The following is a 144,179-nucleotide window of genomic DNA, read 5'->3' as shown; positions in this document are numbered from 1 at the left end:
TCCAAAACAAAATGAGGTATGGCTCCACAGCCATAACGATCAATGTGACATTACTTTAAACATTACATTGTTAAATCCGCTGCTATTTATAATTTTTTAAAAACCATAATGTCGTCCTTGTTCATCGGTGCTCTGCAGCAGACATATGGTAAGCAATATGTTTGGAAGATTGAATTGCAAAGACATACTGATTGCCCTCACACATCATGTTCCATCATAGCTCTGATTAAAGTAACTTGCCAATACCACCTACAAATGCCTACAATATTCCAGAAATTGTTTCCCAAGATAAAATGTATATGCATTAACTCATATTCTATGATTTTTTAAACAGTCGATTTGAGATGCATGTTGGGTTTTCAAAGTGTATTTCTCCAATCATGGTTTGGATAAAAAATACAGTAAAAATCAGGTAAACTCAATGATTGTGGTTATATTTACATTACAGTCATTTACTCAAATGATGCTGTTATCATTTAGGATCTCCAGTACTTTACAAATACCTGAAGTTACATAGAGAGAAGGGGTGAATGTGCCAGCTGGAAATATGATAAGGTGACCATGATGAGGGCCAGAGTGGATGTTTTTCCACATCAGGGTTGTGCCTCACCTACTTTGAGAAGTGTCAAAAAGAGTCTTCAGAGACCAAAGAGTCAGGACACTCATTTAACATCCTATCCGAAAGTCAACAAACACTACGCAGTGCAATAACAATCCTAGTCCCCTTTAAGTAAATGTACACATAATAATGTTAGTTTGGTCTGTAACACTTTATTTGAAGGGGTGTGCATAAGAATGACATGACATTGTCATGATACTGTCATAGCCATGACATGACACATGTAAGAATCATTATGAACGTTTATGAGTGTTGTCATTAGGTGTTATTCGGTTGATTATGTCATTTGTTATGCAAAGTTGACATTGTTTGGGACGTCTTTGTTATGACAACTTGACATTAACTGAGTCAACACAACCTGTTAATGTCTTTGTTATGGAAATTTGACATTAACCATGACAACATTAGATTAGATTCAACTTTATTGTAATTGAACAAGTACAGTACAATGAAATTGAAAGAGTAGGGTAACTGAAATGCGCAACTGAAATGCAGGGATAGCAGCAATGAGGTTCCAGATGTAGACATGTACCTGTAACAACTGAAAACTTCTGACTTTGCAAGGCAGTATCAGAGTCCAGTAGTACAAAGGGTGGATATGGCTATTGATGGGTCACAGAGTTCAGCAGGGTTACAGCGGATGGAAAGAAAGTGTTCCTGAGTCTTCACATCTTGCTTCCTTTCGGTCAGTGAGTTAGTGACCCTCTGTAAGGCTTCTGGTTATCAAGTTAGCGTTGATAGTGTTGAATGCACAGCTGATGTCTAGCACAGTATCATTGCATACCGTTATCAAGGTGTTGGAGGATGTAGAGAAGCCCCATGTTCATAGTGTTATCTACAGACCCGTTGGCTCTTTAGGAGAACTGCATTGAGCGTTTTCTTGGCTTCCCTATATAAACATGTATATACCTACTCTTGGGTTCCTCTTTGGCAGGGCAGAGAAGCGGGCAGGCTTCCTCAGTGTCGCAGCGGACGCCCCTAATCTCACCAGTCACCCATGGTTTATCATTGCTCTTTGATACAAACGTTTTTGATGGTAAGCTGTTCCAGTTGTCCTACGTGTTTGCATTGCTGTCTTTGAATTTGTCAAATTCTGTGGTGTCAAGGGAGTCCATTTCCACCCCATATGTTTGACAGGCTTTGCAGATTTGAAAAATGCGTGGGATCACTTCCAAGTAAAGGGTAAAATGTACTTTACCGTAAGCAGAGTGACTTACTGTACAGTAGTGAATGAATACATTTTCATACTGGCACCTTGTGGGAATTGTATCACAACTCTTATGTTAGAAGTGCCATGCTGCACCAACTGAGCTACATGAGCTAAATAGGGTTTTAGCAATGTACACATTAGTTTGAGAATGATAGTGAATGTACGTGCAACTGTAAACATGGGTATATACAGTGCCAAGTGGTGGACTAAGTGTTCAACAGTAGGTTGAACAAAATGTTTTGATTTCTTTGTTTCCATGTATTAAATAGACTGAATAAATGCAACATTCCTAAAATAGTTCAGTGTTTTATGTCTATTCACCATGTCAGGGCATTTATTATTATAATAACATGAATTTGTTAAATTGTTTGTCACATTTAAAATTAATTAAAATTGTTGAAACAGACTGAGGTGAGGGGAAATCGAATGGGATACAGACCTTGCGTAGCTTCAGAGACAAGCAAGCCGTCTCAGTTCCAAGGTGTCACGCTGCTATACTATTGTGCTGGGGGATATGAAGAATGCACTTTCTAACTTTTCTCAGTCTCCTCCAGTTTTAACCTTTAGGAGGACACAAGGTCCTGGTCCACACCTGCGGATTACCTGGTTTGGGGGGCCCATTGCGGTCCCTGTCCTTGTCCACCTGGTCATACTTTTGACTAAAATCAAATATACTCTGGATTTAGCCCAGAGAAAGGTATTAATTATTCTAATTGGACTCTTAATATCTCACCCGGCACAGCCAGAAGAGGACTGGTCACCCCTCTGAGCCTGGGTCCTCTCTAGGTTTCGGCCTTCGGCCTTCTTAGGGAGTTTTTCCTAGCCACTCAAATTCAACACTACTGTTGTTTGCTCCTTGGGGTTTAAGGCGTCTCTGTAAAGCACTTTGTGACAACTGCTGTTGTAAAAAGGGCTTTATAAATACATTTGATTGATTGATAGATAGATTGATTGATTGATTGAGTTTGATGCAAGGTGCTATGCAACTGCAACAAACTTTAAGATAATATTAACTTTAAAAGTGAAATGTTCACTAAGCAATTACTTTAATAAATCATTTGAAACAAGTTAAATCGATCTTAAATGTCAAACATTAAAGGCTCCTCTACCTGGCCACTCTGAGATACTAATAATATAAAAACATGTTTTTTCTGACCCAAAACTGCCACTGGATTACGCAAAACAGTCATTAAATCCCCTATTAGAGTTTTGTGGAAAATTGTTGGTTTCTTTGCATTCATCTCCAAGAAGCTATACTATTGAATTATTTGTTGTTTTTAATTGCAAGGGCAGTGTTATTGTTTCATGATTAACTTCCTAATTTTATCTACTGGGGTTTGTGCAATGTTGAAATTTTTAGAATTTGGCGAGACACTGAGGTTTTGTTAATTTTTTTTATGTGCCTCTATTTATTTTTGTATAGTATCTAGTTTGAGATAAAATATGGTGGGGTGGGTGGGTGGTGACTTACCTAGTGGAGGGGTGGTTGTTTGGCACTCTTCCTGTACGGGGAGCTTTCTTTCCCTTTCATGTTCTCATTTGTTTGTTCATCCTGTGTTTGTTTTCATATTTGTAAACAAGAGGTCTATTTAATCTTTGCATATCTGTATACCTGCAAGCTTTATAAAACATCTGAAACAAGCTAAATCCAATCGCAATACAATTCCATTATCAAAATGCAATACACATACAGTAGAATTATAATGAATTGTGGTTTACATTGGCAACACAGTAAATATTAACATCTCCTAATATTATCCTAATATTTTTTCTATAATAAGGTCCTGGGCAATTCCTGGCCCACAAGGGACCCTAGCTGCACTATGACTTTGCCACCAGGAAATAACCCTGATGTGAAACTTTCTTCATTCATCCTTTAGGGGTAGTGGGAGCCCCATAATAAGCAATTAGCATTGAGACAGATAGCTGAGTGGGATGATAGTCTCATTTCCCAATCACAGAATCTGCCATGGAATTTAATTATCAGGCCTAATGGAGCTTCTGTCTGAGCACATGCTGAAAGTAATTAAAATGTAACTGAGACATGCTTAAAAGTTAATCACAGAAATCAGGACTTCATCCTAAATGTTTCATGGGTAATAAAGAAAGTCATGTAAGGTGGGATGTGGTGTGGGGTGTCAGAAAGAGAAGATTACATTTAAGGACGAAATGGAGCAGTCAACAGTGAACTTAAGCTATCGAATATCTGCACCACAACCATCCATCAACTCCCAAGGCCACATTCTCCCTACAGCCGTGTTGTGGATTTATTTAAATGTGAACGTGTGAACGTTACTTACATTGAAAGTCTAGGACCACAACTGCAAAATTATGTTTAAAAATGAACATTTCCTCATACCTAAATCTTAATGAATAAAATCTGAATTATTACCTGCCACTGCCACTACACAGTCAATGCAGATGCCAGTGGGGACAGCATTTGTATGCAAAGCAATGGACCCGGGTAGTCCCCTGTGGAGGCTACATGCTCATCTCATCTGTGAAAGTGTAAGTATTTCTATTGATCAGTGAGAGGAATTATAATTCACCACCTTGCAGTCTGCTACCGCACAGCAGCATGCGTGGCCCAGTGCAATACAGACACCTCCTGTTCTGCTTAGCACTATGAAGCTGCACACTCCGCAGTAGTAATGCATTCTTAACTGCGCCGTATCAAACAGTGCCCTGCAGTATTTGGCCTCACCTTATGTATGTATATGTAGGTTGTGGTAAGTATCATAGCCTTAAATGTATGTGCATAATACTATAAATAACAAACATGTCCCGATGGGCGTAATGTCAGAATTCTGTGGCCAAGGAAGACACATGCTAGCCCCCCCAAAGCTATTACCTCTAGTGCAACACATGCTAGCCCCCACAAAGCTATTACCTCTAGTGCAACACATGCTAGCCCCCCCAAAGCTATTACCTCTAGTGCAACACATGCTAGCCCCCCCAAAGCTATTACCTCAAATGCAACACATGCTAGCCCCCCCAAAGCTATTACCTCTAGTGCAACACATGCTAGCCCCCACAAAGCTAGTACCTCTAGTGCAACACATGCTAGCCCCCACAAAGCTAGTACCTATAGTGCAACACGTGCTAGCCCCCACAAAGCTAGTACCTCTAGTGCAACACGTGCTAGCCCCCACAAAGCTAGTACCTCTAGTGCAACACTTGCTAGCCCCCACAAAGCTAGTACCTCTGGTGCAACACATGTTAGCCCCCGCAAAGCTAGTACCTCTAGTGCAACACGTGCTAGCCCCCACAAAGCTAGTACCTCTAGTGCAACACTTGCTAGCCCCCACAAAGCTAGTACCTCGATCTAGTGCAACACATGTTAGCCCCGACAAAGCTAGTACCTCGAGTGCAACACATGCAAGCCCCCACAAATATAATACCTGCAGTGTAACACAGGCTAGACAACACCATCCTAAAATAGGTTAGCCCACATAACCCCCAACAAAGGCTAGCCCACACCAGCTCAAAACTGTTTATTTAAAGGTACTTGGCAATTTTGTAAATTACTTCAAGTACTTCTGGCCAGACCTCTCTGTCTCTGTCTGTCTCTGTCTGTCTCTCTCTCTCTCTCTCTCTCTCTCTCACTCTCTCTCTCATGCATGCACATATATATACAGTGGGGAGAACAATTATTTGATACACTGACGATTTTGCAGGTTTTCCTTCTTACAAATCATATAGAGGTCTGTAATTTTTATCATAGGTACATTTCAACTGTGAGAGACGGAATCTAAAACAAAAATCCAGAAAATCACATTGTATGATTTTTTAGCCTAAACTTTTTAGTCTAAACTCCATTCGCCTTGTTTGGAGGAAGAAAACCCCAAGAACACCATCCCAACCGTGAAGCATGGAAGTGGAAACATCATTCTTTGGGGATGCTTTTCTGCAAAGGGGACAGGACAACTGCACCGTATTGAGGGGAGGATGGATGGGGCCATGTACCTCGAGATCTTGGCCAACAACCTCCTTCCCTCAGTAAGAGCATTGAAGTCGTGGCTGGGTCTTTCAGCACGACAACAACTCATACAAGAACATACATCCATGGCAACTAAGGAGTGGCTCTGTAAGAAGCGTCTCAAGGAGGAGTGGCCTAGCCAGTCTCCAGACCTGAACCCAATAGTAAATCTTTGGAGGGAACTGAAAGACTGTATTGCCCAGCGACAGCCCCGGAACCTGAAGGATCTGGAGAAGGTCTGTATGGAAGAGTGGGCCAAAATCCCTGCTGCAATGTGTGCAAACCTGGTCAAGAACTACAGGAAACGTATGATCTCTGTAATTGCAAACAAAGGTTTCTGTACCAAATATCAAATACTTATGTCATGCAATGAAATGCAAATTCATTACTTAAAAATTATACAATGTGATTTTCTGGATTTTTTTGTTTTAGATTCCGTCACTCACAGTTAAAGAGTACCTATGATAAAAATTATAGAGTTCTACATGCTTTGTAAGTGGGAAAACCTGCAAAATCAGCAGTGTATCAAATACTTGTTCTCCACACTGTATATAATATATAATTTTTTCCAGAGCTGTATGTATATACACATATACACTGATGAGCCAAAACATTTTGACCACCTGCCTAGTATGCTGTAGGTCCTCCGTGTGCCTTCAAAACTGCGGCAATCTGCCAAGGCATGGACTCTACAAGACCCCTGTAGGTGTCCAGTGGCACATTAGCAGCAGATCCTTCAAGACCTTAAAGTTACAGGGTGGAGCCGCCGTGGATCATACTTGTTGTTCCAGCCCATCCCACAGATGCTCCGTCGGATGGGGAGTCCAGGGCAACACCTTGAACAATTCATCATGTTCCTCAAATCATTCCTAATCAAATGTGCGCAGTGTGGCAGGGTACATTATCCTACTGAAAGAGGCCACTGCCATCAGAGAATACCATTGCCATGAAGGGGTGTAACTGGTCTGCAACAACGTTTAGGTAAGTGGCACATGTCAAATTGACATTTACAAGCATGCCCAGGGTTTTCCAGCAGAACGTTGCCCAGCAGAACACTCCATCCACCGACTCGTTGTCTTCCCACAGTGCATCCTGGTGCCATCATTTCCCCAGGTAAACTGCGCACACGTACACGGTCGTTCACAAGAAAATGGGACTAATTGGACCAGGTGGCATTCTTCCATCGACGCATGTGCCCATTGTAGGTGTTTTCGATACAGGGGTCATCATGGGCATTCTGACCGGTCTGCTGCTACACAGCCCCACACGCAGCATTCAATGCACTGTGTGTTGTGACACATTCCTCCCATAACCATCATTAACATTTTCTGTGACTTGTGCCACCAGATGGGATAGCCTCCGTTGCCCTTGCACATCGATGACCTTGGGTGTCCAAAACCCTGTCACCGGTTTGTGGTTTGTCCTTCCTCGGACCACTGTTGTTAGGTATTCACTGCTGCTGTCCGGGAGCACCTCAAGACTTACCCAGTTGTTTTGACTGAATTGATTGTTCACTTACCATCTTACCATCTACCCAGACCTTGACATGTGCCCTTGTTAGGAGATTATCAACTTTATTTGCTTCACCTGTATATATACAGCCCCGGAAGAAAATTATAGACCACTGCACCTTTTTCTTTCCTTTCCAAAAAAGTTGAAGTTTTGAGTGAGGAACGGAAGCGTTCAATTTGCAGTGGTCTCTTAATTTTTACCCTTCTGTTGCTCACTTAAAACCTTCCTTTTTGACTTTTTTGCAAAGGAAAGAAAAAGGTGCAGTGGTCTCTAAATTCTTTCCATAGCTGTATATTTGTATATATATCTGTATATGGGTAAATCAGCTGGCCAGAAGTACCTGAAGTATATACAGGATCCAGTGTTTGTTTTGATTGTAGTGTGCGTCTTGGACTATACATATAAAAAAGTGATCCACACTTTCAGGTTATGTTAACATTCACTTATGTTAGAATGCCTCGTGAACTATGTGGCTAGAGAAGCTTAAGATTAACTAGCATGTTTACGTAGCCTGTGGTTACGTATAATAAAACTTGTAATGCTTGCTATTGTTCAATGTTTATAACATATGATATACATTTCATATTTACATCAAAAATACCAAAATGATATCTAAAAACTTTGCCAATGGCAGTCTGATGAGCACCCAGACAAGGTTGACCAGTTAATTGGAATGGAAATGGAATGTTCATTGGCCTAGTTTTTGTTGAGTAACCAACATCATTCCAGGAGTCCCATTTGACCCATAGAGCTGCTAATTTAAAATGTGTCATTACTATTTCAAATCCACATTGAAAACCACAACATTTGTGTCTAATGGCCATAACTAAATTGTATTTCTCTTTTCAGTGGCTCTGACCGTGCCTAAACATTTTAGACAGAGAAAGACCCAACCACACAGCTAGACAGTGATCCGTTGGGAGTACCTTTAGTCCCCTCACCAGCATGGATGATGAACTGACTTTGAGTGGTTCACTATAAGCTTTTATAAAATGCTGTAATCCTCTATTTTCTGTTTTTTTCATCTTGTTCTCATTTATCTAATCCTCTATATAACCTTTTACATTCAAAGACCATTTTATGAAAGTGTCTCGCAGTACATTCATAAAAAGAGAAGCCTGTTTTCTGTTATGTAGTTTATTAATCATCTGTTGTATTTTTACCCTCAAAAATGCAATTATACATATTTTCAAATAATGATCATTAAATGATCAAATTCATATTTCCAGTGGGAATCATTAAAAAGCAATACTTTTTTCAAAAAAAAAATACAACCACATCTAAACTATTAGATCAATCTTCACTCGTGTAGCTGGAAATATAAACACATCAAATTCAAATCAGGTAGTAAATCACTGAAGTATACACAATTATTTATTTAGGGTTGTGCTTCTCCTCCATGAACCAGTTTAACTTTGCTTTCTCTTTACCTGCACTGGGGGAATGTGTCATGTTGGAGGCAAGGATGTTTTTCTCTCTGATGGTGGGACAGACGTGTAGCCCATTTTAATATGATGAGCTATGGTGTACAGGAAACTGATGAAATGGTTGAACTGTCCTTGTGCATTGTTGCAGTTGCATGTATTCTCCATGATAAATGAACTTTGAGTGAAGAACTCCACTGGGAATCAAAAAGAATCAGCAAGACAAGTAGAGCTAATATGCTTTTTTGCACCATGAGAGAATAACTGATGTTATGGACTGAATCCCTCGTCCTGACTTTAACCATTGTGTTAGATGAGCCAAGATCATTGGGGATGGATTTGTTTGGTCGACAGTGTAAACGTGAGCACAGAAAAACAAATAATGAATAAAAAAGTCATTGTTTAAAAAAAGTCAGCCTTTAGCTGAAATAATGGTGTGAGGTTCTTAAAGTGGCTTGAGCATACACGGCTATAAACTTACCAAACACTCCTGCAAAGTTTTTATTTCTAATTGCTTATATTTAAATGTAGTCAGGTTCACTGTGCAGTCTATGCAGTGCTTTCCTGTCATAACAAATATGTAAATGCACAGGCTTACCACAGCTGTAGCCCAGGAGCCCCAGCTGCTGGGGGGCCCCAGGCCATTGGAAAAAATATACATATAGTATCTCACAAAAGTGAGTACACCCCTCACATTTCTGTAAATATTTGATTATACCTTTCATGTGACAACACTGAAGAAATTATACTTTGCTACAATGTAAAATAGTGAGTGTACAGCTTGTATAACAGTGTACATTTACTGTCCCCTCAAAGTAACACAACACACAGTCATTAATGTCTAAACCGATGGCAACACCCCTATGTGAAAATGTCCAAATTGGGCCCAATTAGCCATTTTCCCTCCCCGGTGTCATGTGACTCATTAGTGTTACAAGGTCTCAGGTATGAATGGGGAGCAGGTGTGTTACATTTGATGTTATTGCTCTCACACTCCCTCATACTGCTCACTGGAAGTTCAACATGGCACCTCATGGCAAAGAACTCTCTGAATATCTGAAAAAAAGAATTGTTGCTCTACATTAAGATGGCCTAGGCTATAAGAAGATTGTTAAGACCATACAGCGGTTTAACAGGACAGGTTCCACTCAGAACAGGCCTCGCCATGGTCGACCAAAGAAGTTGAGTGCCCGTGCTCAGCAGTCATATCCAGAGGTTCTCTTTGGGAAATAGACGAATGAGTGCAACCTGCATTGCTGCAGAGGTTGAAGGGGTGAGGGTTCAGCCTGTCAGTGCTCAGACCATTCGCTGCACACTGCATCAAATTGGTCTGCATGGCTGTCGTCCCAGAAGGAAGCCCCTTCTAAAGAAAGCCTGCAAACAGTTTGCTGAAGACAAGCAGACTAAGGACATAGATTACTAGAACCATGTCCTGAGGTCTGATGAGACCAAGATAAACGTATTTGGTTCAGTTGGTGTCAAGCATGTGTGGCATCAACCAGGTGAGGAGTACAAGACAAGTGTGTCTTGCCTAAAGTAAAGCATGGTGGTGGGAGTGTCATGGTCTGGGGCTGCATGAGTACTGCCAGCACTGGGGAGCTACAGATCATTGAGGGAAGCATGAATGCCAACATGTACTGTGACATACTGAACCAGAGCATGATCCCCTCCCTTCGGAGACTGGGCCGCAGGGCAGTATTCCAACATGATAACGACCCCAAACACACCTCCAAGATGACCACTGCCTTGCTAAAGAAGCTGAGGGTATGGGCTGGCCAAGCATGTCTCCAGACCTAAACCCTATTGAGCATCTGTAGGGTTTAGCTTCAAATGGAAGGTGGAGGAGCGCAAGGTCTCTAGCATCCACCAGCTCCATTATGTCGTCATGGAGGAGTGGAAGATGACTTCAGTGGAAACCTGTGAAGCTCTGGTGAACACCATGCCCAAGAGGGTTAAGGCAGTGCAGGAAAATAATGGTGGCCACACAAAATATTGACACTTTGGGCCTAATTTGGAAATTTTTCACTTAGGGGTGTACTCACACTTGTTGCCATCGGTTTAGACATTAATGGCTGTGTGTTGTGTTATTTTGAGGGGACAGCAAATTTACACTGTTATACAAGCTGTACACTCACTGCTTTACATTGTGGCAAAGTGTCATTTCTGTATAGTTTTTTTATCAAAACACTTACTACCTGAAATAAATGGCCTTAGTTCAACTTTCAGGTGCCTAACACTTTTGCACAGTACTGTATATATACATATATATATATTTTACATAATTACCAAAATTCTGGAGCCCTTGCCCAATAGTGTCCAACTGACCCAATTCCCACAGGCAGCACCGATTTTTATCCCCACTAGTTGTTTTGACCAATCACATATTTTCTTTTCATGTTATATATATCTGTCTCACAGCTGATCCGACTAGTCAATAGACCAATTAGTGAAAGAAGAAATTAAATGGGCTGCCTGTGTAAATGCAGGTGAAATGATTACTGCATTAGAAAACCATTAAGTACTGACCTTAACTTCAGGATAAATTCAAGTACTTCCCAGGCTTGTATGTTGTTGTTATTTTCATAACTCGGTGTTGGATTGTTTTAGGAAAGTACATGAAAAACACTGGCTCTCTGTTGACATGAACGTTTATCTCTGCAACTTCATCATCTCCGGAAATGGAAAACATGAAAACACCTAGTGGTTTCCATAACAACAAATCAACAACACAGACTGCAATCTGGATGCTATAATACATAATTCATGCTGAACACAACCCCCCCCCACACACACACATTAAACTAAGCATGAAAATAGGTAATAAAGTCCTAAAGGTAAGCAGGGCGGGAGTGCCCTGTAACTGGCAGCAGGACATGAGGTGCAGCCACACTTCAGCGCCTGGCCCTTGTACCACAGGGGGAGCAAACGCGTGTGCCGCGTGTACTGAACCACTCAGGGTGGCGTCAATGGCAGGAGGCGGAACCTTCCTAAGTCGCCAGCCATCAGCCAGTTGAAGCGTTTATGCCAGAACCGATGTCAGAACCGAACTTGGAAGGGACCACCTAAGGGCCATTGTCTGTAGTCAGAAGTTCCGGCCGCCCCTGCGAGTAAAGAGTATATCTAGGAAGTTTATGATGTCCCTTATGTGTGACCTCTGGGCATTTTGAATGTATGTCATATGCAACTACCAGGAAGCGTTGGTGATGTGGCACCTTTTGGACAAGACATGGAGCACAGTCACTTATTATCTCTTCAATGTCCTGATTGATGCCAGGCCACCACACCAGTCTAGACAATTCTGCTTAAGCATGACAATGCTGAGGTGACCCTCATGATGCCGGGCCGGACACGTGTCATTCCAGCATGACTACTCAGTTTGAACCTGGCATATGGTTGGAGTTCCTGTGTGAGCTGTGCTGGCCGACCATTGGTTAGATATTCCCGCAAGGTCGTGAAGGTGGGGTCGTCGGCTTATTCTTCCGTCAGCTCCTTGAGCGACACTGTGTCTTGGAAAGGTGACTTCCAACAGACAACAAGTGCTCAGCATATGTGGGAACTCCTTGTAGACAGTTGGAAAAGCATTCCAGGTGACTACTTCCTGAAGCTGGTTGAGAGGGTGGCTACATTGAAAAATCTAAAATACATTTTTGGTTCCTACATGATTCCATTTTTGTTATTTCGTATTATTCTACAATGTGTAAGACTTGTGAGCCAGGCTATGACTGAATCAATTATATAATTGTTCGACACTGCAGAGTGTAAAAATATAACACATTGCTCACTAGCTTCCATCTGCATAAATAAGTTGTTTTTTTCATTTTTCCTTCTGGTTCCAGCTGGTTCATGCTTTCAAATATATATTATCTCTAATTAATTGTGCTATACATTTGTAATTAGCTAGCTATGTACTTTTGCAACAAAAATCATACATTATGTCTCTTTGTCCAGTTCTCAGCACAAATGGCAAAGTAGGGCTCCATTTTGCTAATAGTTTTTATGCAAGACAGAGAAAAGGACTCACCCTTCATATCTTGCAATGGTGTGAACAACATTGATAAAATGTTAATGGCTCTATTGAACACAAGCAACCATATCTACTCATTGCTAAGCTTGATTGTGCTATCGGCAAAACATGTCTAAAACTATTCCTTCAAAAAATTCTTATTCATTTTTATTGTAACAGGGATCCATATCCAAAATGAAGCCTTATCTTAAGCGTAGTGAGTAGTGATGGGCAGTCAGACTCTGAGTATCTTCATCAATCACCAGGTACTGGGCTTCCCACACTGGGCCAATGCCTTGGGAGCTGATGAGCACATCTGCCCAAAGTGGCCAGCGCATTTTGGCCAAATAGTTTTGCCTGCATTGGGACCACATCATGCAAAAGTAGACATCTTTCAGGAGTACATTTTTGCAAATTTACTGTTGGATTTGACCTGTCAATAATGACAAACGTTCAATGAAGCTGCTCACTGCATAACATTCATACACCCCATTTATACCATATTGCCATTATACAATTTGCGCTGCTTTAGAGCCCGTAAGTGCATGTACTTACCTTTTCTTTTAAAGATGTGCAATTACAATCCCATAAATGGAACATTAAACTACATAGGCTACAACAGTTAAGTGTCTGACTGCCCCTCAATATAGAGTTCTTTCAGTGTCTCCATATTTCCAGTGGAGACATTGTAGGTTGTCATGGCAGGCTCAAATGGAACAACTGGCACTTGAAAGCCCCCCTGATGTGCATTTGATACAGTCAAGGATGAAATTGTTAATGGGAATATTTTTGCTCTGGTGGAAATGTTAATCATGTACAAAAGTGGTCCACTCGCTGAAATGTCAATGCAAAACTTTCCAGTGCCATCCATAATTAAGAACTTGTTATGGATTTTCTATTCCCAGCCCTCAAGATATCTCAGCTAAATTCTTCTTAGTGCATAGTGTAGTTCATCATTTGGTTTTCTTTCTGATATTGATTCAGACCACTTTTGTTCCCTCAGGAGACCCATCAGTCATCCCCAGACACAATAGGGGGAAACATATTACATGTTTAAAGATAGCAAAGTTTCTTACATATAGCTTTGGAGAAAATAGAAATGCATATTTCATACACATACTGGCACCACCTGTCAGAAGAAACTGTGTATAGTCTAGGTTGTTTTTATTAACTTTCAGGAAGTTACAGCGATAAGGACATAGAGATTAAAAGTACTGATTTAAAAAAGTGTAAACTACAATGCTTCTATGATAATGAGATCAATTATGTTGCTTCATTGCGTTTCATCCTTTTGATCCGAATCAATTCCTTTGACATTTCTCTTTGAAGTTGCTGCTGCTGTTTCTGTTATTTGTCATTCACTTCACTAAAGTATACATACATTATATTAAGACATTATAGAAACAAAAGAGGATGGAATGAAAACAAAATCCTGAATATCCTTTGAAGGAGGTTTGAATCACTTGTTTTGAAGTTGGAAAAACAAAACTGAAGAAGATTTTTGCCCAAAACATATACATATATACATACATATGTTTGGCCCTGTTACCGACACACAAGGAGACACACACAGGTGAAAATGGCAATTAAAGATTTATTTTCCACATGTGTGGCTTTTTAAATTGCAATTAGTGTCTGTGTATAAATAGTCAACGAGTTTGTTGGCTCTCACATGGATGCACTGAGCAGGCTAGATATTGAGCCATGCGGAGCAGAAAAGAACTGTCAAACGACCTGCATAACAAGGTAATGGAACTTTATAAAGATACACATGGATATAAAAAGATATCAAAAGCCTTGCAAATGCCAGTAAGTACTGTTCACATATTAAGAAGTGGAAAAGTTGGGGATCTCTTGATACTAAGTCAAGGTCAGGAAGACCAAGAAAGATTTCAGACAAAACTGCCAGAAGAATTGTTCGGGATACAAAGAAAAATGCACAGGTAACCTCAGGAGAAATACAGGCTGCTCTGGAAAAAGACGGTGTGGTTGTTTCAAGGAGCACAATACAATGATACTTGAACAAAAGTATGGCTGGGAAGGCAGTCACGGTTTGGCTGGGAAGGCAGGACACAATCACAGAGGTTTTCCTTGGCGTTTAATGAAGTTTAACTGAAGAAAAATAGAAAAGGCACAAACGGCAGCAACAGAACCAACACACTAACGACAAAGACCAACAATAAACAGTGGGGCAGGAGGAACTTAAATAGGAACACAACAAGGTAGCAAACAAGGTACAGGAAGGAAACACTAAGGACAAGGACTGGCTTCGTGTACAAACAAACAAAAACCAAACTTAAATCAACTGACAAAGTTTCAACGAGGCCAAAGAGTCGTTGCCCAAATTGTAGGTGCATTAGTCACAAAAACTGAAAACGTATTCAATGTGTCAAGGGCAACAGCATCAAAAATCATGACAGCAAATGCCAAACATAGACAAACTGTAAAGAAGAACAGTGGTTGCAAGTCGCAGCTGATCGTGAGGAATAGGCAGACACTTAACAAGATATCTGCTCCATGCCCCAAAAACATAGTCTCAAAATTGAATTAGCAACTCTGTGATCTAGTCTCAACAAAAACTGTATGTCTTGAGCTTCATAAAGATGTAATTTATTGCAGGGCTGCTGTACGGAAATCACTTGCATCCAAGGCCAATGCACATAGACCCATAAATTGGTGTCAGGAGCTAAAAACCTAGACCATCGAGCAATGGTAAAAATGAATATGGTCGGATGAGTCATCTTTCACCCTATTTCCAATACAGTATCTGGATGTGTTTACTTTTGGAGAAAGCCAAAGGATGCCTTTGGCCCATAATGTCTACTTCCAACAATTTAACATAGTGATGAATCCTTAATGGTACAGACTGCCATCACATGAGTCATTGGGTCTGGAGATTGCTCGTCGAATAACGGCCAGGTGTACCCTAAGGTTCCCTCATGATGTTCCAGTATTCCAGGATGGTAATGCCCCCATACACACTGCTGAACAATTTCAGAAAGGGTTTTATGAACACCAGGATGAAGTCACAGGCCTTCCATGGCTTCCCAAATCACTCAATCTGAACATCATTGAACCGTTATTGGAAGTTCTGGAATACAGAATGTGAAGTAGATTTCTACTTCCTTCATCTGTCATAGAACTTGAAGGCTTTTCGTCTAGAATGATCTTGCAATATCCCACCACAATGTTCCGGACTTGTATGACAGCATTCCATGACGGATTGGAGCTGTTTTCAAGGGAAAGGGTGGCCTTATTCTTTTTATGTCCTTGATATTAATATTTTGTTAGGGGTTTTACGTTATTTTGTACACCCCTTGTATATTTCTAAGGCCACATTTCAAGAGTTGTTATTTAGCAGATGCTCCTATCCAAAGCAACTGAATGGTATTTTAATACAACAGTTTGGTGTAAATGTTTGCAGGCAGTACCATAATAATGTATTAAGATTTGTGTCACAGGGACAACAGCCCATGACATCCATCTACTCAAATTTAAGCTACCAATATACTAACACACCTAGCACTAACATTGTATGTACTTGGTTAAATGTTTAGTTTAGTACTGGGTTTCTACATGTTGAGAGAAGGGAGAAGTGTGAGCTCCAACCACACTCCCGTCAAATTACTATCAAGCCCATGGGCAAAATGTTCCCTTCAGCCACTGCCTTCTGGAATTCAAAAATGTCAACACTACACCTGAGAAATGCAAAGTCCTGGAATGAATGCTGCTATTTATCTCACGGATACCATTGTATAATAGCAGATCTGTGACAGCATGTCAACATGCTCTGTCAACGAGGACTTAGTGTCCATCAGGGACTCGATACCCATTCTGTCTAAAACACCTGAATTTCTGCTGTGCCTCATCCATCTCCCCCTGCTGAAACAAAAAGCCAGAGAGTTATTTTTCTGATTCCTTCCCTAGACAGTGACAATGCACCTGTGTCTAATCCATATATAGAATCAAACCCCCTCCGAGAAGGCAATTCCTACCAAAACCCTCTGGCTTGAGTTAGCCTCAGAGCCCTATGCACATTTATGGGAACCCCTGTAATCAACGATGTGCAGCCAAATTGAAATATGCCCCTCGCCTAGACCTGATAACTTTATTGGAGAAGTTGAGCATGAGCAATAGCACTAATATGTTGCCTGACTGCACACGAAAATATGGAGATTTAATTACATGAGATAAAACCGTGCACGTGCCGTACGGTATGTCTTGGCTTGTGTCACTTTCCACAGTTTTGTAAACTTTAGTTTGATCATTGAATCAGCAAAAACATACTGCCCACCCAGATGGTGCTTTTGGTATCAATGGATATTTACCATAGCGGTTGTGCCTTAGGGATGTGTGAGAAATTATGCAAAAGGTTTACTGCAGTATCGAACGTGTCAAGAGCATCTGAGGTTCATGTGCTTCAAATAAGCCACCTCTGGGGATTCCATATGATATAGGGAGAGGAAAGTGGGTGTTGATGAATGGAGCCCACAGATTGAAGGTGACTGTTGGAATACAAACAATCCCCAGATTATTTACCACACCGATAGCATGGCAGAGTCAACATGCAACAGCAACATTTTGTTTTCGGCAATGGTGGGCCAGACACAATTGTTTAATTGTTTCATTCTCGAGCCAAGCATTCATTTGGTAAGAAACAAAACCATCCCACCTTAAGATCCTCTTAATCATTAGCAGGAAATTATGTTAGTGTGACATGCTCACTGTCACGAATAATGACACAATATACATGTACTTTATCTTTTTAGTAGGTGGTTATGCTTGTTGTTCAGTTGAAATATGGGATACATCATTCCCCAAGAGAATGGAACCATCCATGTAACAAATATCCCTCCAATCTGCAGTGAGGGATAATGTTTCCCTCTCATCCAAAGGCCAATAAGTATGGCCAATTATGTAGTTCATTATTTCCAATTCCAGGAGTCACGTCCAACGCAGAACATATTTGCTCCTGTCCTTCCAACCCTGTAGCTGTCGAAGCCAGCATGAGGAATGACAGCACCCTGGCCTGTGGGGAAGAACAGCTCATAACTGTTTGATTCCCTCAACTACTTATGCAAAGGGGGATCAGACAACATTTGACATTCCACAAATGGTCCATGGTCTACTTTTGTAGTTAGATGCACGCCCAATCAATTTGCACAATAAGAGGGTTTGTAGCTACACTATACTGCACAGTCTGAAAGAAAAAGGAAAGAAATGATTCATGTTCTTTTTTTTTTAGCCTGACAGGATTCAGGAGCAACAACATCTAGTCTTCTGAGAGAGAGAGGGGGAGGTGAAGTGACAGGGGCTCTAAAACAGTGTACATTTCTAAAAGCCTCCAAGTAAACAAACTCAGAAAATCTGACTATTTTAAGGTTGTGGAAACAATGACCAGGTTTATTGAATATGCACATGTTAATTCATATAGGATTTATAAAACCTTGTCTTTATAAAGCAAAGCAAAGGATGTTGCACTATAATTAATTAGCATCAAAGAATGGCTGTTACTTTTCTGATTGGATCTTATGAAAACCGCTTGTGAAAAACAGCAAAGGCATTCACTTCTTCAGTGTCAGAGTTTTTAATGTCATTTGAGATGGAATAATTTGTTCTGTTTAAATCACACACTGTAAATTCATGCTTTTCAGAGATACAGCATCTGACAGTTATGGGATTTCATCCTACTGTCTTCAGTGGGATGGATGGACATATTAAACAAATGTAGGTATGCAAGTATCAAAGCTATTATATACTGAATGGTAACTTACCAACATATAATCCTTATCTGTTTGTGGCCTATGTACAACCAACTGAAATAGCTCTGTGTATTTTGCCCAATGGAATACGATAGTTTAAATCAAAGGGTGTATATAGTATCAGCTAAAAAAGTATGATAGATAGAATGGAAGCCTTCACTGTATTTAAAATGAACTTACGGAGATTCATCTGGATTTTCTTTTTATCAATATGACAATTTTAAAGCAAAACTGTCACAACAGTTCATCGGGTGGGTTTTCTTTTGCTTTTGTGGATGAAAGGAACTGGACGAGTAACCAAATGTGTGGAGGACGCAGATATGCTTTTTACCCTCCATAGCCTTTAAACATCCTTCTCAGATAGAAAGCAATTACATATGAATGCATTATTCATTATTTCAGCACAATTCTGGCAACACAATGATTATCTTTCAAGGAGTAAGTACATACAAATCTCCCCTAATTAACTTGCTGTGAATAAACAGCCCAAAATAATGGTTGCAATACAGTGTAGTATGTGTATTATGGTAGGTGGGTGTGGAATGGGTTGTTTGACTGTATTATCATATTTAAAGAAATTATATAAGTAATAGTCAGGACTTACATTAAATACTTACTTACATCATTTCAATATGAAATACAAGGGGAAAGTAAACATGAGAAATTAGACAAATCAGAGTAGTTTTGTAAATTCCAGACTATGACAAGATACATTACTTGCTTAAGTTCAGTGAAAGTTTGGCTAGTTGTTAGAGATATCATGTTGGTTGGCGAGACTCATATCCTCCATTAAGTGTGACAATTATCATCACTGATTTAAACAGATCAATATGAATAACAATCCCCAAATAAACTCAGGAAAAGGTACAAACACTGCTCAGTTGAGTTGACCTGTCTGCTGACAAATGTAACATAAGACCAGGCCAGATGACTTGATGCAAGACATGGCTTGCTGACTCCAAGATAACACGTCATACCTCAATATCTTGTTGAACTGAAACAGCTATTTGAAATGCACCACGTCCGGTGTGTGAACAACTTCTAATCATCAGAACCCTATCTTTGTCAAACTCTTCCTCCTGAAATGTCTCACAATTTATTTTCTTACACCCTTTTTTCGCCTTCCTCAATTTTGTCATTCCTGAATCTGTCTCAACACAACTCCCAACTGATTTGAAATAGTTAAGGGCTGAGGTAAGCCGTTCAGCTTTTTCAAACTTTTCGTCAGGAATTTACGTAGATCAACGTGTGCAATGAGACCAGATGATTTTAGAGTGCAATGAGACCAGGTGATTACAATGTCCTCCTCAACACTGAACTCGTTCTATTTTCCCAGGCAGACAAGCCCTTGCACCACCACAGAACCAGAATCCAGATAGAGTTCAAAATTCTAAAGGAATTACCATCTCCATTCTTTAACCTAACACACTGTCATAAGTCGCTGAAGCGTCAGACAAAGGCACAGCACCCTTCAAAATGAAGGACCGGGCTGCCCCAGTGTCTCTTGCCACCCTGCCCCATAGCCCATTTATATGAAGAATACAGGAGATTGTTGTTACATGTAGCACATAGCCAGTACTTGTCAGACATTCCTGCTGTAAGCCTCTTGGAAGCCTCCCAGACCAGGTTTCTTCTCTTCTTTTCATCAATTTTGGAGGGACGTCCAGTTCTTGGTAATGTCTCTGTTGTGTCATATTTTCTCCACTTTGTGATGACTGTCTTCACTGTGTTCCATGGTATATCTAATGCTTTGGAAATTCTTTTGTACCCTTCTCCTGACTGATATCTTTCAACAATGAGATCCCTCTGATGCTTTGGAAGCTCTCTGCGGACCATGGCTTTTGCTCTGAGATGGCTTTTGCAACTAAGAAAATGTCAGGAAAAGAACAGCTGAACTTTATTTGTGATTAATCAGAGTCACTTTAAATGATGGTAGGTGTGTTATGACTTCTATTTAACATGAGTTTGAATGTGATTGGTTAATTCTGAACACAGCCACATCCCCAGTTATAAGAGGGTGTGCACACTTATGCAACCAGGTTATTGTGAGTTATTTATTTATTTATTTTCTCTCGAAGATTTCAGTTTGTTTTTCAACTGAATTGTTCACGTTATAGATCACATTAAAGGTGGAAAATGTTCTGATATGATTTATATTTGTCTCATTCTTTTACATCACAAGAACCTGGCATTTTAACAGGGGTGTGTAGACTTTTTATATCCACTGTACGCGTATACATCTCACAAAATATGCAGCCAGAAGTCTCGCTTACCCTAAGCCTGAAACACACTCACTGCAATGCAAGTTTTATACAGAGCTATGAACATAAGAAACTGTTGCATCAGCAGTTACGCAAACTGCAAAATTGCCCTAATAGAAGGATAAAACAACATCTCTTTATATTATGGCTGTGAATTGACACACACACACAAATAAATATTTTGTGGTATTTAGTTTTTTTGGACTGTTCTCGTCTATGAATATTACTTTTTTGTGGACCACATTAAGAGTAGCTACATTTCTGACAGCAACTAATAGGGATCCAAAAAAATGAATAAAATAAACTTAACGGGTTTGAGTTAAGAACATACTGCTTTTTCTTTCTCTATTTTTTCAGTTTCAGTTTCGGACAGAGTGACCATATTTGGCCTTTCTCACTGCAGTAACAACAAACTGGTGAATACGAGGTACCAGCTATTGTTTATCCTTGTCTCTGTGTACCGGGAACAGAGACTGAAACCTTGTCAGGTTAGATTGCTTTTCAGGGTTGGCGTCTCTGGCAGGGATTTTGTATTTGATCCCCTATTTGTAAAGTTGGTTTTATGTGTCAACACAAACTCATCTGCAAGGATTGCCGCTTTCTCAAAGGTGAGATGATTGTACTCACGATGAAGGCCAGTCTTAAGCTGCTCAAGATGTTGAATTGCTTGAGTAGTGGTCCTGTTTTTTTTACCACAACGGTCCTTCATTCCTTAAGGACCACACCACCGATCAAAAATAAATTTGTGTTCCCTTGGAAATTCTGCATAACTTTGCATCTCCGTCTTCCACAATCTACAGAACTTTAGTCTGTATACCTCTGGGACCCACTTGCAAGCCTGAAGAATAGCAAGTCTAATAGTTCTACAATGCCAACTTTGATGATGGACTAATGTCAAAATTCTTTGCAATGTCGATCAGATTTGCTTGGATACATTGTTCTATTCCCTGAGTGAGTTCTTCCTCTGAAGCTCTCAAAGTGTAAATCTTTGTTTTCAGGCGAAACAAAAAATTTTTTTTAGTTATTTTGAACTACATCAATTCTGGTTTTCTTTTTGACTGTTAATTGTCAATGTGATACGTTTTGGTAATTGCCCTTTGGTATTTGCCCTTCTATCAAAACGTCTGAGGCAAATGCACCTTATAAAGGTGCTGCATTTTTATTGCAAGGCAGGGATCCAGGCAACAGCAATATGCATTTGAATTAATGGGAAAACCCAGCAGAACAAAAAAAAAAACATTTTACCATTCCCAAAATAATTATTTATGAACAATTCTCCTATCCAAAACTATCATCTGAATGGATTTTTTGGAAAAAAATAAATTGGATAGGGTTACCCTTTTGAGTCCATGTTTGTTTTTGCGGTTTGTTTATCTCATTGATACGCCTTTGAGTTCATGGAATTTTTTACATTATTTCACCAGTCATAGAGCCACCTATAACGTGGCTGTCAGCGACAGAAACTCTGAAGTAAAGAATTCCTTTGAACACTGAAATATTTTAGCTCAGTAGAGCTTCAGTGTAGGTGATTACAGTGATTACTACACCCATGGGAAACCAACAAATCCCAGACAAGCTTCACTAACAACCAACTAAAAATATCAACAGGAAGAGAACTAACATAAGAGTCACTTTAATTAACAACTAAAATGAAAACAGGTGGGGTTGTATAATGGGTGCTAAAAGGCATCCACAAGAGAAACCATTGAAAACTAATTTGCAAGAAGTAAAATTCACTTTTAACATGAACATTTTTTGAAAACTTCTAAAACCCCAAATCCAGTCACCCCCCAACTCTCGCCTTCTTTGCCATTTGTGAACTAATGCTTGCATTTGTATTTTATTTTTGTCTTCATTTTAACACTGACATTGAATAAGGTGTTCTTGGTTACTACTGGGTGGTGTGGTTGTCCCAGCTAGACAGCATGAATGTGCTAACTAGAACCGTTAGAACTCCAGCTAACAACGCCAAAAAAAGGATCAAACCAAATTAAATACCCACAACGCTTCAGTAAATATTATATGTTAAGATTGCTAATTGCTGACTTACTTATAGTTCCTAGAACTTCTAAACAAACAGATTGTTTAGAAGCAAGGGACTCTCATGTAGAACTGAATTGAGATCTTTTGTGGATCCTATGACTGAGTCTAAACTGGCCCAGCGGTGTGAAGGTCAACAGCAAGGCACTGGATTGAGGGACCACCTTTGCATTCTTTGCTTAGCAGGCTCCCCTCTCACCACTTGGATCCTCTTTCTAATGCTACTGACTACGAGAGCTGAGTTGCTGCCTTACTCATGTTGCCCCATGCTGTTCCTAGGAAGGTTTATTATGTCACGTCAGGCTTTTCACCTTACACTGAGTCTCTGATTAGATTTTATTGTTTGATTTTGCACCTTCAATGGTTTCAGCGGTGAGAGAGAAGCCTGAGGGCTACACTCGGCATTGTCTCAGGGTAGTTGGTTGTCTATTGATTTCCTTTTAGTGTTCTGGGGCTATGCATGGTAAAGTGGGTTGAGCAATATGCTACTGGATTGGCCCTTTCTTGCGGTATCTTTGGACAGGGTCACACAGTGTCCCACAACACTCTTATCTCACTAGCTGTCCCAGTCCGAAGTTCGTCTGGTCATGTTGCTAAGGTAGACGCTACAAGAAGACTCTGGCTGTTTCTGCCAACAACTCAGCTGTTTCCAACTTTATTTCATGTTCACTGATCATCTGACCATTTGAAAATCTTGGTGAATGATAAGGCCTTAAAAGGCTATGTGATTTTACATCTTCATCCAGCACTTCCAGAAGAGAACTAGATAGTTTCTCTGCTTCAACATCTTATTGCTTTACTTTGATTATTGCATTGTCTTTGGGTTTTTATGTTGGTTATGACTGTTGATGCAAAAATATGTGGGATAGAATATATTTAATTTGATACCAGTACCACCCTGTATTTCACATAAGAGTCCCCTCATCGCCTCTTATTATTAAAGACATTAAAGAAGGAACAGTTTATTGTTCCTTTATTTACGGAGCTGTGCACTTGTGGCAATTGATGAGTGGAGAATGAGAATGATAACTTTTCACATATGATTTATAATCCCAGAGAAGGAATAAAAAGCGGCACATCAAAGCATTCTGATCCAATTATCATTTTTAAAAAATGGTATCGTTTCCCAATTAAAAGTTTCTCTGCTCCTGTGATGTAGTTTCTGTATTTGTGGGGGTCTGTAAACAAATGAAGATGTGTTAACTAAAAGAAAGAGTTAAGAGACCTTAGAAGTTTACTTTTGTACTTCCAGACAGTAGGGTCAGCAAGATAATGAGAAGAACAAGCCCATATTCAGGAAGTCGCTCAGAGTAAGGGTGGTAAACTAGCTTTTACACCATAAAAACTAGGATGTTATGGACAGAGATGACCAGATCCATGATCCTAGAGACAAGATACTTACCACCACAGTAAAAGGAGACACATTATACAACACTTGACTTGTATATAAAAGAACATGTCGGAAATCATTGCACTTTATTTATCAATAAAAATATACACTAGGGAAAATAGTTTCCTTTTTACCATCTTCATGATTGTTTGGGGTTTATTTGTTTGTTTGTTTGTTTTTTATTCCCCGAAATGTTAATACTTTCCTTCAATCCCTTTGTCAGAGCGCAGTGCAAAATGACAGTCAATTCCACAACAAAACGGAACAAGTTGTACAACTCAAACAGCTCTGTATCGTTAGTTAACGGGATAGAAGGGGAGAGATCATACATTAGGGGGTGATGGTCTGTTCTGTCTCAGAAAGTTCTGTGCCGAACAGTCTGGCCAGCGTGTGGCCGGCTGGCTCCCAGTCCTCCAAGTCACTGTAGCTGAGTTCGGGGGGCGGGACCTGAGCCAGCCCCAGAGAGCTGACAGACCCTGCGGGGGAACCGCGGCCCTCGTACGCGTACGTCTGCAGTGAGTCATATGGCGGCCCGCTGGTGTCCCTGTCGGCCTCCACTACTCTCTGCCTAATCACGCTGTGTATGTCCTCCGTGGCCAGCAGCACTAGGGATGGGCTCCGCGGGCCGCACGCCACCAACCAGCCCTCTGTCCCAGGCCGGACCTCCCGTCGCAGCCTCCTCTGCTCTGCCCCGGCGGGATTGCGCAGCGCTGCGATGTCAAATGCTTCCGTGTCCTCCTCTCCCCCGCCCTCGTCGTCGTAGGTGACCACGTTCTCCCGGATGTCCTCTTCAGAGATGATCAACGGCTCCTTTTTGCCCTTCTTGCTCCGCAGGATGACAAATAGCACCACGATGGCTGTGGGACAGGACAGAGGAGAGGGCACAGCTACTTATACTACGTTATTACACCTCACCAGTCTAAAGGCTCAAAACATTACCCTATTCTCAGATGGCAACCACTAAATCACTTAAAAGTATTTGAGAGTGGGGAATGTGGCTTTAGTGACTGGAAACAAATCACCCAGAGTTACCGCTCCAGCTGGTGAGAAGCCTTTTATTATTTCCACCTTAAGGCAAGAAGGAGCCCTCCTCTTGTTTCTTTCTCTCCCTCCCCCCATCAACCTCTCTTATTCTCCCCCCCCCCACCCACTTCCTCCCACTGCCTCCTTTTGTCTCTTACACAGCAGGATGATGATGCAGAGCAGAATGGCGATGAAGGCCCCGGTGCTCAGGCCGGCGGTGGAGAGGAACGCCGGGACTCGGCAGGCCCTGGCCCTGCTGGTGTTGCCGCCTCCCCTCTGACAGACGCACACTCGGAGGGTCAGGGTGGAGGTGCTGCTCAGGACGGGCTCCCCTCCGTCTCTCACCACCACCGGGAGCTGGTAGAGATCCTGCTCCGCCTGGCTGAACTGACGCCTCCGCGCCACCACGCTGGCGGTGTTGTCTGGAGCGGAATGACGTGAGGCACACTGGATGGATTTTACTGACAAAATGCCACCACGTGGCTCGACACAGACATTACTCCAAATACAGTGTGTTTTTCAGTTAAAGACAAAGCACAACTCAATGAAAATGAACGTCTAATTATATTTACTGAAATCTTTTATATTATTAAGGTAATCCTTGTAAACACTTCCCGAAAATATGCTGTGTGAAAGGAACCTTTTGTTTCTCCCTGGAATAACATTGCGAGCCACAGGAGAGTACAGAAAAGCAACAGTTAACGTTCCTCGACGTTACAGTGTTCTTCAACATTGCAGAGGAAGCCCATAGTTTTCCACTCATTCTTGCCGCTATCTCTTCGGAAATACTGGGAACAGATAGTGACTGCCTCTTCAGGCTTTATTAACGCCGGCCAACAGTATTCGATCAAGTCCAGCACGGCTGCTGCCACAACTTTTCTCATTCTGGAGAGGCTCCAGCAGATTTTCATTTTCACGGCCCAGAGCCACACATTTGTATGCACGATCACGGCCCGCATCTTCACAATGCAGATTCATTTTCCGCCAGAACCACCGAGCATGATAAAGCACGTCACTTGGGATGGTAATAGACAGGGGAAAGGGGGGTGGGGGGGGGGGGGTCAACCCTTGCCTCCTTCTGGATTTCAACAAATGTATTCCAATAGAGTTAGCCCATGGGAGGGTGCATAGGAAGACGCGTTCATTTACATAGGATTCCTATTGGCATGCAGGGGCCCAGGCCCACAAGCTTCCAGTCAAAATTCATTACTGTACCTACTCGCCCACCTAGAGGAAACAGGTAAACAAGAAAGAGCCAATATATCTCTCATTCACTCTCCCCTTGAGAGACAATAGAATATAGTACCACCTCAAGCATTTCTCTTCCTCCAAATGATTCTCATTACAGCGAAGGAAATCACAGATTACTATCTATCGCTCTAACAACATTTATTTCACGTCCTCGCTGGAGAGTACACTGCTGTTAGGTTCCTAAAATTCCACTGCATCCACATGTCCTTTCTTGGTAGGTCAATAAATCCAATCAGCTGGAAAATTAAAACAAAACATTACAAAAACATATTATACCACAGTACACTGACTAAATCAAATACTTATTTCATTTTCATAACACTAAATTATTGGATTATTAAGACATTTTCAAGAGCAAACCACATCCACTAGAGTCAACTGCCAAAGGGAGGCTAATGTATCCATTTTCCAGTCAATCTGTGCACTGACGCATTGGTGTTCCTTTACGCAGTATCCAAGGAAAACTACCTGGTCCTCCTGTATGTGTAAACATAGGCATAATGACACCCCAGTGGAAATGTGGTTTCAGTGAACAAGCACCTAAGGGGAAATTGGGTCAGCTGAGGAGGGGAAAGCCAAGTACTAGGCTATACCACCACCGAGTGCACAGAGCACTGATAGAAAACTCAGTGGAAACTCTCTGCCTGTCTGGGATCGTACTGATTGCTGTCATCCGTCTTGAAAGTCTACCTTAATCTAGAGATTTTCCCTGATCTGCCAAAAGGAGCAATTGGGCTTCCAGACAAGGAAAAAAAAGAGTACATAACGGTGTTTTCTCTGCGTTCAGCCAAGGAGCCTTAAGCTAAAATGAGGAAGAGGAAAACACATTGGCTGTTACCAAGGAAACACCCCTGCAGGTCCTTCCGTCTTATATTAAAATGTGTCTGCGGGGAGGTGAAAGTGTAAACGAGGCTAAATGTTTGACAACAAACGTAACAAACCAGATATGTTTGTGTTAATGATGCTCGAGAGTATCTGCCTGGAATATCTGTCTGCACACAGATCTCTCGAGGCGGCCGAAGAAAATGCAGCGTGTGAAGTGTTAAATTGCACCACAGGCACCACAGTAGCCAGCCTACCTTCATTATCCTTCAGGGTGAAGTTGGGATTGACTGGAAGGTCATTCGGCAGGGCAAAGGAGAATCGGCCATTCGCAAAGTTGTCCATGTCGGATGGTCTCACTGTCTGGATCACCTGTCAGAGGAGAGGGAGCAGAAGTGTGAGGGGGACTGGGAGTGGGTATGGTGTTACAGTGCAGGGTATGCTTCATACTATTTCTGTAGAGGCCCTTTGCTTTAATATAACAGAAATATAACAGCAATTGATCAAAGATGTATTCTGTGATTTTTCGCCACTGGTTATAAAAGTGGATCTGTCAAATGGGGAATTTCATGGCGAACTGAGTTATAATAGCGATTCCACTAACAGATTAAGAACATTTAAACAATACCACGCATCCAGCGTGGTATTGCAAAAGCCTCACCAGGCACCTTTAAGTCACTAACAAGTACAGTGTGGTATTATAATAATGACTTGGGCTACATGTGTTCTTCGTCCCTCCCTTTCTGTGGGCCATTCCACAGGGACATGTCAAGTGCCATTGTTTCATATGCATCCCTGTTTCAGGCACAAGGACAGATCTGAGGCGCAGGAGCGCAGATCCTGACATGTTGTCAGCTCAGTGAAGGAAACTGGGCTTCCACCGGCAGTTGACCTGAGACTGATACGGACAACACACCAATTATAATGGATACAGATGACGAGTCTTGGTTTGAGCCGGATCGCTACAGTGGTAAAATAATCCTGCAGGATCCTTTCATAATGAAATGAATTAGAAGGAATTATTGTTTGACAATCATACATAATGAAATACAAATATGGCATACAAAATTGACATTTCAAAGTCAATTCCTTCTTTAACTGGAAAATAGAACTGAGGTAAGGTGATCAAATGAAGACGCTTCCTTAATACTCACCATGGTTACCCAGAACATCTGCTGTGGTATATAACACTGTCATTCCTGAACTTGTGGTGACGTAATAATGCAGCACGGTATGACATATCGACTCACCTGTCAACCAATATGACTCATTATGTTAAAAAAAAAAAAGAATACATCTAATGAGTCCTTAACAAAAGTTCTAATTGATTTTGTGTCAATGAATATAACAGGATTATTCAAACCAAATTCCCTGAAAATGACTAGAAATTATAGTATTTTTTTGCTGTGTTGCACGAAGCGCCCATCTTAGCACAGATCATCTGTCGCCTTTAGCCGGCTAACTGATTATATGCAGCAGCCTGTTTAGTAATTTTCATTCAAGGGGAAAAATATGAAGACAGAAAGCTTTGGCGATGTGAATCTGAGCAGTCGTGCTTTACTGCACATGGGCCAAATTTGAATGAGAGATGATAAACATTTTCTGCAATCCAGCTCTGTTGCGGTTAATGCCGCTCCTATCTGCTTGTGGAGACATTGGTACATGCTGAATAATTTATGGGTTCAAGAGGCTGCAAAAGTCTGCTGCACCACAGATAAATCCACTCCTGATGGTGTCAAACACACAACAAAGGCAGAGAGGATGTGAGTGTGTCTGTGTTGTGTGTCTGTGGTGTGTGTGTGTGTGTGTGTTCACACACACACATCTGTGCATGTGTGCCCGTGGGAGAGAGTGTGTGTGAATATGCATGTGCGTGTGCGTGATAAGAGGTTTTAAAAAGAGACAACATAGTTGAAGAAGGGAATATGAGCTCATGGGGGGAGAGAAGGTGGGAGAGAAATGGAGAGATGTGGAATGAAGAGAGCAGGAAAGAGGAAGGGAGGTCTGTGATATTGGAAGACACTCACCTGTCCTGCCCTGGAGCTTTCACACACAATGATCTCATCACCTCTTGCAATGTAGGGAGCATTGTCATTGACATCCAACACTTGGATGGTGACAGGAACATGGCTGGCGAGGCTGGGGTTGTCTGAAAATTGTTTAGCAAAAACAAATTTACCCATGAAAACATACATACATACACACGTCATGCTGTATTTAGGGGGGGAAAAAAACATGTTTTATAACAACCTACATTATGTCAACATGTTTTCTTTAATGGTTTCGGATCTTACTTTTGGGGATTTTATGAGCAAAAAGTTTTCAGGTTTTCCAAAGCCTTTGCGCATGGTTGAATCACATTCAACGGCACACAACATTAGAAAGAAATCTAGGCTATGTTAATGACCTTGCTAATTTCCAAGGCCGTATTTTGGGGGCATTGTGCAACTGTCCTGTTGAGTGTTCATCTATCCCTGTCGGTCAGATTCGACTTTTCCACTCTGTTGACTCAATTTGTCCACATTCAGCATATGCTGTCATGATTTTTTGAGATTGGAAAATGCTACCGTTTTTGTGGCCGTTGTATCTGAATTCGGTCACTGACTATTTGGCTTCAGTGGAATCTGTTGGTAGCCTCATGTTGCTTTGAAAACAAACAAATATCAAAGTGCTTTTACAGCTGACACATGTTTATCGCTAATTGGCAATCAACCTAATGCAACCTCTGCGGCCGTGTTTGTAAATGTGATTTAGAAACTTCTAAATAACTGCCCTTTTCCATGTGGTGTTTCTATTGTTTTGTCCACTCTCTTTAGATGCAACACCATTTTAACCAACAGGCTTTTGGTGTAACACACAGGAAGTAAGGAAGGCATCAACTTTATGTGCTTCAACATCATTTCAAAAACCTGACATACATCCCTTCCTGGTCCCTTTGCGCACTCTGTCCGTCCAAGGTTTGCCCGGCCTGACAATGTCATTCCATGTTTTATTGAATGTCTGTTGAGCAGTATGGATGCTGAAATTAATTTGGTTCTATATTTTGATAATCAAATTGATTATAATGAATGATTAACATTTTGTGGGTTTGAAAAATATATTTTGCTATATGAATGTCTGTTCCTGAACATGCGATAATATAGACTGAACAAAATTATAAACGCAACGCTTTTGTTTTTGCCCCCATTTATCATGAACTGAACTCGAAGATCTAAGACTTTCTCTATGTACACAAAATATTTCTCTCAAATATTGTTCACAAATCTGTCTAAATCTGTGTTAGTGAGCACTTCAGGAATGTCCACCAGAGCTGTTACCCGTGAATTGAATGTTCATTTCTCTACCATAAGCGTTTCAGAGACATCCAACCCGCCTCACAACCTCAGACCATGTGTAACCACACCAGCCCAGGACCTCCACATCCAGCATCTTCACCTCCAAGACCATCTGAGACCAGCCACCTGGACAGCTGCTGCAACAATCGGTTTGCATAACCAAAGAATTTTTGCACAAACTGTCAGAAACCGTCTCAGGGAAGCTCATCATGCTCGTCATCCTCATCGAGGTCTCGACCTGACTGCAGTTTGTCGTCGTAACCGACTTGAGTGGGCAAATGCTCACATTCGATGGTGTCTGGCACTTTGGAGAGGTGTTCTATTCACAGATGAATCCCAGTTTTCACTGTATAGGGCAGATGGCAGACAGTGTGTATGGCGTCGTGTGGGTGAGCGGTTTGCTGATGTCAACGTTGTGGATCGAGTGGCCCATGGTGGCGGTGGGGTTATGGTATGGGCAGGCGTGTGTTATGGACAACGAACACAGGTGCATTTTATTGATGGAATTTTGAATGCACAGTGATACCGTGACAAGATCCTGAGGCCCATTCTTGTGCCATTCATCCACGACCATCACCTCATGTTGCAGCATGATAATGCATGCCCCATGTTGCAAGGATCTGTACACAATTCCTGGAAGCTGAAAACATCCCAGTTCTTGCATGGCCAGCATACTCACTGGACATGTCACCCATTGAGCATGTTTGGGATGCTCTGGATCGGCATGTACGACAGTGTGTTCCAGGTCCTGCCAATATCCAGCAACTTCGCACAGCCATTGAAGAGGACTGGACCAACATTCCAAAGGCCACAGTCAACAACCTGATCAACTCTATGCGAAGAAAATGTGTTGCAATGCATGAGGCAAATAGTGGTCACACCAGATACTGACTGGTTTTCAGACCCCCTCGGACCCCCCCAATACAGTGAAACTGCACATTTTGAGAGTGGCCTTTTATTGTGGCCAGTATAAGGCACACCTGTGCAATAATCATGCTGTCTAATCAGCATCTTGATATGCCACACCTGTGAGGTGGATGGATTATCTCGGCAAAGGAGAAGTCCTCACTAACACAGATTTAGACAGATTTGTGAACAATATTTGAGAGAAAAAGTCCTTTTGTGTACATAGAGAAAGTCTTAGATCTTTGAGTTCAGCTCATGATAAATGGGGGCAGAAACAAAAGTGTTGCGTTTATAATTGTGTTCAGTGTAGTAATACAGCATGATGTGACATATCGAATCAGCTGCCAGCGAATAGGAATCATTATGTATATAAAAAGAAAACATCTAATGAGTTCTCAGCAAAAGTTCCAATTGATTTCATGTAGATGAATGTATCGACTGTATGTGCTTCAACATCATGGTTTACGTGTTAAACAGCAGAAATGCTTATTCTCCTGCTCCTTTCTTGTTCACCATATCCAAGGCTTGGCTAGACAATCTTAAGATACAATTCAATGATTTTGTGCAGAGGTCTGTTGAGCTGCCTGGATGCTAGAAATATTTTATTTTACTTTTGACCCAGTTTTACTTCCCACTTTGTAATTCAGGCCCTGCTTGATTGAATCAATTCTCAGTATACTCGGGACAGTCAATGTCAAGGTATGCTTCCATAGGGAGGGAATGCATTATCCGGTCACAGCCAATCAAGCAGCCACAAAGGGTCACTATGGCAAAATAAGACAAGCAACCATCCTTGATTACTAATCCCCCAATTAGCAATTGCAACGCCCTCTGAGGGACCCCTGGGGTAACCCGCAAGAAAGATCCAAACCCTGGTCACACAATGATGCAGCAAACTGCAAGGTAGTCACTTTACCACCATGCCAGGCAGGGGCTCAAGGTAGTCACTTTACCACCATGCCAGGCAGGGGCTCAAGGTAGTCACTTTACCACCATGCCAGGCAGGGGCTCAAGGTAGTCACTTTACCACCATGCCAGGCAGGGGCTCAAGGTAGTTACTTTACCACCATGCCAGGCAGGGGCTCAAGGTAGTTACTTTACCACCATGCCAGGCAGGGGCTCAAGGTAGTCACTTTACCACCATGCCAGGCAGGGGCTCAGATGCTTAAATATTTAATGAAGTGCACAATTAGTCTACATAAGCGTTTTGAAGTAGACAAATCTGATTAAAATATTGTGTTTATGCCACATATAAAAGGTAATATATATTAAAAGTGAAATTACATATTTTTATCATACGGCATATAGAAGCTTTAGGTTTCTAGGTCGAGGAATAGCCGCTCAAATCAGAGGCAAAAGGCGTGTTGAGCTTTCCTGGATAATTGGGCCTGCAGGGAGCATGGGCTTATGAGGCCACACATAGAACGACTTTGGAGAATGATAATCCACAACAAATAGCACATCAGTATCAGAAGTTAAAATGCGTTACTGTCCTTTTCTAGACATGATAATCTAACCAGCGTAAACCCAACACTGGTGGAATTAATATAATGAAACATGCAAATAAAGGGGCCATAATTCAAGTGCTAATTTCGCTGCAGTTTACACTTTCTGCCTAGAGTAGAACTGTACTCAATTGCACTCCCTTAAAAAAACGAAAATGCAATTATTCATTGCATTGTGGTGTTGTTGGCTAGAAAACGAGATTAATAGCAGCTTTTTGGGCTGAGTGTCTCATGTCTGTTCTTTCATGAGCAATGACACACCTGCCTCTCAGCTGTCATACAGCTATCCCTCTATATTCTGGTGGATTTAGATAGAATTGGTTGAGATTTGAATTCTTTTATTTAGTCATGATTGCTAGTTGATCTGTTTCAGACCTAACAGACACTTCCACATCCCACTATTACAACCATGCGGATTGAGAGCAGGGCAGACAATCGACTGGTGTACTATTTTGACCTGTGGGGTAGTAAGACGTCAAGACAAACAACTGATTGGTATAACATTCTGACCTGTGTAGGAAGAGGTCAGGATAGACAGTAAAACGTTAGGATATTTTGACCTGTGGTGTAGTAAAGGCGTAGTATCAGGAATTTGGCTATTACCAATAAAAAACACAAGTTTGACCAAAATTATATATATTATTTGATCTAAATGTGTACTGAAGATCTCAAAAAAGGAATCCTTCCTTTTCATTATATTCATCCCTTTTTTCCACGCTCGCAGTAACTCTCCCTCAATTAAGGTCACCTCCCCACTGAGCCTCGATCCATTTGTAAATCTCGTGTTTCTCTCCTGAAGTCGGGCCATGTTCCCAGGCGGTATTCAGGCGAAGTGTAAATTCCCTTTGAAAGGTGACCCGCGAAGCACGGTACACTCCCTCCGTCCTCGCTTCCATCTGCGGATAACAACCGGCGGCGGCCGTCTCACCACCTATCGCATGTGGATTATTTACACATCTGATCCACTACCAAAGGGATTTATGGTTTCACTGTGGACCGGTTTTACCTTTGGCTCGGTTTTGGCTAATACCTCACAGGGAGAGGACGCTGCACCGAGAGTGCACGCATGTTCCTAGTAAACCTGGAGTACACACATCATATGGTCCCATTCCCGAACGAATCAATTCCAGCCGGAATGACCACGAACCAGTGACAGTCACCACGGCGGGAACGGAGACAGTACTAACCCCAAGGTGTAGGAGTGGTAACGGTGGAACCGAGACCTCTGTGTGGGTACACTGTAGTTTGTCTCACTTACAGCTCGCCCATTTCAAGAGCCACTTAGCTAATACACACTATGCACTATACCTATGTATAATGTGTGTGTACGTTGCGAATCCCTTATTAACATGCATTCTCCAGAAAGGTGCAGACGGGTATTCACATTAATTATGTTGACTTTACATCATGAGCGCAGTGTCGGCTGACATTTATTGATGGCTAGTTCAGTCCATTAGCTGAACACTATTGTGCAAGAAAGGGTAAAGGAAAGGGTAATTGCTTAGATAGGCATCAGTGGAAAGAGAGAGGGAGAAGAAGAATTGATTGACCTGGCCACCTTCAGCGTCACACTAGGATGTCCCACATCAATCCCACAAGGCACTGCGCTGCTCGTTCTAGGGAGCCATGTGTTTAATATTGATACATATAATTAAAGTGACATTGTTCATCCATTCATCCGGCGTCACGAGCGTATTTTTGTTCTCCATTTTAAAATCCATAATGAAGCAATGCATATTTAAAAGCAAAAGGATACAAATAGTTCCTAGATAAAGTCAGGACCCTTTCCCATTGGCTACTTACCGACCTCAGAAGCCATCACTGTGATGTTATGCCAGGCCACGTCCTCTCTGTCCAGACTCTGAGTGGTCTTGATCACCCCGCTGTTCACACCAATGGTGAAATACACCTGGTTCGTTTCACTGTGGTCTATAAAATACCTACACGCAGGCCGGGGGGAACAATTGAAATAGGATGAATTAAGTCGTGGCAATGGCGTTTTACCGACAAAATGGCCACATACACCTGTCCTTTACCTCACAGGACTTTTGGTACTGTCAGGGTCCTGAGCCGTCACCGTGCCAACCTCCGTCCCCACGGGGGAGTTCTCGTACACGTCCATGATGTAATAGTCCATGGAGAATACAGGCGGCTCATCCACGTCTCCGACGATGATCCGGAGGGTGGTAGTGTCTTTGAAGGGACCCAGATGGGAGAAGCGCGGGTCCAGTTGTGTGTTAAAACCCTCTATGTGAAGCGTGTGGACTTTCTTCTGTTCATAGTTCAAAGGCTGTGGAGGAAAAAGGCAAGAAATTCTCTTTATATATATTCGTATTTCCGCGGGCATTTGAAGCTCATAATGTTCAACGCTATTGGTTATTATCAAGAAGTGGAGCATGAACCAAAGCTAAACATTACGTACACGTGCGTTTTATGTAGATCAAGAATCCCAACTCCACCTCACCTGTCTTAATGATATGATGCCTTCGTTCTGGTCTGTGTCCGTGGAGATAGAGAACATCTCCATCCCTTCAGCGTTGGTTATGCTGTACCTCACCTCTGCATTAACGCCCACATCCTTATCAATGGCTTTTATTTTACCCACAGCTTTTCCAATCTGAGCAGACTCTGGCACGTACAGCTGATAGTTTTCTTTAATGGGTTGAGCACATCAATAAGCAGTATGTTATTATCTGAGCAGGTATTATGAACAAAAATCAGAATAACATCTTTAAAAAAGGGCTGTCAAAGGAGAAATGTATTAAAGTAAACTGCAAACAACATTACAAGAATATTGATGTCTTGATTTGTAGTAACAGTAACAGTTTGCAAAATTGGGTAAATTGAGATATCACACTTAATGTAATGCATCTTGAATGTTAACTTGTTTTTACATGGGGATTACTTGTCATAGTAATCCCACTTCTGGCTTATCCCCGAAGGTAAACAGGGTCCTTCCTGGTCAATACCTGAACGGGAGACCAGATACTAATGAAAGCAGTCTTGGAGCGCCAGTAGGGGGCAATCTTTCCACTGGTCATAAGATCAAATCCCAATGCCCCAGGTCAGTGAAGAGAACATTGCACTGCCAGGATGCTTTATTTCTAAAGTGTCGTTGAACGGGTTTCCTGACTGTCAGTTGTCACAAAAAAATCCAATTTATTGGAAGACTAGGAGTGTTAACCTTAGTGTCCTGGCTAAATGACATACTGGGGATGCCAAGTCTCTCCGTACGGTATATAGAAGACTGTTTATTGGAACGTGTGTAAGGAAAAATCCGCTAACACACCTATAAGTGACCTCCACTCTGAGTCAAATCTTAGTGCTACTGGCCTACAGTGATAGGTGCAACATATCTTTGTTTCTGCAATGTTTTGTAACAGAAAGAACTGTTTGACTGGATTAATAATGACTTGTTAATGTAAGTACGATCTTTTCATTTATGCGTTATGCCTATAGTGTAATCATCCATTTTACAATTTGAATTAGATGGGCCTTTTCCATTTTATTAATTCTCATTGCTTAGCATCAAGTCATTGGTTCAATAGCTTGGTGTGTCTCTCCTGTCTAACCATTCTCATCATGGAGTCAGATACTTTTAAAAATATTGTTCGTAAATTTGCATAATCTAATCCGGATCAAATAGGAGGTACAGCCGTGTATAGAATATCACTGCACTACAGTACATTTTGTCCCCTTGTGTGATGAGTCGTACAGATTAAACCAGACTCACAGTGGTGACAGCTGTCTGATTCATTTTACAGTTAATCTCTGATTAAAATGAACACATACATGACAGACATGATGTATGCAACCAAACTTAAATTATGGTAATCCAAGCATAGGAATGCTTTTTCTTAAAGGTTGTACATGAAAGGCAAGAAGTGGTTTACTTTCACATTCATAAGAACTGGAAAAATATTGGCATGCATGAACAAAACTGCTAATTCTAGTGCTTGTTGTGTTTGTCCATTTTAAACATGTATTCCGACAAAGCATGGGCTACCAATATATTGTATACTGTTAGGTCTGAGTTGAGCTCAGAGTGCTGCAGGCAAGCAAAAAGGCTGATCTGACCAGATTATGTCTACATGATTCGAAACTTGACGTATTAGAAAAAGAGTAGGAATCCGCTCCAAAATGACATGTCTGATTTGGACACAGGTAGCAGGATGGACACACGTCACTATCTTGCGTGGGAATGGACCAAGACTCCTAAACGGAGCAGCAGTAGAAATAGGAAAGCCAAATCCTGGATAGCCCATAAAGCATTGTTGTGATTCCTGCAAAAGGTGTGGGAATTCGTAAGGCAGCTGGACTTTTGGCTTCGGAGTTGTCCATACTTCTCACATACATCTCTCTTTTCTTTTATAGTGCATGAGCTGATTTCATTTACATGTGATAATGTATGCTCTGTGACTCTTGCTTGTTTGCGGTGAAGGGCCTCCTTCACATTTGTTATGCTAATTGTTGGGTGCTGTAGATAAACATGCTGAACAACTTTCTTTAAAATGTTGCATGTGAAACTAGAGTAACCTCATGTTGATTCATACTCAAACAGGATCATCATAAATGTGAGACATTTAAACAGTTTTCGGAATGTCTCACATTTAATTTAAATTTGCGGTTGACACTTGATAGTTGTTATTTTGCTTATTTTTTTAATTTTTAAGGAAAATGGTGCAGAGTAACATATTATGATGCAGTGATTATTAAGGTCTTTCCTGTTCATCTAACTTCATAATTATACATCTGAAAGGCCTATTTGACCAACCTATTCAGATTAAACGGTTTTATGATTAATACAATGTTAAACCCTGTGATGTTCTGGCTGAACCTCCATTCCTGTAGCACGTTTGCAGACGTGTGTAGTCTAAGACATTTGCATGTGTACAGAAAGACAAGGCTACCCTACATCTCTCTCCAGGAGTTTAAGCACTACGGGCATGGCCTCCCAGCTATGATCTTCCTCTCTTTCTCTCTCTGATCAAGCCCAAAATAATGCTTTCTCAATGTTAGTACTTTCATGTAATTCATAATTTAGTCAGTCATTTTACAATGAGAAGTCATTCTATTTGCCTAAATGATATAACTCTTTTAACCATTCTTGCAATCACATCATTGACTCGAACCTTCTCCTTGCATCTCTCCAGCCTTTAGTAATATCTCCACTGAGTCAGATCACTTTAATAGACATTAATAGACATAAAATTGCATAGGCTTATACGGGTCATATAGGAGGTACAAAATACATATGAAATACTGCTGTTAACCAGGTGGGTTTGTAGTGGATGTGCTGGGTTTTCCCTTTACAGTGCATTACCTTTGTAGACATTAGCTGTAAAGATAATGCACTTTAAATATTTTCAGTATGTTTTGAAAACCTTTGCCAACAACACAATTTTTCGTTTTGGATTATCCAAAAGAAAAAAAAAAACTTTTAGGATTACCTCTGACAGCCCTAATTTAAAATGAACATTTGGCTGTGCATTGCAGACATAGAATCACTGATTTGTTGACTATAAGTCTGTAGCACATTACTTACAGTAAAAGAGTCTTTGGGTTTTAAAACATAGTATACTATAAGGTACAGCACTACATAAATATTACGTTTTATTACAGTATTGAATCAAAATGTAAGGAAAAAACATCTAACAAACAAAACATGCTGTGTACATACTCTGGGGAAATTTGGGAGGATTGTCGTTGACGTCTGTCAATGTGACATTGATGGTAGTGGAGCCTGACAGCCCTCCCACTGAGCCAGCCATGTCTTTGGCCTGGACTACCACAGAATAGCGCTCCCTGGCTTCTCTGTCCATGTTGGACAGGGCTGTCCTGATGACACCTGGGGATGACAATTCAAGCACCCTCATTATATTACACAGAAACACATAAATAAACATTGTCTCCCAGGGTACATACATGGTCGGCTCCAGGCATCTGGCTGATGGGGGCAACCCGACAATGTAGCAATGGTAACTCAGTAAAATAATACAGAGCAACACCCAAAAGCTGCCTGCATATGAAGGCACATTTTTGCCATTATTGAACTAAGTTATTGAACTAAGTGAAGCAACCACACAGCCTAGCAGGGAGTGCATTATAGTCAATGCATTTGTTTGCTGCAAAGGTCTGTGCTGGAAAGAAGACCATACAAGTAATAAAGATAATAAGCAAAGGACACTTTAGGTGGTGGGAGTGGAACTAAGACTGTAAGAAACTAAGAAACCAATTATTTCAGAAAGCAAAATGCAGAAAAGTTTGTGATAAGCAAATGGCCATGCACGGAGCAACAAACCGTGCCAGAAAGTCTTATCTAACGATGAGGCCATAATTTAAATTTTTGGTTCACAGGACCACCACAATGTCAGAAGAAGAGTCATCAAGAAAAGAAATACATTGATGACTGTCTGCGGCCTTCTGTGAAGCATGGTGTCTGCTCTTTTTATAGTCTCGGGTTACATTTTAGGCAATGGCAGAAGGGTTCTTGTCGAAACTGATAAATTTAAGAAGGCTAAGAGATATAAAAAGATTTTGATGCACAATTAAAACATTTGATGTTTTCCTTATCTCATTGCCCTAAAAAGGGAGTACAAATAAGTCATAAGTAAAAACACCGCAGTGTCGGATCACTGAGTAGAATCCGGCTCAGGGCCCCCAAGAGGCGATAGCTGGCCAATAGTTAATAACGCAGGCATTGACAGAATCAAAAACCAGGGAGAACGTTGGATGACTAAGTGACAAGGGTCACTTTTATTTCCAGTCGTGTTGGTGAGAACGGCGATGAGGACGAGGGCAGGATTAGACCATCTGATTTGTTGTACCGGAGGAGGAACATTGATTTATTGGGCATCACTTCACTTTAGGAAATCATTCATAAAGGGTTTATAAATTCAGCTAGAATTACAACCAGCTTTAATACCATGTCAGCCCAAAGCCTCTTCGGCGTTCATCCTCACACTTTCCCCTCCTGTACTGGTTCATTACTCCATTTTATATGCTATCACGTAAGGAAGCTTGGTTGGCCTTGCCTCGCCCCTCTCCAAACGATCAGCACGCCGCCTGCCTCCTCCCTTCTGTCCTATCAGCTAGACCTACACCTAAACACTGTGCTCTGGCCAGAGGCTCTGCTATGCCACATTAGTCGCTTCACAGCATTACAAAGGAGAGTGCCATCTGCCCTAATCTTACCCTGAAGACTGATCAAGGGCTTGCAGGGGAAAAAAAGAACAGATTGACCATACATTGTGGACCTGGACGATAGGGAGGCCAAAGGGAAAAACAGCCAGAGCATTGCTCACTCAGTCCAGTAAGTAGGGTGTCCTCCGCGGCTCGTCGTCTGGAAACAACCGTCGCTAAACGAAGGGACACGGGGTCGGACACGCCACAGTTGACTCTACAGGGTGTCACACCGTGGACGTTCAGAGGTTAACTGGTTGTCTGGAAACACTCAGGCGCTTGTCATTGGGTCTCATGGATTAAAATAAGGTGACTGGTCTCCAAGGAGATACATTTCGGACTTTTGGATATAAGATGAAATCTATTAAAAGTGTATTGGTCGCATACACTGGTTTGAAATGTGTAATAACTTTTGATCTTGTGCAAACATCCCAGGAGAACATTTTCTCGAGGATTTTGATACTCTGCACTTTAGGTATCCTTAAGGTGAGAACTGTAAGAATTGTGTACTCATGTACTTTATGTGCTGAAATCAGCCCAATGTCATCAAAACCACTCACTTTTAGACTTGGATGTTCATAGGTAACTGAGGTATGTTAGCAATTGTGCATAAATTGTGCACATATAAAAACATATTAAAAGTCCATGCCAAAATGGGAGGTTTTAAAGAAGCCTGTTATTCAAAAAAGTCCCAAACTCCATAATAAGCTATGGGTGACTAAACTGATTTTGTTGGTCTCTGACACCCAAAATCAGTAATCTACAGTATTTGAATTTTTCAAAACCTTTATAATGTTTGTGAAATTCCCCTTCCATGGATCATTTTGTAATGTTATAGTGGACATAAAAAGCAATTCATCTTTAATGGGTCACAAACAGGCTCTAATGAGCTGTGTATATTTGGTAAAAGCGTAAGTTACGGATATAAGACAGGAATACTGTATATGACATAAATAATAAAGGACCTGGGACCATAAGGTCCTATCTGCAAAAATCTATAGATTTGAGATCAATAAAATAAGATTTCAGAACTATTCGGTGACGTCTTCCTCCTTCAAGAAAGTACATCAGTTTAAAACGATCATGTTTTATTGACACCACAGCATTTTGTACCGGGATTGGAAATTGAACCGTATAGAACCAGCTTCAAGAAGGTTTCCACGGTAATGATTCAGTGAATGTATGAGTCAGACCAACCTCACAAACTGAATCAATGAGTGTGTGTACTGATCAGTTAGCCCATACTGGTTCTTTCACCTAATGTTTTATTCAAGATAGAACACTATGCATTATCAACTAGTACAATGACAATCACTAAACAGAGATTGCCTATGTTTAACCAAAGAGTGGTGGGTATTTCATCGTGGAACACTTGGTTAAAAATGACAGACAGTTTTAGAGCGTCAGTGTGACATGGTTTGTCTCCAATGGCTGTATGGATGAAGAGTCCTTAGAACTTGTTTTATAGTCGTACACATACTGCAGCGGTATAATCTGTCTGGTTTTACCCTATGCATCCACACTTCAAAAGACCAAGGTTAGCCTCCATATTTCATGATGTTTCAACTGCTTGTACAAACCAAGAATTCTCAGTAAAAAGCTTTCCAAGGCCAGAGTAAAATTACTGTATAATGTAAAATAAATTCCAAATAAATGAGAAAACATTGCCAAAGCTACATATCTTATGGACAACAGTCCACATGGTTACTCTCCTTTCAGAAATGAAAAATACTCTTGCCGCTGAATACACAATAACGGCTTTCCTTTCATTTAATGACTGAATGAATGTGAGAAAATGAGAGAGAAAAAAATGCAAACAGATACCCGTAGCTGCCAGAACAAATTAATACAGATAAGTGTTCAGCCCCAGAGAATGTCATATAGATTGCACCAAACACATTGTGGCCACAAACCACCTGCCTGGACAAGTAAGTTCAGCTGTCAACATACCAAAAGCACAATAATACTAAAAAGCCTCTTAGCATTCAGCCGGTAGAAGAAGAAGAAAAAATGGCTAAACATGAATACACTGAATTCAGCCGTACCAAATTACTCAAAACAGCCAATGGATTATACTTCTCCCTCTGATTTTGTTGAGGTTAAGGCCTGACCACAGAACCAATTCCTTCAGCTTCTATTCTCAATCTATGGAAACAATGTAGTGCCTTAGTGACAAGGGATAAAAGGCTGTTAAGACCATGTTGTTGTGTTTTCCACTTTTCAGTTGACCTTGGCATTCCCCACTGATTCTCCCTCAGCTCTTCGGACCAGTCAGAGTGGGTGATGTGATGGAATGTCTTTGACTTTGCACTTGACCCAGAGATGGGTCTCAGAGGCACAGCCAATACTGTATTCTCTTCTCCTCTCCTCAGGGGCACAGACAAACTACTGTACTAGTCCCTTCACATCTAGATCCTCTGTGTCTAGAATAGTCATTGTCCGCTCTGTTCATTTAGCCAAGGCCAGTCAGACTTCAGGCATGTTGCTCATTAAATACTGACAACAATACTGATGACAGATAGAAAGCTGCCATTTGCCATTGCATATTCAGGTGTAATCTGATGATAAATTAACTCTGATCGGAACTGACCCGCTTAACGGTCAGACATTTTTGCAGCATCTTCTGCATTTTCTATTCAAACATACATTATTTCTAAGTATGACTATGATTTTTCATTTGAGTGGAATAGGTTAAAAAATTTGTTCTATATCAGATACTCAATTATCGCTGTCTCCATATCTCAGAATATGAGGGAACATACCTTGTTGTTTATTTTTGTTATTTTTTTCATTTGAGAGACAAATTACGAGTAATTAGACCACAATATCAACTGAAAATACAAAATATGGCAAATTATTGTAATTTAGCTTGTATTTTCATTACTTCCTGTTACCCTGTCAAAAAAGGTATTCAAAATATAGCTTTTGTTGTAACAAAATAAATTGGTCTGTAGTTCAAACCAGTGAAATACAAATGACAAAATACCCCAAGTAGCAGAAATACTGCTCAGCTTTGTGATGGGATCAATCCATTAAATGGACAAATGAAATATTCCGTAGGGTCTTTCATACACTCAAATCTTCAATATTTCATACTAGAAATACACTGTTCACATCATATTCTCTCAGGCCATTTATTCTGGAACCCAATCAATGTCTGATTGATTATGTTAACAAAGGACCTTTTTACTGACGAATAAGGGTCAATTTTACAAAGTGAGGCTTCATATTTAATTCGCAAGCTAACCACCACTGATTTTTGTACATGTTACTATTAGCAAGTGTATGTATTTCTGAATAATGCATGTCTTTCAGCGTGTATGGGCGCATACTTAGAAATAGGCACAAACTACAATTAATAATAACAAAATACAGTTGCCAAATACACTAAAAACAAATATTTCTTTATAAAAGACAAGACGATTATGTAATGTATTGTATTTTATAAATATATAAGGACCCCTTTTAATCTCCACAACACTCTTAGCAACATTACACCCTTTATTTTTATTTGTAATGATATATACTTGTTAGTTTAATTGATTGCACTATTTGTTCTCTAGATATGAATAGAATGAAAATGTTTATTTATACAGTGGGGAAAACAAGTATTTGATACACTGCCAATTTGGCAGGTTTTCCTACTTACAAAGCATGTAGAGGTCTGTAATGTTTATCATAGGTACACTTCAACTGTGAGAGACGGAATCTAAAACAAAAATCAAGAAAATAACATTGTATGATTTTTTAATAATTAATTTCCATTTTATTGCATGACATAAGTATTTGATCACCTACCAACCAGTAAGAATTCCGGCTCTCACAGACCTGTTAGTTTTTCATGCAATAAAATGCAAATTAATTACTTAAAAATCATACAATGTGATTTTCTGGATTTATGTTTTAGATTCCGTCACTCACAGATGAAGAGTACCTATGATAAAAATTATAGACTTCTACATGCTTTGAAAGTGGGAAAACCTGCAAAGTCGACAGTGTATCAAATACTTGTTCTCCACACTGTAAATAAATATTTCCTAAACATCCTGGGTATTTTTCAAATGATCTCCACCTCTAAACAATACCTTATTCAGAACAGGACTGTTGAAAAGTACTTTTTCATTTGAAAGCCAAATGAAAATACAACACAGAGCTCTCTGAAGTATCCTGTTATGAAATACATTGGAATGTCAATCAAGCCAGTGAAATACTAATTACAGCATACCAAATGTAGTTCATATACATATTTCACATAAAAGTAACTGAAATACTGCCCATATCTGTGTTTGTGTGTGTGTGTGTGTGTGTGTGTGTGTGTGTGTGTGTGTGTGTGTGTGTGCGTGTGGTTGTGTGGGTGTGTGTGGGTGTGTCTGTTTATTCAACCAACAAATGTTGCCAAAGAGCAGCTGTCTTTCTGGGAGGCCAAAACTGAGAGATCAATGCTTTCATCACTGGCAGGGTTGATTATTGCAAAACTGACCTGTTTAGTATTTCCCAAAAAACATTAGCTCCAATTAATTCAGAATGCAAGAAGACCAGAAGGAAAGCACATATAATGCCCATATGAAAATCCTTGTATTTATGTAGTTGGTTTTTATTTATAGAACATACTGTAAAATTAAAATTGTGTTATACAATATTCTAGCACAATATGGCTTGGCACATTGTGCTTTTCATTTTTACATTTTACTGTTCATTTGTAAAGCAGCTTGAAATTTAATTCATTGTAAGACATGGGTACCAATATAAAGTTTTATTTGTGAAAGCATGTTAACACCTCCCTGATAACAGCCAGATGACTGGTGTGATTCTGCAGAAGACCTCCCTCCCTGATCACAGCCAGATGACTGTAGTGATTCTGCTGAACACCTCCCTCCCTGATAACAGCCAGATGACTGGTGTGATTCTGCAGAAGACCTCCCTCCCTGATCACAGTCAGATGACTGTAGTGATTCTGCTGAACACCTCCCTCCCTGATCACAGCCAGATGACTGGTGTGATTCTGCTGAACACCTCCCTCCCTGATCACAGCCAGATGACTGTAGTGATTCTGCTGAACACCTCCCTCCCTGATAAAAGCCAGATGACTGTAGTGATTCTGCTGAACACCTCCCTCCCTGATCACAGCCAGATGACTGTAGTGATTCTGCTGAACACCTCCCTCCCTGATCACAGCCAGATGACTGTAGTGATTCTGCTGAACACCTCCCTCCCTGATCACAGCCAGATGACTGGTGTGATTCTGCTGAACACCTCCCTCCCTGATCACAGCCAGATGACTGTAGTGATTCTGCTGAACACCTCCCTCCCTGATAACAGCCAGATGACTGTAGTGATTCTGCTGAACACCTCCCTCCCTGATCACAGTCAGATGACTGTAGTGATTCTGCTGAACACCTCCCTCCCTGATCACAGCCTGATGACTGTAGTGATTCTGCTCTGTCACTGGACTGTCTGTGGGCTGACTGACTGGATCTCTGAGCTAGTCTGCTGCTTGGGCCCCAGTGGGCTTTTGGAGAGTAGGCAGGAGCAGCTGGCATGGCCGTGGCCAGGGCCCAGGATTAGAATGCACCGCAGCTGGCATGGCCACAACCCAGCAAGGCTCCTCAGCTACACCTCGAATCAAATCAAGACGACTCACTCAAGTGGACGACCAGTTCAACATTGACTGTTATCAAATATATAGCGACAGATCTGGTCAACCCACAGTTAACCCTAGACGGGGTCAGAAACAGCGCCACTCAAATCAGTACCACTCAACTAACCAAGCACTGTGGATGAACTGGATGAGCCGAGCTGTTAGCACGATACAGTTACCATAATAGGCCCATCGCAGTGGTAATACAAGTGCTTGGTTACATTCATGACAAATGCAGTCAATGTGTGTCAATAAGCACTTGAGAATATCGGAGGACAACATTGCTAGGACTATCATCTTAAGCTCTGACAGATGGTATGTGCTACAGTCTGCCAATAGTCTAACTGGCAGATTCACTCTGCCTTCTTGACACACATTGATGATTGACGATTCTTATTCTTATTGCCATCTTAACAGCTTATTTTGTGATGCTAAACACAGCGCATTCCATAAGTATTTGGATAGTGACACGTTTTGTTGTTTTGGCTCTTTACTCCAGCATATTGGATTTGAAAGGAAACAGTGACTAATATGTTAAGGTGCGGACTGTTAGCTTTAATTTGAGCGTATTGACGTCCTTGTACCATGAAGCGTGTGGGAATTACAGCTCTTTTCATACATAGAGTAGTGACACACATATCAAGTCTCCAAAAGTGTAGGGACAAATTAACATTATCAAATGGATTCATATTTTGTACCTGGTTGCAAATCCAATATATTTGAAGATTGCCTGATGTCTGCAACACACAGACAATGCGAGGTATCTTTTGTGTTTTAGTTCCTGTTTGTTTTAAGACCTTAAGTGTTTTTTTAGTAAGTGAAATGCTCAATTGGATTCTGGTCAGATGAGTGACTTAACCAGTCAAGTATATTCTACTTTTTGGCCCTCAAAATCTGTTTGCTTTATCACTATGTTTTGGGGGTCACTGACCTGCTGCACAGTGAAGTGCCATCCAATGGGTTTTGAGGTATTTGTTTGGAGATGAGCAGATAAGATGTTTACGTACACTTCAGAATTAATCCTCCTGCTGCCATCTGCAGTCAGATCATCAATGGAGACATGACTTCCAGTGGCAGTCATACATGCCCATGACACAACACCCCTCCACCTTACTAAACAGATCGGTTGGTACAGTATGCCAATTCTTTTCCCTCCACACTCCTTCCTGACATCGCAGTACATCACTCTGGTACAAGTGAGCATGTATTTCTCATCTTTCCACTATACCTTATTTCCAGAACAATACTCTTTTTGATATTGTTTTAGGTCATTTTTAGGCTATCTATACTTTCTGCACCTTGTAGTCCTGCTTTTCTAGTTTGGCTGGTGAAGTCTTCTGCAAATGATTGTAGCTAACACATCCACGCTTACCTCCTGCAGAGTGTTCCTGATCTGTCAAACATTTCTTTGTTGTTTTTTTTCTTCATTATGGTGAACACTGTTTGTTCATGCACTGTAGAGGCCTTACTTGGTCTAGCAATTATGTGGTCTAATAATTTGCCATTGTTGAGCTACCCAGTGATTTCTTTCTTCTTCTAAATGTACCAAACTGTGGATTTTGAAATGCCTAATGTTTTTCCTACATGATATATCAATGTATGTATGTGCTTTTATTTCTAAAGAGTAATCCAATATGGATTTAAACACTGTTTAATTAAAGCTGATGGTCTGTACTTTAAACCCATTGAAATTGGATAATTTCATACCCATTGTGCTGGGGTGTAGTTCCAAAACAACAAAACTTGTGTCAATGTCCAAATACTTACAGAATGCCTTATAAAAGTGTTCAAACCGCTGATCAATTCTCAGATTTTACTGAATTACAACTGGTACATAAACAAGAAAATAACCAAGCAAGCTTAGTTATGCAGGCCCACCATCAGAAGGGATGAATGTTGTTGCCCAGGCTGGATTCCATCCATGTTTTCCTAAGTGACAGACTGTCTTTTACCACTACGCTGTTTAAAACAGAGGATGTTGTTGCACATGATAGATGTGTACAGTTGTGGTGTCTGTTTACTTGCACTGTCAAACCAATTTGTGAAAACTCCACGGTTCTCGAAACTAGTTCCCTACATTAGCTAACATCCAAACCAACAACAGGTATAACAGGATCACAGCACTACATTCAACATGTTCAATTAGAAAGAGGTGGCTAGCTAGCAGCTGAACAGTTTCCTACCTATATTCAAAACAATGACTCCAATCACTCCATGGCTGGTTTGTTTCTTTAGAAAACAATGACAGTTGAATAGCCAACCACTACACTGTGTAAATCGAAATCGAGAGCAATATGTTCCTTGTCGGTGCAGTTCATCAGTCACAATACACCCATAAACAGTTTTAATTCAGGCTGACTATAATGTAGCTACTGAAGCTTGGAGCCAGCAACCTTTTTCACTATCCTGAACAAATCCTAATGCGAAGATCAAACTCCTGTAGACTACATGGCAGTCCCCGTCATTAACAACTACACTATTAAACAACGGGCAGTCAGTCAGTCAGTCAATCACTCAGTGAGTCAATCGGTTAGTTAACGCAGTTGGGCAAAAATCTCATTTATTTGAAAAAAACTGACACTCAAAAGAAGTTATTGTACCACTTGTAATTCAATAAAATGTGAGAACTGGACATCAATTTTAACCCTTTCATAAAGCCCTGTACATATGTATCTACATATATAGCTATGTATATTTATAAATACAGGGAGAGAGATGAAAGTGTTTGATTGACTTCTGTGATTTGTCCCATATTGATTATTCATTAGCCATGTTCCTGTAACAAGCCAGATGTTTAATGAAAGTGACAATGCTTTCTACATAGCCAGAGATAATGAGATCCTTGCGTATACAATAAGCTCCAGGGCAGGACAGGTGTGTATTTTTCACTTCCACACACCTCCCTCCCCTATTTCCTGCTCTTTTCCCTCGTCTCAAGGCTTTTTTTCAACGTCTTTAAAGCAAAGAACTGTATGTCTGAGAGCCTTTTTACACTGAGAGGGACAGGGATTAAGAATGCTAGAATACAGAGCAGTGGGCAGATATCGCTTTTTAAAGACAGGGGCTTTAACAGGCTCCTTCGCTGTGTTGTTCCCTCGACTCTGTCATTTATTGTGACCATTTCAATTCAGCAGCCATTTCTAAAACTAGACCCAATTCGAGCTTGTCTCTGTAATCAGCACTGTCATTAAACATAATCACAAGGCACGTTGGCCCTATTTCACAACCTAACAGCCTGTTTTCAACAATCAACGCCCAATAAAACATAGTCTGACGCTATTTTCACTTGGCAGAAACAATTGACACATGCAGTGTTATATTGCAATACATGTTAAGTAGGAATTAGGAGTTTCACCAGTTTTTGGATCCACAGAGAAGTAAGGCTGTCCCTGTAGAATGCTGTACACAATCTTGGCACTGTTCCCATAGGTGGGGTCATCTGCGTCTGTTGCTGTGAGCTGAAACACTGATGTGCCTGCACGGAAGGAAACATTTTCACCAACAATGGATTTGCACACAAATAAAATATACAAGAAAAAAAACTACACACAGTCATCCACACCCCTTTTACACATTGTAGCAAAATCACCGTCGTCAGCATTTTTTTTCTTCTCCTTGGGAAAGCGACATGCAAATCTAAAAATACCAGGGAGTGCCTCTGTATCGCATAACGTGAGGCCGCAATCTATTATCTCCCAATTAATCTAAATCCATGTATCAAGACCGACAAAATCCATTCACGGAGTCATGCATCAGTGCTCGACTGCCTGAGTGCAGCAAGGATCTGTAACAGCACCGATGACCCGGCTAATGACTTGACAGACTCTCATCGTCGGGGGCAACGGCGGCTGTCTCCAGCCAGGTGCATGCAGTGGGTCTAAACTGTGTGCTGGGTTTCTTGGCCTTACCGACTTCAGCCATCTCGGGAACGGTGGCTGTGAATGGGCCATCTGGAAAAGTGGGCGCGTTGTCGTTCACGTCCTGGACCTTGATAATGAATTCAGACTCTGGCTCTAGTGACTTGTTGGTGTACCGATCGATGGCCTGGGCATGTAGCACGTATTGGCCCTTCTTCTCCCGGTCGAGGCTCTTGGTGGCATGGATGTCCCCCGTGACCTCGTCTATGACGAACACGGTGCCTGCTCCGTCTCCAGACAGCAGGTATCTGACTGAGCCGTCTCCATTGTCTGAGTTGGAGTGCAGCTGAAAAGGAAAATCCAGACGAAGGTTTACAGTCAGATGTTACAATTGTCATGTGAACATCGAGGTGCCTCTGACGATAACGTGACATAATGACCATTGTATGGTAGACATTAAGAATTCATTAAATAGTGTTTGGGGAATTCCCTTCTACATTGGATATTGGAGAATCGTAACACCGACCATTTATCGGAAGCACTAATCTTGTTCAACCTTTGCAAATGCCACCTGTTCCTTTGGACACTCCACTGGCTTCCAGTTGAAGCTTGCGTCCACGACTACATTAGACCATGTTCTTTTCTAGGAAGCATCAAGAGAAATGCCCCTCCCCACCTTCATGCTATGATCAAACCCGTACAGCCCTGCCGAGCTCTTCATTCTGACACCTCAGCCCAGTAAAGCTCTCTGTCCTGGCACCCCAAGCGTGGAACCAGGATACCCTTGGGGCGAAGGCCGGCAGATTCCCTGCCCATTTTTCCAAAACTTCTGAAATCCTACATTTTCAAAGACTATCTAAAGGAAATCTGCTTGTTTCTTGACATCTCACGTGCAAACCTACATTATGCATGGATGATCCACATATCTTAATTATCTGCAGCTAACAGAATCATTGGGCATGGAACGGCACCTATATAAAAACGCTGTTTCGTTTCTGTTTTAAGAAGGACAAAAGGAAGAAGAAAAGAAAAAAAGAAACAAAAGAAGAAGAAAAAAGAACAGTGTGTTTCCAGATGCCTTGACATTTTGAGGCTAATGTATTTCCCTTGGTAGACTGGCAGAACAAACCAATGCAATGTGTGAAATATGAATAAAACACTGGGGGCGCGGAACACTTATTAATTCAAACAGGTTAATCCAGCTCTATCCGGATTAGTTGTGCTACAGCAGGTTGCATCATTGCAAATGAAATCTGTTGTATTTTGTGGTTGCGTCGTCTGAACGTTTTGGCGTTTTGCCTGTGCGTCTGGCAGACAGGATTTAACAAACACTTAAACATGTAACGTACGGTGGCAAGTTTTCTGAGAGAAGTGTCCAACACTCGCATTAGCTGTAAAACGGTTCAAATGTAATATTGTAAAAAATAAAACCAGAGTATGATGTCTACATGTGTACCAACACATCACTTGGTAAGTAATTTCTTCCGAAATGTGCACCTGTTCACTTCCCCTCATTGACTTAATGAATGGAATTACAGGGATATGGAAATTCCCTCTGGCCCATACTTTTATAAATCCAATGCTTCTGAATGTGTGAAGTAGTGAAGTGCGCGCTTGAAAAGTAAGGAGAGATTATTGTGATGCACCCATTGATTCCAGCCACCTGTGGTGTTGTCACTGAGCAGGGTTTCTGGAAGACCAAAGTGAAACGGCAGTATTGCATCATCTAAACAGTACAACTGGCCAGCCGAGTCCGTTATCAGATCATGAATGCAATTGTTGGCTTCAGACATTGAGGCGAAATGTTCTAAATGAAAAATGAAGCCAGCAGCTGTTGCCAGTTACAATCCTTAAGCTGTATGTTATACATTTCTTATTGTGTTGTTTTGTATGCATCCACCTGCAACCCTCCACACACATACGCACGCACACACACGCACACACACACACACACACAGAAACAGTCGCACGGTTGCTCTTAATTCTTGGCAGCATGTGTAATCCCTGAGCAAAGCGCAATTAGCTGAGACAGTGTTCACCTCCACACTTCCTATCATGCCTGACGTGGGTAGGCACAGCAACCCTGCTTGGTACAGAATCATATGGACAGTGTCCAAGGCGTAACTGCTGAAGATGTACATAAAAAAAAGACCAATAAAACCAAACGTACAACATGGGCCGGGTAGTGAATTAAACGCCACAGCCATTCTAGGCTGCTGCACAATAATAAACATTACATAAGAATCCGACGGCAGTTTTTTTGAGTTGAAGTCGGTGTAACTTCTGCGAAGATAACCTTGGCTTTCTAAGGAAGGTTGGCCCAAAATTACTGCTCTCACTCACGGACCATGCTGCATGCGCTGAGGGAGTAGCGTTCATTTATCTTTGGCTAAGGTGCCTTTATTCACTAGCTGGGTAATGGAGGTACAGCTCATGACTGATGCTTACCCTAGGCCCTGCTTTATCCCACAGATGAAAGATTAAAAACATATAGACCTGTCTGGGAGCTGTGGGGAAAAACCAAACAAAAAATAGATGTATAAATGTATGTGTAAAATACACTGGATTTGTAAAGAAAATAGAAGTAAATAATTGCAGTTTTTAGGGTGATTTCTGACTATTTTGAATTATGTTTCATTTGTACTACTGAAACATGGTTTGGAGAAAAACAGGTATGTACAGTGTATATAAGCAAAGAGGCATGATGGAGTGTGGTACAACTATAAAGAACCCTTCACTTTCTCCACATTTTGTTGTGTTATGGACTCAATTTATCATTGATTAAGTACATTTTGTAGCCATCAATCTACGCATAATACCCCATAATAACAAAACAAGCTGTTGGACATTAATGCCAATTTATTTCAAACAAACTGAAATAGCTCATATAAGTATTCAGATTTTTGCCATAAAAATGCAAATGGAGTGTCCATTTTTTATCACCCTTGAGTTGTCTCTAGAAATTGATTGTAGTGGAGTGGTCTCCATTATTTTGAAATGGAAGAAGTTTGGAACCACCAAAACTCTTCCTAGAGCTGGCTATCTGAGTAACAAACTAAGTAACCTGGCAAAAAATTCAGAAAGGTGACCTAGAGACCAATGACCAATCAAATGTTATGGAGCTTCATTGTTTCTCAGCAGAGATGGGAGAACCTGCCAGAAGGAGGACCATTTGTGCATCACTCCATCAGGGCTTTAGGGTAGATTGGCTAGATTGAGGCACTACTGAGTTAAAGATGGATGACATGAGACCAGAAGGATTCTGAGTGCATGAGGAAAAGTAGTATTTGGTTTGATGCCAAACACCTCTTCTGGTGAAAACAAAGTACCGCTTATCAAATGGCTAATACCATCCATACTGGGAAGCATGGTGGTGGGAGCATTATGCTGTGGGGATGCTTCTTACGGCAGGGACTGGGAGAATGGTCAGGATTGGGGAACGAATGAACAGAGAAAAATACAGAGGTGTCCTCAAACCTGATCCAAGACCTCAGATTGGGGTGAAGAATCATCTTTCAGCAAGACAACAACATTAATAAGTAGTTAAGAATTCACAGTTTAAGATGCGATACAATTTAAAGTGCTTGTAGTCCTAAGTGTATACATTTTCGATTTGAGATTCTCTTGAGCTCTGTCAGATTGAATCAGGAGCACCAGTGAACTATTTTCTTCAGGTCTGTACACAGATGTTCATGTTCAGGTTCATGTCTGGGCTTTGACTGGGTTGCTTAAGGACATTCACAGACTTGTCCCAAAGACACTACAGCGTCGTTTCAAAAGTGCATTAGTTTGCTCAAAAACTTTCTTTAAAAAGCGTCCAACATCCATCAATTATACATTTCTAATTTAAGCCAGAGCGGCACAGATGAAATAGGTAAGCAGTTACATCATCAAATGTTGACGTTTCTATGAGTTGACAACCAACCACAATAATAACAACATATCAATCTGCAATACGTTAAACAGCCTATTAAACTGTCAACAAATTTAACAAATGAACAACTACACAGGATGATCAAGGAACATGAACATGAAGTCAGTAGTTCAGATTAAACAATCAAACATATGCATGTGCTCCCTTTGAATACCATAGTGGTACAGTTGTAAAAGTGAGTATCTTCAACTGGAACTTAAGTCCTTACAGTTGATATCCTAAACTTTAACTGAATGGCTGGAGATCAGTCTTCTATTAAAATATTTAACGTTCCCATTAAAGAGGCTGAAGCATCTATGCAAGTGTAGATCTTTTATTTATTTTTTATTTATACGCTCTGAGTTTCTTCTTACGTCCTCCCCTTAACTTTTCTTATGTAATATATTTTCTAAACCTCCCCTCTTCACTTTCTTTACTTGTGATTTGAAAGATGTTAAGTAGCCTTCCTTTCTGCTTCATATTTCTGAAAAGCAGAAATGATATCTGGCAGCTATTTGTAGTCAAAAACAATGTCTGTTTTACAGGATACTGCAGGAACAGAAAAACAGCCCAGTCGACACATATTGCATCAGGGAAAAAGCAAGCTTGGATTAACCACCCATATATATATATCGTGTTATGATCTTTATGCTGCCATGTGGTAGTCTGAATTGGGAAAATAAACACCTATTTGACTGCTTGTCAAACAGGCTATCACATGATTTGAAAGACATCACATGATTGAGTTCCACCTCTGGGCAGCTACTCGGTAGCCATCAGCAAAGAGAGTTTGACAGTGGGTTTGTTCGTTTTCCCTAGCCCAGTAACAAGAACGGGAATTTATTCCATCATAGGCAATGTGAAATCTTTCCAGCTGCCCGGGGGATAGTTTGCACACAGCCTAATCTTCAATCAAACTACATAATTTTGTGGGCTTTTAAATATATTTATTTATGTTTGGTCTGAATGGATTTCTGCTGTTCACTACTCTGAATCAAATCAAATGTATTGAAGTTTGAAATAACACTAGTCTCATGCTATTTGTCATAATGTTGCCTGGGTTACAGCACACTGCACTTTGATCAGCCCATTTTCTTCCCAAGGTCATAGTGAGTAATAATATTTATTTGTTTGCATTTTCATTGAAATGTCCACAGATTTTTGTATTTTGACGGTATAATCACAGAAAAATGCATTGCATTTAAAAAAAATTGAAAATTTAACTATATTTCAGGATATATTTGCTTGAAATAATTTACAAATGGAACAAGACAAATTACTTGATATTCAAGGCATATCTTCTAAAACCAAGAGGTATTATCTAATACAACTTTGGCTTGTTAAGAAAAATGTACCTAATTTTGAGGATAGTTAGATTTTTCACCTGAAAACAAGATGAATATAATACATATATATTTTGCAGTGTGAAGCAAGGGCAGGAGGTCCTTTATTAGGACAAATTAAACCAACCTGGAAGAAACATGAATAGAGAGAGGGGGAGATTCAGCAAGAAAAGTTAGGGCAGAACGAGCCACAACTAAACTACTGTACGTCAAGAGCATATATAGAGTGAATATAGTGATGAAGTTCAACAGTTGAACTAAGCTGACAAGGCATGTTCATGTTATATTATTTAAAAAATCAATGGATTTTAAATCCAAAAGAAGATGCAGGAAGTAGGAACTAAGGATCTGAGCTTTAATTATTCTAAGACTGCTGTTTCTGAGTGCTGCGCTGAATCCTTAATTATTCTATGGCTGCTGCAGAGTGCTGCTCATTCTGGGCGTGTCGTGTGGAACTCACTTCCTAGGTGAATAAGGGTTTAATCTAATAATAACCTTATCCTTAATCACACTGCGATCCAAGTCATTGTGTTGTGTAGTGACAAGGGATATTGTAGTAGGAGAAATTAAACCAAATATCAAAATATCTGTTGTATTTCCATTAAAACTTTTGTATTTCATTTTAAGTAACAGCCCAATATTTCTAGTTTTCTGTGAATTAACATTTGATAATGCTTTCACATTGCTGTAATCATATTAACCTTTTCACGCGTGAGTTTCAAATATGCCTTAACGGCCCCCCAGAGTGAGTTTTTTTGCGCGTGAGTTCAGCACTCACTCAGAGTTCCAGAATTTGATTGTGACGTCACAAAACATTTAATCTGCAGCTTCCCAAAAACACCACGCTGCTTACTAGTTATGCATCTAATTTTTTATTTAAATTATATTAACAAACTTCTACAGGTAGTAACTGTTAAAAATGTATATTGAATAATTATGAACCAATCTTAAAAATGCTGTCCTATTTCTAAAGATCGCGGCGAGAAAGATACTGAAACGCTTCACTTGTTGTATCAATAAAACATACGCAATCTATCAGGCAATAGGTGGTGTGTAAATAGTTTTACGTAATTATTCAGAAGCTCTCAAAAAATTATAGATTCCGATTCTTGCATATAGTAATGGACAAATGCGATCAGTGAAAAGGTAGATTTTTGAAGATTACGAGCTTTTTTCTCAACAAAAGTAGTGCTGCAATACTGTTTTAGTTTGCGCCATCGGTTTGCTACTAGATCTGCCAATTGAACTATTGTGCATGAACCCTACCAAAGCAAACTGACTGGATTAACCCCACGTTAGCTACATGCATTGAGTGGCGTTCAGACGGTTGACATGAAGTCACTTTGCCAGGTAAGGAACACTAAATACACTGCATTGCAAGCTTCTCTTTTTGACTCAAATTCAAAGAGCTGCAAAGAGCTGGTTTATGTGTAACTGTAGCTAGCTAGCAAACATCAGCTAACCGCTAGCAAACGTCAGCTAACCGCTAGCAAACGTCAGCTAACCGCTAGCTAACAAAGTTTGACCTGTAATGCAGTGCAGCTAAAATGAAGATCATAGTTTTCCCAGGATGGCAAATCTGTCCGAAAGACTGGCAAATGTAAATGACCATCAGGTCTTAGAGTTACTCACCTTTCTTTATCTTTGATTGATAAAAAGCATAGCAGCACCCTCAACAGGTAACTTAACTTGAAAGTTTTTACACAATGATTTTGACAGGTTGTCAGCTCTTTCAGGAAATGGTTAGATGCTCTATAGTAGTCGCTAATATAATTCGTTTTTGCATATTATGTTTATTGTAGAAAATCTAACTTCTAGTGTTGGCTACCTGTTGGTACGTAAGTAACACTTTTTTATGCTTGCTACCTGGTTAATAACATAGTGTGGTCTTGAAACAATTACAATCAGGAAATGAAGTTATAAACGCTGTTTGAGCTAAATGTGAGTAAATAACAGCGCGGTCTGACCAGCCATTGTTACGTCACTCGTACCTAGGCGTTCTAATGATGCGTTCTAAACAATACGTTCTAATCACACCGGTGTGATCGTACGCTTCAGGGACCACTCTAGACTGATCACACCGGTGTGATCGTACGCGTCAAAGGGTTAAATACACGTTTGGAATTAATCAAATAATAAGCTTTCTAAAAATAAGGAGAAAATAAGAATAATCTCATTGATCAGAATCAACACACAAACAGAAAGGGAATTACACATATTTTCAGGTTAAACAACTGACATAAAAATAAGTGTAAAAACAAGATATGAACAAAAAAAGTGTAATTTTCTCAGAGCCAGATATGGCCCACTCCCTCCTACCATCTTCCCTACTCCCCACTGGACAAAAGGGAACACAGAGGCCCAAACTACCCACAAAAACCTAAACGCATCAAAGGCACAATGTTGAATGTCCCTTATAACAGTGTTGAATGTTCAAAATAGGAACAGATGTGATACCAGGTCTTATCGAATTTGAAGGGGATGTCACAGAGAACTCTCTCAAAAAGTAGTGTGTTACCCAATTCACTGAGCCATTGTTGAGTTGAATACACCTCTATCTTTTTCCAAAAAGAAATAACGCTTTATAACGTCAGAAATCAGCTTTTTTTTTAGGCTTGGGTAGCCTGTTCAAGGCCTTTGAAACTCACAGGATAATTAACAGAGTGTGAAGCAGAGGACACACCGGAAGATCGCAAAGATTCCACATCTAAATCAGTACAGGTTAGAGCCCAGCGCAAAGCCACTTGGCACAAAAAGAAGAGAGATCCTGGGAAGATTCTATGTAATTTTGTTTTGGAATAGTGTAATCTGTGTAAAATCTTGAATTGTATTTGACAACGTCTGGAGTTAATTGAATAGGTATGAGTGCAGTCCATGCTCCACTCCCTGTCTGCTGTGGAGATTACACGTGTAGCACTTCCTCCAATGCGCAGACGGCATGTCGAAAGTGTTATGATAGACCGAAATATGTCATACAAATAACATACATATACTTTACGTACTGCATGTCTGGTTGATGTGTGGCATATTTCCAAGTACCCAGGAAGGTGTTTTATAACATACCCTATAATCTCAATCAATCAATCAAATTTATTTATAAAGCCCTTTTTACAACAGCAGTTGCTTTTACAGAGACACCCGGCCTTAAACGCCAAGAAGCAAACAACAGTAGTGTTGAATTTCAGTGGCTAGGAAAAACTCCCTAAGAAGGCCGAATTTTAGGAAGAAACCTAGAGAGGATCCAGGCTCAGAGGGGTGACCAGGTGAGATATTAAGAGTCCAATTGAAATAATTAATAAATGCATCTGGGCTAAATCCAGAGTCTATTTAAATATAGACTAGGTCAGAAGTATGACCAGATGGACAGGGACAGCAACGGGCCCCCCAAACCAAGTACTCCGCAGGTGTGGACCAGGACCTCATGTCCTCCTAAACTAATCTGAATTAGTTGTTGGCGGGAATGTTTCCGTTAAAGGAGTCAAAGGAGTCAAAGACTCTATGTATAAGTCCTCTACAGTCGGAATTCCCAGGTCTCTCCAGCACACACGGGTATTGTGTAGTACACTGCAGGTGCTTAACACTGTGTAGATGACTAGAAAGGGTGAGTCTTGTTATTTTCTTGGGGATAGATGGCTGGTTGTGGAACGCCACAGCAAAGGGAAAGATAGTGTTGAGGTGACAGAACATGATTGACCTCTACCGCTTCGTTGCCTTCCGCTGGCCTGGGGATACATTTTAGGAACAGTGGGTGACTTAGGATAGGAAGATTTAGCAGTGGTGTTGCCTGTACACTTCCTCGCTCTCGTGTCACATAGGATCTTAATGTTGGGCAAGTGGTATCCGATGACCTTTACCGCAGACCGTACAGTGGGTAGCAGTTTACTTCTTCAGCAGGACAATACAGATCTGAACAAACTAGGACAGAGCATTCGAGGGGGAACTCCGCAAATGATGTGTTAAGCTGGATCAGGACCGGGAGATTCATGCTGTACATCCACTGCTGTGTCTTGTTGGGGATTGTGTCCTCCCACCAGAGACTGAGAGGGAAGATGACCTCTAGGAATTTGAATGCTTCAGCCAAACTAACGGTGAGTAGAGAAGTGGTGAGAGCGTGCATCCTTTCATCACTTCAGTGCGGAAGTACTTGTTGGTAAAGAAGTCCTGTTTGTCAAGAAGTAAATGATGACTGCTTGTCTTGTAGTTGTTTTGAGAAAAGGGTGTTGAATGCAGAGCGAAAGACCACATGGTATATTGCATACATGCTTTGGGTTCTGAAACTGTTGGAGGATGTTGTGAAGGCCAATGTAGCGTCATCCACAGACCTGTTGGCTCTGTAGGCAATCTGCAGTGTGGAGGGAGGGATCAATGAAGACTTCTAAAGAGACCAGGACTTTCAAAACATGTCCATGATAACCAAGGGGAATGCTACAGGTCTGTAGTCATTCAGACAGGGAAACTTTTTTTCAGGACCGGAACTGTGATGTAAGATTTAAAACAGGCTGGAACAGCGCAATATTCTTGTAACAGATTGATCAACGTCTCGACCGAATATTAACCCATTTTTCGCATTGGAATGATGTGGTGTGCCCGGTGGGTAATTTGCAAGCTAAGACATTTCATAGCCCACACATTTCTATCGAGGCATTGAATTCTAGCCTGAGGACACTAATATTAATAATAATGCCATTTAGAATGCACTTAAATAATGACACAAGAACTGTCTGCCCATACACTGGCTGCTTTCCACTCAATGAGTTCCCATAGAGCCAAGTTCACTGGTAGAGGCTTGTACAGAGGCTGATAAACCGCCTATGCTCCAAGAACCCGCCGACTGATTAAATCAGTATTCTGCCCCCTCTGCTAACCACAAATTACATGAGGCACGCTGATGGAAAGGTCAATTTATGCTGCAGCAAGAGCTCACTGACAAGATTTTTTTTCATATGGGGGGTTTGCACCAAGTCTTGGTAATTTGCTATTAGTGAGTCGGGGTGAAAGATTTGATGTAATCTTTGTCTCCGAGGTCTGATAAGGCATATTTAATCATACTATCTAACTCCAGTGGAAGGTGACAGCGCTGCCAGACGTCTGAGAGACTCAGTACACAACTAACAGTGCTGTGCTGTATCAACAATCTCTGGCCTCAGCCGCGCCAAACACACCCCTGCACGTCAATCACAGTGATTTATGAGACATTGGGATGTATGTGGACTGGGGCTGTGTAACCTGTAATCTAAATCAGTAAAAAGGGTAGCTTCTACAATCAGTGTGCAGTACATGTCTAGCCTATACTGGGAACGACTAGCTAGCATATGCCCAAGCGGTAATGTAGTTGACGGCGCTATAGTTAATTGGTCTCGGAAGAGAACAGTTGTGAACATTCGGATGTGGCATTTTTTTTTATCCTTTCATCACGCGGAACACATCTGAATCTATGAAAAGTACTACGCGTTTTTTCTAGGGCAGTTCTGCCGGAGTCTGGGCTGCACTCCATCCAGGATGAGCCTCTGTGGGGAGGAAGGACGCAGACACATCCGTGTGAACTGGAAAGGTGTGAAATATACCGAAATAGCCGAGTGGCGGTCTACCTGTCCCAAAAGCTATTTAAATTATTTGAATCTGAAGTCAACTCTGTAGATGTTGTGTGTTCTGTGTTTACCCGTGCCCAAATACCGCTAGCAACATGATCACGCGTTAGTCATAGAAGCACGGCTCTGAGTGTCAGTGTGTACATTTAGGTGATTCTGATTTTACTTAAATACTTTCAGTTCAAACAATGAGATAATAGCAAAGGGTTGGGCAACACTTAAATACATCCCACTTTCCACTGACCATATTGATCTGCAGTGTCCAGTGGGACTCATCAAGCTAATAAATGCAGGCCTATGTACTGTTGAAAATAGCTGCTTGCTACTTAATTGCCTGATGTTTTCCCTCTTGGCCGAATCAATACCAAGAGAGGTGCCATCTTACTGGAAGAAGAAAAAAAACTCAATTCAACTTTCACAGCGTCTTTGAGAAGAGTGACTCACGCTCTCAACCAGTCCTCCAGGGGATGCGTGTGTGCACGTGTATATGTGTGTACGTGCGTGAAGCCATCTTCTGCAAACCTTTCACACCCAACATCTCCCACAGGGACCCAGTTTACCTTCCGTACACAGTATTAATGTCATACAATGTCATTGTCCCAGTGGATCATTTCACCCATTAAGGAACCACTGCTTCACAATATCAAGGAATAATAGTTTCCGTGGAGAGCTGTGTCAGAAGGCAGTTAGGTACTGTGACGCTGCCGCAGTCAGGCCATGATCTTGCATTGTTTACTAATTGAAGATGCACTCTAGCAAGACATTGTATTTAAATTCAGTCAATAAAGAAAACAGTGCTCATGAGCAAAAAGTCCAGAAAACCCCATTTTGAACATGTAATACAAATTTGGTATGCTTAAGATCCTGGAATGCATCTTTACATTACCCAACTCGACTAAAACCAAACAAATATTTTTCATGTTTTAGAAATGTTTTCTCATTTAGTTAAATATGCGCAGAATATTGTTCATTTTCCAAATTCTGGGTTGTATAATTGTATAAAAGCCATGTTGATTAATTTATTGCAATGAGCAAGAATAGATGTTTCTCTGCTCAAAGAAAATAAAGATTTAAGCTAAAAGCTCAAACATTTTGAACTTTCATAAATGTATAGCTCAAATAACCTGGTAGAAAATTGCACTGAAGTGGCTGTTGCTGTGCACCCCTAGGTGCAGTGGCAATCATCGACTTTGTATCATGCGAAAACACCTTCATACTGCAATATGTAGGGCTACCATTTTCTTCTCTGCATGACAACTTCTCACATCGAAAGAACCCGATTAAAGTAGACCATGAATAGCCCACATACGTACCTTTCCAACATGCTGAGCTTCAGGTCCGATGTGTTCCTCTAAAACAAAAAACTGGTTCCATATCCAGCCCCTCTTGGGCCGGTGGTGAACGTCTTTCCCGCCGTCTGGGTGTTTGGTTTGGTTCCTGGGTGCTTTGACATTGGGCCTGGCGTGGGTCGTCCCATAGCTCCTCTGGACAAAGCACAGGCAGATCAGCAAAGGGCAGAGGCAGGCAGCGGTGGCAGGAATTCTCATGGTAGAGAACGTGCTTCTTTAAATCCTCCACTGTACCTTGGGCACACACCGCACCCAGAGGCCACGACAGCGTGTCAACAGTAAGACAGCACTAGGTGCAGATCAGATCAGTCCAGAGATTTCTCCTGAATTCCATGGTTTGTTTCAGTCTGTCCACTGGGGAGTAGAACCCAGGTCTATTTCCATGTCGAATGGAGACGTAAAGACTGTTCATTTGCTCAGAGGATCTTTGGGAGATTTAACCATTGGTCTGGTCTAACCAGGCTGCCATGCTGTTTTCCCTGAAAAAAAAGAAAATGGGAAGAAACAATATTGAGGAAACGGGAATAATGAGTCATGTTTTTTGGCTGTGAAATCCCATGATGCAATTTGACTGAATGGCTTCTCTGATATTACACTTTCAATCATATTTAGAACACTGTTCTTTCCTGATGAAAACTGTGGTTTTGACTTGATTTCTGAGAGCCAATTTCCGCTGTATGTATGAATTGAGTATTTCTGTCCGCTTCAGACACAAACCAGAGGATTCAAAACAACATGGCCATCTAACCTCAAAAGGCTATGTCTCTTACATGCCTCACAACTGTAATACATCCTACTTAACATTGTTTCGTGAAAGAAGGAGAGGCATAACTGTATCTCCTCAGGCCATTAATGGTATATTGTTGGCATTGTTCTGTGCAGTTTTTGTCAAAGTCAGTCACAACGACAAGATACTTTGACTAATGTTATGTCACACTGTCATCTCTGACACTGTTGCAGAACTTTGGTCAATTGGTTAAAATGTTCACATAGGAATAATGGTTTCAACTTCCAGCTGCTGTCAATATTGTATTTTAAAGGGGCACTGTGTAGAATCCTGCCTCTACACAATAACAAGTCTTCAGTCCTCGTCTTCCCTAACTGAACAAGGCCGGTTAGTTGGTTAGTCCAGGGTGGTTTCGGGTTGGAAGGATAGGAGGGATAGTACTGGGATTGCCTAAAGCAATATAACAACATTATAAGGTCAATGCATACTCATAGACAGACGGGCAAGAATGTTTAAATGTATAATATCTTAGGCACTCAGATAAATTATTAAAAAACAATAACCTAAAACATTTACTGTAGAAGTACTGGTCATGTTGCGTATATGTATGCTAGTAGTACAGTAAAAAAAATCGTACATATTGTCCCTTGGGATATATTTTTCGAGGTATTTTGTGTGAGAAAACACAACAAGGAAAATACATGTATCAATCTGCTATACTTTTAAAAGTATATTGCATGGCATGTGAAAAAACTTATTATGCACTGCATATGTATTTTCCCTTGTTTTGATTCGTTACACAAATCTGCTATTTTCTGATGCACTTCCACCAACCTTCAAAATAATTCAGTCGACCTGTCAACAGATTACTAGCCAAGCTCAGCTGAAAATCAGTCCGACAAAAAACAATTTGCAAGTGATAAATGTTTGATGTGGGGTGGCACAGAGTCTTGTTCATTGATAAATTGTCTTTGTTTGTCTGTCTGCATAGCAATAAGCCAAATGAAGATGTCAAAGACTAACAAAAACAGATTGTGAAGCCCAGTTAATTGTGCTATGACAATATCAAGGATGTGTTTGACCATCCATTGAAATAATTTGTGGCTTAATTATTGGTGTCTACCTATAGTGGCCATGTTTGATAGACAGATAATAAACTGTGCATTTGAACACAGGTCGGCTTGACGTATTTGCATGTTTTTGTAAACTACACCCATCTATAACCCAACATCAAAGCATATTTAAATCTGACTCAATAGTCCAACATTTCTGATTTGAGCAATTCAGAAATGCATCACTACATACCCAATACAACATTAGTCTGTCAATGAAATACATACCATATTATGAAAGGATGGCTTTCCTCATTTTAATTGAATAGCACTGAACTAGTACTTACTGTAATTATAATAATTTAATTAGACTGTTCTGCTTCTAATGCCTTATCTTTACATTAGGTTCAATTTGAAGCTTCATTTATCCAATGAATGAAAAGAACACTAGTGGGTCAGTGATAATGCATTTCATACTCCCTGGATGTACAGGGAGATATTACATTATCTACATTTATAAAAAATACAGCATACATAAAGGAAATTGCTGAAAGCTTTGTCAACTTAACTGCCTACAAAAAAACACCTGTCACAACATTGGTTAATCGACATACAAATGCAACACACATGATTTCCGGAATTGTTACGCGCACGGGAGAACCAAAAATGTTGATCAGACTCTTCCCATGTGATTATGTCCATCAACATCTAGGATCAGATCAACATTCTAAACAATAGCTTGTTCTGACATCAAGGTGGCATTTGTTTTATGAAGTTATAACCATGGGAAATGATTGCTAGAAAGGATAAAAAATTATAATCTTGGTATATCTTATATATGTAGCAAGTATATCTCCCTACATCCCTCAACATGGTTTTTGTAAGGATGTCAGAAGTGCATGTAGAGATAGCAGTCCATGGATATCGTTTTGCAGGTTCTTCTTCTGCACTCAATTCGGAAGGAAAAATGAAAAGTCATCACATCTTTCTTGTACAGTACTAGCTATTATGCTTCCAGGCTATTCAGGTATAATTCAAATGTTCAGTGTTTTTTTTCCAAAAATACCAGGAAAAAATAGATACAAATAATAGGTTAATTGATTGTCCTTGTATAAAACTCAAGGGTAGGGCTATTGCAACTACTCATTCTGGTTGGTTGTGGGCCACAAAACAAATTAGCAATTGATTACTATCTAAAGTCGCTAATTATGATGCTAATTGGAGCGAAATACTCTGTGGACCTTGAGACTACATCTGAGGCCGTGACTTACATTACGATGAGCTGTCTACTGTAGCTATGGCCTCAGCATTGAGACTATTTTTGCCCTCACATGGGTGGAGTTGCTTAAACATCTGCCTGGGAGGCACCTCTGCTTCAAAGGCTACTTGAACTGCCTCCCAGGTTACTTTGAGGGCCGTAAAGTCGGTTATGCTATGGCACACACAAAAAATAACTTCTCAATATGGAGCATGTGAGTGCATGGGCAGAGGCATTAATGGCTAAGGCAATTGTACAGTTTTTGTAAATTTCGTACCAGCATTTCGTATAAAAAACAATGTCGTATAATAAACAATGTCTTTAAAACTGTTTATAAAAACTGTTTATATAAAAAAATTGTAAGTGTGCTAATCAAAATTATATAACATCACTCAAAATGTATACATTCATCAAAAGAGATACAAAGTGACCTGGAAATATGCAAATGGTGAACACAGTGAAAATGTACCACTGATATGGATGTATAACAGGCCACAACAAAGCAAAGCTCTGTAAAGGAATGTCACAATGTAATAGACAATTGCTTAATAGTTAGTTACAGTGTAAGATGAAATTACACAATTTCAGTTTCTGCATGTGCACAAAGCTGTAAAAGAAATGTACCTAATGTTGCCAATTTATTTCTCCTATATTGCCCCTGATATGATTCTGATACAATTCTATAATGTTCCAATGACTGTTTGCTGGAATCAGCGAATATGTGATGATTTGTGAGATTTTTTTTTGTATTAACTGATGTCAATTGCATTTAAAGTCGAGTGGAACTGAACTTCAATCCCACAGTTAACTGGGTTCGACCTCCAACTTTATAATCTGATCCTTTCTGATGACCCAGTTTGGCATGACTCTAACTGCATTTTCAGCAGGGATCAGCCAGTAAAGTTGAAAGTCCCAGACAGTTTTTCTCCCAGCTAAATCCTCTGTCCATCTCTTTGTGCAATGCACATGCCTCCCCTCTTCCCAAGCGCAATGCTTAACAGTCATCCTGGTAAAAAAATAAAATGTTTTACATAATTATACTTTGCCATGCTGAACAGCTTAGCCAGGCTGTAGCCTGCAGCTAGTTAGCTGACTTGGCAGCTAAATAAGCTACTAACCTTAAACCTGTAAAAATCTTGCTGCAAGCCTGAAACTTGTGATCTTATCCTTTTTGAGACTTTACAGAAGCCCAGCATCATTTTGTTAATTTTGTTTTTTATTTTTTTATTGCATTGATAAGGTTTACATGTATATGATTGCGTTTCTTCTTGGTTTAAATTTGCCATTCTCCAGGTTTTACCAAATAATATATATATATATATATATATATATATATATATACATGTGACCTGGGAGCATTTTGAGATAACAGTCTTGCTCAGGGATAAAACAAACAGGTTTTATCACTTTGTCAACTCAGAGATATCGTCTACCGGCCCAGAAAGCTTGGCCACTAGGCTACCCAATTTCTTTATCACTGGTTAATACATAATCACATAGTGACAGTTGGGGTACTGTAGGCAGATTTTTTATAGATCTGACTTGCAATCATACCACACAATTAATAATAAAAATCAGAGCATAGAGGTGTTTCTAGTCCACAACTGGCAGCTGAAAGGCCAAGTGTGTCATTGCACATGAAAGAACAGACATGAGACACACAGCTGAAAAAGATCCTATTGATCTTTTTTAGGGACAATAAAACAATACTACCTAGACAAATCCACAATATAATGAATAAGTGCATTACTCTATTTCAAGTGGGAGTGCGTACATCTGAGAACAATTCTAACACTGCCAGTGTGAACTGCAGTAAATGTCAGTTGAATAATAGCACAATAAACCCGGTTATTTGAATGTATCGTGCTATTCATTTCATTTGGATCAATTGTGGGTTTACTGTCGACAGATTGTTATGTCTAGAAAGTTACAGTAGGAGGCTCCATTTTTACTTTTGTTGTGGACGATCAATCCACCACAGTTGTTTTAAATAGTGTGGCCACATAGGCTTAGTCATGCTCGCGACTAGGCTTTGTGTTGCCAACTTGCCAAAAGGGTTTTATTCCAATCATACAACAGTGCTTTTAGTTTTGATTTTCCTAGAGGAGGCTAATGTGACCTAGCTAAAAGATTTCTAGCTTTCATGACAACAATTGAGCCAACTAGCACAGATATTGAACTGCAATCCTCTCATTGGCACAGTGTAGGCTATGAATATAATCAATGGCCAGTATAAAGGATTGGGTAAAAACGCATATCCATCTATGGCATATTTAGGAAAGTCTGTGCAAAAGTCTATGCAACAACATAACAAAATTAAAATGGTTTCTGTTAATTATGTTTATTCTTTGATGTGATTTGTGTGATGCCAAATCCAAACTGACTTTGCTTCAGGGGTGGTTTACTTGCGCCAGGACTTCTCACACTGGAGCTCAGCTCATTGCTAATTGGCTAATTCTTTTAGAATTGTTTTATCAAGGGAAGCCAATTGCCAACTGGCGTCAATCAATCAAACAGTTCAGACGGTAACATCCTGGACTCTTTTTGGGCAGACATCAGATACATGGCCTAAAAACACAAGAACCGACAGGTACCGTTTTCCTCTTTTTGATATATATATTTTTTTGCTGTAGAGATTGAGCTACCTAAAGGCCTGTGAATGGAAATAAAGTAAAAAGAAACAAAAAAGATAATGCTTACGCTGTATAGCTACATTAATGTACTACTTCCATGAATACCTGTCAATGAGTACAGTAGAATTGCATTCAAAAGAGTAGATTACAGCAGTGTACAGCAGTAGGGAAACAATACATTGCACTACAATGAACACATAAAATTAGTGGGAAAAAATATGCCAGTCTTGAAAGGACCAAAATAATAAAGGCTATTAAATTCCAATTGCAATGGTTACATATATCAGCTCTGTATGGCAAGCATGATTGTCTGACTGAAACGTTTATGAGGCAGTTTTGAGCAACAGCCCATTCCAGCTATCTAATACCTGGGATGACAGAGGAGTAGAGTTACCTTGAAAGTAGAGTTGGCTGAAGATGTATCGGGGGGAGTGAAATGTCTTGGTGACTGTGGGGCTTCTGTGAGTCAAAACTGCAGTTATTTTAGATCATCTTTGAAGAGCAAGAGTATACGATTTTTTCTGATAATGGGCAAGAGTTCCGCTGTCCTAGCTGGTCCCACCATTTGGGTTCCATGATCGAGAAGAGTTTTAATTGCCCTGAGCAGAAGCTGCCCTCCTGAGGGGTGGGGCGGCCACGAGACCAGTGACAGAAGGCAGGATTTTAGCATTGACTGAAGCTGGGGTGGGGGCAGTTCCATTGCACAGTAGTCTTGTAGTGGATTCAAACGTCAACTAGCAAACAGCAGAGTGACCGGATGTGTGGGGTGACGTGGGAAAACCTGAGAAAGCTTAACTCCTGGCAGGCTGCGGCGTACTGGACAATTGCAGGGGTTTGGTGGCACATTCATGGAGCCCTAAAAACAGTGAGTTGCAGTGGTCCAGACGTGAGACGACAAGTCTCTGGAGTGCCTGGGCTGTTTCCTGTTTGAGGAAAGGTTGTACTCTATGAATATTGTAGAACATGAACCAGCAGAACATGAACCAGCAGGAGCTAGTCAGTGCCTCGAGCTTTGTGGGAAACAACAGGGTGTTATCCAGGGTTACAGCAAGGCTCTGAAATATGCGGTGTAAAGTTTGGCACTAACCCTTTTTTTAAATTTTATTTTATTCTTAGTCATTCTGACAAAAATATCTTAAAGTTTTTATTATTTAGTCTAGTTATTGTCAAAGACAATCCAAAAACAGTGAGACATGTTAGTGAATAAAATGCTCTTATGTTTTAGTCACATTTTAGTCAAATCAAAAGTATTGCCTCATTGAAACTATAGTAAACATATCACTGACTTTCGTGTACACAAACATACATAGTCTTTTTCTACTAACACATTTATCTGTATAAACATTACTGAATGTTTCTATTCTCTCCATTGATGGACGAACACATCAATCTGCAGCAGATAAAGGCCAATAATGAATGCAAAAATATTCACTGATTGTGTGAGGTGAAATTTATTATTTGACATAGATTGGTGTCCAAGTTTTAAGGGTGACGTAGCAGTTCACCTTCTATGCTCTAGGGAAGCACCATAGTCATTCTGATTACAATGCTTTCCTTCTGCTTAGGTTGAGACTGAATGTAGCAGTAGATGTGCTGCTAACAGCAGAAAGAAGCAACATAGATGAACTGGTCAATTTACAAGAGTAATATACTATATACTTAGCTGTGCATAAACATGGGCCATAGTCGCCTTTTTTTATTTTCTTTATTTAGTCACAAATTGATCTGACACCTCGGTCTACCCCATATGAGCTCTGTATAAATACTCATCAAAACTAAGATATAATAAAATCAATGCAAAGTAAATGAAACACAATTTAAAAAAAGCTATTGACAGCACCCCTAGAAAAACCCTCCAGTAGATCCTCAATCAACAACTCATGTTGAAGTAAAATAATATCAAGATTTAGAGCACTTTGTACTTCATTCCAGAAATGAGTTAATATGCAGATTTGCCCAACTCAGTCTGCTCTCTGTCTATTTCTGATAGTCCTTCTGTTTCAGATTTCCTAATATTTTATATCAAACAATCCATTCAGTTTCTATTTGTTAGTAATTCGCCCACTGAAATTACAATAATGGGCAAGTGTAGATTTTGATTAGGAATGTTAATGGGGCAATCTTGAAATATAACCCAAATAATTAGAACTGTGCATGTATTATACATTTATGAACATGCAACCCTTAGGTCGGAAGTCAGGATTATAACTTTCATAACAATCTGGATCCCACAGAATCAGCATATTTTCTCATTCTGAAAGGGCAGGGGCTGAATGTTTTTGTTGTTTGTGGTCGTATCCTTTCTATAACAGAAAAGCAAAAGCTCAAATAGCTATTTTCTGCAGTGCCTCTCAAAATAATTCACCCCCATGGAGTTTTTGCACATTTTATTGTTTGACAGCATAAAATCAGAATGGAGTTTATGCCACTGATCAACAAAAAAAAGGTCCACAATCTTAAAGTGAAAAATAAAATCTATAAATTACTCTAAAATAATTTATTGCATAAGTAATCACCCCCTTTGGTCAATATGAGAGACACCTTTGTCTGCAATTACAGTCAATTTCTGTCCCCATTCAACTTGACAGAGCTTGAGCAATTTTGCATAGAATATTTGGCCCAAAAATTGCTGTGTTCAGATGTGCAAACTGGTACAGACTTATCCAAATAGACTCATGGCTACAATGCCTCTAAAGGGGCCATTGGGTTTTTGTCTACTCCCTATCCGAGGCACTCTAGCCTGGGCACGGTTTACCAAAGTACTAAGATGATCGTAAGATGCATGTAAGTGCCTTTTTATTTTGTGTGTTTCCCGAAAGCATTGTTACTCCAGTGGCACGTAACATTGCTTTTTAATTAGCGAGGGTTCTGGACCACTCCTTAGTCCATCATAACCGATCTTAACAGGTGAAATAGCGCCTCCTTCAACATACAAGGAGTGATCGCAAACAGTTAATATTAAAGCAATGGAACAAATTTAATTGATCAGAACAGTTTTGATTTAGACATAGACAAATTAAATAAGTGCGTGGTTGGATGTAAATGCAATTGAATGCAATTGGTCAATAAGGATAAAGAAAAGCCTACGTAAAACAATAAATAATTCAGAAAAGGTGTTCAGAATGAACTCCGCATCTTGCTGGTACTATCTTTGATGGATAGGTGCTGGTGCCTCTACCTCGTCAAGAAGAATATTGATTTCTGCAGCTCTGAATGCCTATTTGCTCTTGTGTTCCATTTTTATTCCAAACAATTAGAATAGATTTCCCCCACTATGCTTTATATTCCCAATTAACCAAGCTTGATTGCTATGTGACATAACAGTAATATAACAGTAACATAAAAGTAACATATCCAACTAATGGATGTCACGTAGATGTGATTTTGATTGGTTGAAGTCCACCCCATTGGTTGGATACAATAGTTTTGTCCACCATAAATTAAACCACTTGTTTGAGTTTTACATTCTCCTATTGGTGTCCAAGTAGTAGATGAATACATCTCCAGTGATATGCTTCTGATTAGTAATCAAGCTATATCGAAATACAATAGGCTGTATTTCAAAATGTATTCATGGCCTTATTCCATTCCTAGGCAAAATATGGCTGAATTCCATTCCAAACAGCTGTAACCACCACGTACGTCGCTCTTTATAAAGTCGGGAAACCGGGCCATTTAGTTTGGCCAAACTGGCAGCTCTAGGAAGCGTCTCAAGCTATTTTTTGTGTAACTTTTTTATGAACTCTTTTTGTAAACATTACATTGATTTGAATAGCCTTTGATTTAAAAATAGTTGGAATCAATAAGTGTGGTTCTCAATGGAACTACCAAAACAATGGAAATGTCATGTAAACATTTCCAATGGAAATGAGAGGGAAAGGATATTTCTATTTGTATAGCAAAATCAGGAGTATGATGCCTGTATTTATACCAACCCCGATAATGTTGACATTGTCGCACAAAGCTAATGAATTGATTTAGATTTGTTTGCCAACACTGATTTATTTATGCTATCTATGCTACCAGCCTAAGCATTTTACAGTCACTTCTTCTAAACCTGCACATTTTAAATGTTATGCAGCAGAAACCATCAAGTATATTCACACATTGTTGAAATTTTACAATACATGAATCATGAAAGATTTAGCAAATACACATTTTATTGGATCAGACTTTTTGACTGTTGGCCGGTGACGACATAATTCTTCTATTCCACATACTATATTGTGTTTCATTTCAATTCCAATCAATGCATGAACTACACAAACGTTTAAATTAAAAATGTCTAATTCATTTTGAAATTTAAATGGAATTGACCCCAGCACTGATTGGGCTACATCCCCATGTAACCTATCCACCTTTTAATACAGTCATCAATTTCATTTTAGTCACACGTTATCCTTCCCTCGTTAGTAGAAAAGAATGTCGTTTGGAGTTGACATCATTTGGAAGTTATCAGTGGTCACACAGAGACGTAACACTTTGCAATTTTGATAATGATGATAACACCCTGTTGTTAAAAAAAGAAAACACCTGGCGTTCTAGCTGGTTTGGGTGGGCGGCACTTTTGACCCACTGCATGATGCCAGAAGGCTGGCATAATTAAAGTCCACTGGCTACTCACCTGGTTGAGGGGATGGGCTACCTTATAACCAATATCTTCAATAGTTTCCTAATGCCACCACAATCAGACTCAGGCACAGACATGATACAAATGAACACACAGAGTGATTTATCAGGCATTAAGTGGGGATTTAAAAACGAAATTCAATGAAACGTTGACACAATCTGCACCGCAGATGTTGAAAAGAGCTAGATGCAAAAGTGTGAGGCTTTTGTACACAGGCATTATCTGCATATGTGCATGTGGTTTGAATCATTACAGCGTTGTCCAGCCACGGGACTGAAACAGCAGAGAAGTGGAACATTGCCATTAGTTGTTGAGGAAATTGAACCACTATGCTGTTTACTTTCTGCATCTATGCCATTTCACTGAGTCTACCTTTACATTTCAAGAGCACTTTTTGTAGCCATGTCTAAATACTGTTGTACCTCTTGTTTAATAAAGCAACACAGGTCCTACAAACGTTTTTAATGTGCTTTAGGGATACTCGGCTGTCATATTCTCTTGCTCTGGTCATTTTTAATCTGATAACAATTTCCAAACACTGTAAATGGCTTACTGTTGTAAATTTGGCAGAAAGATATTTGAGTTATTTTGAAAGACAATGGATGAGCTATCATTCCTGACAACATATATTGAAGCTGGTTATAGTTGAAGCAGAATATTATGAAAGCACCTTGAACCCAGTACAAAATAGTGAAATAAGATTAGATGTCTTTGATAAGACTCATCTTCCAGGGTTTGAGATCTACAAAACCTAGCAGGGGATTTTTGCTTGCCACAAACAATCTCTCTTGACTTGGCTTCCGGTGTCCTCGTCTCTCAGTGGAGACTGGACTGAGTGGAAAGGAAAGACCAAACCCTGTGGTGTTTTATTCAGGCTCAGGAGATGATGAAGAGAATTATTGCTCATTACAGGATTAGCGGTATCCAAAGAATGTCTCAGAGGACGGATTGACGTGGGTCTGGCACTGTGACATCCCAACAGCATAGATCATTGGGGAAGAGGTATCTAGCTAGCAGAGACAGGCTGTCCCGGAGAGTCAACCCACCCACCCCCCCATCCCCAAGGCAAATTGCTTTGTCATTTCAATGTATGGAATTATGCATCATACGCTAAGCATGGGTCGCTCTAATCATAAAGTAATTATCCACAGCTGACAAATGCTCTGCATGACATAGCAGCCGACGTGCTGTACAACATTATGCATTCTAGACAAGTGAGCACTTGCAGAAACTCTTCCGTTGCACATTAAGAGGACATTTCTGTGCAGAGCCATCACGTCTTTCAGTCAGCAACATCTGACACAGCCACATTCTTAGACCGCAGTGAATTGATCACGGGGCAGTCAGTGAAAATGTTTCCACAGGATTCCACTATCCTGCTTAGTTCCATGTGAGCAGGAGGTATAAGTGGCTATGAGAGGTCCTATGGTAATTTAATGGATACCTTAGTGATCATAAAGAAAGACGCCCGTCAATAAAACCATTGAAAATACGGCAGCGTGGCTTTTACCCTCGCTCTCCCCTGGCCATATAGAGAGGCTCTAAAGCAGCGCGGATAAAAGAAATTAAATTGCACTTTCTCACAGAAGCAGTGCTCACCACAGGCAGACGTGGCTTCAGAGGACCCAACAGCAGAGGCGCCAGCAGAAGCCGTACAAAGAGTAGCAGATGGAAAAGCTATGACAACAGAGAGAGGAGATGGATTCAAAGTGCTGAACAATTTGCCCTTACCTTTCCAATCCCGACAGACGATAAGGTATGCAAACGGCGCCCTGTGATCACAATCTCCCTCCTCATTTTGCTCTCCCCCTTATGTCTACGGCTGCTTCCAGTCCACCTCAGTGGAGTCCGCTCCCCAATCCACCAGGTTGCTGCCTCACTTGCCTGCTGCAGCTCTGGAGTGGGGCTCTGATTGGCTGACTAAACACACACACATACACACACACACACGCGCGTGCGCGCACACACACATACACGCGCACGCACACACACACACACACACACACACACACACACACACACACACACACAGACAAACACACACACACACACACACACAGAGATACACACAAAGGCTCATGTAGACTGACACACACAGAGATAGACACAGGCACACAGATGCTTTTACATTCTATCTCTCTCTCTCTCTCTCTCTCTCTCTCTCGCATGCACACACAGACACACACATGCACCCGCGCACACACACACACAAGGAGCCACATGCAAAGTCATCTTAGCATTTTCATCACATTTAACACTCTTTAACACACACACACACTTTTTCATTCTCTCTCTTTCTACATGTGCTGCATCAGGGACTGAGCTAAGGTGTAACAAGCTGAAGGCAGAGGGCTGAATTTGCTTCAAGGCGAGTGTCGCTCCTAAAGGAATCCTAATTAATAATATAGGACTGAGGAGAGTGAGGGGGAGGGAAGAGTGATGTGCAGAAAAGAGCAGGAAGCCCCTCCAGACCACAGGATATTTTAACTGAGATCAGAATGTACGTGTCATCACATGAAAAATGAAGGCGAGTAGTCCAGGAGATAAGCTCTCGAAAAGACTGATGTGTTTGAGCCTGTGTAGAGGCGTGAGCATAGGAACACTCGTATACATTATTGCGCTGCACACCTTTTTGTTTTTCATTTCAAGTGTCAAATTGTTTTTAAGAATGTATTTTATCATACTTTGTTAAATATATTTAACAAAAACCAGGATGGATTTGCATTTATATTTTGTATCAAAATATGGGCCAAATATTTTCAGCATGTACACAGTTTACAGTATACATATATGGCACCCAACACTCAGGTGGATTCATACACAGAATCTCATGACCAATATGAGAAGAGTACCAGAGAAGGGGTACTCATTCATTGGATTTTTTAAAGGGAGATGTGGACAGTGGAAGCAAGGAGAGATGCTTCCAGTTCCTCACAAGTTGGAACAGCGCATCATGTTTACTAATGGATGTGTACTAACGAGATGTTAGGCAGGATTGACTGACAAGTGACTAGTAAGCACGATTCATGAGATGAATGCTCCATTGATATATTGAGAAAAGGTACCTGGGAAGACCAAAAAGTTACCCATTCGTAAATGAACAAGAATTGTCGCAAATAAACAAAGTATTTTACATAAAGTTTCATCCTGGCCACCCAAAAATATAGGAATGTATTTATATATAACACATATACATTTACAGTTTTTCACAATTTCTAAGACATTTCTTGAAACCTTCACCCATTTTCTCAAAACTTTAAACCCTGATCCAACTCTTCAAAGAACATTCATAAAACCCCTGACTCTTCTGTCAAAATCAAACACTCGCCTCAAAACCATTTCATCTGTGCTCAACATCTGTGCTCATACACACAGCTAGTCAATATATAAACACTACAGAGCTTTCATTATACACTACATGAAAAAAAAATGGAAAACACAGCGTGAAGGGGAAGAAGTTACAGATTGTTTTTAAATTGTAAATAGTAAACACAATTTGCAGTAAATAAAGTATAATAACCACAACTTAGTTCAGTGAATATACTGAATATTCTAAGTCCTTGCAAGTATTACAGTATTGTATGCCTATATATTCAGCAGATGCATAAAAATACAGCAATCCACTGCAAAAGCCCAATGATCAATGAAAAGCACATTACAATAAAATCTAAAATGTTGTTCAACTGCAAAACCAAAGTCAATGAGAGATTCATTCTTCCTGAGCATCATGTCCGGCCAGGGGACTCATGCTCCTCATCCACCACCTCTTACACATACTGTTCCTCCTCATCCACCACCTGACATGTACTCTTCCTGCTCGTTCACCACATCTGACATGTATTCTTTCCTCTGCCTCAGACCTGTGCCACCTGTGTACTCTGAACTGAGATATATTCTGAACAATTGGTTTGATCACATCTTGAGAAACAAGTGTGAACTATTTCGCCGCCATTTTGCAACACGAGTGCATCACAATGTGAAATGTGATTTAGTGAAGTGAGAATGTGTTAAGAGTTTTAAAAATCGAGTGAATGCAATTTGCAAGGGGTGTCTAAATACCTGAATTAGTTTTGCCAAAAGAGTGAGTGATTCGACAAATGGGTTTAGGCCACTGAGAATGGGGTAGTGTTTTAGCAATTCAGAAAAACTGTTATATCAAGCAACAAAAAGTTACAGTGTTGTACAGTACACAGGAATGGAGAGAAAAGAAAACCTGACTCCTCAGGCATTGTCCTGCCTGTCATTTTGACTTGGCCACATGTTTTCATCGACATCACCAATTATGTGTTCGCTGCCCAAGCAACAGGGGGAAAAGCACCTAGCATGGTGGATCCTTCCATCGCCAAGCTGAGAAAAAAGTCTCAATTGGATTGAGGAAGGGGGAATATGGTGGAAGGAGTAGCCTTTCTATCTGGGGTGGTTTATGAGCCTGGGGCCCTATGTTATCTTTCTGGGGATGGGAAAAAAGGTCAAACACTGCATCAAGGACCACCAGAAGGAGTGCTGTGTTATAAGGGCCACCAGAAGGAGTGCTGTGTTATAAGGGCCACCAGAAGGAGTGCTGTGTTATAAGGGCCACCAGAAGGAGTGCTGTGTTATAAGGGCCAGGTGTGACATGGTGATGGACCACCCCCTGCTGACTGGCAGTAGCACACATTGTGATGACTCCTTAGGGAGTTTTTCCTAGCCACTGAAATTCAACACTACTGTTGTTTGCTCCTTGGGGTTTAAGGCCGGGTGTCTCTGTAAAGCACTTTGTGACAACTGCTGTTGTAAAAAGCGCTTTATAAATAAATTTTGATTGATTGATTGATTGACCACCCCTTTGGCCAGGGACATCCCCCCTTGGTGATGTTTCCACCCCTTTGGCCAGGGACCTCCCCCTTGGTGATGTTTCCACCCCTTTGGTCCAGGGACCTCCCCCCTTGGTGATGTTTCCACCCCTTTGGTCCAGGGACCTCCCCCCTTGGTGATGTTTCCACCCCTTTGGCCAGGGACCTCCACCATTCTCTGTAGCCTTGGTTCCTTCCCCAGTGCTGCCTCTTGGTCAGAATGAATCCTTCCTCCTCCTCTGCCTCTTACCCTTTCTGCTCATTGTTGCTCCCTTTTTTACGCTTGACAAAACGAAGAGAACTGAGTGAACCATTTGGTTAGTTGGGTTTGCACAGGTGAAGTGTGTCGTAATGCACTAGCACTTTGAGGTTTGTCTGGTCACTCACAAATGGTGTTTTCTCAATCACAATTGTGCTCACAATGAGAGTTGTGTGTAGTGTTTTGCAACATGAGTGAACTGGACTCACAAACTGAGTTGAAGCAACTAGAATGTGTGCTTGGTTCAGCAGAAATGGTTCAGGGTTCTTGGAAGTTAAACTTGAACATTTAATCATTCCGTATATGCTTTTCGGTCATGGTGTGTGAACAAATAGGAAAAACTGTAAACAAATTCTCCAAACCAGTACCAACACTGTAAGCTATTTGCGGTCCATATAGATCCAACACAAGAGAAACCACGACACAACACGTAAAATGCACTTTTATCATTTACTCACAGGTGGCGTTAAAGGACAATCCAAGGCTGTTGAATGTTTTTTTTTTTGTCAGCGTGAAAAATGGAAGTGCCGACACTTAAACTTCAATACCAAATGAAAGCTTAACCACTGCACTAGTGGGACGGTTGGGCAAAGTATTGAAGATGCAAGCAGAGAAATGTGAATGTGATAAAACAAAGGGCTTATGAGAGGGAAAATAGGTTTACATACCAAAGCCCCAAAGTCACCAAACCTCTGTTGACACGCATGCCATCCATCATCTGTTCCCCAGTACCCCCCACATAGGCGAAGGATAGGGAGGTGATCTATCTTCTCAGCCTCATTTATTTATTTACCTCTGTCAGTGTTATGAGTGGCCCTGTTGGTGGGCTCAGGTTGAGTTATGCAATCCTTTTCCATGCAGTTCCACGTTGCGTCAGGGTAGTCAATTACAGCCATTTCCGAAGATGTCAGATTCACAGGCACGTGATTCAGCCGTACTATTCGCGGTATATCATACATTTGTCAAGTCATTTAAAATATAATGGTAGATTTACATATTTTCTATCACAGTAAAAATACAAACTTGTTATGAATTAATGCTTTTTGGACAGAGTGCTTGTCATGCAAGATGACAATTAAATGTCCTTAACATATTTCTGGTACACATAATTGAACAAGAGGGTTGTGCTTCAGTTTAAAAAAAAAGGGGGGGGAACTATGCAAACTACATACAGTATCATAGAATAATCGCTCATCAAATAAATCAATGTTTAATGCAAACTGGTTAAACCAAACCCTTGAGACACAGTAATTCCTCTACGATGAGTGGACCTGACAAGGTCCCATTATGCACTATCTTAATTTGCCATCAGTGTTACATGGTGTCAGGGACTAGTTCGCCTTAGAGGAAGACATGAATTACATTAACTGACTTAAATCACAGTTACAAGACATTCGAAATATTAGAAGTAAAATACGGGAAATCACGACGAAAGAGAAACAATATACAGAAACATAATCCTATTGAAGTGGTAAATGTGAACCATACTATGTGATATTTGCACGGCAGGTTCAGTAGGTGGTTGTATGTATTATGCCTCTGCATCCATACGACCACATAAGGATTCAAGAAACTGATTGAAATTAATACAATACAATAAGGTTTTCCATCGTGGTAATTTTCCACCCAGAAAAGGATTTTCCATCCTTCCAGCCAGCTGACAATTTAAAAAGAGTGGGACATGCACATGCTCGAGCCTTCTCTTATCTTTGGAAATTGTGGATAAATGTCACATTGAAATTCCACAGTTGGGCATTAGTCAGAGATGAAGGATTGGCACTGCTACTGGTCATTTATTTTCATAGCTGAGCCAGTGGTGGTGTGTGACTGAGATTACAAAGGGGGTGGCATTCATCTGGGCCAGGCAGTCACTTTAGTAGGCCAGCAACTGCAGGAAGGTCAACATCATGGTACACTGAAACCAGCAGGGGGGCAAGTAATCACATCCTGGTGTCTGATATGTGCAGAAAAAGAAAAAAAACAACAATGTGATAAGAGATCATTTCCTATATTAAGTTTATAGTACAGCACATATAACATTAACTTGAATGGCAAAAGTGTGTAATCTAATACTTTCATTACTTAAGTGCTATGCCCATCTGATTGTCCATAATGTCTAGGGAGCAGTTCATATTTATGTATTCCTGTGTTAAGACACTAAAAGATCTCTGGGTTGAGATTAACTTCAGTATCCTTGAACACAGTCGGAGAGCTGGTTATTATGTTTAAATGGTTTAAAATGTTCAAATTGACCCTCCCCATGAAGTAGGTTCAAGTCAAAGATAATTTACTGCCTCTCTCTTTTGCGAGCTAAAGTACTGTAGAAGACATTATCAGACATTTTATGAAAACGTCTTTTAAAGTTAATAAAGTTGTTTTTCTTTATACTTTTCCACTCGCTTGGAGCACTTGAGTGTGCCGCTTATATCACATAGAGTTCTCATCATAATTCCCCCCTCTTCTTCACTCAGCTTCATATGCTTTGTATTCCTCTGCACATAAAAGAGTGCTCGCTCTGCATCCCTCCTCAGGAGTTGGCTACAGCTTGCTTCATAACCCTTCCAAAGGCTCTACATTTTTGGGGACTTTTGCAGTGTTTCTGATTCCCTGTCACCCTACTTTTGCTCATCCTCTCACACTAGGGTGTCAGATAAATTAGGGAGGGAGGACCGGGCCCCTTACAGAGACTTGACAGTCTTTTATCTCATGAGCGTGTTATTTCTGTGGCCACATTTTCATCGCTGTCTGGGATCACCGGTGTAGGTCCGTCATCTATTCCTGTGGACATTCTTACTGACAGGGCGCCTTTCTGAGTAAGTGATAGAGTGGCTAAAGAGCAGATAACTGGCAAGCGGCATCAGTATCAATCTTGTTATACTGACTGGGTGCTTGGTAAGTGTACCAGAGATGCTAAAGCTAACAAGGGTTGATTTCCACGTTGCTCTGTTTCTCAGTGTGGTTTTACAGACCGACCTGATGTCTGTTTGATTCTGTCAGGGATTGTGTAGCGCTGGAGTGGCGTCTGTGTTGGCTTTGTTAGACTTGCTCATCCCAATCCCATATGCACCGGAATGTTCTTGCTAGAAACTGATAAAGAATCTCACAATTCTCCTGAAGCACCCAGTGAGCAAAACAGGAATTATCGTAGTTCTCCATTAACTAACATACTGTACAATTACGAAGCCTTAGAAGTGATCTTAGGGTCATAAAGATATCAAATAGCATTCAGAGGAGAATCACTGTCAATGTTTGAGAAGTAAAGAAAATTTGCAAAAATGTAGATATAAGATCGGACCGCAATGAGCTTGACACAGAATGTATTCTTAGGCCACATCTCTGTTGGTTTATCCTAGGAAATGGGAGTTACGTAAACACCAATTTGGATTGTTGCTGAAATGACAAGATCAATTTGCGATTTACTTAATCTAAATGTTAACTCTGCATATTCTAACTTTGACTGAGCACAAGAATAGTGGGCCATAATTGCCTGGAAAACTCTGGAGTACATGCCTTAATATAGAAATGCTAGTGAAGCTGCCAAAGCTGGACTGAAACAGTGTCAAAAGCAACAGGTTGTGTACCGACTAGACCAGGCCAGTAAATTATGGCTGATTCCACACAAGCATCTCAGCATCCTAAAATAAAGGCTGTAGTTTCCAAATCTAACCTGTCCCTCATGATCTTGACCATACCAAAATACAGAAACCAGTCTCAAATTAGCCATTTCAGTCAGTCACATTTCATAGCTGTTTAGAAAAGGGTTTATGTAATTGGGATAAATTTGATAGATTTGAGTTTTTTTTTCACTCAAATCTATCCCAAAGTATGCTAGATGACAATATAGAGCAAATGTATGTTTTATATGCTGAAATACATTTCTCAAACATGGCAATACCAATTGCAGTTGAAAACAAAATGATGAGAAGAATGTATTACCTTAATTCCCTGTTTATAACCAGCATTGTGTAAAAACCACACCATTAATTTTATAGATTTGTGCGTATACAAACCAGAGTATTAACCACAGCCATATATAAACCAAATTTGCCTGGAGAATAATGACTCGTACATAGATTACATTATTAATATTAAACATCTGTCATAGGGGCAATACCAAAATAAAATAGTTTTTTGAAAACCTTTTAACGCCAATTGTGTCATATCTGCTACATGAGTTTCTGAGACGTCTATGTCACCAAGCATTCATCTGTGAAAACGTTCGCCAGTGGAAACAGTTTAAAAAATTTCAACTCGTGTATTAGCTGCACCCATGTCTTAACCGCTGTGGTTGAATTGTTTTCAAAATCTGTGTATAAACAGGAAATTATGGTAACCATCTGTGAATATTGAAGTTTTCAAATGAAAGTTTATGTCCCAAAATGTCAGTCGGTAGTATGAACGTGCATGAACGTTTATCAACCTCTGTAAGGTAATTATTAAAAATTCCAACCTGTAAAAATGTAACTGTTTGCATTTAACCAAGCCAATCCATGTTTTAAAGTGACACACTCAAATGTTTATTTTATTGTTGGTGTCATGCTGTAAGACATTGTGATTGTTTATGCAAAGGTAACATCAGAACCGATATGGTCTAAAAATATGCATCATATTACAACTGCTCTGCCTTACAGTGATCCACTTGTGATGATGATGATGATAAGGATAATTGTCAGAGTTTACAGTATATAATGAATGCCAACAGAAATATGATACTTTGACACAATACAAAATCCTAATTTTCCACAGGAGACCTTGTAATATAAATGACAGATATTTGTGTTGAAGGACTAGGGTGATCAATAATGGAGGGAAAAAATAGGTCAGCTTACAGATAATGAAATGCTTTATTGACAAAGACAAGTGCAGACATAGCATGGCGTCAAAGTGAGCAGACAGATCAAGACACTTGGCAGAGACCTCTAGTATGGGTCTATCATTTTCTCAAAGCCTTACTACCTTGTTTAATATCTATAACACCCTGGTTATGTGTCATAATGTCTCTTGCAATACTGGTTACAGGAATCCTCACAACAGCTTGTGTATCAGCGTGAAATTCAGACCATATTTGGCTTTGTTGTCAGATGACAAGCTTAACCAATATATCAGGGTTGTTGTTATAACTCCATGGATACAAAGTGGCTTGTTAGTTGCTGAAGTGAAACAGCTCCCTACCTCGAGAGGAAAATGCTCTCCCGCCCAGACCCAACGGTCTCTCACAAAGATGAAATTTATTTAATTTAACCGCCAGAGGAACATTTTTGTTTTCCAAATGCTTACTGTCTACAGTGTCTAGTTGTGCTTGCACACAAAGCAGGCTAAATGAATTTGTCATAATGGAAACATTGGATATCAAATAGTAAAACATATTAGATATTTATTTTGAGCTACAACATTATCAATAGTCTAGCATTTATTAAAATAAACCAATGTATTCACAGTATTTCATATTCATGCATGGGGCAGAACATGCTTTAAAAGTAGCTAAAATGTGTAAGGCCAACTCAGCAAACGTGATGTTCTAAGGTCATCCAGGGTATCACAATACAATCTCCTAAAGATCTGGGGACGTCCTAGCAAGTTTTCATCTCATTGCAGAATTCCAAAGATTGATATTAGGGGAAAATGTAAATAAAAATACAAAAGTGAAAGTCAACCACATGATTGTCATCATAGTAAACAATTTTCAACATAGACAAACCAGGTATAAAATGCACTTCATCGTTATCTGTAACAGGAAAAACACTTATGCTGGGCAAACCCTTCTACTAGATAGTTAATCTATGTACAGCTACATTTGGTCTACCTTCCAGGTTCTTAACCAAGCCTAAGCTGTATGGGGGAGGACAAAATACAGGAAACATTGAACAATATTTGAAAATGATGGACCTAACAAGGAGTAGTGCCACCATTTCCCTTCAGTACAGCTCCAGTCGGTCTTGGGATGTTGTCGTGTCCTGCACTGTGTGTAGTTGGGTATTTCACCATTCTTCAAGAAGAAAAGTTCTATGAGGAATGGAGCTTTAAATCTACTACACACTGCACTCCGGGACATTCCATAAAGATCCAATGATGTTCAGATCTGGTGATTGGGATGACTGTGAAAGGTGTTCAAAAAATCACTCCTGAATTTGTTTAAGAGAGTGAATGGGGGATTGTCATCCTGGGGGTTTGCAGGAACAGTGTTGTGCTTTAAAACGGCTTGATTAATGGTGTCGTTTAAGCAACCATGTAGAGCAATCATCAGAACCATGAGATGGCTGCGCATACCATTACGGATCCCTCAGCATGTTTTACACCCTCAGCATGTTTTACAGTTGGTAGCGGGAATTGTGGGCTGACATCCTTTGGCTTTCTACGAAACTTAAACCTGTGTAATTGTAGGAAACAGGGTGAAAGATGACTCATCACACCATTATTCTTTCCATTGCTCATGGGTCCAGGCTTTGTGCTCCTTACACCAAGTTAGGCGTCTTTGTGCGTTGGCTTTGGATACAAACGATTTCTAGGTTTTTGAAGCGCACAACATAAGATTTTCACAGAGGTGATGATTCAATCCTGCTGTAATTTTCAAGGCTTTGATTTATGACACTGAGCAACTGCCCTGTTAAGTGTTGATCCATCCCTTCGCCTCTGACTTGCGACCACTGTTCCTCTTTGCTGATACGATTTGTCCATGTTCTGCATATGTTGTCACAATGTTAGAGAATGTTCCCTCTGACACATTGAATACTTTGAGTTGGTTTTGTGACCACTGCATCGTCCACCCCTTGTACAGTGGGGAGAACAAGTATTTGATACACTGCCGATTTTGCGGGTTTTCCTACTTACAAAGCATGTAGAGGTCTGTAATTTTTGTCATAGGTACATTTCCACTGTCAGAGATGGAATCTAAAACAAAAATCCAGAAAATCACATTGTATGATTTTTAAATAATTAATTTGCATTTTATTGGATGACATAAGTATTTGATCACCTACCAACCAGTAAGAATTCCGGCCCCCCACAGAACTGTTAGTTTTTCTTTAAGAAGCCCTCCTGCTCTCCACTCATTACCTGTATTAACTGCACCTGTTTGAACTCATTACCTGTATAAAAAACACCTGTCCACACAATCAATCAAACAAACAGATTTCAACCTCTCCACAATAGCCAAGACCAGAGATCTGTGTAAGGATATCAGGGATACAATTGTAGACCCTGCACAAGGCTGGGATGGGCTACAGGACAATAGGCAAGCAGCTTGGTGAGAAGGCGCAATTATTAGAAAATGGAAGAAGTTCCATGCAAGATCTCACCTTGTGGAGCATCAATGATCATGAGGAAGGTGAGGGATCAGCCCAGAACTACACAGCAGGACCTGGTCATTGCACAGTCTCAAAGAAAACCAGTAGTAACACACTACGCTGTTATGGATTAAAATCCTGCAGCGCACGCAAGGTCCCCCTGCTCAAGCCAGCGCATGTCCAGGCCCGTCTGAAGTTTGCCAATGACCATCTGAATGATCCAGAGGAGGAATGGGAGAAGGTCATGTGGTCTGATGAGACAAAAATTGAGCTTTTTGGTTTAAACTCCACTCGCCGTGTTTGGAGGAAAAAGAAGGATGAGTACAACCCCAAGAACACCATTCTTTGGGGATGTTTTTCTGCAAAGGGGACAGGACAACTGCACCGTATTGAGGGGAGGATGGATGGGGCCATGTATCGCGAGATCTTGGCCAACAACCTCCTTCCCTCAGTAAGAGCATTGAAGATGGGTCGTGGCTGGGTCTTCCAGCATGACAACGACCTGAAACACAGCCAGGGCAACTTAGGAGTGGCTCCGTAAGAAGCATCTTAAGGTCCTGGAGTGGCCTAGCCAGTCTCCAGACCTGAACCCAATAGAAAATCTTTAGAGAGAGCTGAAAGTCTGTATTGCCCAGCGACAGCACCGAAACCTGAATGATCTGGAGAAGCTCTGTATGGAGGAGTGGGCCAAAATCGCTGCTGCAGTGTGTGCAAACCTGGTCAAGAACTACAGGAAACGTATGATCTCTGTAATTGCAAACAAAGGTTTCTGTATGAAATATTAAGTTCTGTATCAAATACTTGTCATGCAATAAAATGCAAATTAATTACTTAAAAATCATACAATGTGATTTTCTGGATTTTTGTTTTAGATTCCGTCACTCACAGTTGAAGAGTACCTATGATAAAAATTACAGACTTCTACATGCTTTGTAAGTGGGAAAACCTGCAAAATCGACAGTGTATCAAATACTTGTTCTCCCCACTGTATATATGCTGCTGTATTAAGATAACTGAGACCTGGAATGCGTTATAAAACAAGACTACGGCAGTCATGTTTGTGCTCTTTCTTAATGTTGTCCTCTGAAGAGAACTTAGAAGCCATCTAAATTGATGAGTCATGTTCATGAGCTCTTTTCACTACAATATGCAAGGTTGTGCTGTCATTCTCATAAAAATGTTATCTGCATTGCTTCTATCCCAACCCGCATCTCTGGCAAAAGGGGTTTTATTGGCTGGTTTGAGGTTACTGGAATTAGGATTGGTCAATGCTGGTCTGGTTTGGATTGAAAGGTTACAATTTACAATAGATTGCAATAAATGAAAATGAACTGCCTTAACTGTCCACAGAGATGGATGGTGGTTTAAAAAATACATTTTTTGAGTTTTATTTTGTCTGAATGTTTAGGTTGTCAGTGCTTAGTTAATCAAATGTAATGGAGGTCATAATTATAACTTGTATAATGTCTAATAGTTTTACAATGTAATTAAATCATATTTCCTCAGATATTTGTATTAACCTTCCTTGATTTTAGACATAATAAAAGCATTTACACATGGCTTTAATTAAGCTATAAAAGACTACATATGAGCAGTATAAATTAAAATGTCATCTTCAGGGTTATAATTTGTGTAAGATTAATGTACTATACCCATCTAAACCAATAATCACATCTATGTGGTCCTAATTCAAATGTTTCCCGGAAATCTGGCAAAAAATAACTCATTCACATGTAGATATTTGATTGCATTGACCACCAAACACAATGTAATATCACTTTTGTGTAATTTGCTGGCTTTTACAAGTTTACAAATTTTATAATGAATTCAACAGAAGTAGAACAGAAGAAGAACAAGATTAAGCCTGTAGTTCAGGTAAAGAATTGGATACAACTCCTTTACGTGTTGATATTTCGCAGCATTGTCAACCAAACCAAATCCATTATTACATTTGTAGTACATTAAAAAGACCAAAGGTATAATCCCAACTGCAATTCAGATAATTTATGTTATCAACAGATGAAGATACAAAGATTTAATTTTGTAAAAATACCTTTGAGAATTACACAAATCACCTGGAATGCCCATTGGCACAGGACTGTAAAGATGGATGGCTGAATATCAACATACTATACTACTGAGATCTTCTTCTGTGTTTTTGCGTTAGACTGTCCTTTCGTGAAGGACAACATCTGAATTATTTTGTGCGCTACAGTAAATGGCAAAGAAACTGTCCCCATTATGCTCATATTTTAAACAGCTGCTGTTCTTTAACCGAAAGACAGCTGCATGATGGGTTCTGGACAGAAGATTAGACTCTTTGATGAGAGGAAGCTGATAGAAGGTACGCAGGTAGAATCAAACAGAACCTACACAAAATAAAAGCCTTCTCTGGAGTTCAGCTGTTAATTCTGTTTTCTTTCATTTGGAAATGTGTTAATTACGGTGGGGTTTTTCTCTGCTGTCAGTCAATTGGTAGGGTTTCTCCTCAGATGTCAGAAAGAGATTTACACTCCATACTGTCATGCTGAGAACCTGGAACTGATGTCAAATAAAGACGACAGGACATCAAACCCACATCGCTTTTTAATGGTGGCCAACTTCATTAACAGTCAATTAGGTGAGGCCAGAGAACCGCCGCTCAGGATTGGTGTAAGGACGTTGTCGATCTCTCTGTTTCAGTGTACACCTTCACCTACTGCCGGACCGATTTAGAACATTCTCCCTGCAGGTCCTTCACATTATTCTACATTCTTCACGTGATTTGAGATCTTGTTGTCTGTCAGAGGTACACTGCCTGAGGCAGTGTGAAACACGATTCACAAGCAAGCCGCAGCTGTCAGTGCTAGAGCATCCACTTCAAGAACATCAACCGACTGAGAAGCACTTCGTACACATTTGGAATGGAGGTTATTGATGTCCCAATGAGTCATACCTGGCTGCGGCAATACCTTACTTCTCAGAAGCTGAGGTGTATTTCCAGCAAAATATAGCTGGGAAAATAAGAAAGCATAATTAAATGTTTTCTTTTCCCAGGGGTTAAATCCACATGTACTTAGTTACGGAACCTAAGTATTTCATCAATGTTAGTTTGAATATTTACCCAATATTTATTTTCACACTGTGAGTGAAGGTGCCTTCTGTAGAGATTCATGCGTGCATACAAAATAAAGGAATACACAAGTGTGTAGGACACCACCCTGCTAATACACAAACAGACACAAAACACACACAGACGTGCACACACGTGCACGCACACACCTTTCACTGCCTCAAAACCTTGAAATTATCCAGCCATGCAAACTGAAATTGATTTATGTGAGCTATCTGGTTTTTACCCTCTGATGTTTCGTGTTTGATGTGATGTTTCGTGTTTGATGTGCGCTTCATTTGTCTGTCAGTTCATGGACTTGTATTGTAAATGGCTGCTTTCACCTCAACTGCTTCATCACTAAAGCCCCTCATTACCCACAGAATGTACACATCATTACAACATACTTTTGTCTTCACCATCGCGTCTTCTGTACATTTCCTCCAAATCTCTCATCAGACAACAAAACAAAAGCAATTTCAAATGAGTGAAACCCCCCCTAAGCTGAAAATGTCTCTCTTGACAGTCACAAAAAAGCATTCTTTAAGAAGCAAGTGTTTTTTTTTTTCTTCTATCAACTGGAAAATCTTAGAAGTGTTCCGTCCTACCTGTTTCACTTTCAATCAAATCTCAGGGCTCCATCTGAAAGGCACGTGGCTCCGGTACCAATACCACATGCAGAGAGGAACGCAATGCACATGCTGAATTCCAGATGCTGTAAGAATGAACAAATCCAGAGCTCCAGTCACCCGGAGGACCCAGGGATGTGCATTGTCCTCATTTGAGCACCGCCACAAACAGCTCCAAGGAAAAAATGTCCATTACAAGAAAAACGAAAAAAGATACAGAGAAAAAGAGGGGGCAAAGGACAGGATGCCAGCTCATAACTCTGTCAGTCTTCACTCTCTCCCACTTGCTCTCAGTCCATCTCGCTCTCTTTCGCTTTGTCAGTCCCCACTCTCTCCGCTATACCGCTCTATTTCTCTCCCCCTCCCCCCTCCCCCCTCCCTCCCTCCCTCTTTACCACCTTCTACACATACCGACCCTCTGCTGTGTTATTCCACTCACACTAATGCTGTGTAATCAATTGTGTCGGATGGAAAATAATAGTACTCAACTAGAGAAAAGGAATCAATACGAGGTCCCCCCTGTGACACTCCTGCAGTCTGCATCTCCTCATCTCATTTGGCACGGTGTTACACGGACACTATAACAAAGGCTAACTATTTTGCAGCCTTCTGACCACTCAAATGGACAAACTATAAGCTACTAGAAACGTGTATTTTTGAAATGAAGGTTTGAAAGGGGGACTGCTTGGCTCGTTCCATGGTGGGTACTGAAGACGTTTAGGGAAAAAAGCTCAGCATTTCTTTGCAGTTTGAAAATAAATATTTAAATAAATAAAATGTTACTTCCCACGGTGTGTCTTTAGGTCAAGTTGAAATTACCATGAGAATAATAATAGCATGCATTGAAGTGCTCTCAATGTTTGTTTACCCAAAAGGTAGTTAAAAGGCAGCAGGAGTACAAGACATTGCTGTCTCAGGACTGTTTTATTTTTGTGTCTGACTTTCTCTGCTACTTCCATGCATACATAATGATTCAAAAGAAAGAAATATGTTCATAATCTTGTTTCTTGAATTAAGGTTGTTATCATCTGCCCTTTTTTGTCTCAACAACTTACACAACTTCTTCCTGGAAGCTAAAACAACCAATTATATAATTGACATATAGTATAGACTACGGTCTACACATTCATTGTAGGGTGTAGGAGAGTGGGCCAAATAATAGGGAAAGGATTTCAATGGCTGTATATCCTACTGTATGTGTGTATTGTAGCATATGCCCATCTAAAAGCACTGAAAACATTTCTTATCTGGGTCATTATTTGTGTTCTTTCTGAGGACACATGTCAGAGTTACAGGGTTTGACCTGAATACAGTCACTATCACTTGAAATGTCTGCAAAAAACCTATCCAAAATGGCATACTATAAGAGACAGGGAAACCAAATAGATTCCTGAAGAAAATGATCATGAAGAAGTACTGATAGGTTGTGTGGTTTATAATAGAATAGCATTAACAACTGAAAGTTCTTTCAACACTAAAATGCCAAGCATTCAAATACCAAGAAAGTTCTTACAACACTAAAATACCAAGCACTATCTAATATCTGAAAAGTCTGTGGTCTTGTTTTATTGAAAACCACAGCCTTTTCAGATATTAGATGGTGAATCATCTATGTGGAAATTAAGTATTAAAAGGGTGAACCACAAGAGATGCAAAGACTTTCCCCCAATTAACCTTATGAATCACGGCTATGAAATACCAACATTCAACCATCTCCTTAGAAAGATAACTGAGACTTACGCTGTCAAGATCCATCCAGTTTTACTTATTTATTTTTAATAAAGCGAGTTAGTTAAATAAAGACAGCTGATGCTGTGCTGTTATGTTATGGAATTGATGACCGTCAATAAGTACAAATGCTACCACATACAAAAGCATGGCACATTCCTGCCTTTTCTTCAGTGCCTGGCCAGAAAATAATGCTAGAATACCATCAGCTGACCACATTGTTAGGTGGTATACTGTAGCATAAAGGCTTTGGCGATACTGTTTGTTCCACCAAATACTAAATTTAGTTAGTTACATGGGGTTTATTATTACTATGTTTGCCATTATAGGAAAAGTATAACACTTAGGATGTTTTTTGCCCCCTAATTAATTATGAGTGATTAGATGTGTTTCAGACATAATTATGCATCTAAGCAGTATTATTTTAATTGTATATTTGAGAGTTATACCAAAGCTGTCATTGGTCGATTAAGCTCGCTGTAAAAAAAAAAAGAAAACAATTATTGAGTCATGTTTCATATAAACTATTGTGGCCTTTGTTTTTTGATCACACTAGTGGGGTGGTAGATTTGATTATCCCTATTCAGTAGAGTCAGTGGTCTTTCAAAAATATATTTTTAACGACCACGACATTGAAGGATAACCAGGTTGACACATTTTCTCTGGTTTTGTGAAGACTCCACCCTGACGGGAATCCTATTCCCTTTTGCAGCTGTGTTCCCACTTTTGAAAGGTAGTCTTTTAAAAATGAAGGAGGTACTACTTATTCTAGGTAGCTTGGTAGCTAGCTAGTTGTTTAAAGATTGCTAAACAAAGGCTGCTTCCGAAAATGTTTAATAAATTAGCGTAGCCAGTACAGCCAGGAGACCTGAGTGGTAATTGGTCAGCGATTAGTTTACTCCAATCACAATGTGAGATGTTCCTGTCTTTTTATACCTCAGGTTACTCAGTATAATATGCTGATTGTCATCCTAGCATGCTTGTTGGAAACAACCCACCACTGCTGCCTCCACCTGTTCGGTTCTATGTTTCCTGGATTGGTATTGAACACCTTTCTTCCTGCCTATGGGGATTGCTATTAATAATATTAAGGTGATGTTATTGTTGATAGTATTGTAGAAACGATTATGTGATGGCAAGGAGTTACCCAAGTGGAGCAGAACCTAATGCCAAGACAATGCATGTACACTGCTGTGCACAAGTTCTCTAATAAATGGTTAATCTAATACATGGTGTTCTCTGTCTGAACTATGAATTCTGGATATTGTGGTTCACTTCCAACCTTGAAATGTAAATGAAAACTACAATGCTTTACACTACCCACCCAACAACAGATGGTTGGCGGCTGGTATCCCAGCATTATGGTCTCTATCAATTGCTATAAACATATGTAACTAAGACATTGGGCGGTGCATCAAAGGGGAACTTCTTATATGAACCACAAAGTCAATATAAAAATGTATTCCTCAGAATATGCCATTTCAACTGCCTGAATAAAATACTATAATTTATTGAGCTCTGCTGATGTTATGGTGTTGGGGTGAAGATAATATTCTAAAATAGTCAGCATTAATATGTCAGTTTGCACTAAATTAGAATGTCCAATTTAGCTCCCAGCATGTGAGAGAAGAATATCATATTAGGCAGCCTGGTAACATCTTAATCCAGCTCTCACTTCCAGAGGTGTGTGTTCCTCTGGCCTGGGTGCTGAAGATGTGAATAACATAAGAATTACATAGTACGATGACATGTTGATTGGGGTCAATGTGTCAAGTTGCACTCTAGGAGTAGAATACATATGCTGTGCGTGAATATTGGATTTTCGTTGAGCCATACACTTACAAGTGATCCGTGTTGTCTTTACCAACACAATATAAAAGTAATTACCATAAATCTTTTAATGTCACCTTCAAGGTGCGACGCTAGGTTCACTATCTTTTTGCTTCCCTTGACAAATACTACACATAAATATTTGTTTATCACTTGCCTACTAAAGGAATGTGTGTTTGGTAAAATAAAGCAGGTAGTTTGGGTTCTGGATGCTAATTGGCTGAACGTGGAAATAACTGACAGTGCAGTATGGATTTGAAGCAAAAAATAAATGATGTTTCTAATTATGTTGGCACCTCAGGGGGTTGGGATTGTATGGCCAATATACCACGGTTAAAGGGCTGTATTCAGGCTCTCTGCATGGCATCATATGAATAGCCTTAAGCCGTGGTACTTTGGCCTTACTGATAAATAAAAATATAACAACATAACTACAAAACAATCCTCAAAACAAAACATGTTGTTCTATGTTAATATATGCATTCAGGTCGATGGAGAAGTTTTTGCAAATTAAAATAGATGAAAAAAATCAGAACTGTGATCCGAAACGGGGGGATCCTACTTTGTTGATGTAAACATCTGCCTGCTTAATCCAGTTTGAATATGGTTAACTAACACTCCAAAGCCTTGTATTTATCCAGATTATCATCTTTCAGCATCCATAGTCTTTACATGCAAGAATCACAATACAATAAAAGATGCCACTGCAGTTGACATTTAAAAACCACTTGACATTTAATTTGACAAGAATAGAAGGGGATAAAAACTTGCAGATAATCGAAGAGCACTGGTTGGCTATTGTTTCATGACATAAACTATTTGTCTATTGAGATTAGCGCTACTTTCTATTCAGGCTAGATCAGTGAAAAGGTTTTTAGTAAACATTAATGTTCTATAAGGATTAGGTTCTAAGGCCCAGTTTTGCACAAGTGGGTGAGTGAAGTTGAAATATTTGAGCAAGGTTTAAGGGGATTTCTAAATTCTTACAGTGTCATTTAGTAGATTTTGGTTATTTTGACTAAACATTTTACTTAGATTAAAACAGAACAGTTCCCGAGGCACTTTGAGAAGCTTATCAAGTTTTTTTTTAATAAATAAAAAACGTAACGTCTGCCATCTAAACAAACAACAATAACCACCACCACATAACTATGATTAATAAAATCACAGAAGGGCTTGATTTTATTCCCATTGCATTCAAACAATCAACAGAGTTAAACAAATCCTCCCAGTCAGTCCAGCTGTATGTCTTTTCAATCGTTCCAGTCTTCAGCATCAGCTCTCCTCGACCTCCTGTGTGGGAGGTACGGCCTGGTCTTGGTGTAATATCCCAGCCAAAGTTTCAAAGGGAAACCCCCACTCGCTGAGATATTTGAAGTCGTCTATGCCGTCTGCTGTCCACGACTCGATGGAACTCAGCGATTCAGCAACAGACCCAGCCCCCTCGTAGGCATATGTGGCCAGTGAGTCGAACGGTGGAGCCGAGAAACCCAGCTGGCTCTCCTGGAGACGCTGGTGGATGTAGTCCCTGATGAGGTCGACGCTGCCCTCTGTGGTGGGATTCGACTCATCGACCTCGGTTTGGACATTGACCTCTGACCCTGACCCCGTGCCCCTGCGGAGCATATTCTCCTTGACGGCCTTGGTGTGTCTTAGGGTGCCCATGTCGAAGGCACGCGTGTCCTCCTCGCCGCCCCCCTCGTCATCGTAGTGGATCACGTTATCCCGGATATCCTCCTTGGACGACATTAAGGTCTCCTTGTTTTTCTGTCGCCTCAGACCCACGTAGAGTAGCACGATCACTGCAACACAAAAGAACCAACATGGGTGTCGGTGAGCTGACATAGAACACAACCATCACTACAATGCGTTGGCATGCATTTTAAGAGCCTTTCAAGGTACTGGAGGAAGCAATAGGAAGAGAGACAGTGGGATGTCATGTGTTAGGAGCCATTAGCTCATTTCCTCTTGTCTTCAGACAATTTTTTTTTCAGCAGGAGAACTTAAAGGAATCACAGCCTGAGGCCAGCCGTGATCCATTTCTGACATGCTATCTGTCACTATTGTACTGAGTCAGTAGTGAGACAGGATGAAAGGCTGTTTCACACAGCTTTCATCTCCCTCTCCCTTACTCGCTTCCTACTTCCCAGTGGCAGACAGTAGAGACTGGAGCACAGCAGCCAGCTCAACAACATCACAGCACTACAGTACCTTACGCAACAGCAAAAGATTATACTTCAGTGGAAAAAGGGGGGGACGACGATTGGACCAAGATAAGTGAACCAAATCAACCTATAAGTATGATTATGGGACTGTTTTAAAGACCATTTATCAAATCGTGATGGTCAATTTACTAATAGTTGGTGTATGTTAGGACTTCAGCGCCACCTAGTGTAACGTTTTACACAGTCATATTTTAATAATTACTTCATTATGTTCATTTTCACAGGTGCGTTGCACACTAATGCACATTTTGAGTAAAAGGGACAGTTTTAGACAGCCAACTCATTCTCAACCGTAATACCCAGACAGGTTATTAAAATACATGTAATTATAATACATACAACAAAGAAGCAATTACAGAGTGTTATATACTTTGACAAGTAACAATAAGAATCCAGAAAGGTAAAACAAAGCCACCAAACAGAAGATAGAAACACACACCTTACAACTCACAGACAACCAACAACATGGAATGTGATCATACAGAGCAAATAATGTGCATTTACAGTGATACCTATCTAGAAATTACTCGACCATCAATCCATACCAAGGAATCTGAGAAAGAGGATTTTAACACCCACCAACTCAGATTGTTCTAAAATGTATTCTGCAACATGGTAATTTTGTTTTAAATTAATTTGATCTGTGAGAACGTACACAATTTATTGTGCCTAAACTGTTATTTTGGTCATCTTATTTTATAGTTTTCATGTAATCTTAGTACATAAATACAATAACTCAGATTTGGATCATACAAATGAGTAAAACAAATACAATAGCTTGTTTTAAAAACCACACAAACACAAACAAACACACCTACAGGAAAGCACAAACACAAACACACCTACAGGAAAGCACAAACACAAACAAACACACCTACAGGAAAGCACCTGTATGCAATATCTGAACTAAGTAGTACAAAGCTACAACTTTTTTTTATTCAACCTGTGTAATGTATTCTCAGTTTACTTTCCCTTGTTCAGAGAACTGTGTCATTGTCGATTTATTGGCCATCATACAACTTGATATTTGTTGGTTTTGACCACTAGATGGTGCTTTTACTGCTTAACCAGAACACTATTTTGTTGGCAATAATTACACATCCAAAACAAATGCATAGTAGAGACTAGAAGTGGGTGAGATTGGAATGAGGAAGATATAACAAAGTTATCATAATGGGGTTTTAAGAAGGTTTTTGAATTGGTTAAGAATACATTGAGTGTGTGGCTTATTCCCTTCAAAAAAGACCAGAGCATTTAGACCATTTCTACTGAACAAGCAAACCTTTAAGACAGCAGTTCTAATGGTTTCAATATGATGGGCTCTAATGGTTATCAATGGCAAGTATCCTGCACAATAGCACACCGCAATTCCAGGACACAAAACTGGCTTTGAATCAAATGTGGCAGTTAACCTCCAAAGGTGTTGGCTCATCTGGAGCCCTGTGTGTGTGTGTGTGCATAAGTGTACATGAAAATGTCACCCTAGTGCTCAGTGCAGTAAATGTGGACATGAAACCAGCAAGCATGTATTCTAAACTGTTGCGCAGTGCTAAAGGTTAATTAACCAGACCAATGAAGATTTATTGTCTTTCATTTCAGGTTTTGTCCACAAGGCCTTGTCCATGGTTTGAGATTATATTGAGAAGAATGTGGAAATGAATGGGGCCTATTACAAATGTTCATTATTTCAGTTATGTCTTGCAGGAGAGTAAAAGCATTGTAAAAAAAAATTAATCAATATTTCCTACTATGAGAGTCATTTTGGAATGAGGTGCCTCTGGTCATTCCATGCCACAAGCCATGGAAAATCACCATGTGATGGGATAAAAAATAAAATGATTTGCAGCAAGGAAAAGCCTCAAATAACCTCTGGAAAATGTATTTACATTTTTTTTATACAATTACTATTTTCAGGAAAGGAAAATAGTCAAAGTCTTTACAACAGAACAGGAAATCTGCCAGAAACCCACAGCTTCTCTCTTTGTTCCATGCACTCTCCAAAAGCCTCTGCGGTGCAAAGAGAGGTTCCAGTGACACACATTGTGCAATTAAGTTTGACTGAGAATGACTTTCTGATTTGCTGCCATACTGATGAGTACCGGATTGGAAAAGCAGATGCAGTGGATGATGCAAACATGAAGGTAAAGGTGCAATTCATGCATTCAAGCTATCCAGCAAGGTAATTTGCTTGGCCAAACAGAGAGACAAAATTGCCTGTGCCAAAGTGAGATGAACAGGATAAAACAGAATAAACAGGATGCTTATGCACAATTGGTTACAGTATACACTCACCTAAAGGATTATTAGGAACACCATACTAATACTGTGTTTGACCCTCTTTCGCCTTCAGAACTGCCTTAATTCTACGTGGCATTGATTCAACAAGGTGCTGAAAGCATTCTTTAGAAATGTTGGCCCATATTGATAGGATAGCATCTTGCAGTTGATGAAGATTTGTGGGATGCACATCCAGGGCACGAAGCTCCCGTTCCACCACATCCCAAAGATGCTCTTTTGGGTTGAGATCTGGTGACTGTGGGGGCCATTTCAGTAAAGTGAACTCAATGTCATGTTCAAGAAACCAATTTGAAATGATTCGAGCTTTGTGACATGATGCATTATCCTGCTGGAAGTAATCATCAGAGGATGGGTACATGGTGGTCATAAAGGGATGGACATGGCCAGAAACAATGCTCAGGTAGGCCGTGGCATTTAAACGATGCCTAATTGGCACTAAGGGGCCTAAAGTGTGCCAAGAAAACATCCCCCACACCATTACACCACCACCACCAGCCTTCACAGTGGTAACAAGGCATGATGGATCCATGTTCTCATTCTGTTTACGCCAATTTCTGACTCTACCATCTGAATGTCTCAACAGAAATCGAGACTCATCAGACCAGGCAACATTCTTCCAGTCTTCAACTGTCCAATTTTGGTGAGCTCGTGCAAATTGTAGCCTCTTTTTCCTATTTATACTGGAGATGAGTGGTACCCGGTGGGGTCTTCTGCTGTTGTAGTCCATCCGCCTCAAGGTTGTACGTGTTGTGGCTTCACAAATGCTTTGCTGCATACCTCGGTTGTAACGAGTGGTTATTTCAGTCAAAGTTGCTCTTCTATCAGCTTGAATCAGTCGGCCCATTCTCCTCTGACCTCGAGCATCAACAAGGCATTTTCGCCCACAGGACTGCAGCATACTGGATGTTTTCCCTTTTCACACCATTCTTTGTAAACCCTAGAAATGGTTGTGGGTGAAAATCCCAGTAACCAAGCAGATTGCTTAAATCACCTTTCTTTCCCATTCTGACATTCAGTTTGGAGTTCAGGAGATTGTCTTGACCAGGACCACACCCCTAAATGCATTGAAGCAACTGCCATGCGATTGGTTCAATCAATCAATCAATCAAAATTTATTTATAAAGCGCTTTTTACAACAGCAGTTGTCACAAAGTGCTTTACAGAGACACCCGGCCTTAAACCCCAAGGAGCAAACAACAGTAGTGTTGAATTTCAGTGGCTAGGAAAAACTCCCTAAGAAGGTCGAATTTTAGGAAGAAACCTAGAGAGGACCCAGGCTCAGAGGGGTGACCAGTCCTCTTCTGGCTGTGCCGAGTGAGATATTAAGAGTCCAATTGGAATAATAAATAAATTTCTCTTGGCTAAATCCAGAGTATATTTGATTTTAGACTAGGTCAGAAGTATGACCAGGTGGACAAGGACAGGAACAGCAACGGTCCCCCCAAACCAGGTAATCCGCAGGTGTGGACCAGGACCTCATCTCCTTCTAAAATTTAAAATTGGAGGAAACTGAGAAGTTAGTAGTACATCCCTCATGTCCCCCAGCACAATAATATAGCAGCGTAACACCTTGGAAACTGAGACGGGGGGGTCCGGTGACACTGTGGCCCTACCCGGGGGAGGCCCCGGACAGGGCCCAACAGGCAGGAAATCAATCCAACCACATTGCCAGGCATCAACCAAAGGGACACCCACCAACCGCAACCCCCCTGAATGAGGGCCGAGTATTGCTAGTAGCGTACAGCCCAACTGCACAAGTGCGCAATAGAGAATCAACAACAAGCCAGTGACTCTTCCCCCGAAGGGCATTGGAGGGAGGGCATCCCAGTGGCGACGAGAGCCCACCTGGCAAGACAGCAAGGGTGGACAGTATCAAGCCTACTGGTCACCTTCACGCCCCCGGGCCAGGCTACACCTAATTATAAACCGTGCTGTAGAGATGAGTTTTTAGTAGACACTTGAAAGTTTGCACTGAGTTTGCATTTCTAACCTTAATTGGCAGATCATTCCACAGGAGTGGAGCTCTATGAGAAAAGGCCCTGCCGCCAATTGTTTGTTTAGAAATTCTAGGTACAATTAAAAGGCCTGCGTCTTGCGATCTAAGGTTACGTGTAGGTATACATGGCTGGATCATTTCAGCAAGGTAAGTAGGAGCAAGTCCATGTATTGATTTATAGGTTAAGAGTAAAACCTTAAAATCAGCCCTAACCCTAACAGGCAGCCAATGTAAGGATGCCAGGACAGGAGTAATGTGTTCAAATTTTTTTGTTCTAGTTAGGATTCTAGCAGCTGTGTGCAGCACTAATTGAAGTTTATTTATTAATTTGTCTGGATAACCAGAGATAAGAGCATTGCAGTAATCTAATCTAGAAGTAACGAAAGCATGGATTAATTTTTCTGCATCAGTTTTTGATAGGAAGTTTCTAATTTTTGCGATGTTTCGAAGATGAAAATAAGCAACTCTTGAGACATATTTTATATGTTCTTCAAAGGAGAGGTCAGGGTCAAGGGTAACGCCAAGGTTTTTTACAGTTTTTTGGGATACGACCATGCAGCCGTCGAGGTTCACAGTGAGATCTGCTAACAACGCTATTTGTTTTTTGGGTCCTAAAAGGAGCATTTCTGTTTTATTTGAGTTTAAGAGCAAGAAATTCTCTGTCATCCACTTCCTAATATCTGAAACGCATGCTTCCAAAATAGCTAATTTAGGGGCTTCTCCATGCTTCATTGAAATATATAACTGTGTGTCATCAGCATAACAGTGAAAGTTAATATTGTGATTTCGGATTACATCGCCCAGAGGGAGCATGTATAGTGAGAAAAGTAATGGGCCCAGAACCGAGCCTTGAGGAACTCCAAAGCATACCTTTGACTTGTCAGAGGATATGCCATCCACACTAACGAACTGATATCTTTCAGATAAATAAGATTTAAACCAGGCTAGAACATCTCCACGTAGCCCAATATTGGTTTCCAGTCTCTCTAAGAGAAGGGAGTGATCAATAGTGTCAAAAGCAGCACTAAGATCAAGAAGCAACAGGACGGATGCGGAACCTTTGTCTGAGGCCATTAGAAGGTCATTTGTTACCTTCACGAGTGCAGTCTCAGTACTATGATGGGATCTAAAACCAGACTGGAATATTTCATAAATGTTTTTTGTCTTTAGGAAGGCATTCAGTTGTTGGGAAACACATTTTTCTAAGATTTTTGAGAGGAACGGGAGGTTCGATATTGGCCTATAATTGTCGGGATCTAGATTAGATTTTTTTAGAAGAGGCTTAATTTCCGCAATTTTTAGTGAGTTTGGTACGCATCCGGAGGAAAGGGAGCAATTTATTATGTTCAGCATTGGCTGACCTAGCACAGGAAATAACTCCTTAAGTAATTTTGTAGGAATCGGGTCTAGCTGAGAGTTTGTGGGTTTAGAACTCATTACAAATTTTGTAAATGTGTCGAGCGATACGGTATCAAAAAACTCAAGTGTCCCCATTGACACCTGATCAGGGAGGCTCCGGAAATTTTCCGGACAACCGAGAATTTTAGGACCATAACTATTTAGGGATTCAGTTATTTGTTTTCTAATGGTGACGATCTTTTCATCAAAGTAGTTCATGTATTCATTACAACTAAAGTGAAGACCCACTTCACATGCTAAGCTTTGCTTTTTTGTTAACTTTGCAACTGTATCAAAGAGAAATTTTGGATTGTTTTTGTTCGCCTCAATCAGGTTGGAGAAATAAGCTGATCGAGCAGACGTGAGTGATTTTCGGTATTGTACTGTACTGTCTATCCAGGCTAGTCTAAATACTTCCAACTTGGTGGAGCGCCACTTTCGCTCCAATTTTCTGGAGGCTTGCTTAAGTGCTCTAGTATTGTCGGTGTACCAAGGAGCAAGTTTCTTGTTGCGTATTTCTTTAGTTTTTAGTGGTGCAACTATGTCTAATGTATTTCGCAGTATTGAGTTTAGATCCTCGATTTGATCGTTTACAGATTTATTTACTCTGTCATTTAAGAGCGAACTAGTAAGAATATCAAGGAATTTATTTGTAATCCGAGAATTTATAGTACGGCTTTTGAAACTCATTGTTTGGGGGGCAAGTGAATTTCTTGTTTTAACGGTAAATGTAATAAGACAGTGATCCGATAATCCAGGATTTTGGGGGTAAATTATTAGATCTACAATATCTATTTCTCGTGACAGGACTAAATCTAAGGTATGATTGTGGCAATGTGTTGGACCTGAGACATGTTGGATGAAACCCATTGAGTCTATTATGGCTTGAAAGGCTTTTTGAAGAGGATCATGGGGGTTTTCCATATGGATATTGAAATCGCCCAGAATTAGAATACTATCTGCCATGACTACAAGGTTAGACAAGAATTCTGGAAACTCATTGAGGAACAATGTGTATGGCCCGGGGGGCCTATAAATAGTAGCTATGTAAAATGATTTATCGGCCTGGTTAACTTTCATGAGTAAAACTTCGAAAGAATGAAACTCTGTGATATGTTTGAGAGTAAGTTTATATTTACTGTCATAAATATTTGCGACACCCCCTCCTTTTCGGGATGCACGAGGGATATGATCACTAGTATAGCCAGGAGGAGAGGCCTCATTTAAGGCAGTGAATTCTTTAGGCTTTAGCCACGTTTCACATAAACCAATAGCATCTAGTTTATGATCAGAGATTAATTCATTTACCGCAACTGCCTTTGGAGCAAGAGATCTAATATTTAGGAGTCCCATTTTGAGATGCGAAGTGATACAATTATTTTTATTTTTGACCGAGGTGGAGGAAGGCTTTATCTTAATAAGGTTGTTTTTGTTAGCACTACCTTGTTTAACTTTTCTCAGCCTGGAACGAGTCACAGTGGCAATAGGTAAAGCTGTACTAACTACTCTGGCTATGCTATTGACAGACTCCACTATGCTAGCAGGCTGGCTAACAGCCTGCAGCCTGACCTGCACCCTATCTCATGTTAATTAGAGAATTGCATTAATGAGAAATTGAACAGGTGTTCCTAATAATCCTTTAGGTGAGTGTATGTTGGTTATGTCAAACCCCAATGTCGCAGTCCTCAGCTACTACTCTTGACGTACATGCCAGCTCCCTATGAAACATCTATGGTGTAGCTGGTGGTTTTTGGTGCAATGGACATGTGCCTCACTGCTGGGTGCTGAAGGAAAACTTCAAATCTGTGAGTGATCTTAGACCATCTTTAAGTAGTCCAGACCGCTATAACATGGTTAATTCAAGCTTGAATAGAAATTGTACAGAACACAGAATTGTACTTTATTTTGGTCCAACCTAGCTCACAGATTTGAAGTTTTCCTGGATCGAATGAAGAGCAAGTGAATGCATGGGATTAGCCAGCATTAACTGAGGCATTACCCACCGAGAATCAACTATTACAACTGAATATATCACAGTGGCATTTGATAATATTACCCGATTCTTTGATGGTAAGAAGTATGTTCCAAATTTACAGTATATTTACATTATTATTATCGCCTACAAATCAGCCTACAGTACAAATTAAAAAGGTGTAACATTACCACAGACCAAATCAACCTTCAACATGATGTCGCAGTATTGCCAAAGACATCTGTTTCCAACCACAGACGTGATTTCAGGACAATCAGAGACGGTGAGTGTCATGGCTTACTGAGCTGAAATGGAATGACCACACCCTTTTCCCTCCTTTCATTTCTACTTTGAATAATATACAGTGTGTAGGGAAACAAATGTGCCTGTATTAGCGTCTCAGACTGAAACACGCGACTTACCCAGGAGTATGACCATGCACAGTAAGATGGCCATGGCTGCCCCCGTGCTGAGACCCACCGGGAGGAAGACAGCCTCAGCTGCACAGGTTAAGGGCAAGCCATCATTCTCACAGGCGCACACACGGATGGTGACGGTACCGGTGCTGCTTTGGGCCGGATACCCGCTGTCCTCCACTATCACGGGCATCACATAGTACTCCTGGACACGCCTCTGGAACCCCACACGCTTGGTCACTATACCGGCCGTGTTGTCTGTAAGCCAAACGACAGAATCGATCAATACGGTCTGGAACCATACGCATCGAGTTACTTTTCCGGGAGTGTTGTCCTGAAACCAAATGACACAATCATTTAACCAAATGGCAATCAATAGAGTCTGGAACCTAGCACCTCTGGTCACACTTTCCGGGAGTGTTGTCATGAATCCAAATGACAAGCATTAAGCCAATGTGGCTGGATTCTTATATGTCCATTAATCAATAACCCCACATTTCCTACGCCACTTGTCAGTGCCACCACAGTATTGTCAGAAACCAAATTAGATCCTAAATTACTGTTTCTTTATCCTTTTAAACTCCCTTTTACTTCCCATTTTCATGACATCCAACTCATTATTAAACCCCTGCTTCATTGCAGCAACAGCCAGAGGACTTGAGACAGTTGATATTTAGATATGTGTCATTTGAAACACATCAAACAACATTCTGGTTGGTATAATGCAGCTCGCTCAACCAGGAAGTGGAGACCGGAATCATTACATGATGGAAAGATGTAACTCTCCTGGATTAAGCTCACAGGGACCCAAACCTCCACAAGGAGTCACTACTGTGCAACAAGTGGGGCAACCATATTCAATTAATAACACTTCAGATGTGGGCAACGTAGGTCAATTGTGCTAATTGTTATTGGGATTCGAACCTGGTCTCACAATGGAGCAGCTATCTGAGTTTTCCTTTCTTTCATTCCTGGCAGGAATATAGAGCTTGTACTAAACATCTTCATTGCTTCCAGTCTTGGCCCAGATGCATTTATGTATCCCAAACTTTATCACGCCCATTTTGTTTCAGGGGAGATCTTGAAATGTATCTGAAATGTCACTTTCACCACTTTCACACTTCGCCAAGTACCTTATTGGAGACGAGGTGAAGGTGAATACTGAGAACGTACGAGAGAGAAAAACAAACAGGGCCAGGGGCACGACGGATGGCTTTAAGAATCAAACACAAGCTCGGGTGTTGCCACGGAGAGACGACAAGTGGAAATGTGCCCTGCCTCCTCTCCTTTCCAGCACACAGAACAGTGGCGCTGGAAAACTCACTCTGTCACACGGCATTCCCTCCGCCTGGACGGACGGAGATCTCACTTGACAAGGTAGGAGCCATTAAGCACACCTTGTGCCTGTTTGCTGTGATGGCCATGAGCACTGCTGTCCCTTTGAATCAAGCCTGATATTTATGTGTTATTGTGCATGGAAAAAACAAAAACGAACAGAAGCTGTTGAAAAGGTAAGGCAGTCGGGTTCGCAGAAAGTAAACAATTGCACCCTGGCATACCTTGGGCCGTGACCGGAAATTCTAAACCATGTATTCTCTACCGACCCTAGTATCAAGAAAACACAGGCACTATATCATAATAAGTGGTCTGTAGAGCATATACAGAGCCTTTTTGTAGACTTCACACAAATTAAGATCCTTACTGAACATGACACAACTGTCCCCCCCCCCCCCACCTGACTCTCCAATCTCTCCATCCCTTTCTTCAACCACTCTCCCCGAATCTCTTGCATCCCTGCATAAAAAAAAAAAAAAAAACAATACATGGCTTACTTCCAAAGTCTCGCACAGTGAAATTCCTGTTCCTGATTTCCCTGGGGGACTTGAAGAAGAACCTCTCTCCAACGACTGGAATATCCTTGTCCGTAGCACTGATGGTCTGAATTACCTGGAGGAACACAAAGAGCTTCAAACTATGTACATGCCCAGAAACAAGGGGGGGTCAATAAATCACAATCATTCTCTTTCTCGTTCATTCTTCCCTCTCCTCGTCTCTCTCACACGTGAACACACACGCACACAAAAAAACTAAAACTGAGACACAAATACACACGCACACACACAAAAAAAGACACTAAGATACAAACACACACGCACACACACAAAAAGAAATCTGAGACATAAGCACACACCCTTTCTCATAAAGCTTTACTTGCCTGGCCTACTTTCGCATTTTCACAGACAAAAGTGTCAAAGGGAATGTCCAGCTCTGGAGGGAACTCATTGACATCCAGCACATTGACTGTGACTGTGACGATGTTGGATAGAAGAGGGTTGTCTGCAGAATCAAAGAAAACAGTGATAGGACCGCACAGAATAGTGCATGCACATAGTAGACCTCAGTCAGAGTCACCAATGAGGGAGTTGTACTGTATCTCGAATGACTGATCTACTTTGGAAAACAAACAGTGTTATGGTATTTGGGAAATATTTACTGCAGTTCACAAAAGATGCCACAGTGACACTGTCTGTTTGTGCCAGAAACTGCAGGCCTCATAGGATGTCAATATGACATTAACAATGAAAATCACATGATTTCTTTTGAAATTAAAATGTGGAATAATAATAAAAATTGATCTGCCTTTTGAGTGGACAAAACAAGCATTCATTGTGTACTCTGCACTGCTCTGTAAACATTAGTCAGTTCCACTAGATGGTGCCAAATGTATGAAATATTGTGTGTGAAGGTGAACTACTCTATGAGCCGTTTTATGCTCATCTCACAACGCAGAGACATACCTAATACTTTGGCTAATGGAATGTCTATTTCTGAGTTCAATTTTAAAAACCTATGAATATGTGTAGCAAAGGCAGATACACATTCTTCTGAATGCTAATAACAACATCTTAAAGGACAATTTCACTGTGCCAACTTGATGGAAAAAAGGTTCCTTACTTTTGGCAGTGTTAAACAATACAAGGTTAGGACAAGAGGGATTCATATTTAGGACGACTGGGAGTTAATGGTAGTGGAAATGTGAAAAATGTGCACAACTATAATGAATTTCAACACACTGCTCAATAAAAACAAAAAAAACAATCTGTCAATATGTTCTGGTCCCATTAATTTCTTTATTTTTCAAAAGCTTCCATGTGGCATCTCAGCTTTAAATCTGTTGTCTTGACCTTGTACAGGCTATCAAACAAATGGCTCCAGAAGATAATCTATTGACTAGGGCCATAGATTAATAAATATTAGCAATAGCTATATTATTGAAATTCTATTTTCTGGCAATATTGCAAACACAATTTGTAAGTCAATGTAGTGGCCATCAGTTGTAAATGTTTCCTCTTCAATATTAAAAAACAGTATTTTACTCTCCATTTTGTTTTTCATAGAGCACCAAATCTCAGGGATGAGAAAAAATGCAGTTTGCAGAGAAAGTATCTCAACTAACTGTTGCTCCAATTTAAGAGGTGCCATGTATACAAAGGTAAGCTAATAAACAATCTGACAAAATCTAAGGAAGATTAACTTGGACAGATGGACATCTCCAACCACATTCATTCATGAAGGTTACCCAATACAAATGTTATAAAAAATAGAACTTTGAAAACATTTATGCAATTAAAATAAACAGAAACCCAATTTCCTCATGTGGCAAAGAGTTAGTACACCCCTACCTTCAAAGTACATCATTCCAATGTCAGACAGATCATCTACAAATGAAAACAAGTCCAGACCACAGGCAATTTACATAGGAAAGGTCATCCCACCAAATTCAGCCTAAGAGCGGTCCTACTGATGCTCAGAGAAGTCTCTAGAACCCCAGGGTAACATCAAAGGAGCTACAGGCCTCTGCTGCCAAAGTCAATGCTTAAGTGCATGAGTGAACTGTCAGAAAGACAATAGACAAATCTGGCCTACATGGAAGGTCAGGAAGGAAGAAGCCTTTGCTTTCAAAAAATAATATAAAGACACGGATGATGTTTGACAGACAACACCTGGATGAAGACCAAAACTACTGGAACAATGTGATCTGGACAGGTGAGTCGATGGTAGATTTGTTTCGCCGCACCAAACCCCATGCTTGGCAAAGAACAAAATACTGCTTGTGAACAGATGAACATTCTACAAATCGTGAAGCATTGAGGCGGTGGAATTACGCTAGGGGCTGCTTAGATGCCTCAGGTCCTGGCCAACTTCCTATCAATGAGTCAACCATGAATTTCATATTGTACCAGAGAATTCTTGAGGAGAATGTAAGGCAATCAGTCAAAAAGCTGAAGATTAACTGAATTGGATATTACAACAAGACAATGATCAAAAACACAACCAAAACTACAACAGAATGGTTAAATATAGGAAAGTGAGGGTTATAAAATGGTTGAGTCCAAGCACATTTCTCAGTCCAATCGAGATGCTGTGGGGGGCAACCATTCCTCATCGATCTAAAAGACTAATTGACCATTACAACAAATGGCTACATGGAGTTATTTTAGCAAATAACAAAAAACAAAAACAACAGCTATTGAAGCTAGGGATGTACTGATTTTTTCACACAATGAAATTGCATTTCTGTAAATTTTTCACAATTTCAGGTTAAATTCATCTGTCAATAGTGCTGAACTGAAGATTTCCATTTACAAAAATACAGTTGTGCTCATAAGTTTGCATACCCTGGCAGAAAGTGTGAAATGTTGGCAGTGATTTTGAAAATATGACTGATCATGCAAAACAAATGTATTTTATTTAAGAATAGTGATCATATGAAGCCATTTATTATCATGTGGTTGTTTGGCTCCTTTTTAAATCATAATGATAACAGAAATCACCCAAATGGCCCTGAGCAAAAGTATACATACAACGGATATAAAGATATACACAAAAAATGCCAGGATTTTGTGATGTATATGAATGAGACAAAGATAAATCAGGTCAAAACTTTCAATTGAACAATTCAATTGAAAAACAAACTGAAATCTTCTAGGGGGAAAAATGAAAATTAAAAACTTTACAATAACCTGGTTGCATAAGTGTGCACGCCCTCTTATAACTGGGGATGTGGCTGTGTTCAGAATTAACCAATCACATTAAAATCATGTTCAATAGAAGTTATTACACACCTGCCATTATTTAAAGTGACTCTGATTAATCAAAAATAAAGTTCAGTTGTTTCAGTAGAGATTTCTTGACATTTTCTTAGTTGCATCTCAGAGCAAAAGCCTGGTCCACAGAGAGCTTCCAAAGCATAAGAGGGATCTCATTGTTGAAAGATATCAGTCAGAAGAAGGGTACAAAATAATTTCCAAAGCCTTAAATAAACTATGGAACACAGTGAAGACAGTCATCATCAAGTGGAGAAAATATGGCACAACAGAGACATTACCAAAAACTGGATGTCCCTCCAAAATGGATGAAAATACAAAAAGAAAACTGGTCAGGGAGGCTTCCAAGAGGCCTACAGCAACATTAAAGGAAATGCAGGAATTTCTGGCAAGTACTGGCTATGTGCTACATATGACAAAAGTCTCCTGTATTCTTCATATGAATGGGCGATGGGGTAGGATGGCAAGACGGAAGCCTTTTCTTACAAAGACATCCAAGCCCGGCTGAAGTTTGCAAAAACAAACATAAAGTCTCCCAAAAGCACATGGGAAAATGTGTTATGGTCTGATGAAACCAACTTTTTGGCCATAATTCCAAAAGGTATGTTTGGCGCAAAAACATCACTGCACATCACACCCAAAGAACACCATACCCACAGTGAAGCATGGTGATGGCAGCATCATGCTATGGGGCTGTTTTTCTTCAGCTGGAACTGGGCCTTAGTCAGGGTGGAGGGAATTATGAACAGTTCCAAATACCAGGCAATTTTGGCACACAACCTTCAGGCAACCATTAGAAAGCTGAATATGAAGAGGAAGTTCACCTTTCAGCACAACAACAACCCAAAGCACACATCCAAATCCACAAAAGCATGGCTTCACCAGAAGAAGATTAACATTTTGGAATGGCCCAGCCAGAGCCCAGACTTGAATCCAATTGAACATCTGAGGGGTGATCTGAAGAGGGCTGTGAACAGGAGATGTCCAAAAACACCTAGATATGCCTCACAGCTTGAGTGTTGAGACCAAAATTGAGACCAAAAAGGTCACAACCATTAGCACTATGTTTGAAGAGGGGTCGACAAGGCCTATAGTGAACAGAATACCATCTCCTCCGTGAAGCATGGTGGTGGCTCACTGATATTTTGTGGGTGTGTGAGCTCTAAAGTCACTGGGAATCTTGGGAAAATTGATGGGAAGATCAATGCAGCATGTTATCAGAAAATACTGGCAGACAATTTGCATTCTTCTGCACGAATGCTGCGCATGGGACGCACTTGGACTTTCTAGCACAACAATGACCCTAAGCACAAAGCCAAGTTGACCCTCCAGTGGTTACAGCAGAAAAAGGTGAAGGTTCTGGAGGGGCCATCACAGTCTCCTGATCTTAATATTTTTGAGAACTGAAACATGCAAGATGATCAAAGACTTTGCATTTTGCCAAGACAAATGGGCAGCTATACCACCTGCAAGAATTCGGGGCCTCATAGACAACTATTACAAAAGACTGCACACTGTCATTGATGCTACAGGGGGCAATACACAATATTAAGAACTAAAGGTATGCAGACTTCTGAACAGGGGTCTGATAATTTTTTTACCGTGTTTTGTTTTATGATTGTGCCATTCTGTTATGACCTACAGTTGAATGTGTAGAAATAAAATATGTGCTCACTTTTTTGCAAACAGTACATATATTACCAATTCCCCAATGGTATGCAAACCTTTGAGTACAACTGTACGTAAATAAAATGACACTTCCAGGGGGTGTAAATTAACTTTTTCACAAGTATTAGCTAACTTAGTATAATGTCAACAGCTACAGTTAATATATTAAACTTGCTTGACCGCAATGCCCATAAAACAAAAATGAACTGAGCATTTTTTAAAGTAGTGTGGATTACCATATGTAATTAGCAATAAGCTAGCTTTTTTGGAAACAAGAATTAATATAGCCCTGTTGTAGTATTGGATTTAACCTACAACAAGGTTAAGCTATACTTGCTAATACATTGGTTAGCCTTCTAAGAAGTCTGCTTGTAATGTCTTGCTTTTAGATTGCCAGCAGATGTCAAAACTCTATGTAAATTCTGGGCAAACCTCTAGTTAGTGAAAACATAGCAAATATTATTTTAGCCAAGCGAAATGTTGTAGTTATCTTCACATGAGAATCGACCGCCTAACATCTGTGATTTTCCAAAGGTTTCCTAAGAACTGGTCAAGTGACCTGTATCTGCTTAGTGATTGTAAAATACAAACCATGGGATGAGTACTTTGCTTTTCCCACTCCGAAGGTACACAGTCTTGAACTTTACTTTTTTTTAATAGTTCACAGTTTTTAGAAATAGATTTTTACTCTTTAAATTAACCTTTCACTTGATACTGTAGCTTTGTGTACTAATTCACCATAGCCAGTATGTTTTTGAAATGTCTATGTTACAAAATGGGCAAAGCAATGTAGAAAACCCTCAATTCTCTCAATAAACTCAGGGACAGCTAGTCAGATCAAGGGCATACTCCCCAAACTCTTCCAAAAGCATATAAAAAACATCTGTAAAAGATAACTAACAAAGTGTTATTTCATCATCTCAATACTCTTAATTATTCATAAGCCCATTGATCGTATGTTAATCGATTGAATATTCAAGGTTAGCTGCTATGTTTCGCTTCGGGAGCAACCAGGCTCAGTATAGTTGGCTAGCTTAATTTCAACTGGACAAGTGACTACTAGCTACATTAATTATTAAATCATTACCAGGGATATTGAATATATCTTAGGTTCTGAACATTATTTACAGGCTAGTTACATTGGTTTGGGCTTTGTATTGCCTCCAAGATGTGTACACATCTCTTGCTGATAATAAAAAATTGCAAATGAAACGACTACGTGGGGCATAACATCAAAACACACATGGAGTTTTCACAAAGAACAATTATTCTCAAAGCGTCTTGGAAGAGTATTGATCTAGGATAAATGTCCACCCTCTTATTTATGACCTTAAATTTAAACCTTGTCCTAGATCACCATTTCTACTATATATACAAAACATACAGCCATAGGCAAACATAGTATTTTAACACATACATATAGATGTATGTATAATAACTTTCCATACTTACCGACTTTAGTGGCTACAACCGTAAAATTGTGCTGCCTATTGCTCTCTCTGTCCAGCATCTCATTGGTGGAGATGGTCCCTTCCACAGAATCAATATCAAAGCAGCTGTCCACAGGCCTCTTCCACTCAATAGAGTACCTAAAGGACATTGACATATGTAAAACAGCTGGAAGAAGTGTAAATAATGTTCATACTCCCGTGGATTGGACATGGCCGATTGGTACGTACCATATTCATAATTGAGAAACTGAGGGAGGAGATAGAAAGATGATTATGCTATTTTGGATGGGATAGTCTATAAAGCCTTATTATTTTGCTTCCAATACACGCAACCAGTTATATTGGACTGTCAATATGATTGGGGATAAAATATTTCTGGATGTTTCAATGAAATATAAGCCTACAACCTTTACAGTATATTCTACTTTAATATGCAGTATAGGGTTCAAATCTGCCTGTTGTTCCAATCTCGCTGATGTGATTATTATTAATAAATTCCTCCCCACTCCCTGGGCGAAACAGGCCAATTTGATTTAGCCATGGGGCTTTCCAGCCTCTCGTGAGCTAGCGGCACAGTGAAGTCTCAAACCTAGACTATAGGGTCAGCTTGGTGCTACGAAAGAGTGCCTCAGACCACAGGAAGGCATAATTAATTTCATCATAACACACTGCAATAATGTATATGACATTACTTAAATCATGAATGATTCATTTGAATGGACTGGTCATAGTTTCTTTTCCCAACTGTAGGCATCTTTGGTTGGTGATTGAAAACAATCCACTTTAATTTATTTTTCTATGCAATAAGAACACTGTTTGAAAATGCATATATCAGTCTATATAGCCCACAGTGGGACAGAAAGACTTTCCGTCAATGTCATGGTTAATGTACCGTCAAAGTCGTCTCCCTCCTCCCAATTGTCACAGCGTAGGGAGTGGATTATGTGCCTATGCTTGATCTCAGTTAAACTACAATATATCACACTTTGAGATGAAATACAGGCTACAGAACCTATCTCGTTAAGGTAGGTAAAGTATTGCGCTAAGGCATGTCTCCTTCATCAGCATGGCAGACTTTTGGGATGGGGAAGTTGCTCATCATGTACAAAGTAATAGTTTGGTCAATAATCCAAAGCCCTAAATGATTACCGTATGGCAATATATACAATAGGCCTATTTTGTTTCTTTATGTTTTTGTTTAAATCCCTAGCGAAAGGACAGAGAATCTTGCATTATTAAACTTGGATCTATGGAAGAAAAGTGTATGATTTAAGCTCAGACTACACTGAATGACTTAGTTTTACAGCTGAGCTATTCCCACAGTACCTTTTCATTATTCTATGTATTTGTATAATAAAAAGAAACTATGAGCTTAATAGATCTATAGAGTATGATAAATATTTAATTGGTCCCCAGGGAGAAATGTCATAATGATTAATAAAATAAAAAGGCAATGACTGCGAACATTACAAAGAAGACAAATCAATCCCTTTTTGTCTAGATGAGGGATGCATCCAAAATGGCATCCTAATCCCTATATATGGTATTTTTTATGCCCAGACCCTAATCAAACAAAGTGAACTATGTAGTCAATAGGACATCATTTGGAAAACAGCCTGTTTGTGGTCTGATCAGTGCTCTAGTGTGAATAAGTGCTTCATGTCTCAAAAGAACAATGACAAATATAATACTCTGAAATATTAAGCAGCCATCACCAATACGGCCTTTTAAAGAAGGTGAATTACTGCCCCCTCTATTTGCAGAAAGACATTAAATATTAATTGATAACAAAAGACACTGCAGGGCTGCTGTGTCTTTTTATGTTCTTTTTGTTCAAGAGACGTCCTGCATCTCTCTCACCCTCCCTCTCTCCAACAGCAACATAAGTCAACTGCACATGAAAGATATTTGGAAGAAGAAAAACAACGAGTCAAATGTGATTGTATATGTCAGTGTTTATAAGTCTGAGGTGCAGTGTTTGTCTCCGCTGGTTAAATCAAACATCCAATGTTTCAGTCACCGCGGCAAAATACTGCCATCTCACTTAATACATAGACTACAATAGATGGTTTGTTGACAACTGTTGTCAATTTAAGTCGTCGGAGACCGGCGACCGGATGTTCAGAACCTCAGCCAATCACATTGCTTGAACCCAGACTTGACGCCTTTTGTCACGGAATACGCCCTAACCGTTAAACTTGTTCTCACCTGACGGCGCTGCTACTCGCGTCCAGGTCCTGGGCCGTTACCGATCCAATGATGGTGCCCACAGGAGTGTCCTCATACACATCTATGGCGTAAGATGCCTTAGTGAACACGGGGGGTTCGTCCACATCCAGCACGTTGACCTTGACCGTGGCTGTGTCCTTGAAAGGGCCCAGGTGGAGGAACCGGGGGTCTAGGTGAGCATTGGACGTCTCCACTTTAAAGATGTAGGTCTTTTTGGTTTCGTAGTCGAGACGCTGAAAGATAGTAATGATCAAAAGGGTAATTAGCGAAGTGGGATCCTTTCATTAGTTGTCCGTCAACATAGAATTATCAAATGCATACCTTTATGTTACAAGGACATGTTGATATGCTGTGCAATTGTGGAATATCAAGCTTAGTTATAGTTGCAAGACATGAATGTATTGGTTCATTTTGTTCATGTTTGAGTATATAACAGACACAGAAATCAATCACTTGGAAAACATCATGTTATTTGATACAACCGGTTAATCAAAAATGAATTAAAAAGAGTTGGCTTCAATGTGCCTCTAGCAATACTAAACTGTTATTCAGTGTGTCCTTGTCTAAATAATTTCAGACTTGAAATGCAAATGCTTTAGAATAATGACATTTAGAGAATAGCTTTTTCATGGTTTCATACAGCTGGCTCCTTTGTTACTGTTGCTTTTCACTGTCTGCGCACAAAAGACAGTCCCTGTCTGAGCCAAACATGAAACCTCTGGTTTTCAGTGGAATAAGCTACCCGGCTGACTGGATAAGAACCAGACAGACAACAAAACCGGGGCTGAAGATGCAGGACGACAGACACCCCAGCGTGTGTCCCCTCTCATCCCAAAACAACCGCTCAGCGTTGGGGAACTCAATTCCTGCCACACTGCACAAATGTAAATTGTCAGGGAAAATATTCCTTATCTAAAAATGCGACCCATTCTATATTGGTTATGGCCTATTATACTGCTTCACCTCCCACCACAAAGCCACAACCCAGGGAAAGTTGTTCTTATCATCGGAACAGAGGTGTCAATTATTTGTTCCAGGAGGCTCCTGCTGTCTGGGAGGCACCTGAATGTGCCTGACTCACCTGCCACGTCTCATCAGATGGGAGATCCATAGGATGGAACCACAACCTCCACTTCAAGGGCCAGGCTTTTTTTTCTTGGCTAACAACCAACACAGTAGCAACTATTTTTGGAATATTCCAGCACACAGTCTGGAAAAGGATAACATTACATTTGAAAGTAAAAAGAGGACATTCTACGGTGCAACAGTTGGAATCCTAAAGATAATAACTCCTTGATCGTTTGTTAAATTGATTGTGCTTCAAAGCCTCAACTAAAGCCAGCGTGTTGTCCACGTAAAAAAAGTGTAACCCTGATATCTTGACACACGTAAATACATCTAGAGGGCATTTGAATCCAACAGACGGTTTACCTATCGTTTCACTATAATCTTTTATTTTGACGGAGCCGATTATCCCTTGAACCTATTACTCTACCAAATCCTCTTATCACACACTGAGGCAAACCTTGGCTGAGCCCTCCCTAAGTCAGAGAGAGGAGCAAAATAACCTTTCTCAGCAATTTCCTGTAATTTTTTCATCCAACAACTGGGCTTACACAGTGGCGGTGGTTAAGGGCTGTTTTAGCAGAGGAACATTGGGGGGTTGCCGTTGACTCCTGGGTCTCTATCACCTGGTCATCCATCGCAAGCCGTTTTAAGGGTATCATCTGTCACATACTAGGTAACTCGCATAGCATCGGGTGAGGCAGTTCATCTGTGAACAAGTAATACTTATTATCCAGCCCGCGTGTGAAGTCCACTAAAATCCAGTTGAAATGCTTTCATCAGGACAATTGTGCAACTATCCACTTATATAAATACATGACAAGTGTTTGGCAGTCTGTGAGCCACAGAGAGTCAAGCTGTTGTAAATTGGCTGTCTACAAGGATTCCTGCTTGTCACATTCCATCAGAAGGTGTGTTGCCTGATCATAGCCTCGGAGGCATTCATTTATTCATGTCGGCTAAATCCTAAAACATTGCTTTACTATGGATGAAATGCTTTTATGCTGCCAGAAAAGAGGAATCAAGTTCACCATTCTTCCTCTTTTTCATGTGGACATAATGATTGGTAGGTATGATCAATATATATTAAGCAATAATGTATTAAATTACATCCAAAGTAGCACTTATAGTAGTCTTATAATGAGCAAAGAATTAATCGGGATAAATCATCACTATGCAAATCTTGCACAAAACCTGAGAACTGTCTCAAAACAGAATGCAGTGGAGACCATGTTTGGAGCTGTCCTCATCAATTAGTAAAACTGATTGGTAGAGGGTTGTAAATTCATACCTTTCTAAGAACTATGATTCCTTCCTGACTGGGTCCATTGGTGATGATGTCAAACATGTTTCCTTCATCTCCAGGAACAATAGAATATTCCACCTCTGCATTCTTCCCAGAGTCCAGGTCATGAGCTCTTATCTTCCCCACAGCTGAGCCCACGGATGATGACTCTGGAACTCTCAGGTGGAAAATACCTGCCGTGAAATATATTGATAGATGATTTAAGTTTTAAATACTTACGCAAAACACAACACTGAGTGCTTCATGTACACTATCACTCAAATGTTTGGGGTCACTTCGAAATGTCCCTGTTTTCGAATGAAAAGCTATTTTTGTCTATTAAAACAAGATCACATTTATCAGAAATACAGTGTAGACATAGTCTCCTCATCTCATCTTCATCCGCTTATCCGTATCGGGTCGCGGGGGCAGCAGCTCCAGCAGGGGACCCCAAACTTCCCTTTCCCGAGCCACATTTGCCAGCTCTGACTGGGGGATCCCGAGGCGTTCCCAGGCCAGTGTCGAAATATAATCTCTCCACCTGGTCCTGGGCCTACCCCGAGGTCTCCTCCCAGCTGGACGTGCCTGGAACACCTCCCTAGGGAGACGTCCTGGGGGCATCCTTACCAGATGCCCAAACCACCTCACCTGGCTCCTTTCGACGCAAAGGAGCAGCGGCTCTACTCCGAGTTCCTCACGGATGGCTGAGCTTCTCACCCTATCCCTAAGGGAGAAGCCAGCTACCCTTCTGAGAAAACCCATTTCAGCCGCTTGTACTCGCGATCTTGTTCTTTCGGTCATGACCCAGCCTTCATGACCATAGGTGAGGGTAGGAAGGAAAATTGACCGGTGTATCGAGAGGTTTGCCTTAAGGCTCAGCTCTCTTTTCGTCACAACGGAGCGTTAAAGCGAAATGCAATACCGCCCCCGCTGCTCCGATTCTCTGGCCAATCTCCCGCTCCATTGTCTCCTCACTCGCGAACAAGACCCCGAGATACTTGAACTCTTTAACTTGGGGTAACGCCTCATTCCCTACCCGGAGAAGGCACTCTATCGGTTTCCTGCTGAGAACCATGGCCTCAGATTTAGAGGTGCTAATCCTCATCCCAACGGCTTCGCACTCGGCTGCGAACCGGTCCAGTGAGTGCTGAAGGTCACAGACCGTTGATGCCATCAGTACCACATCATCCGCAGAAAGCAGCGATGAGATCCCCAGGGCACCGAACTGCAACCCCCCCCCCACCCCTACACAAATGGTGGTGGTAAAGTAGGGTATATGTATAGGGTTAAAGTGAACTTGAAGAAGGAAGGAGCCAATTTCCACCAACAACAGGACAATGACCCAAACCACAGATCCAAAGTATGCAAGAACGATTTAGAGAAGAAGCAGTCAGCTGGTATTCGGTCTATAATGGAGTGACCATCATAATCAGCGGATCTCAACCCTATTGAGCTTTTGTGGGAGCAGCCTGACCCTATGGTACGTAAGAAGTGCCCATCAAGCCAATCCAACTTGTGGGAGGTGCTTATGGAACCATGGGGTGAAATCTCTTCAGATTCTCTCAACAAAATGACAACTAGAATCGCAAAGGTCTGCAAGGCTGTAATTGATTCTTTTAGGAAAGGTTTGAAGGACACAATTATAATTTCAATTAAAATCATTATTTCTAACTTTGTCAATGACTATGTTTCCTATTGATTTTGCAATATTTCAAACTAATTTTATGTGTTTTCATGGAAAAAAAGAAAATTTCTAAGTGACGCCAAACTTGAACAGTAGTGTATGTGTCAAATTCAGGTGGTAATGTAAAAAAGGAGCTGACACATTCTAACGTATTACGTTTCAAATGTGTTTGCATTTTCACTTATCGGTAATGTTACACCATTGATTATGTGCAGACAAGGGCTTATATGATATTAACCAATTCATTATTATATTAACATTACGCTAAATCAAGTTGTTATTTAAATGCAACGTGACACACTTTTCGAAAACCGGGGCGGGTTGTCGTTGACGTCGCTCAGGGTGATATTGATGGTGGTAGTTCCGGCCAATCCCCCAAGCTGACCGCCCATGTCCTTGGCCTGTATAAGGACCTGGTACAGCTCCTTAGTTTCACGGTCCATGTTGGGCAAAGCAGTTCTGATCACCCCTATTTAAGTTCACAAAAACAAACAGAGAAGATTTAACTGAAGGGAGAGAGCATTCAGCGGAGAGTGAGAGAGAGACACGAGTTGTGAATACAAGAGATCCCATCACTTTCACATTACTTGAGGGAAAACTGAAGAGGTGGACTGTTTTGCCTCATGCATTCATTAAGAAAGACGTGAACATTTGTGTAGGATTTAATTGATGACACCCTGCAAAATAGTAATTCTAGCATTCTAATGCCTCTTCCTGGGTGAATAGTGAATGAGTGAGTCCATGGAACAACACTAGGGGGCGATGTGAGTGTTTCCACAGACAAAGGGTGACAGTTCAGAAGAGTTACACCACGTCACCATTACACCATTTACTCGTTACTCTTTCAGTCCAACTGTATCCGCATTGAAGGCTATGGCAGAGCATTTACCACAACCACATGAATCAAACGTTGCAAGGGTTGAGCGTATCATAGCTGAATGCCAGTTAGTGATTTAACGGTTTTAAATCTCGACATTTTACATTGTGGACGTGATTTGTTTCAGATGTGTTGTGCTCTCACCAGTTTTAGAGTCAACTGAGAAGTAAGGCTGCCCATGCAGGATGCTGTACACGATCCGTGCGCTGTTCCCGTAGGTGGGGTCGTCAGCATCTGTGGCAGTCACCTGCATGACGAAGGTACCTGGGAAACACACAGGAGAAAAGAGTGACGGACGTTGTTAGAAATGTTGTTTCTAATGTTTTATCAGTTTTAATGAGGCAGACAAATTCCAGGGTTATCTGGCATTATCATACACTGTTTTTCCAAAATGATAGGAAGGAGATCAATTACAAACTTCCAATGGAGCAAAAAAGGTTTAAATGTACTAGGGTTTCTTTTTGACTCAGTGTTTATGTGCTTTCATGGATTTGCAACATAAGTTTAATTTACCTGGGTTTTCCTTTTTTCTCCATCTTCAGCTACATGCCGCTTTAAAAACCTGTGGTGTACCTTGGCCCTCTCGTCTATGTGAAGTTCCATTTAATGTTTGGATGCATGCAAATTCAAAAACAAAAGGGGTTGTTTCACTGTGCCTTCAACAATGCATGAATTGTTGAAGGCATGAACAAACCCCTAAATATTTGTATAACTTGGAATAGGCCTAATGATTTGCCTGCTTTACAGTGATTCATTGGGAAACGATATGGAGTAATATAAGTGAAGCATCATGAAACCTTAATCATCAAATTTTTCATTTTAGTTTTGTATAGAGAACTTATGCTACGCCATACAAAATATATATATAATGTCTTTAACATCCTGCCCTGTATGCTCATTTTGTTCCAATAATGCAACCGGCTCCTTTATGTACGCAATGTGCAATTGTTTTCAGGTCAAAACCTTTTGGAAAGAAATTACAGTATCCTTGTCAAAAATATTAGGCTTTGATGTTCAGTTGTGTTCAGTTGTGTTATTGTCAATATCAAAAAAATGCTTAACTTAAGCTGGAATCCTACTCATGCATTAACATGGCATCTACGGGTTTTTACTTTTCTTTATATTGTATGCTTGGAATTGTCAACTGCTCGAATTGAAAGGACGTTAACAATGTGGTCTAGTAGGGTGGAAAAGGGAAAGTCCTCGGTATAGGTGGTTTATATAGGTGGTGGTTTATTGTAGATATAGATATATATGTGTATATATGGATCATTCCGGTGGGATGGGGGGGGGGAGAGAATAGTTATACAGTTAACTCTTTCATTGTGTCATTTCTATTATTATATATACAGTATTTGTATATTGAAATTCTATTTTATTTATTTTTTCTCGTGTGGGATAGATCTTGAGTAGCATCTATTGTTGCATGTTACGAAGCATTTCATTTTGAATGGTTCGATAGCTGGATCAGTTTTGTGTTAATTTCAATCATGGGCATGCTCCAATGATGCAATTGTGATCTGTATTGTGATTGAGTATACAATAAAGAAAATTGATCACAAAACATCCCTTCATGCAATATATCTTAAAGAGACCATCCCTGCTTTTGACCACTGACTTAAAAAGCCAAGAAAGGGCCAAATCGGGTCTCTAAAAATGATGTATAGAAGAGGATGTGCCTATTTCTGCCTGTTATCACCAAAACCACAACATTTTTTACTTGGAAGTTAATGTCTAACTCAGGCATGATAGTGATTCTACTTAATAAATATACACATTCAAGAAACATATTACATATACAGCTTAAAATGGAAGGACAAATAATTATTTGGTTAATCGCAAAATTTTCAGACTGCATATTTATGGCTTTAAATTAACAATGAATAGCATATTGACACATTCTGGCATGCAATATAACCTACATAGTCTATAGGATACTGATTACATTCAAAGCAAGAAAACTTGGATGGACTTAAATGTTAATTATTGGGTTCTGAAGCCTTCAAGTGGAAATGTAATTTAATGAGAATTAAGAGATTATGGTGTTAAAACCTCACTGTTAACTTGAAGGGGGAGGGGGATTTGCCACTTATCACCAGGACATGGTGCAGGAGGCATAAGGCGTTGTTGTATAGTTAGTATAGAAACGTCCTTTTTCCAATTTGCTGAGCAGATCTATCAGATCATACAATGCAAGGATAGTTGTTCAAAGTATCAGTTAACCACATACAATCTGCAATTAAATGACACATTCATTGCAACCTACGCCTTCAATACTAGGCCGTGTATAGCCAAACTGTTCCACTCGCAATGAACATTCATTTTCCAATGCTTAGGCATTTTCTATAATCTATTTCAACCTGTAGGCTAAATCATTTACACTTTCTAGGACGCTGTGGTTAAAGATGCTCTGTGGGATCTTAAGCACACCAAGTCTGATAGTGTGATATCAGAATATAGTACATGAGCTTTCATGCAGTAAAATGTCATACAAAACAGGTAACAGGGTAAACAATTGAATGATGTAGTACACACTAAAAAGCTGCCGGTTTTGATTTACGTTAACACTGGCTGACATTATACAGAAAACTCCACAAGGCATTTTTCTATGACATGTGTTCCAGTTCACGACTAATACCACCACCATGCTGGTATGTTCTGTTGCTGCTACAAAACATGATCCATCAAGACTCAGTCATTTTACACTTGCATTTTACTTTTTCTGCCGTGTTTAGAAGCTCATGGACACTTGCAAGCACATATAGGAGGTGGACGTTTTCCTCGTTTAATTTAACCTACAAAGGGCCTTTTCATGTCATTTTCTTTCCTATTTGCATGCAAAAATTTACCATTTTGTGGCCATATGAGTGAGGATTACGTCTATGTAGAAAAACCTGCCCACTATATTACTCTATCTACAGTATCTTTAACACACATCGACAAGCATTATCACTGCCTTTTTGGTTTGGTTTGGTTGACACACAGTGTGTTGATCACAAGCCAATCAGAGATTCTCAGTGATTTCAAACTATTTCACAGAACCTAGCGATAAACATTAAAAGTGCTAGGACAGGGACACATTTCCTGCTTATTTGGCTCCGTATTCCAGCACTGCATTTGAAATAACGCAACGCCAATGTGGTTGAAGTGCTGTGATGGAACAGTGATGCTCGTCATCATTGTTTATATCTGCAGTGGTATATATTGTGTCTGACAGTCAGTGCTGATGAGTTTTAGGTCCACATGGGTGAGAGCGTTAACAAGATTAAACAAGGCTAGAATCATTTTTTTGCACTGTGGCACAGAGAATAGGTGTGAGGCGTCTGAATAGGATGATTAGGAATGTGTCCCTTGGTAAGACAGGAGAGAGGAGAGAGACCTGTGCATTTGTCACCTGAAAATACTGCAATTACACATTTGGTAGGATGTTGAGAAATATACTTGTTGTCACTGAAGATGCATTCCAGGACCTTAAACACAAGAGATTCATTGCATGTGGTGCACATTGCAAAACAAAAGAAATGTATACCATACATAAAGGAATTATTTACTGTAGTACATAATTTAATGATGTAGTACACCGTTCTCCATGTGAAAAAAGGTGGCGTTTGGAAAACATTTTGGGATCCCTAGGTCTAAGGCATTAAATCATAGTGTCAAGGCACCACTACACACCAGGTTGTGTGTCACAGGCTGTCATTATCGGCTGTCTCTAATGTCTTGTGCATTTTGGCGTTGCACATACCTGGGCAAAGGAGGATGGGCACTGGATAAGCTATCTTTGTCTCAACACCCTATAGCCTCTGATTTGGCAAGCTGAACTTAGGTCATTGGTCCAAGGAGCATTTCTTCATTGTCCTGACTACCCTAAGCAAACAGCCTCTAGGAGGACATACTTCCTGATGTTGCTGTCTTTACCAACAAAACAAGTAGAACAATAGGGAGTAACGTTAGGTAAATGCCATAGAATAATTGTAAAACAATTAAAAAGGAAACCATTCATAAAAAAAAGGTCTAAATACGGGTCTAGTACTGAGGTCCACATCTCTGCTTTTGTCCTGTACAACTCTGACAACAGATCACTTCAGTGCATGTACAGTATACATACACTCAGTGTTTGACATGTCCATACATGTCCTCCAGTGTCCTCTATTAAATGTGCCTTTTCATGCAATTAAAAAAAGTAAGCAATCGTTTGGCAAAAAATAACTGAAAAGTCAAATTGTATCGCATATTTATCATTTGTATCATTTTTATGCTTTATTTGATGGAGGACAGAGTTTTCTATGATAGAGCAGTTTCCCGGATTCAGACGCATGCTGCAGCAGTATGCACACCGGAGCCAGCAGACCAGACCACTGGACCACACTAGGCCAGTAATATTGCATATTTTTTTGGACGTAAAAAAGATTTTGCCAAACCATGCATGGACCTTGGTACTGACAAATAATCCTTCCTGCCAGCCATAACTTGAACTTTTACAAATCAAAAACCTTTGTCATTCCAATTGGAGTTCTGTCTCAAACACAAAATTCAATGATACATTTTGTATACCATACACCATGGCGTGTTGTCCTACATAAAACTCTTTTTTTTTCAACACTTTTTTATATTTATTTAAAAAGTTGAAATAACACTCTGTAACCATGGAAATTATAATAGGCTAATGCTCAACTTGGGTAAGAGCAGATGGAAAACTGTATGATGGCAAAAGGCAGATTTTATTATGTTGGACCTATCACTGTGGGCTATTGACCATCCTATCAACCAATCTGTGCACATACTGTATATCTTCCTATTTGTTTCCTAATATCTAAGAGATCAGACTGAGCATTTCAAGAGCTTTCTACAAGGAATTGTAAAACGCTGCATGGGGATTTTCACATCCAACACTTTTCCTAAACACATTTTCTATCAATGAAAAAAGGTGTCTCTCTCACCTCCTGGAGACATCTCTGGGACACTGGCTGTATAGGGGCTCCCCAGGAACTTTGGTTCATTGTCGTTGATGTCTTGAACTTTGATGATGAATTCAGACTCCGGCTCCAGAGCCCTGCCCGTGTGCATGTCCACAGCCTGAGCACGCAACGTGTAGTAAGACTTCTCCTCTCGGTCCAGACCCATCAAGGCATGGATGTCACCTGTCGTTGGGTCTATAGTGAAGATGGTGCCAGCTCCCTCTCCAGAGAGTGTGTACTTCACCTCACTGTCACCCCTGTCCAGGTCGGTGTGAAGCTGCATGAAGAAAAGGTCGATTTATTTAGAGTTTTATTTGTGAATCAATCAAAATAGCTGCGGTGTACAAGTGTACAACGCGCTGGAATTGTCGTTTATACACATTAACCCAAAACCCGCAACCTCCTTTAGGAGACGCATTTCAGCCGTGTCACATTGTGTTGCCTCATTCTTACACAGCATTGTGTTATGCAATTAAGTGAGACAAATCAGTGTAAGCTAGCGTACTCCTCCAGACATAACCGGGCCTACGACGGCATTCTTAATGGATGACAAGATGCATATGGGGACAATGTTATAGCACTGAACTGTGTCTAATTTCTCACACTTGTTTCTTTCTCACAACAGCGTTGCCATATGGAAAGGCTGCTGTGAAAGATTATGGAAACATATGAACGAAGAGCACAGTCCCCTGAGTTAATATAGGAATCCATTGGTTGACCTGCGGCAGGGATTCATTACTCGGCTAGATTACTCGGCGAGGGTCAGGTTTTACATTTTGTAGCCATATCTATAATGTTCAATAATACTACCAGGATTGCTGCTAGTTTACAGTACTCTTTTTTAAACTGCTGCTAGTGTTCAGCGTTATGTATATTGTTGCATTATTCATTTTCTTTTGTCTGGCTATATTGTTGCTTATATATTCTTCTTAGCTCTCACTACGTAGTTGTCAAGAATTTCATTGTGCAGGATGACGCTGTGTTGTTCGGTGCATTTGACAAATAAACCTTGAAACTTGAAACAACAACCAACCATGAGAGGGATGTTCCACTCTTTTCTCGGTGTAGTGCGTTATGGACGGGGTTCTGTAGTGCAAAGTAGTGCACTGCCTAGGGAATAGGGTGACAATTGGGACTCAAACGGTCAGTTTAAGTATGCAGGGAACCATACAAATCTTTCCCATCCATGAGATGAGTGCTTTGTTTAGGAATAAATAGAAATTAATGTAATTAAATCATAGGGATGTACTTCAAGAAACATTTGTTTCATGACCTTTTACTGTCAGGTATAGACACTGCATTCAGCAGGCTGAACACGATTTTACTCTTGACAGCTGGTTCGGATATAATGAGTTTAAAAGTGGAAAAGATATTAATGCCATTCCTGGCCAAACCAAAGACACGTCAGCAGAAACAATGACTGGTTTAACATGAATCATGAGGGAAAAAAATATTTGAATATAATATTTTAACAGTATCCTTTCTGTCCTTTTATGAAGAGAAAAATGAATGAATACAGACCAGTTGAAATGTGTAACTGAGGGCAGTTGTAGAATAGAATGAGGTGTTGAGATTTCAGCTAAAGCGTATGCATTATGTGTCCATTTGGGTGTCTGAGAGGCACATACGGACATGCCAGCAAGATAAATGAATGTGTCTCTGTAAAAGGTCATTCAGCAGGAAGGACCAGAGGGTCAAGGGTGTGATGAATCCTTGCTCAAAGAGGGGTGAGCGGTATCCTCTTCTCATGACTGAAACCACTGTTGAACAGTTAACCATCTGCTGCAGAATTTCTCTGCATTGGATATTCATGATTTGCCTGACTACCAGTATTCCTTGCTCCTGCAAAATGTTACACTGTCTTTCACAATATTACTGGCTTGGGCTAGAATCAAAGCACACTTGGATAAAGCTGCATTTTGAAAGTTCACTGGCTTGGGAACTCTGATTAACTAGAATATGATTCAATCGCTAATAGTGATGTTTTGGTAATCACACATTACTAAATAAACTACTAATATGTAAATTCATTTGTAAAGCACTTTTTCTAAACTACAAAACACATGGTTTCATTCTGGTGTCCTTAACACAGACAATTGATGACTGTGTGTTTATTTAAGAAGATTTACATTAATGTTCTCATTATATCCAGTGGAGGGTAATGGCTCTAGTTTGTACCGGCCAAATGAAATCAGAGCTGAATTTAAATCCAGTTTTTTTCAAACTGAGATGTGGCTTTCAAGAATTCAACTAGCATGTTTGAATGATCAGCACACCAGACAGTTTTACACAGAGATTTCAACAAAAGAGAAGATTAATGCATCTCAGAACAGACAAGCCCACTGCTCAGCCTTCCTTGCAGTTGGCTTTTGCTCAATATGGGGGCAGATTGTTTAATTGTGTAGAGTACAGTGGTACAAAGCTGTTTTCTCCTAAGGCTTGCTGAATGTCAGATCAAGGACCACAAAGCAAGCTGGTGTTTAAATGTGGGTCTTCCAGCCTTAGCTGTTCAGCTGTGTCTGTGTCCAACTACGGTTGCATAATGCATGAGGACCAACCCAGTGGAGGAGCTTTGGGTAACGTGGATCAGTGGGTGCAAAGGTGTGCATGAAAAAGAAGGAAATGCTTTTTCTCTAGATTGGCCAGGAATGCTGTGGCCGTCACTGTAACTGCTGGGGAATTCAAAATTTTCGTTTTGTAAGTGTGCATTCATCAAAGTGTTGTCTTCTCAAATCCAAGTACAAAGGCGACAATACAGTAACGTAATGACCAAGGCATATCTGCAAATGTCTTAAAATACAATATATGCCTCTGAAGGATCTCAGTTGAGTAAGGGGTGTAACTAGATCTCCCTTGCTGAAAAGGAGGTCATGGCGTTTGGCCACTGTTTCCAAGACAAATTTAATCCACTGTATGTTCTCATTTTCAAATACCTGCATGTAGCTAACAGTGATAATCAAGGTACTGATTTCCCACACTGTCCACTATTAATCAGCAGGAGATGAATCAGTTCTCTCTGGGCTGGCTGGGCAGGGCTCCATGCTGTTCTTTATTCTGTCGTCCTCATTGTCCACTCAGTAACTGGCTGTGTCCCAAATAGTCGTAGTACACTATATTGGGAATAGGTTGCCATTTAAAGAGTCCGACAGAAAGGACTGAATCACTCTGTAGCAGTGGTAGCATCTAACTGACAATGTGTGGATTTAACTATGCCATCCATCCTTTCTCAGCCAACAGAAACACATCCAGTGGGACCGTGCGGACCGAGGAAGGACGTAGTAGATTACCTTGGCAGCGGCAGCCGACAAGTCAATCTAAACCATTATCCCATTTGAGCTGGAATGGCCAGATTCCAGGATGGTTCTTAATGCCTCTTGAAATTTGATTTGGAACTGCCCAAAAATCTCTTTAACCTCCTCTGTGTGGGCATAATTAGAAATGATGCTGAGAATTTTGCAAAATCACAGTCAGAACTGATTAAGCAGACCAAGCAATTAGAGGTTTCGTGTCGAGCTGCTTGTATGCGTACTGTATATTCTTTTAAATCTTAATGAACAGAAGCCCAAGCCTCTTACTTCCTCTTTAGTTTGAGTTTTGACCTAAAAATGTCATCAGATGAGTGATGCTGATATTTAATTTTCTTTGAGAACCAAAACACTAAAACGATAGTAACCTTTCCTTTCCAACAGGATCTTTAAAAAAAAACTTAATTAAGGAAGTTCAGAAGTTTTTCTCATTATTTGCAGTCTTTTTGCTTGTAGTTGATCAGCATTTTTCTGATTGTTTTTGTTCTATTGCAGAGAAAACTGAGTCACATTTTGCTGACTCCTCCCCTTTTACCATAGACTACAAAGCACAATGAAATGGACTGTGGAGCCTTGAAAGACATACTGTTATGGCATATTTGTATACCTGTAAGGGCACACTATGGCTTATTTAAATGCAGACAGGGAAATGTCTTTTGAGATACTGTTTCGAAGCACCACTGAACAGGCATTTCATCACTCTGTAAAGAAATGCAGCATCTAAAGCAGGACTAACGGTTATCACTAGACAACAATAACTGTCAATCAAATAAACTTGAGCTGCATTTGCACAGCCAGGTTGCAACCACTCCCTCCAAAACAAAGTATTTTAAGGTGACTTAACAAGATAGTTCATTGAAATAAAATGTGCTACCCTATTAAAAATATAAATAAAACACTAAAAAGCACATAAATCTGCCAAAGGACAAGATGCATCCAATGTGGTCTTCGTAAATTGCCTGAAAGTTAATACATTTTTATTGTAGCTATAAACACGTTAGTTTAGCAGTGTTATATACAGTATATATCTAAAAAGGGTGTAAGCATATCATGTAATGCACCAAAATACAAAAAAAAAGAATGTTTCTTCAAAATCTCATTCTGGATAATGTCTCTGCACTCAAAGAATAATATGCTGGCCCATTAATCCATATTCGTCTTTTGGCATGTAGAATTATTAAAATAAGGGGAAAATAAAATGTAGTTATATTAGATGAGTAATATGAGTTGGCATATGGTATTTTTTTGTTGTATTTTTAACTATAAGCACAGCAAAAGTAAAAAAATAAATGAAATAGAATGTACACATGTATGAGTTTTTTCATGAAGATGGGCATCCTTTAATATGAGCTCTGAAGTTGCAATGCCAGGGTTGTTAGTTTGATACCCAAGGCAGCACAAAAAGAACTATGAAAAAAACTATGAAACATCCCTCTCCCTCCGGATAACAATCTGCTGAATAAGTCAAATGGAAAAGTCTTACCTTCCCAACATACTGTGGTTCAGATCCCATATATTCCTCCAGTACAAAGAACTGGTTCCACACCCATCCTCGCTTTACCCTCTGAACCCCTGCCATCCCATGTCTCCTCTGTCCCAGTCCTGCCATGCCCCTCAGGTGGTGACCTCTTCCCATCCTGCTTAGGGGTGGGGAGTGGAGCGGGGCCAGGAAGCCTTTGTCCAAAAGAAACCAAAAGACCAGCAGCAGACCGTTCCTTGTGATCATTGGCAATCTGTGCAGTGGGGGATCTCTGATGAATTCCAGTGGGAGACTGGCTGTCCGTCAGTGAGACAGAAGAAGCTGGGCGGTCAATCTTAGGGATGAGGAAACGAGGGGATGTTGTGGTGACATTGGTGTGTTGGTCCCCGGATGTTTATCTTCCTATTCAGCTGGTCCTCAATGACATCAGGCTCCTGATGAAAAGAGGGACAGACATGGTCTTATGTGACAATTAAAGTAGTTACGAGGTAACGCAAAACATAATCTTTTCCACCAGACAGATCTCTGTCTACAGACTGTGTGTCTCTCTGACTCTTTGTCTGTATTTGGTACCAGTAGAGCCTGGGGAAGAGCTTACATCCAAGGTAATACAGTAACGAGCAGCAGTGCTTCATACTGTAGCAATCTCATAAAAGCCGCTCAGTAACTCATCATCATGATTAACAAACTCTGCTTGGGCCATATTTACTGAGATTTCTTTTCTAATTTAGGTCATAATGCACATTCTATGTTCGTCCAGTCAACCTTGACAGTATCTTACTGGAGGGATTTTACGGATCATGATTCGGGGAAAAAGGAAATATGAGCACATTGGTCCTCTGGAGTGCATTTAACTCCATGAGCCAGGCAGTGTGAAGTTAGTGGAGCAGGGGCAAACATCAAACACATACAGAGACACACAGGAAAAGGAGATGAAGGAGATAAAAAGAGACTCCAGGTTGAAAAATATCACAAGGGGGAGCATAAAAGATGCAATGCATTGTGCCAATGCCCAGCAAAATGAACCAAACTGTGATTTCATTTGATGTGAGTAGAGGCATTAGGAGGAAGCTAGGCCAGAGATATTGGTCAACTGTGCAGGTCCTCTGTCATCGTTCGGACTTTGTGATTTATTTTGCATGAAGTATGTGACATTCCTGCATTTCTACAACTGCATACCAGAGATAAGAGAACGCTTGCGCGTTGTGCATAATCGACTAGATCTCAAGTCACCTCTGGACTTGACAGTGAAGTGCATTTTGGTCACCGTTATGGACATACATTACAATGCTGTTGTCAGTTGTTTACCGTGCCCACCTCCGTATCACTGAATGATGTATAGGCCCGCTGCCACTGATTCCACCCCTCATCCCTCTTTAACCCTTCCCTCCAGCCCACTAAATCTGCTTCCACCGACAGCTTTATTTTTAGCATCAGGTTTAGACAATATTTTACAGTGCAGTTTCTCTTGTTCATTGGGCTCAATGCTTTGGTACAGGGATATCAGTTGAAAGGCGATGGTAGGCTACATTCTCGGCCGGACAGGTAATTGTGCATCCGCGGCTTTATTCTCTGACGCCTAAAGTCCTGCTGTTCTTATCTGCCGAGAGGTTCTAAATGCCCTTGCGGTGTGTCACACTTTCTTTGTCACACGCTTTTTCCCCTATCCCAGTCTCCAAGACTGAGCGATCACTAAGCGATGACCGCAGATAACGGATGGTGTGGTCGGAAAGACGACGGTGAGGGTTGAATCTGCATGAACAAACGCTCAATCATCAGTGTTCTGTTATGTTTAATGTGAGATGTGTGTGTAGTGTCTGCCTCCAGAGCAAGGGGCCTAATGAGAACAGACTAGTCTGTGTGGAGCAAGAACTCAGCCAACCCCCTTACTGCATGAACATGTGACCTCATAGGCAGCCACCCCTAATCCACCAGAATTATTCTAAAACTCTCAGACAATGTCAGAGTGAGTTAGATTGAGGACTGTGGAACTATGGGTAAAGATCTTTCGGGAGATGCTAAGAAGTGTCCCTTGAGAAAGGCACTAGCTGAAACTTTGGGCTGGCTGGAATATAGGTTATTGAATTCAATGTATGTGAAATATATAATAAGAAAAAAACAACTGTGTATTTTGCATGTGCACCCCTTCAGTACCTGGAGAGATGTGTTACCTTCAGAAACAAAGAAAAGGTATTTTACTACATTAGTCCAGGAAAGCTGGCAATTGCAATGCATAAGCTTGTCCCTTTTGATGACATCTTTTTCAGTGAAGTCTATTTGCGCTGGATTATGCATTTTATTGCAATACCATGACATTTTGTTGCTGAATCAATATTCCCAAACAGTGAAAAAAATTATTTTGTTAAACTGCAACTGTTCATAGCCAGTTGCAGCCAGTTTGCAACAGTTAGAGCCAGTTGGTCATATGAAGTTGAACCCAATATGAACCAGAGTCTGGATGAAGATGAACAGGGTTAGCATTAGTGCACCAACACATGCACACACTGTACAGCATTGATTTGACCTCAGAGCATAATCATCTCTGTAATTTCATGGCCAAAGGCACAAACATCACCAGAGGCACGAGGGCACGGTCTGAAATCCCCTTTCAGTACATTTAACCATCTGTGGGCTACTGTATGCTACTAGATCATTATCACTTTCTTGTACACATACACACACGCATGCGCACACACACACACACACACACACACAGACACACACATTCACACTACTTGGAATTCAGAAACAGGTGCAATTGCCCCCAAACACAGAGGTCATCAATTACCCTATGACAGGAAATCAGCTCTGCTGCCCCAGTTGTAGAAGAATTAGGGATTTCCTTGTTTTGAAATAGACCAACACATTGTGTCACTGGATTCTCCCCTGCTGTGAGTTTAAAGGCAAAAACCTGGTCCATAAAACAAGCTTTTCTTTTTCTTTTCTTACTTTTTTGTAACACTTTCCCCTCCAATTTTGTAGTCCAATTTGTGATTCTGGCCTTGTCTCCTTGCAGCAATTTCCAGCAGGCTCTGAAGATTTGTAAATGTGTCCTCTGGAGCATATATCCCATTAAGCCATTCTGCTTCTTATCAACATGCTTAGAGACTGCTTCTCTGGCTAACAAGAAACGTTTTGGGGTTTATACAGTAGGTGCCCGAACCGACACAAGGAGTCGCTAGAGCACGACACGACCAGGCAAGCCTTGCAGCACTGTCGGTGTGCCATTACCAGGATAGAACCTGGGTTGCAATGGTTCAGTTGCACTGCAATAGTGGGGCAACCGCTTTTCCATTCAAAAGCCATCTGCAAGTTTTCATTTAATATGACCTACTATCTTTATTAGTTGATCAACTTATGACACTTTCGGTGGACTGGATTCATGAAACAGTGGCAAAATCACAAAGAAATGCACAAAATATTTCAGACGACGGTGCCAAAATACGGCCTTTGCAACAAAATCAGGTTTAGTTTCCAGCGGTTTTAAAGAAAAGTCACATTCAATGCAGCCTCTCATAATTTATTAATAAAGTGAAGGCAAAATGCAACGCTTGGGCACACAGAGAATTCATCAGGGTTCAGAAAGGAAAGATACAAAGAACATAGGACCGACAGGGGTAGAGAGGTAGACCTCCTGCCTTTGTGTTTTCATGTAGTCACAGAAACAATACCATGAAGCTTTTGGACTTGATGGATTTCTGCATCCGCTCTGTTTGAATACCAGCACCATTTGCATAATTTTTAATTCAGTGCAGATCATTGATTGCAAGACCACTGACTGAGCTGCATGTCCTCACATCAAATGCAATACAACTCCACCTAGTCACTTTGGGGCTAGATTGACGTTGAAGTCATTTTAGAAAACTGTATTTCACATGGTGGTATAGAAATACTTTGTTTGCTAGTGTCATTTTTTAAATGTACTTTCATAATCGACTGTCTATTATCAATGTCTCTATTTTGTCTTTATTATTTAAGTTAGTGAAACTGAAATCAATCTGAACTCTCCCATTAAACACAAACATTCAGCATCTGCCCCAGAGGGTAGAACTACTAAGCTTCCATGTTGCCTAATTTTATCATTTCATTCCCAAAAAACAAACTGAGGACAGTCACTGTGACACTTACCTTGACTGTCTGTCGCGGGCTCTCCAGCTGGTGGCCTTTAGACCAGATTAATCCAAACGACTGATGACAAATGCAGTGCAACTCCCTTGCTAGCAAAGAACACACAGACTTACAGCCCCTCAAACACACACTCTCTCTCTCTCCCTGTCTCTCTCTCTGTCCTGTTCTCTGTCCCTCTCTTTTCACTCTACTCTCTCTCCCTCTCTTTTTCTCTCTCTCCCTCTCTTTTTCTGTCTCCCCTCCTTTCTCTCCCAAGGTTCTCCAACACACTTTCTTCTCACTATTCTCTGTATCTTGCAGCAGAGTGTGAAGGGGAGATAAAAGAGAAAAAACAGTTTTAGCTGCATGTATTAGGCTTTTATTTTGCAGAGTACAGAACACGGTCTGATGTGCTGCTGTTATGTGTTGTGAAGATAGAGGTGGGTGTCCGAGAGAGTCTTGATTCCCTAAAGTCCTAATGCTGGCTGGAATCCTCCTACCTCTATAGATTTCTGGATTAGTAAGAAGGGAAGACCCACCCCCAGCTGAAACCAGCCAGTGATGTGCTCTGTTGTGGTCGTCATCTGAGGAGCTTGCTCGAGCCCTGAGACTTTGATGGTAAAGACCTTCTGCACAGTTTATGGCTAATGCAATTACTCACACAAGGTTTGATGATGCTCAGTCAACTAATGTGTGTGTGTGTGTTTGTGTGTGACAATAAGATTGGCTACAACCTTGTTAAGAAATGGAACATATTCCAGTCTTCAGAAAGTGATAGATTAGAGGAAGCCTCATATCTATTCATGTACTTCATCACTTTTTTTTTATAGAAAAGCTCCTACATATTTGATGGCTTTTGATGTATGATGTCCTTCATTACAGACTGACCTATTTTTGATTCCATGTGTGTCTTGTCGTTGTTCTCTCCTGTGCTGGCTCTTTTATTTGTCAGTTGTCTGTACAAGAGACAGGTGCTACATCCCCCCAAAAAACGGGGCGAAATGATAAAACATTAAATGCGGTTTCTAAATGGTGTAATTTCTAAACGGCTTGTAATCTCACACACTGAAGCTTATGACAAGCCAGCCACACATAACATAAAGGATTACCAGGCTGCCAAGTTGAAGGTAAGCATTATGTAATGAAAACATAATCACCTCTGCAAAGTAATTCCATCTAAACAGAATTGGTCAATAAACCACAGAAGTGACATGTAACTGTTGAACACTTTAAATTCATGGCAGGGGCTAAATGTCATATTGTGCTGGAGTGCTAAGCGTTCCAAACAAGCGTTTAAAAGGTTTAAAGTTGAGAGGGGGAGAGGGAAGTGGGGGTATTATGGGACACGATCCTGAAAGAAAAAAAAGAAAGAGGGATTTAAACTCTAGATCAGTCCCTACCGTAATGGAACAAAAGTATAGCACAGTAGCCTGCATGGCTGGTAGGCAATTAAGATGTCATATTGATATTAATGATAAGGTGGGTGCTCTTAACTGCCAGGCAATCTGCCGCCCCAGACATTGCACATGCCCAGTAGAGGGCCTCATTTGACCAGCTCCATAGGACGCCCTATATGTAATCCCTATAGAAAATAAGGTTCTGCTGTGGAAAGCCCATCAGAGGTTATGAATACCAGAGGCCTCTCCCAATGGCATGGATTACGTGAATTTCTTGTCATGACCACTGTAGACCGATAAAGGTGTGATGTTTTTTGAACATGTCTTGCATGTGTGTGTGGAAAAAAGGTCATAAAAAAAAAACCACCAGCACCCAGTATTAATGGTGTGAGGAACTCTGTTGTAATAAAGAGTGTGGTTCATATAGTTCTGAGAATCCCTTGCCTACTCCGATCAACCACTGTCCAGATGGCATGGCTTGCCCCCTGAGAAACAGCATTTAATCCTTAGAACACATGGTGAGGCTGAGTCGAGCTCTGTGTGTGTGTGTGTATCTGTGTGTAGTTTTGCGCACGGGATAATCAGAAAGGGTGGAAAAATATAGCTAAGAGGTCTGTAACGTGCAAGAGTATGTGTGAATGAAGAACTTGTCATGATATGCAACGGTTCTAAAACATGTTAATGAAGAAATGTGTATAGTGTGGACTCTATGTGCTAATGAAGATGGGGATTTTCTGATAAGCGGAAGAATTTCTAAAACACTCCCGAAAACCGCCTTGGGATATGACAAGCTACAGCAGCACTTGGAAGCCCTACCACACACTGTTACCATATGCAGATCACACATTCTCTTCCTCCCTGTTACACTTTGCAGACGGAACAAAGAATACATGCATCACATTACAGGTTCATGTGGTTTCAGATGGCTGATAAAGGATTTGCTGCTTTGCCTTAAGGAAATGATGAAGCTTAGTGGCAAAAAAGGCCTGCTTATGTCTCCTACAGCACCCATTTTGGATTTGCATGCTGTTGTGACAGATGGGGGAGGCTGTCACTAAAGTGAAGATAATCCAAGGCAATACAAACGAATTGGGCAAAGATGCTCTGAGATTCTGTACAATCACAAGGGAATTGAGTTGTACAGTTACTGTGCCTCTGACAAACAATGAGGTCTGAGAGCACTGGCCCATGAGTCTGTATCTGTTTTTAAGCTCACATTGTCTGTCAGCTCGTCTGACGTGTGAATGGACCAAATCCCTAACATGCATTAGGATAGATGATTCCAGAAACTCTTTACGCAGCCCTTCTTGGTCAAAGACAGAGTTTTTTATGCCTTTACATATTTTCTGGACATGGGAGTAAATTATGTATTTCCCAGCAGAGTAACTATTCCTACTGTTAGCATTTTCACCTTGAGTATTTTTCCCTCTTTCCCTTCACCTGAGATGGCAACTCTGTCCCTCTGGATAACAACTGCAGACCAATAAAAGCGTTCACTCATCACTATTTTTACCAGGCAGCAATAGGATAGCTTTGTAGCGCATCCGTGAATGGAAAATACTGTTGTGGAATGCTGATTCTGTGTGTCCACACTAATTGTTGATAGCTGGGCACAGATGGCACGTAGTGCTGGCCCTTCAGCACTTCCCCCTGAGGTCAATACAGTTAAAAATGGTCCTTGAGGGGAATGAGGATTTTTCCTGACCTCGTTTCTGCCCAACCACTTGGAAAACAACAGTAGAATGTTGGTCTCATCGGCTCCTGCCATCACAGCAAACTAAAACAGAGCTGAAAGGTCTCTTTTGCTCTTTCAAGGTGTACAGGTACATTTAAAGTGATCGATCATGCTCTACAGGAATGAAACAAAAAATACGAGAGTAGAATAGTGGGAAAAGTCTGTTTTTTTGATTCTGCATGACATTATGCAGCAGAAGCTTGGAGTTATACAGGTCTTTGTGTTCTTAACAACAGGCTATTCTATTCATAGTCACAGTGCCTCTGGCTGACCACAAATTAGGGCGACATATCACATCAGATACTGAAAGGCATTCTGCAAGGACTATCAAATTAAATCATGGTCAGCCACACACATTTAATTCATCCCGTCTCTCACTTTCACAGGAGAAAAAAGACAGTGGAATGTGCTATGCTGTAATGAGGTCTCAGAGAATGAGCTAAAAACTGATTTGGCTACTGGAAGAGGAAATTAGAATATTTGAATGATTAACTGTTGAAATTTTAATATATATATTAATTTTTTTCTCAGGTGAGTCAGAAATGAACAAAATGAAGGCTAGTGATTAACAGACATGGTAAAACAACAAATGAAATGCCGTGCAGGCAACATGGTTGATACACTAAATAAATGTGTGCTTTATTTTAAAATGTAAATTGACATAATGCAATAGCAATAAAATCTTTACTGAAAAGTACGAACTTGAGTCAGGATGACTTCTTCATAATCTGTTCTACACCCCCTGCAAACAGAAAACTGTCATTACTGTAAGATGTCCCCGGAGCGTCCGTCAATGGGGTCACGGCCCCTTAACGTCCTTAGCACGTCCCCTGTTTGCTGGGTCGTGTAATGTAGTCAGTGATATTATCATTCTCATTCATCCTTATCAAAGAACGTACAGTGGCTTTTAAGGGCTGCATACTAACGAAGCGTGTCATTTTCTTACACAGGATAGGGAGACCTCAGAGGGTCTAGCCCCTGGCAAGGTCAGTCACAACAGGTTAATGACTGAGTTGTGTAACGTTAGCACCCTCTCTAACAAGGTGACTAATCTACCATGACAGACAGGGTGGACACAAATCAAGTCGTAATGTGGTCAGCGAAGCAGAAGTAACGTCCCTTATGTAATTAAATGGAATGTCTGTACACTTGCCATTTTCTCTTAGCTTAAGAAACTAGGTCTAAAATACACTGAGGACTAATATTGAGGTAAATTCTCTGGAACTGATATTTTAATGTTTCCCTAATTTTTTTGAATGCTTGGGAATGACATATATTAGAGTAAGGAGTTTCTGATAAAACCTATTAATTGAATCTACCTCCATCACCCAGTTGCATCGTTACCATGGTCACTAGCCACAGAAACACAGTGACAAAATGACCGGTGTGAAACAGGGTCAAGAACAAAATCACTCCAAACTGAATGTCAATTGTTCCCGGAGGAGGATAACTGTGTGGCAGCAGTTCCACGCCAGGTATGTGAATTACATGTTGATCTTGTAATTGCTGCAATGTTTACTTGGTTTCACCATATTTACCTGTTCACCAACTTTATTTTTAGGATGGAGCAAGCACAGTACTCCAAGGCACCAGAGAGGTACTCCACGCCACCATGTAGAGGATGGCTACATAGGTAAGTGTGGGTTCATTCACTTAACCCAGATGCTTAACTTGTTATTAAAGCATGTTGCTTCCAATTTTATTTGTCAATTTCAATTTATTTTTAAGGGCAAGAAGGCAGAGGTAGGGGGAAGTTTTAGCTCTGCACATGAAGGAAAGAATGAAAATGTTGGTGGACACTGCGATTTGAGTTCTGATTGTAAAATAACCAGATATTTAGAACTGAATAATTAACTTTCAGAACATTTGGAGAAGATCAAGTGACTGACTGAAGAGAAGGTCAAGCTGAGGGCACAGCTGGCTCTACAATCAGGTAAAAACAAGACTATAGTTGCACTAGCATGTTGTCTTCATGAAACATTTCATTTGTCTTGAATGTCATGCAATTCTCAAAATCATGTCAGACCATTTAAGTACAATATCTGATTACTGTATTACAGGAGCCATAAGGAAGAATCTTTCCAAGAGGGATGCCACTGATGAGGCTGTCCAGAAACAGGTCCCCAGGTACCAGAAAGGGGCAGCTGACCGGGCATGGTGGGAGATGTTGCAGCGGTACAAGGGACCTGCCGTGAGTATGAATGACATCTCCAGCACAACCAATATTGCTGCTAAGCTGCAGTACTGTATTTTTTTTTTATTATTTTATTTACTGCTGCTATATACAGTTATTTATACACACACACACACACACACACACACACACACACACACACACACACACACACACACACTCACCTAAAGGATTATTAGGAACACCTGTTCAATTTCTCATTAATGCAATTCTCTAATCAACCAATCACATGGCAGTTGCTTCAATGCATTTAGGGGTGTGGTCTTGGTCAAGACAATCTCCTGAACTCCAAACTGAATGTCAGAATGGGAAAGAAAGGTGATTTAAGCAATTTTGAGCGTGGCATGGTTGTTGGTGCCAGACGGGCCGGTCTGAGTATTTCACAATCTCAGTTATTGGGATTTTCACGCACAACCATTTCTAGGGTTTAGAAAGAATGGTGTGAAAAGGGAAAAACATCCAGTATGCGGCAGTCCTGTGGGCGAAAATGCCTTGTTGATGCTCGAGGTCAGAGGAGAATGGGCTGACTAATTCAAGCTGATAGAAGAGCAACTTTGACTGAAATAACCACTCATTACAACCGAAGTATAGAGCAAAGCATTTGTGAAGCCACAACACGCACAACCTTGAGGCGGATGGGCTACAACAGCAGAAGACCCCACCGGGTACCACTCATCTCCACTACAAATAGGAAAAGAGACTACAATTTGCACAAGCTCACCAAAATTGGACAGTTGAAGACTGGAAGAATGTTGCCTGGTCTGATGAGTCTCGATTTCTGTTGAGACATTCAGATAGTAAAGTCAGAATTTGGCGTAAACAGAATGAGAACATGGATCCATCATGCCTTCTTACCACTGTGCAGGCTGGTGGTGGTGGTGTAATGGTGTGGGGGATGTTTTCTTGGCACACTTGGCCCCTTAGTGCCAATTGGGCATCGTTTAAATGCCACGACCTACCTGAGCATTGTTTCTGACCATGTCCATCCCTTTATGACCACCATGTACCCATCCTCTGATGGCTACTTCCAGCAGGATAATGCACCATGTCACAAAACTGGAATCATTTCAAATTGGTTTCTTGAACATGACAATGAGTTCACTGTACTGAAATGGCCCCCACAGTCCCCAGATCTCAACCCAATAGAGCATCTTTGGGATGTGGTGGAATGGGAGCTTTGTGCCCTGGATGTGCATCCCACAAATCTATGGTGTTCCTAATAATCCTTTAGATGAGTATATATATGATTGCATTATCCTCTTAATATAGTTATAGCTCTGTGTGAATGTTCTTAATTCTGACTGTAGTTGTAGTGTTATGCCACCATTTATAAGCGTATTGCACTGATGTATCTATGATTCAATAACTATTGATTGCTGCTAGGTCATACTTATGTATATTACTGCCATTCTAGCCCTTGTTTATTTTGTATTGTATTATGTTTATTTTGTACTTTCACATTCAAATACTGTAATTTTACTATCTGTTGCTGGACACATTTTATTGCACTATTTGATTTAGTAAAATTTGTATTTCAATTCATGTTTATTTTGTATGCTTGCTGTATAATGCATGTTTTTTTTGTATGCATCTTGCACTATTTGAAATAAATTATTTAGATTTTATTCTGGTCATTGTCATTCGTGATATGACCAAATTTATTATAAAGGATTATTATAAATAAAACCTAATATTGGGGCGTGAGTCATCCCGCTGAGTTTAGTGCATAAAAGCGGCTAGCCGCCATCGCTGATCAGGGTATTGTTAGAAGGCATTGTCATGAAAGCGGCCTGCTGGCTGGACGCTTTCCAGAAACACTCGCCGGCCGCAGGGGCAAAAAGCTAGTGGGCCGCCGGCGTGTTGCTTGCTGGGTATAGCCCCGGACGCCCAGGCCTAACGACACCACTGTTCCCCATTGAGAACAACCACAAGAACGGACTACATGCAGGTAAGCAAACTAGCTAGTTATCGATAGACAGCTGACATATTTAGTGCTTAACTGAATCAAACCACTCTGTTTTGGAACATGCGTTCATGAGCAACTGGGAGATGGGAAAGTTCCGACCCCCAAGTGGGAGAATACCCCTGAACGCTTTTTGAAAGCTCCGAGGTTTGATATCACTCAACATGGCAGCGTTTTTGGTAAAAGATTAGAAAACAAGAATTACTTGCTCCGCGCACGAAAAAAAGTCAGTATATATGTTTATTTAGGTCGTTCTCATTACCGCTGGTGATTGTGATGCTAAATGATACTTTGCAGTTTAATTTTGAGTAGCTGAGGTAATGTTATCATTTTGGCTCGCTAGCCTTAACGTTACTTAACTGTTATAAGTGAACGCTCCCAACTAAAACATTTGAAATGAAACAAATTCCAGAATCTATAAAAAATGTGAGGGGTGTGTAGATATAATTTAAAGGATTAAACCATGGCAACGTACGTTTTTGTGTGGAAAAAACATCAATTGTAATAAGTTATTATTCAAAATATGATATTAAAAAAGTGAATAATGTAGGTTTCTATGCCATATTTTTTTTTCTTAACAGCAATTCATTTATTTGTAAGCTCCAAATCCCCTTATATAAATATTTCACCCAATGGCCTTTGCCCTAAACATTTTTGTGAAACCAAAGGCCAAATGGCCTTGACCATAAAATGACAAAACTCCAAGCCTGCCTTACAACCTAGGTGTTTTATGGAGTAGATCTTTAATAATTAAAATTGAGTAATGGGTCAATTTCAGAGATGTAGCCCATGTGTAGGCCATAACTGAATTATATTAAATGTTTTTACATATTTAGATACACTATTTTACTTTTCCTTACATCTCAATCATACTACAAATAAGAGTCTGTAAGCCAAAAATAGAGAACATGCCAAGAACACTGCTCACAAACCTCCCTGTCTTTGTTGGTCGGCACGGTTAGATTTAACCGTTAACCTTTCTTTAAACTCATATCTTTCTATATAAAAATGCATTCTTCCGGAAAAGAAGACTGCTTGCGTTGCCGGACCAAGCTTGCGTTGCCAAACGTGCCCCTTATAGTTGAAAGGGTACAAACTCCAGTAATTGTACACAGACTCAACTAACAAACATTTAAATAATTGTCGTAGTATCGCCGTAATAATCACTGTAACACCACCTTAGGCAGTCAGAGTTTGTCAACCCTGACTTTCCTTGATAAGCCAGAGTTAAGTCTGAATAGGTTGAACTCCCTTTGTAGTATAACCCTCTTGTCTTTACCACACAGCATCAGATGTGCGTGTCTAAAAAACTCCCTCAGAAGAACCTTGACTTGACCACACAACATCAAATGTACATGTGTCAAAATAACTCCCTCAGAAGAACCTTGACTTCACCGCACAACATCAGATGTACATGTGTCTAAAGAACTCCCTTAGAACAACCTTGACTCCAACACACAGATTATTTTATTTCAGGCACACAACTCCAATACCATAGCAAGTGATAGAAAAATACATCATATTACCAAAGGGTCCTAGGCTAGAACAATTCATAAGGCCCATGTTCCACCTTCCACAGCTGTCATTCTTTTATATTCCCTGGTCAATAAGGGCACAACAGAGATTTCCATTAACATGTCTACCCTCCCATGTGCTAATAAGGCATGCAAATGACAAACTATGCATTCTACACTCAATATTGTATGGTCTACACTGCAACCAAGCATGAAGGGGAAAAACTACAAACTATCAAATGAGAAAAAACACAAAATCAATGGTTTTACACATAGTGTGAGGTCCAACCCTCGCTTTACTCTATCCTGCCTACCCTTCAAAAGGTTCACTGTTTAGTTGTTGGGATAGCACAGGAAGTAAACAAACAGATTAACTATGAATGGAAAAGGCTAGCAACTTCTAACAATGTGTAGTCTGTGAAGATGTATGGCTGATGACTATAACCCTCTGGTCCAAAGAACCCACAGAGGAGGTTCTTCAGTTGTTAATGAACTGACTCTGAGTCAGGTTTATAGGCATGGCAGGATTCCTTGAACCTGAGTCAGAACAACTGGTACCCTCCCTCTCTGTACCAGACATTGTAAAAACCAAGGGAACTCGAGACCTGCCAGGCATTCTGGCTGGCATGGTGATGTCTTTAGAGCAGCAGAGTCTATGGCTAGCAACTGTGGGACAGCGCACCAGCCCCTTATTGCACATCATGCAGAGTGGGAGGTTGAGGGCCAGTAATTTAGGATTTGTTTTGGGGCTAAACAAATTACTTCACTGTCTAAAAGTGTCATTGGCTCACAAACGCTAAATGGGGTGTCAGTCTGTGAATTGGGGCAGAGACAAATGGCTACTGGAAAGGATATGTGCAGTCAGGGCTGAAAGAAAAAAAATTCAACATTACTACTGTAACATACGAGAATTGTAAGCTGTAGCGGTATGTGTAATTTCATCGGTTTGCTAGTTATCTTTCTGGTTGTAATCGAATTTCTCGATGCGGTGAGTCAACTGGAACACACAGGAAATGATATATACAAGCATAGCTAAAGTTTGCATAACTAAGTTAGTGTACATAAAGTTTTCCAAAACTCATAGCATGATGGCACGCTAGGTAGCATATTCATGGCTGGTGGAAAACCTAATTCCATATGATGCATCATGAATATCTGGTAAATAATAAAGATAAGTAAAAATGTTATGGCTAATTATTCTAAATCAACACGATAAATCAATACTGAAAATATATTATACACTGAAAATGTGATATGCACATGCCTTGGTGTAACGATGGTGGCGGTAGTGGAGGAACCAGGCGCAGGCGAAATGAACTCGATGTAGGTTTTAATGAAAAAACAAACACAAGCATGCAAAAACAAACTTAAAGAAAACAAAGGGGCTGAATCCTTTAAACAGCACAAAACGGAAAGCACTCACCAGTTACGCGTACATACAGATACATACAGATAGTGACAACAATGATCAACAAATGTGGGGAGCAGAGGGGAAACATTTAAACACTAACTGGATGATAGGGACCTGGTGTGAATAGTTGAAGACATGTGACACGAAGACAAGTCCGGGATGTGTTTGTGGAATGATGGGAACTGGAGGTGTACGGGACGGTGGCACTGATCCTCACCGCACCGTGACACTTCGCTAATCGGGGCACGACTGCCCCTATAAGCACTGAGCATACCTTACACACACTTTCCCTATTATTTTTTCAGCCAGGACATAAGGGGAAAAGCAGGGCATCAAGTCTAGGGGGCTCTGCTCCATTCATATAACCGGACCTATATTCCCGGTAACTAATGTTATATGTCTTGGAGCTCCACCCCCTAGAGGGCTTAGCTCCTAGTGGTCTACGGTGGAGCAAGTGAGTCAGGATGTACTCCCCAAAATAATCCACCATGGCACACAAAGATCAAGCCTCAAAAGAGGCGGTCCCCTAGCCCTAGAACACACAACATTAACCTCACGATTACTGCCACCAACAGGATAATAGAATAATGAAACCCGCAAGAAAACATAATAGACAACCTCAACCTACAGATCGCGTGAAGGGGAAGACCTCAGAACATAAACATAATGATACCCCAACGGAGAATCTGACTTGGGTCATAACATTAAGAGACAGGAGCACTCCCGCTAAAACCAAATAGGCTACAGTAAAAAGCATGCGCCAACGAGCCAAAGGGTGCTAGCGGTGACAAAAAACAAAGCACTAAAGACTCCCAAGTGGGAGGCGAACCTGGGTCGCGGAATCGAGAGAGAAATGGGACACAACTAAACCAGCTTGGCTAAAAAAAACACGCCTCCCGGATAAAAAGTTACCAGTGGCGAAGAGACCATAGAACAACTCCCCATTGAACGGGTCTCTTACAGTAGTTAATTCACCGTCCTCTAGCGGCAGCGCTAGGGATGTAGACAAACATCCAACAAATAAAAATGAATAAAGCCTGATGGCGTCAGCCACGACACTGCTGCACCAACATCATCGACCCTGACACCCTGAAAATGATCAGATGAAGCAGTGATCCTACGAGTAGAGTTGGCTCAGAGACCCTCTAGAGCCACAGATCCAGTGGACTTACAGGCTAAAGCAATACAGTCACAAAGCCAATGAGACAGACACTGCTTTGCCAGTGGCCAACCATGCCGGGAAGCAGAATAACACACAAACAGTTGAAGAGAACCTGATACTCCTAGTACGGTCCATGTAATGCGCCAATGCGCGAACAGTGCACATATGATGTAGTCTCTGACCCTCACAGCCATGGGGAGGGGGATGAAAGTCTTGTAGTTCGGTCACCTTTGACTGATAAGAACTCATAATAACCTTGGACATGAACGACGGATTCGGTCGTAACGTGGCACTGCTTAAATCCCCATTTATGAAAAGGCAGCCAGGGCGCATAGATGGCGCAAACATATTACTCACCTGCTTGGCAGAGCACGAGGAGTAAAGCTATCTTCATAGAGAGAATTCTCATTGAGCATTGATCCAAGGATTCAAAGGGCGATTCACAGAGTGCTCCAAGCACTTTGGGAAGATTCCATTGGGGAGCACAGAGCCTGGTCACAGGGCGCAGACAGCGTGTGCAGAAAGGAAATGACAAACCAAAGTATGGCTGAAAACAGTGTTACCTGCAAAATCCCTCATGACAAACGGAAATCGCAGAGGCATACCCCCTAACAGTAGAGGGCGACCTCTGCATCTCAAAAAGACACTGTAAAAAAGACAGAATCTCCTTGACAGGGCAGCGCAGAGGGTCTAGAGATGGTTACAAACATGTCACAATGCGTGACAGACTGTCCCGTTCAGGGACCAGGCCATCAGGGTCCTGTGCAGAGTTGGGGGGCGTTCGATTGTTCCCCCCGCCGGTGAGTAATCACCCAGGGGCAACCTTCCAGTAGCTGTATCATTTCTGGGTACTAGATTGCTGCCGGGTGAACTGGGGCGATGAGAATCATGTGAAGTTGAGCCAACTTCACCCCTGCCAACAAGCGTGCAATGCAATGTAAAGAAGACCCCAAGACCAGGGCCGGTGTGCAAATGTGTACAACCACAGAGGAGGATGATCCAGACGATTCAGTGAAAACCATAGATGACACCGTGTGTACTCTCTTGACGCAAACCGGTCCACTTGGGCTTCCCAAAATCTCTCCCAGGCGAGGGAGACGATATCGGAATGAAGACGCCACTTGTTGTCTCCCATATTCAGACAGCCCGTAATGTGAGTCGCTGACAAAGAGCAAAGGTGTCTGTGTGCCCAAAACCACAGGCGTGTGGCTGACATGTGGAGAGCAGGAGATCTGACTCCCACCTGGGGGTTGATGTTAGAGACCATGGCATGATTGTCTGAGTGAAAAAGGATGTCCCGGTCCTTTACCAGGTCCTGGAAGTGGGTCAGCACTAACAGAATCGTGTCCAGTTCCCGCAGAATGATGTGGCGAGGCCACACGCCTCCTCCTGCTCTTCCTTGGCAAACACCTCCCCA

At 40.6% G+C, this 144,179-nt stretch overlaps 2 protein-coding genes across 5 annotated transcripts; both read right to left on the bottom strand.

Annotated features, from left to right (window-relative positions):
• Window positions 1-24,245: 24,245 nt before the first annotated feature.
• LOC105022717 (cadherin-18) lies at window positions 24,246-88,604 on the bottom strand. 4 transcript variants are annotated; one of them, XM_020040944.2, is made up of 12 exons: window positions 88,286-88,604; window positions 61,877-62,391; window positions 49,771-50,065; window positions 49,218-49,337; window positions 38,723-38,890; window positions 35,507-35,694; window positions 35,079-35,332; window positions 34,846-34,982; window positions 29,324-29,445; window positions 27,554-27,668; window positions 25,382-25,645; window positions 24,246-25,057 (listed from the first exon to the last, which is right to left on the bottom strand). In XM_020040944.2, exons 2-12 carry the CDS (start codon window positions 62,108-62,110, stop codon window positions 24,531-24,533), a joined length of 2,424 nt encoding a protein of 807 aa, XP_019896503.2. In that variant the 5' UTR covers window positions 62,111-62,391; window positions 88,286-88,604; the 3' UTR covers window positions 24,246-24,530. The 4 variants fall into 4 exon arrangements, with proteins under 4 accessions (XP_019896503.2, XP_010889685.2, XP_012988759.2 ...); XM_010891383.3 differs by lacking the exon at window positions 88,286-88,604 and adding an exon at window positions 73,944-74,128; XM_013133305.4 differs by lacking the exons at window positions 24,246-25,057; window positions 25,382-25,645; window positions 88,286-88,604 and adding exons at window positions 25,652-26,951; window positions 73,944-74,128.
• Window positions 88,605-93,019: 4,415 nt separating this feature from the next.
• LOC105022716 (cadherin-12) lies at window positions 93,020-131,566 on the bottom strand. Its single transcript, XM_010891380.3, has 12 exons — window positions 131,408-131,566; window positions 127,283-127,713; window positions 122,477-122,771; window positions 117,681-117,800; window positions 116,961-117,128; window positions 114,982-115,169; window positions 112,605-112,858; window positions 110,398-110,534; window positions 104,385-104,506; window positions 104,002-104,116; window positions 102,176-102,427; window positions 93,020-93,666 (listed from the first exon to the last, which is right to left on the bottom strand). The coding sequence occupies exons 2-12, from the start codon at window positions 127,523-127,525 to the stop codon at window positions 93,140-93,142; spliced, it is 2,421 nt and encodes an 806-aa protein (XP_010889682.1). The 5' UTR covers window positions 127,526-127,713; window positions 131,408-131,566; the 3' UTR covers window positions 93,020-93,139.
• Window positions 131,567-144,179: the final 12,613 nt, after the last annotated feature.

The sequence above is a fragment of the Esox lucius genome, chromosome 3, assembly GCF_011004845.1.
Source record: "Esox lucius isolate fEsoLuc1 chromosome 3, fEsoLuc1.pri, whole genome shotgun sequence".
NCBI lineage: Eukaryota > Metazoa > Chordata > Actinopteri > Esociformes > Esocidae > Esox > Esox lucius.
Note: the sequence above shows the minus strand (reverse complement) of the source record. Positions and strands in the feature narration are given on the sequence as shown.

Excerpts from the sequence above, each read along its gene's own strand:
- LOC105022717 (XM_020040944.2), bottom strand. The coding sequence starts at position 62,110 with ATGAGAATTCCTGCCACCGCTGCCTGCCTCTGCCCTTTGCTGATCTGC. Across the intron at positions 38,891-49,217 it reads CTCTGTGGATCCAAAAACTG|GTGTCATCAGGACAGCCCTG; the intron begins GTGAAACTCCTA and ends TGTCATCCCCAG. Across the intron at positions 35,695-38,722 it reads TCCTCCCAAATTTCCCCAGA|AAAACTATCAGCTGTACGTG; the intron begins GTATGTACACAG and ends AACCCATTAAAG.
- LOC105022716 (XM_010891380.3), bottom strand. The coding sequence starts at position 127,525 with ATGATCACAAGGAACGGTCTGCTGCTGGTCTTTTGGTTTCTTTTGGAC. Across the intron at positions 117,129-117,680 it reads CTCAGTTGACTCTAAAACTG|GGGTGATCAGAACTGCTTTG; the intron begins GTGAGAGCACAA and ends GAACTTAAATAG. Across the intron at positions 115,170-116,960 it reads CCCGCCCCGGTTTTCGAAAA|GTATTTTCCACCTGAGAGTT; the intron begins GTGTGTCACGTT and ends ATTTCACGGCAG.